Below are 144,179 nucleotides of genomic sequence, written 5' to 3' on the forward strand. Positions count from 1 at the left end.
AGGGTGTCATCAATTCCCTGGTGGACAAATTTAATACCAGAAGTGTTTTGTACATCATTTTAAATGTACTGAATTTCAATGTGTGTATGTGTGTCTATGGATATACTTCAAGCAATTATAAAGGGGATGACTACACATTCTCTAGTCATATTTTTTTGTCTTTATAAGGTTATAAAATAACTTCTTTTCATACATAGTATACCCATATAGATCAATATAATGAACCCCAAAATAACATCATGAGATTTTGCTGGCCAGGAAGACACAACTGAGTGAGTACCCTCACTCTCAAAATCTCTGCATAGGTTGCAAGAGACTTCAGAAAACTGAACAGGTGTCAGTCACATCTCCAACATTACTCTGCTGAGTGTATGAAAGATTAATAATAGAATACAAAAATGGAGATTTAACTGATATTTCAATCACAAGAAGTTACTCCTATTAATTTTGTGGTTAAATCATCTATTTTTGTTTAGCCAATGATTTAATATTTAATAGGACTTGTACACTGAAAACATGTTAAGGGGCTGGGGTTTGGGCTCATTGGTGGAGTGCTTGCCTTGTATGTGTGAGGTGCTGGGTTTGAGTCTCAGCACCACATATAAATATATCAATAAAATAAAAGTCCATGAAAGTCTAAACAAAATTTAAAAAAAAAACATGTTAAAAGAATTTTAAAAGCTTCTCTTACAGGTATTAAAGAATCAAAACAGCTACTTAAATTTAGAGACTTCTACATATTTTCAAACATGCTGTGACAGGTTATCAAACCACATCAGATAGCATTAATTGTACAATTTATAGTTGCATCATAAACAAAATTATTTCAGAAAACTAAGGAAAATAGTGCAATCATGATACCTTGGGTTGAGAAATACTAAACATAAAGACTCTTTTTTTAAAGTAAATAATCTTTATTGATCATTCCAGGAAAGCTGTTATAAAAATTTACAAATTTGAAGCTAACTGCTTGATAAAACACATCCACCCATGTACGAATATGTGCACATACAATAAAATTCCCAGATTAACCAAGAAAACAGAATTTCTCAGAAATGAGGAAGCCACACAGGACATAATTAGAATAAAATTCTGTTCACTGCCTTGCAATACCTCAATATCAAGAGAGCTTTTCTGAATGACATCTTAATGCAGAAGAAAGACACAGAACATAAACCTTATACTAATAGTCTGAGATGTAAAAGGGAAGGAAAAGAAACTGGTAAATGTATGGATACAATAACACACCAAAATTTTCTAAATAAATAGCAACAATTCCTGGTGAGTGGAGTTAAAATACAATAGCATTCAAAATAGGACATACATCAGGACACAGAAATTTAAAGAGCCACATATTTTATTTGGGTGAATAAGGTTAAACATTGATAAAAGTTTAACTTTAATAAGTCAACTTGTTAAGTGTATATATTTCTAGGGCAAAGATTGTAATTAAAAAAGTACATAAATCATAAACTACTGAAAGAGAAAAACAATGAGGAAAAAATTAGCTAAGCACAGTTTTTAAAAGAAAAAATTATGGAATATGAATAATAGAATAAGCTTGAAAAAGTATACAAATATCAACCAAGTGAAGCTTCGTGAATAACAGAACAAATACATTTTTAAAAGATCACAGCCAGGCTCAGTGACGCATACCTGTAATCACCGTTGTTCAGGAGGATGAAGCAGGAGGATCACAAGTTCAAAGCCAGCCTCAGCAACTTAGCAAGACACTGAGCAACTTAGCAAAAACTGTCTCAAAATAAAAAATAGAAAGGGCTGGGAATGTGGCTCAGTAGTTAAGCGACCTGTGTTTAATTACTGGTATAAATAAATAATCAATACTAGATGCAGAAGAGTCATATATAAATCATCTAAAATATAATCCTAAACATATTTATATCTAATATCATATGATGAAATATACAGAGCAAAGGCTAACAGAACCCCACACAAAATGTAGACAGGATCTCATTTAGTGGGACATTGAACACATCATCTACTAAAGATAAATCAAATAAAAGTGGCAGAAAAGATAAAACAAGTGGTCAACTTAACGTAAACTTGATCAGATTTATAAACATACACACATATATATCTATATCTGTGTATTGGTATAACTGTATATGAATGCAACCAAATTTAAAGAATCTGAAGTTTTAAACACATAAAACACTGCTCAATATATTTGAAATATTTTTTTTAAAAAATCTATCAATTTAAAGATAAAGTAGTCTCATTTACTGAAATCAAGGCAATTTTATGAAAAAAAATCAGTAATGAAATTTTTATAAAATATGTGTATTTATGAATTTTGTTTAACTCATAAGTCAAAAACTTAGAAGGAGGGTGCTAAGGACCAAATTATGCCCCTCTGAAGTTCATATTTTAAAGCTTTAACTACTAAAGTTGAAGTATTTAGAGGCAAGACTTTTAGGAGGTATTACGGTTTGGATATGAGGTGTTCCCCAAAAGCTCCTATGTTAATGCGTGAATGTTCAGAGGTGAAATGAGATTTTGAGAGCTGTTTGAATGGACCGACTGGGTGGTAACTGTAGACAGGCATGGTATGACTGTAGACAGGCATGGCATGACTGGAGGAGGTAGGTTGCTGAGGTATGCCCTGGAAGGGTGCATCTTCCAGTGACCCCTCCCCCCTTCTCAGCTTCCTGACACCATCTTGAGCTGAGCTGCTTTCCTCAGCTGGGAGCTTCCCCCATGATGTGCCCAGAGTGATGGAGTCAGCTGGTTATGAAATGAGATCTGAAACCATGAGCTCCAAAACAAGCCCATCAAGTTTTCTTGTCAGATGTATTGGTCACAATGAAGCAAAAGCTGGCTGAAATAGGTAAATAAGTTTGGAGAGGTCAACTCCAATGGGACCCTCTTGGTGTGATTAACATTCTTTAAGTAGAAGTATCAGAAGGCTTACACCCTCTCTCCAATAGGTAAGAGCACATCAAGAAAGTATCTCCAGCAGGTACGAACACAGGAAGAAGTGTCTACACCCAGGCCACTGTGTTTTGTTACGGTAACCTGAACAAACCAAGAAGGTAGAAAATGTTTAGAACTGAATGATAAAATTTTACATATCTAAACATTTAGGATGTAGTTAAGGCAATATTCAGAGAAATTTGATAAACGTTATCAGATAATTTGAAAGGTTCAATGAGTTAAGCATTCAAAGTGAAAATTGAGAAGATCATAGAAATATTCATAAAAGGTAAATATCAATAATATCAGAAATAAAAAGGCAACATTAGAAAAATGCTAAAATATTAAAGAAAATTTGACATTATAATTGATCAATAAATATGAAAACAAATACACATTCATAGAAACAACAACTTACCTAAATTTATTCAGGAATTATTCTTATTAAGAGCTGACCTTAACTTGTAATTCTCAATATTACAAAAACGTCCAACATAGTATAGATCAAATATCACATACAAGTAATTCTTGAATACAGAAACAGAACACATTTTATATTATTTTCAACATTTCATACAATATTGGTTTTATCCCAGGAATGCAAATTTCATGAGGCATTAGAAAATCATTTACATATTCATAGCATTTATACAGAAATGTCACTTGATCAAAATAGAAGCAGAAAAACCATCATTTAAGGATTTAACATTATGTATAATTAATACATAGAAGAAACAAATTGACAAATGGTATCAATTTCTAAACAAATCAAGGATCCAATACAAGGTAAAACATGGCAGTTGCCCACACCTACCTGTATGCAAGATTTGACTGGGAGGCTCAGCCATAGGAAGACCAGTTTAAAGTAAATATTAGAAAGAACAAAATCCAAAATGTCATGTAAGTCACAGATGATATGAGTGTCAAAGGAAAATAAATGTCAAAATTGAGAGAAAAATATTAGAAAGGGGAGAGTCCACCAAGTTTATAAGTATGAGACTTATTTTTTGTGAAAAAGTGAATTTCCTTACACCAGCCATAAAAAACAGTATTATGTATATTTTTAACAGCTTTGAAGTATAATAAGCAAAGAACAATGTACATTTAATATGGATAGCATGATGAGTTTGGACATGCCATCACCGTAGTCAAGGTGATGGATATATAGACATATCCATGATTTCCTAGTCTCTTCACATCTTTTCATTGTGATAAGAATACTTAACATGAGATCTACCTGCTTAGCAAGTTTAGAAGTGCACAAATTGCATTTTTCCATACACACTATGTTGCACAGATCTTAGGATTTATTCATCCAACATAAACTATATACCCATTAACTTCCTGTTCACCCCACCCCAGCTATTAATACAACCACACTGTCATCCTCTGCTTCTGTGAGCTTAATACAGACACCTCATAAGTAGAATCTAAATAAGCACATCAAAAGAATAAAAACTTAGAAATAAAAGTTTAAAATATGAAGACAGATGTGGAAAAATATATAATTACTGAGAATAGAAGGCTATGCAAAAGATTATAATCAATGATAAACTGTTTATGGGTTGTAATAACCAATTTATAACGATGTCTGTCCTATCCAAATTGCCCTATAAATTCAAATAAATTCTAATCAAATGCTAACTTCATTCTGGTGGAATTTGAAATAACTGACTTTAACACTCATTAGAAAGTTCAAAAGCAAAACCTTTTAAACAAAGATAAAAACCTATCTTTAAAACATGAATTGTCCTTTTATAATTTATGCTATAGTCCTATGTGACATATTTAATAAATGACATACTAATAAATTCTTTTATGAATGAAAAGCTGGGGATGCAAATTCTTTTTTTAACAAATAGAGGTTCAATATAAAAAAAATTTTAAAATCTGTTTTCATGATTCTCATTTGCCCTAGTTCTTATCCATCTACAATCATTTTTTTACTCCACAGTGAAATACCCGATTTTCTGAGCAATAAAACATTCTAGGGTGAGATTCTGTCTTTTGGTACTAGTGACAACTTGGCCATGATAGTTTCTAATGTTCTTTCTGCCAGGGAACTCCGCCAACCTCTCTAAGCAGTGACCCTGGAGCAAGTGCCATTAGAAGAGAGAAGGAGAAGAGAAAACACTTGCTAAAATTCATCAACAGTGCCCCTTGAATCACTAGCTTCTCCTGGGTTCAACTAAAGGAGAACCATCAGAAGAGGGTAGGAAGATAGACATCAGCCCATTTGTTATACCACCCTACTACAGCTGTTTCCCCCTTGAGAGGCACTGGGTGCTCTGGTCCTCTTCTGAGGCTGGAGCTGCAGTCTTAGCTCTGGCCCCAGAGGGATTCCTGATTCCCTGCTGGCCTAATGGCAGGACTGCTTCCTGCTACCCTAGTTTTGTGTTGGTTTTGCTGTCCCCAACTTTTTAATTAGTAACTGCATCACACTTTCTTTAATTATCCCACTTGAGTGAACCGTCTGTTTCCTGTGAGAAACAGTGCTTAATTGCAGTAACTTTTCTTTTTATGAACCTTCCTCTATCATAGGACTCAAGATCCAACTGGCGTCAGAATGTCTAGGAGCTGTCCTGTTTGGAATTATATCCCATAATTGAAATAAAGCCGCAATTTCACACTTGAAATAATAGCAAAGCTTTTAAGGAAATATTTTAGTATAGAAGCTAAAGCATGAAAATTGATAAGTGATATAACTTAGTAGGGAAAATTTTTTACATAGTTTAGGTTTTGACATGATGAACTCATTTATATGAACTTTTCTACCCTAAGTACCTAATGGTGTTAATTAAATATTATATTAAAATGAAATAACTGATCTTGAAAGGAAATGAGGGTAATTCCACATTACAAAGTGGAAATTCAGAATACAGAGACAAAACTGATGTGACCACATTCCACACAGGGTTTAGAGCAGGGTGGGAAGATGGGGGTTTACCCCCATTTAAGGACAGAAGTGGGTCACACAGTTCAAAGATCTAGGACCAATGTCCATCCAAGGCCAGGAAACTGAAGAGCATCTCTGCTCATGAGGTAAGGAAAAGAACCCTAGACGACTGGCCCAGCAAGGCAGTGTGGAAACTGTCTATTCATCCAGAAATATAAAGCTTGGGGAAAAAGACTTTTTCTTTAAGAGCAATAGTTGAATGTAAATTTCTCATCAACAATGGCTTCCCAAAAGGCAAGATAAAAAATATCTCTAACACACTGAGGAAAACTAAATGTCAGTTTAAATTTCTATACCTGGTTAAATTACTGTTCAAGAAGAAGATCATAAAAAAAAGAGATGTTTACAAAAGAACAGCTTATCAGCCACTGAAACCTCTTGGAAGTAATAAAGGATGTTCTTGTTTGAGAAGGAAATTGATCCTAGAAGAAGTGGAAGGCTGGTGGGCAGTTTAGTTTTAGTGGTAGAGCGTTTGCCTAGCATGCCTGAGGCCCTCAGTTCAATCCCTAGTGCTGCAAAAGAAAAAAAAAATTAAAGGAAGCAGAGGATGTGGGTTGCAGACAGCATGAAGCACTAGGATATCGAAATACACCTATTGATAAAGTTATAATATAATCCTTAAGCATAAAATATGAGGAATAATTTCAGGTTTAAAATAAAGTGGAATTAAGATAAAATAAAACCAGCACAGAAGATAAGGAAGACAACTGGAATTAAAGCATTCTGAAATCCTGGAACTGCTAAAATGAAGAGGAAGGCAGTTGGCAACAGTATGCATGTGAGAGTTTTAGGATAAAGAACAAACAAACAAAAAATTAACTTCCAAACTACTAGAATAATAGAATAGGCAGAGGAAGTGTATGGAAAACCTGTTGATCTACTGGAAAATAAGAAAGGATTTTAAAGAAGAGAAGGAATGTGAGAAGGACATCTGATCAACATACAACAAAAATTAGAAATCAAAATCACTAAGAAAAACTCAAATAGTGCCATAGATTTAAAATTGTAAGGTTTAAAATTTTGTATGTCAAAGAAAAAGTAATGGAAAAGTATTAAGATTTTAAAGTTGAATGATAACAAAAGCACTACAAATAACACAGGGTATGAAAAGGGAATTTCAAAGTCTTACATATAGGACACAAAAGGTAAGAAAGACTGGAGAAACAGAGTGTTAACCTTAGTAAGGTTTGAAGAATAAAGAAGGGAGAAAGGAATAACATAAGAGCAGAAATTATTCAAATTTTAAAAACTTACTGACCCAAATCATATTATTGTTCAACAACATTAACAAATCTGCAGGAACTTAAAGCAAAAACACATATAAACAACAACAGGATTAGAAAAGGAGACATACTACACCAATATATTTGAAATTTCTATCCATGCACACTATATAGATACATCTAGTATACTTAGGATTCATGAAATCTTAAGGTTCAATGGACATATTGGGGGAGGAAGGTATATATACTCTGTAAGCCAAAATGTCAAAATTAATGAAGTCTTCTGAAGAATTTCCCATGGCAGATGCCAAAAACCTACCAGACAACCAGAAGAGAGCCCTAAGAACAAGTCCTTTTGAACTGAGATCAGAGTGACTTGTCAGGGCTTCTCTCCCATCCCTGACCACCTGCTTCTTTTCAGGTGACTGATGAAATGAAGGTGTCCTGCTCAAGAACACTGCCAAGATGAGAAGTCTCAAGCTACCATTCCTGATTAACTTCCATCAAGCTCATCAATATCAGATGGTTTGGTCAGGACTTTGTAATCTGCTGTTTTTCTCTGCTTTCCATAGATTAAGATTACAAAACAGAATGATGCTAAACAATTTATATTATCACCTAATTGTTAGAGAAATACTTGTTACTCCCAATGGACAGCTGAGGACAGATAAGAGCCACAGAAAGCTTCCGTGACCAACATCATCTAAGCGAGTAGTGGCATCAGACCGAAATGAAGCCCAACTTCAACCCCATGTTCTGTGTACTATGCAGTGGTCCAAATCTAGGGGAGGCAAAGGCAGAAAAGCCAGAAATCTGCTTATCCCTGCTCTCAGGAATGCCACCACAAACCCTTACCTCAGAATGTGCCACTGCCCTGCAACCATATGTGGCATAGAAAACCATTCAATTAACATGAGTTCTTCATTTCACTTCCCTTTTGAAGTCAACTGTGACATATAAAAACTAATTTTTTGTCCTCCAACAATGTTTAAATATTTAGTCCTATCACAATTTCCCAACAAATCTGACTAAATTTCTCTAAATTCCCTACTAAACATGAAACTAAACTCTTGCTGCCTTCCCCACCTCCCCCCATAATCTGTTTGCTCATTGTAAAGCAGATCCCTGACCACTGCCCCAGAGCCCATAGTCCTTGCATCTCAGAACAGGAGCACAGACAACACACACCACAGATGTGTTACTAGGGGTTGTGTCCCCACACTAAGAAACACTAAAACAAAGGGTTGAGCCTGGAGGTAGATAGGTTTGAGGTCTATATTTCTCAGTTCCCACGTCTTAAACAGTAAGGGCAAAGAGGAATTATTCCAGACATAAAGTAGGTAAGTTAAGTTTCACTTCCCTGACTGTAAATTATTTTGCAATGTTGAGGGAAAGAGTCATAAGTTTCCAAAAGAAGTGTGTCTTGTCTATCCACATGTGTATATAAACCAGAATAAGAAAAATACAATATACAGATTAACTGTAGTAAATATATATGTATGTGTGTTTGTGTGTGTGTGTGTGTCGCAGCCAAAAGCTGTTATAAAAAGTTTCCCAACTCCTTTGCTTCCATCTTATCACCTTAAAAATGCCATATGGCACTGAGATAACATGGAGAAAGCACTTAGGGCAAAACTTATCTGTCACAACCAATGTTGCCATTGTCCCCAAACCTTTACTTCCCTCCACAGGGAAAGTATTCACAGTGAAGAGAGTCCATATAATCAAACAGTTTATCAAGTCTTATAAAGTAAGACATTAAAAAGCAAGTCCTCCTTCAGTAACAATACAATGAAACTATTAACATTAGCATGTATTATTACTGCAGTTTCAGCATTTGCAGACAGATACTAACCTGAGTTTTGATAAAAATATACCTGAAGCCAATACCCAAACCTGAAGGAAAAATCTCCAAATATTTACAGAAAACTTGGAATGGAACCAAAGGAAAAATCAGTAGGGTTTATACATCAGAGCATTTGCTACATCTTCCCACCCCAAATCAGAAAATTGGAGTTGAGAATTTCTAAAGCATTGTAAAAACAATCTTTGGTTACACCTAGAAAAAAAAATTTAAAAGGAAATTAGCTTGGATACTAAAGAAAGGTAAAAAGCATTTACAAGTTTCCAACAAGGGCGGGGGGTAGGAAATCAATGGATAATGCACCTCCTTGGAGACAGAGCAGAGGGAGGATAAAAGACAACATCAAATCATTCCAACACTCAAAAATGTGCAGAATCACTTTATCATATGCTACAGGTGGTGACCCAGGAGTATAAGGTGCTATTCCTAGAACTTGAGATAAACCAGAATAAGAAAAATACCTACTTCAATATTTTCACTTATATGAAATCAGAAAAAAATATTTCTAACACTATTACTTATGCAAATTCTTTGACTTTTCACATAAAAAGGCAAGATTCAATTTTTATGACTCTTCTTTTCTTCCATGTTTAGGATAAGATCCTAAGGGACCCATGAGCTTGACTTCACAGTCTCAGTGAGAAATTTACTGGTTTTAAAGTGGTAATGATGCAAATAACTACAGAGGACATAAAGGAGAAATGCAACAAAACTGAATAAATCTCGCAAACCCACTCTAGTAAGTAGAGAGGCTACCAGACATTTGCTATTAAGAAGAATCATTTTAACATTATGATACAAGTCTTATCAAAGATCAAAACCCATGCCTTTGGGAAGCAGACTGATGTTTCCATCTCACTTCCATTTTACATGGCATCAGAGAAACAGAAGAGCTGGATGAGTCATCCAATCACAGGGCAAGCAGAAGGCAGTTCGGCAAACTTTCCAAATGTCTCATTTTCAACTCAACAGTAATGTACTTATAAAACTAAGGGGTATAATTGAAAGTTTAGGTGAGAATCAAGAAGAAACAAAGTCATGAACATTAAAAGTAGAATCACACAGAGGGATGCAGAACAGTAAGAGTCATGCCCAGCAGAGGAGCTAGGAATACTTCCATGTAGAAGGTTCCATAGAAAATGGCCTTGAGGACTAGAAATACATTTTCACAGTAGGGCAAGGGGAGCGGTCAGTAAGGAACTCATACCCCAGATAAAGAGAGAATAAGTGCAGGGTACAGACATGGAGGTAGAAAAACAGAAATGGAGGTTTAAAAAAAAACTAGACTGACTCAAGCAGGGGAGTCTCTCAGAGAAGTATTGCGTTGAAAGGTTGAAGCTAAATGATGGCAGGCTTTCATGACAAACTGGGATGGATGCCCCAAATGAAATCCATTAGGAACTATAAGAACGTCAAGAATATTTAAGAACATTAATCTGACAGCTATGTTTAAAGCAGATTGAGCTGGGAAAAAGGGAAATATCAACAGACAGGTCTTGTAGTTAACCAGGAATACAGGTGGAGACCACAGTCCTGAAAACATCTTTAAATATTCATAAAAAGGTTTTCTTAAATGCACTAAATAATGGGAAAGAGAAAAGAATGAATTCATACCTGTTGCTAGAATCCTCAAAGATTATACCATGGAAGCTCTAAGGAATATCAGTTGGTAGCTCCAAATGCTATCCCCCCCACACACGCACTCGCCACCCTCAGAGCCAGGGTTGGCACGGGTCGGTACATCAAAGTAGACTCATTTTCAGGCAACCAGAAAAAAGGGCTCAAAACAAGAATTTTTCTTAAAATTCACAACTATACCTTCAAAAAAAAATCAATTAAGTCAGGAAGTATTAGGCACTAACAGTCAGTCAAGAAGTGTGTCTAATGCGACAAGACCCCATGCAGAAGAACACTAGTCAAAATGCACACTGTAAATTGTAAATTCTTGGGTGATCCCGTGATAATCAGAGAAGATCCCATTCAATTCAGCAAAGATGCATTATATGGATATCCATAATACTAGAATAGAAGGAAGAAAAAATTCACATTAAAATCTCAGTTTTGGGTTTGTTCAAGTCCAGCTTTTTTTTCTTTTTTTTTTTTTTAAGGATTATTTTGAAATTTGTTTTTTAGTTATAGGTAGACACAATATCTTTTATTTTATGTGGTGCTGAATACCAAACCCAGTGCTTCCTCAAGTCCAGCTTTTTAACTGATAGTTATAAATAAACTTTCTGCTCAGAGTATAGTATGTTCTGACTTATATGTCAAAGTTCTTATTTGCTAGGTTTACGCAATATGGGACTGTACTGACTTACAGTCATACTACCTGGTATAGTCCATTAACAAAAGAACCCCCCCAAAAGTGCCTGTATTTTAATAGTTAAAAAGACTAATACAGTACTTTGGATTATGCACGCCCAAGAGAATTTGACATTCTTTAAAAACGCAAACCTGTTGATTGTATAAAAAAAAAACCTATGTCACTTGCAAAAAACAACTTAGGACAAAATACACTGAAAAGTGAAAGGAAAGTAAAAAATGTATCACCTGAAACAATAGAGTATGGTAATATCTCTATCAAAGAAATTCAAATCCAAAGCAAAGGCATCTGAAGTCATAAAGAGGGTTATCTTACATTAATAAAAATACAATCTATAAAAATGGTGATGTGTCCTGACTATCTTTATGTCAGATACCATAGCACTGAAGGCCAAGAAGTAAATGCTTTTTAAAAGCTGATGGAAACTGTATTACCTGACATAACACCTAAGTGATCAAAATGTAAAGAGATAGGGGATTAGTAAACTGAACCTAGTAAAGATGATTTCAGATACTACAGTTTAATGTCCAACTTTCAGTCCTACAGAAGTATTAAGTATTTAAGGCCTATAAACAATTTGAAAATATTTGTTAGTAATATAGCAATACTAGCTGAAGAGAAAAGGCAACAAAATATAGTAAAAAGGCTACAATCTGATTCTAGTATATAAATCATATGACATTGTAGTATGAAGTGTCACTGAAAACAGATTATTTAATGAATGGATAATTACTTGATCATGTGGGGGGAAAATGGATAATTAAGTCTATTTAAAAGTATCTGATTAATGAGATGAACATAAATTAGGCATAAAAATACTAGTAATAAAAACTGGTGAATATTTCCATTATTTTAGAGAAAGTTTCTTTCTACATAAGAAAACTAAGAATCTTCAAAAACAAGATTTGTATATCTGGCTATGTAAGATATGAAAGCTTCATTTTTCAATTAAAAACATAAAATTCAGAGGTAAAACCGACAAAATTCTGAAAAACAATATATTCAGTATGTAAAGAATTATCATGAATCAGTGACTTGCCAACTATCCCAGTATAAGATATATATTTTACATAAAATATATAAAAAGGCAATTCTCAAAAATAGAAAAACCAAAACCATTAGAATTTAGAGAGCAATTGTAATTATTAGATTTGAATTTAATAATACAGGTGGAAATTTATACATCCAATTCTAAATAACCAAAGTGTAAGTATGTTCAGGTTTCTAAGTATTATTTCCTAAATATGAATCCATGGACATGAAGTCCAAATATGCTCTTTATGTATAAATGTCACTTTCCAATCATATGAAAAATTAAATATGAGATTTGTTTGTAAAATAAGAATTGTTTCTAAAAAGAAAAAACTGCCAACAGGGAAAAATAGGAAATAGAATTTGGTGTAATTAAACTACAATACATTAATAAGGTGGAATATTAAATAAGCATCGAGAAATGGAGAAAGTATCTAATGCCAAGAAATACATTCCAAGATGACATAGATATACACTTGTTGTATATGTATCTATATTCACATGAAAAGTATCTGGTCAACATAAAATAAGGTGATAGTTATTATTTCTGGTTTGACATTTTAAGTATTTTAATTTATCTGAGTTCTCATACCAAAAAAAAAAAAAAAGAGAGGAAAAAAATTTCAAGAAAACCTTACATGACAATGTATTATATTATATTTACTAGATTATATTACACTTACTACATTATAGTTCTGGAGCTCAAAAGACCAAAATGGGTCTTCCTGGGCTGAAGTCAAGGTGTCGGGAGGGCTGCAGTCCCTCTGGAGGCACAATGTGAGAAGCATTTTCTTGTATTGCAAGGCAAACTTCCTGGAATCCTTGGCTTGTTCCCCTCATTCCCCGCCCACCAAAGCCTGTAGTGAGGGTCCATTCCTTCTCACATCACTGACATGAAGTCTACCTCCTTCTTCCTCATTTATAGACACTTCTCATTATATTGAACACATCTGGATTATCCAAGAAAATATTGCATCTTAAGGTCAGATTGTCAACCTTATTCCCTTCTGCTGTCTTACTTTCCCTTTGTCATGTAAGGCAACAGTCACAGTGTCTAGGATTTAGAAGACTTCCATATTTGAAGTCCATTATTCTACTTCTCACAAATGATCATGAATATTTGCTATCAATGAACATTGTTTTCAGTAATATTTACTGAACTCTTGCCAAATGATGGAAACTATCCACATACTGAGGGTAAAAGTTAACAAAGTGGAAATGATTCTTCAAGCAGCCTTTATAGATGTGTTAGTATTAATATTGCCCTTGTTTTCACTGAAGTCTTTTGCTGGGTGTGCATACTACAGAGAAAACATTGGTACGTGGTTACTAATGACAAATGATCGGAACCTCATAATTTAGTCACACATTCTCAAAGTGTTTACTGAATATCACTCATGGACTCAGAACCATGCTAGGTGCTAGAGATAAAATAAGCCAGAGAGAAATAGTCTCTGTTCACATGCATAACTTAAAGTATGAGTAGTTAAAATGAGAGAAAAGAAGATTTGCTACAAATTCTTGCAGAAGTAGTTAATATATATATAATACTGATCAAAATGTATTATTGTGAAAGTCTACTTTGTGCCATCTGGCAATATTTTAAAGAACATTATTTTGAATATGTGCATTGGCTTTTAATAAAGGCTTTTATTCATACACATATATAAATGTAAATATCTACTCCTTTATAGAAGAATACATAATATATGCACACATTGCTAGTAGAAGCTAGATCAAACCCCTTAAGCATATCACTTAAACTTCACTGTCTTAGGAATTCATTTTGAAAACCACTATATCCATGAGATGGGGTAAGTGCATTCTTATCTTGAAAGTAGAGTTTTTCATATAATATGGATAATACTTTTTACATTTTTCTCATTTAATTTCTATAAATGTGTAGTCTTCCTTAGAGTTGGCTCAAGATTTCCTTTCTTCTGGGATTGGGAATGAGAGTTCTAAATTGTGATAATATTCTAGTACTTATAAACAGCATTTAAAAACAAAAAAAATCATAATCTGTGTTCCTTCAGCTTCTCAATCAGAAAATTATTAACAAAGTAAAAGTAAAAATCAGGGTCACAAAGTTCTTCCCATGTGCAGAGAGAACATTCCCATTTATTATTGATCGGTGATAGGTTTGAATTGAGATGGAGAGTAACCAATTCATCTCTGTTTACCTGAGGCCTTTTATTCAGTATTAATTGTACAGATTAGTGGGGTTCATGTGCTATTTTGACTCATGCATATACGTGCACTGATCCAATCAGGGTGATTACCATTTTCCTCTCCTTATCATTTCTTTAGTTTTGGAGATTTCAAAATCCTATTCTAGATATTCATAAAACATACATTATGTTATTGTCAACTACTGCTACTCTACTGTGCCTGGGACTTTCTAGGTTGTAATATTCTGTTTCTAGCGAAATCCCAGAGTTACTGAACAAACCAAAAAGTTGGTCATTTTAATTCAATCCCTGCACATTATATGATTCAGAGAAAGATCAGGGAGAAAAGTCTGTTGAGTGGTCACAGTTCCCATTAACGAAAGGAGAGTAATGTGGAAGAAGAGTTGCCCCTTTCTAACCTCCCCCAAGACACACCCCAAGAAACCTGCTCGGACCACTAGAAACACTGGGGATCACTTTTTTCAGGCACCTTTTCTTCTACATCATGGATTCTCAGTTGAAAAAGTAAATGGGCCCTCTGCAGCAGCTGAGTATGGATAACAGAGGGGAGGGTTAGTTGGCTGCAGGACACCTCAGCATTCAGGATCTGCAGCCAGCAGGGCACAGTATGAAAGAGACCAGATCAGTAGTTACATCCTCCACAGGATTCATCTACAAATGTCTGCATAGGAAAGAATCCAAGTGCACAGAGTCATGCCCCAGAGAATAGAAAAGAATGTTACCTACTCTCCCTGGTCCTCCATTCTTGTGCTTTACCATGAGATTACATAGGTTTTATGCCTCCTCTGAAACTGACACTCCCAGAATTAAACACTGATAGAATGAACACTTTTGTTCAGGGAAAATTCAGTATTACCCGAATATACTCATTGTCGAATTACAGTAGACTTTAAGTTGTTTATATACAAGACATTTTTTCCTGCACATCTGACTTGTAGCCTGAGCTTCATGTGTGATCCTGCTGAACTTAAACAACTACACAAAGCTCAAGAGTTGGAACTGTAGGGCTCCCCATCAAAAACAGCCACCCAAAGTGAGTAGATGTGATTTGGTTTTATTTCCTAGCAGTGCAAAGTTCTCTGATGTTTTTAGTCAGTCATCAAACATTTAAGTGCCTTAAAGATACTTACCTAGCCCCATCTTTGGTTGTTGCTTTACACAGAAAACGCAAGCAGCTCTTGTCCTTAATTAGTTGTTTTAATAAAATAGGGTTCATCTCCAATTTCCTACTTTGCTTGGATTCATTTAAACCAGGCCTTTAACCACTGACTGAAACTCAAGGGGGAAAAAAAATCTTGCTGATTCACATGGGTACTCAGAGGCTTCAGCATTCTGGCTGCTCAAGAGACCTTTAATAGCTCAGACCCCTTTGAAACAGCAGTGAATCCCTTTAAATCTAGAGGATTATGTTTTTCAAAGATTGGAATGGGGAAAATCCTCTTTTTCAAAAAATCCCCCTAAGACACCATAAATCCAATAGTCAGTATTTTTGCTTGATTTACTATAGTGGAGATGGTTTGTGTTACACTTAAACAAGATGTATGTTTACTTGTGTTTGTAAGATATATTCTCCTAGACACCCAGGTGTCAAGTACATTTTCTTCTGATCAACATTGTAAATTAATTTTTAAAAACCTTTTGAAAGTGCTCCGATTGCAGAGCCAGAACTGTTCCCCTAACACAACCATACCTCTGCATCCTTTCATCCATTTCTGCACAGCTTGAGTAAGATGACAATTGCAGGCAGCCAGATCACTTTAGTCACCAGGAAGAAAAATGGATACTTTAATAACAGAAAGAAAAAAGGAAAGGAATTGGTATCCAGCTATTCCATCCAGAGAAATCAAACTCGTACTCACACTCCCCCAAAAGTCAATAAATGCTGACACAATCAGGAGGTTGAGAAAAATCAAGTAGTAATGAGGAAGGAGGGACATCTGGGTAGCATATCCACAGAAAGCTCAGGATTCCAAGTTCTGACATTGATAATGGATTCTCACCACTAAAGGAAATTTTGGCTGGACAACACCCAACATATTATGATACTAAGGTCAGGATGAGATACCTCACTTCATGTTTCTGTGACCGAGACAACTCTGCAGGTTCTAGTTGTACCACCATTATACACCAGTTGATCCAGATGCCTGGTGATGGAGGCGGATGTTAGGCTGCGGGACTACTTAAGGTGTGAACCTGGGAGATTGAAATACAGTAAATGTCTCTCCTGGTAGAACAATATTTCAAAAGCTGTGACTAAACTGTCCATAAGATTATGAAAAAAAAGTGTCGTGTCTATATTTTGCTCACTTTATTGAGCTGAACATTTATATTATAGCCAACAGGAAATTTAAATGGAACTTGAAGTTGGTGAGTCATTTCAACACTGAGCAAACTGAAGAAATATTCTTTAAGATTCAGGCTGAAAGTATCTGACAAAGTGCATTATACATAGACTGCATTTGAGAAAAATGGCTACCTCACTTTTAATAAAGGCAGTTTTTAAGAAAATCAGATTCTTATGAATAAAACAATATATTTAAGGAAATACTGGGCAGGTCCCTTCTGTAAAAACAAAGATCTGACCTGAAAGAAAGTAACATACATTTTCTCTCTGTGTAAATTTCTAACAGCAAATATTAGGCTTTTTTGCTGCAAGGTATACAATTACTCAAGCATGTAGTTAAAAGAAGTCCTTGAATCTTATCTGCTTCAAAACAGGTAATATGCAAATCTTTAAGAAAAACTGTTTTCTTTCCTAACCCTAATAGGTTCCAAAAAGATTAAGCAGCAGTCATTTTAGCCTGTTCAATATATTTAATTTTTTAATTTAGGGATTTTGAAACACCAGATAGCAAGTATATAGATTGTTAAGAACAAGGCTATTCATATTCTGAAACAGTGAAAATTTTTACACACACCAAATTCCCAACTTTTTACTTCATGTATATAAAGGTTCAGATTTTAAAGTAAATTTTTTAAGGATCTTTAACCTTGTGTCCTTTATTCATTCATTTGCTTATTTATGTGTCCTTATAAATTATCACGGAGAAATTTTTCAGAACTTCTATTTACAGCTTGTATTAATACAGGGAAGTTACTATTCTGTTATTAAAACTCCGATTTACACTCTCACAGGTCTGACTGGATGCATCACAGCTAAGGTGGGAACTGAGTGTGATCAGTAGCTATGGAATAGAGGAGTCAAGGGCAAAGCAGTATTCCAGGTTAAAGCAGAAATAAAATAAACTGAAATATGTTGTAGGTAGACAGCTAAAAGGAGGTCCTCAAACAAGGGCTCCAGAACCGACATCGGCTATAAGAACCGGGTTGGCAGGGGTGAGGTTTTAGCCTTGAGCCAGAGCAGAAACAAGCAAGAATTTCTGTGCATCAGTGCATGCAGCAAAGATCCTGCAAAAGAAGATCTGTCCCTGCTCTTCATCAGGGGAGGAGCTTTTAGGGACCTGAGCCTTTCAGGTCAGGCTGAAGCTGGCCATTTGGAGGCAAGTTGCCAGGGCTCCAAATTGGTTCATCTGCTTTCTTAGAAGGTTTGCTTCTGTACCCAATTCCCATTCCTGTTCTCTCCCTTGCAAAGCTTTGAAGTTATCTTTTTTCCTGAATTCTTGGAACCTGATCATCACAGGTCCCTCAAAGACCTCTCATGTTTTGTTTCCCCTCAATCCTCATTTTCTGTTCTCTTCTCTCTAGACACCTTCTCCAAGGTATTTAGATGTATACTTTTCTTTGCATGTATTTTTCAAAGACTATCCTGTGTAATTCTTAATCTACATAAATGGGATCTGCTTTCTATTTCCTTCTATTTACCTGTTCACTCAGAACTGTTTGAATAGTTATGTGGCTGGAACTCAAACTCGTTGAAGAAAACTTCGGCGTGATTTTCTATTAAGTGCACCCACCACACTTTAGCCACTACTCCCCTCTGCCTGTAACTGATTGCCTCCAGGTCCCACCACAACACTGAAACGTTGATCAGCCTCAGACAGGTGGACCAAGACACTGTTAAAGCAAGTCTGTGGGATTTATGTCCAGAGGTAGAAGTATGGGTTAAGACATAATGTAACAAGGTACAACTGCCTAATCAACTGCTACCAGCACCATGTGAGAGTTTCAATGTCCCTGCATCCCTGAAAAGTTAAAATTGTGTATCTCTAATTTTCAACAATGAAAATGGTCTGCAAACTATGTCCTGTTGCCTGACTGCCCATTTTTGTAACAAAATTTTATTAAAATGCATCCATGCCCATTTGATTATTGTCTAGGTTGCTTTCATGCTACAATGACCAAGTTGAATAATTGTGACAGGGATAGTATTGCCTGCCTATCCAAAAATATTTACTATGTGGCTCTTTAAGAAAAAGTTTGATGACCTCTAAGTGATAGTTCATTGCTGTTAATATTCATTTCTCTGATTGACTGAATGTAGTACCTGTTCACATTCTTGTTGTCCTTTGCTTTTTCCTCTTTTGCAATGTGCCTATTTATACACGTTTGGATTTCTTTTTGTTGGTGTACAAGGACAGCCATATTCTAGATTAATATTGCAAAGTTCTCCTTTCTTTCACCTGCCTTTTCATTGTACACATGACCTTCATAAAAGAGCAAACCTTAATTTTTGCATCAAATTAATCAAAGGGCACGTGGTTACAGTTGGTGATGGTGTTTATGAAGTTCCTCACTACATGGTATTTATAAGGGTTTTCTTTTGTTGTTTTTTTTTTTCTTTTTTGTTTTGCATTAACCAAAGTAATACTTCTCCCTTGGACTATTAATACACTAGATTTTATCAATTTCCTAAATTTCTCAATTCCTAAATCTTTTTATTATCCTTACTAATTAAAATGGGTCATATTAGTCTTCTATCATCTATGTGTATTCTCTCTTGGTTATAAGCTTCTAACATACATCCCATTTTGTAGGAATCCAGTAATATCTGGTCAAGTTATCAAATGAAAGACTCTCATGGTCACTGCGAGACTGCATACTCTATTAGACCAACTCTGTAAATCAATATCATCTGTATGGTGAAGATCAACACCTAATTATGTGAGAAAGAATATCAAAACATTGACAGTACTGTAAAGTACTGTTTTCATAGATGCCTAAATTTAAAAATTAAATTCATAAAAAACTAACATAGATACTGAGAAATAAAATTTCCTTTGATATATAATTAGCATTTTGAAATCCAAAACATACTTCCTCATTAGTTTTACCATGTACGTTCAACCAACATGAAAAATGATGATCAAAGTTCTTTTGTCCTAAAGAATTCCACCTACTGTTCTCAGAGACCATCTTCCTCAGTTCTGTTGTTTTCCTCCAAGTCCAACTGGGTGTACCTAGGGCAGAAGGCCCTGACTTCATCTCCAGTCCATTTCTCTGGGTGATTTGAAGGGAACAGCCATGAAAAAGGAAATAACCACTGTCCCAAGGGAAGGTTTTGCTGGCCACATATTATAAAAGCAAGACATTCCCCCAACTCAGTGTTCCTCAGTCACAATGCAAATCTACTGGGAGCTTAGCATCTACCTGGGCTGTGTTTTGTCACTTCTGTAGGACTTAGAGGAAGGGGGACCCACACAAACGTCTGAAGATTTGTGCTACTTGCTATGTCATAAGCAATACAGTCCTTTGTCTCTAACCTAATAGTACTCTATGTTTCTGCCAACATCCATGAAATAGTAACAGGCTAACTGACTAATTTGTAAGTAAGGAAAACTCAAATCAGACCCAATATCTGTAGCAATTAAATTTTCATTCTATTTTTAAATTTTGGTCAAGTAAAATGTATATTAAAAAAAAACTAAAAATCTAGAATAAGTATGATGGAAAAAATCATTATGTTTCCTCTTTCATTCTTCAGTTTTTAAAAAAAAATTAAAGCTATATTTGAAGATTTTTAAAGGACCTTTCAATTTTAAACAATACCCCTATTTTTTTTCTTCCCTCTTCAACAACTGGGGAGGGGGAAAAAAGCAAAATAAAACCTAAATCAAAACCCTGAAGGATTTCTTTCTGTGGATTTATTTGAATCACAGGGGTATATAAGATAGTTCCAAAGCTCAAAATTCTACACTAAAGGAATCATTCAAGCTAGGAACATGATTCTTGGGGCAACAATACAAACTTAAAAGGTGGGAATGTCAGAGAAAAAAAATCAATAAAAGGTTGTTCATAAAAAGAAATGTTTTAAAATGAGGCAGGAAAACAGGAGAAATGACACTTGTTGAAGGCAAATACATAGCTGATGCTATGCAAATTTAATAGGTAGAACAAAGCTACATGTTAGATAAGTCTTGCAGGAAAAAAAAAATGTGTCAATAATACATATTCCTGGTGATGAACAATGAACAAGTATGTACCTAAATATGTTTCATATTTTCAGGTGCTGAGAGGTAAGAAATCAGGTTTAAGGAGAGAATGGTTTTCTAATAACCTGTAGGTATTTGTTTTATTGTACAAGTACTTTAAGGTAATTTATGTAAAAGTATCAATTTAAAATTTTTTTTAAAAAATGCTCCATGTATGATTTATTATTTGTCCTTGTTAAACCAAATTTCAATAGAGTACATTAACTGAGAAAAACAATTTAAAATCCAAAGTGGTACCCAACATCAAATCCCTCTGTATTTCTCTAATAAAATGTTCCCCCAGTAGAACACATGAAGGTTCTCTTTTATGTAAATGATTTGTTAATAACTGAGAATTTAAAAGATTTTAATACACACACACAAATTAAGTTTTTTCACAGAATTTTAGAAGTGAAAAAGCTTAGAGACCATTTTGTTGGACTTTTGTTCAAGGAAGAAGTAACCACACCCTAGGGAGGGTAAGCCATCCTAGCTCACCAAGCTGGGAAGTGGCCGAACAGGCATTGTACTTAAGCCTTCATCCTTCAAGAGGCTTCATACTAGCACAACCACACTAGAGGCAAAGGAGGCAACTCACATTCCCAGCCCACCCCAGTCAACACTGCCTACAGCAACAGGAGCCCCAAGTTCTAGTCTCTATTTTGCCACAAACTAGTTATGTTAGCCTGCCTTTTTTAACTACCCAAATGTCAGTTTCTTCACACACACACACAATTTCTCATGTCTTCCCCATACACACATCAAATCTAAAGCCAAGAACTGGTAACACAACAGACCATAGGATTAAGAGTGAAGGCTCTGGAATCACTGAGCTCCCGCCTAGATTCAAACCCTAATCCTGACAAATTCCTTCTCTTGTCATGCTTCTATCCCCTCCCTTAAAAGAGGACAATAATAGTGCCTCATGGGGCTCTTCTAAGAATTCATTAATACACATGAAATGCTTAGCAGAGCCTGGAATATCTAAAAATAATGTCAACCACTATTATAATTCAACTAAAAACATCTAAGTCATCTCAGTCTTGCACAGGCTATAGTATTCTGGCTGCCACCATCCACTGACATCTCCCTTTACCCCAGTTATAGCTTTCTAATTCTTTCCTGACATGGTAGAGGAACTCAATACATCTTTCCACAGACTCCTCAAAGCAAACATTCTGCTTGTCACAATCTGCTAATGAGTTACGACATAGTTCCAAATTCACTCAAAGGGATTTCAGAAATTAATACTTATTTAAATGTCTATACTTTGTGTTCACTGTTCCAAGGTCAGCTAATTAATAATCATTTTCAGGCTAGATGTGTTTGGGGTGCAGTAAAAGCCATTTAAATTGTAAATATTAGCACTAAACACAGCTAAGGAATTGAATAAACTTCTTGACTCACAGTAGTATCCAATATAATAAAAGTAAATTTTTAAAGTTAATTATCATGAAAATGTCAATTACTGAAACAAGCTTTGGAAAGATGAAGTCGAATGTGCAAAAGCCAGAGACCACACAAGGAGTGAAGCAATGGTATGTCTTGGAAAACACACCATGATTTTTGAAGATGATTATATATATATATCCATCCTTCCCTTACCAGGTACTCATGAAATCAACAAACTTCAGACTTAGCAACTGAAGGGCTCTATCTATTCACTGACCTCCGGACCTAGTACTCTTCAACAAAAACAGGATAATTCATCTAAATGAAAAGTCTTTTACACTATAAAATTTTTTGTGGAGAAGAAATTCAACATTGCTTTTTCCTGGGGACTCCGTCACTGCTGGGTGAACTCCTGTGTTTCTAGCTAATGGGCAAAGCAGCAGCCAGCACTCCAAGTTCACACCTACCACAGCAGTTACATATTCCTCTCCAGGCTCTCAGAACTGTTCCAAGGTTGAGATCCAGGTCTTTTCACCATGGTTATTTTGCAGGAAAACATTAGCAACATTTGTTATCAATAGCAATTCCAAACCCTATGTGTCTGAAAAACTCTTTAATAATGCATTGCTTCCTAATGATTTTACCAACAAGACAGGCATTGATGAATTTCAATTCAGGTCTGGAACAGCACGGTCCACAAGTCGGTATTGAACACTGCACTGGAGAATGGCTGCATTCATTAAGAGTCCAGGGAAGTCTCTCATTAGGTGAAGAATAATGGCTTTGGCAGCAATTTTTAAGGAAGGTTGAAAATATCTCTTCCAAAAGCAAACTTTTCCACCAAAATGGTATCCAGTTTGCTCTACTATTGATTCCACTTACAATTAACTATCCAGGGCACTGGTTCATGATCACAGAATTCACCAATTTTTATTTTAAAAGTAAATATTAACTGTAGAGTATGATCACCACTTATGGAAACATATTCCAGCACTACAAATTGACAACTGTGAAATTCATCAGTACCAAAGCATATTATAAAACAGATCAATACTTTCACTACTAAACATTATAAAAAGCAATGGTACAAGTAATATCATGCATATCAGTTTCTATCTGAAGGTCCTATTAAAAACAAGGCTGAATATTTCTCAAGGATCCTGATATTTATCAGAGCAACTTACTAATTTTCTACTATTGCTTTCTTGATGAAGAGAGCTTTACATGATCACTCAAGTGGAAAAGTCCATGATAGGACTATTTAATCACTAAACCTGATTTCTTTTGAACAGTTCATGGTAATGAATAAGAAAATTATACCAGTTTTAAGTCATTCTTCGGATCTGTGAAAGAATCCTGGTGAGTCCAGCTGCTTCTTGTTAAGTGCAAATATGGTTTTCAGAATAAAAAAAAAAGGTGTCCCAAGTTAAATATAGTATATCCATATATCTGTACTTCTGAACAAAAATAATTGCACTACACAAAACCTATTATTGGCTACTATTTACTTGTGTGCCACTGAAGAAGGACCATTGGGGTAAACACACATTTGTTCACATTTTTTTTTTTTTAAAGCCAGGAACCTGGGAGCTTAGCAAGCATCTCTTTCTTTCCCTCCAACTCTCTCCCTGTCCCAGGGGATGGCAAAAGATGGAAGAGCACAACAGAGTACAACAGGAATACAAATGTGTGTTCTTTTCAGCCCAAAGGAAGGGTTGGCAACTGAATAGATTGTAAATAATTTCTCCCGTTCCATATTCCATGGAGTTCAATTTGAACTTGCTCAGAGTGAACCTGAGCAGCTGCCTTCTCTGAAACAATAATATATTTTGGAATCTAGGCCACAATATCTTCAGGCACAGATTAAATGTGAAAGTGAGGTTATATATCATTAAAATTTGTTTGTAATCTTCCTTACTCCTCACTTCGCCTCATTGCAGATAAAGGAATGCAAAGTGTGTCTTCTGGCACCTGTGAAAGACCTTGAGGAAACCACACCATATTCAGGTTTTTTTGTACACCAATAAAATGTTAAACACAGCAAGAGGGAAAGGGAAAAAAGAGAAGGAATGAGAATGGGTGTATAAGAAAAAAGAAACACAAGTCTCGCTTTAGGAGCCCAAATGAGAAGGGCTAAAGCTTTAATCTGTTTTCATAATTAACACAGCTGTGCTATAATTTGATTTTTATTCTAATGATGTCATCATTTAGCTATTCTTTGAATATTCAAGTGAGCAAAATATAAAATTATTGATTACTTATAAATCATTTCTATCTGGGGTTTATCTCTTAACTCATTTTTAAAAATAGAAGTATGCATTAATCAAAACCTAAGAATGGAAGACAGTAAAGGAAGATAGAGGGGGGAAAAATGAAATCATTGTATAATCTAAGCCAGTAGTATTCAACGTATTTATATTCCCTGTAGTATTTAAAATTTTTTCTGATGTAAGGGCTCTCCACCAGATTAAATCAGAAACCCTATGAATGGGCCAGCAATAGTATTATCTTTCAAGTTCTTTGGGTGACTAATCCATGTAACCAGGGCTAAGAACCACTGTTGTCAACCGACTGTATCATACTGTGTTTTTTCCTTAGGCCCTGAGCATGAAAGAGAAGAAAAAACATCCACAAAAATGTTTCACACACATCTACAAGTATATTTTGGAAAACAGTTGCCAGAGACAAAAAGGTTCAATATCAGAGTAATTAGGGCATTGAACCTTGATCTCATAGATATTGGTCTGATTGCAGCAATCTTAATAGTTTGCTTCCTAAGCATCTGAGAAATATTGACTTCAGAAGTTTTACCACAAATTCAAAAGTAGTTATTTGAAAGGATTTATAGGAAGCAACTCCAAAAACTAAACTGCATCTGGCACATGTGTCACCGATAAATATTTTTAGAAAAGCTGGAAAAGCAGATAATGAGACTAGGATTTTAAGTACTAGGATTTCAGCTCTACATAAAAGCACCCTTCAAACAAAGCTTCTCCTGCTGTTATCTTTTAGGTGTCATTGGAGACACAGCTAATCATCTCCTGACTTCTGCCCTTTCAACATCCCAAAAAAAAATCACTTTGAGATGATTCCTCCAAAGAAAGACGGGGACTCATAAAAGTGATTGCAGCTCCTGAGGACAGTGTCTTGCTCATCTTTGTATCCTCAGCAACTCTCACATTCCCTGATATAAGCAGCAGGAAGTAAGCAGCGCTGAAGTCAGGCTGCCTGCCCAGTCAGAGATGGGTCACTTGCTACTGGACCTGATGTTCTTTTCTGTTAGCTCATCTAGAAAATGAGGATAATAGTTCCTTTGCTACAGAATTGTTGCAAAAAAGTGAAATGAGTTTGTAATACACATGCGGTGCCTAGAACATTTCCCAGGATATGCTAAGTGCTCAGAGAATACTAACTCATTGTTATTACTACCTGTCATGCAGGAATGGAATGAATGAACCAACAAGCAAATGGATGCAAGATTAAGTGTCTTAGTCAAGGCTTTTCAGTCTTGTAATGGGTCTCCTATCGAAAAATTTATTGCAATAGGAAAGGTCATGTTCACTGACCTCCAATGGGACGTAAGGACAGCTCACAAATGGTGGGATAATCCTTGACGGTTGAGGCACAGCAAGAACTAGGGACATTGAACAGGAAAAGTATCAGATAAATTGCCTGTATTTCTGTTCTGCATGAGCCAGACCTGCAGGTGCCTGGAGTAAAGCCCAGACCTTCCCACAGAACCACTCAAGAAGCATAATTTTTCAGTGCCTAAGAAATATAGGACCCAAAGGCCTTAAGAAATCAGAAAAATAACAGAATCATAATAATTGTATTCCAAACTTCACTCCTTTCATACCCCTTAAGTACCTAAACTAGGCTGCATAACTTGTGATAGAATTCTATGTAAGATACAACAAATATACAAAAACAGTTCTCTCCTAGCCTCTATTAATTGTCCAACATTTTATTACAAAAACAAGTTTTGCTTAACTGCATTTAAATATGTACATGGCAAGGAAGACAGTGAGAAAAAAAATTAATCACCTTCATATTATCATTGACAAAGTGTTAAGAATTCAATGACAAATTTTACACAAGTTATGATACTTGCTACCAAATATCATCCTTACTAGGACCCATCATAGGAATTACTTCAGTATAACCTAAATGTAGCAGAGGGGGACTCCATGTGAAGAAATATCCATAACACTGAAGTCCAAGAATAACCCACCAGTATATAGAAAACTTATTCTGTTATGTACTTACATACCTCAAAGTACTTCAAAGAGAATAAAATTTTAAATCCTTAGACACAGTTGTGAAACTTACTCCTCTCCTACTTTTCTTGCATTCTAAGACCATTCTCTGGCTTCAAACTTCTACCTCCTACTCTGGCCCTCAATAATTCCATTTCCCCTCCCTGTATCATTAATGTAAATGGTCCAGTCTCCTCTCATTCCATTTCCCCTATAGCCGTATCATTTTTTCAGTATGGCAGATGACCAGTCAGAAGGAATTCTTTGGAATTTGGAAATCTGGGAAGAAGCAATTTTTAAAGAAGATTAAAATAATTAGTTGCCATTATTATAACACCAGGTCCCCCAAAATATTGATAAAATTATATCCCAAATGTATTAAATTGCTAAATAAGTTTAGAAGAAGAACATCAACCAAGTTTAACAGTGATTACCAGTAGATGGATTTTTTTTTCCTTTTTGGCTTGTCAATATTTGGGAATTCTATACTAAGCTGTATCCTTCATTACTTTTGAAATAGCACATCAGTTTTAAGCCTCAGATGATTGGGACATTTAAATAAAGTGCATTCTCTCATTTGTCTTTCTGGGACATTTCTGTGTTTTATCATATTTTTACTTAATCCACAGCCTCCCCCTCATCAAAACAATTTATGTTTTAACTTCTTAATTTTAAGTAATCCTTCACTTTTCTCTCAACATTTTGGATACGAAGAGTATAGGGAAGTGTGAATCCCTTATTTCTTCTCTCCTCCTCCTTCAGAGTTTATTTTGGGCGTTTTTCATCATCTTCAAGAATAGATGGTCTATTTGTGCTTGTTAGCCAAGTTCTGATTGCTTAGCAATTCCCTTAGGCTGAGTAAAGATTAGCCCTTTTTTTTTCTCTCCATACAAACTTCAGAAATGCATCTTGCCTATCTGCCACCTTTATAGCATTATATGTGGAAGATAAGAACGGAGTAACAACAAGACAGAGGTAGATCTAAAAACAGAAGCAGCTGATCACTGAGACAGCTTCTTTTCCTTCTGATGTTGTTCTGAAAGACAAATGTCCCAGGAGACTATCATAAAATTCTCCACATGCTTTTGGCCTTACAAAAGCCCAAGAGAGGCTTGAAGTTTATAAACAGATTCGGGAGAATATTAAACACAAGATGAAGAACACAGAACAGAGCAGTCTTTGAATCTCTAAACAATCTGCATTTCATTTTCCAATTAATGTTTGGTTCCATGTGGGCCTAAGTTTTTATCCTATCCAAAGTTTTTCCTTCATTACTGCAAAGCTACACTTACATGCAATTGTCAAAACTGCTGGTTTATGCTCCACATGCTACGTGCCTGATGTTGGTTCCATTATAGAACATGCACATGGACACGGAGGGAAAATTAACTGCTCATTTGACATAGGGTGTGTGTGTGTGTGTGTGTGTGTGTGTGTGTGTGTGTGTGTATATATATATATGTGTGTGTGTGTGTGTGTGTGTGTGTGTGTGTGTGTGTATGGGGTGTGTGTGTGTATGCATACATATATTTACAAATGCCATTTTCTTTCTCAGAGCTATCTGAATATTCATTTAAGATATTTTGCCCTAATGGAAATAGCTCCAGTAAATGCCTCACATCACTACTTTATGAGAAAACACTAAGTATTAGGTTGTCCTGTCTGAGTAGGAGGTGAAACTCAGACATTGTAGTATATGAAGATAGGTAATACTTCTTCCCATGAGAAACTAGGTATTTCTGTTCTGTTTTTACATACAGTACTTTACATAGAGTAGGAAGTAACATACTACACAAAACCAAGATTAGAGACAAGATTTTAACCATGTCCATCATAAACTTTCAGATATATCTAAAATATTGGGCAAGGGTTAGGAGCTCAGAAAGAAACCAGATCAGAGGCAGTACCTTGAGAGACAAATAAGGTGTCTGAAGTCACAAACCAGCATGGCCAAAGGGATACAGTGACAGCTGCACCTAGAACCAGTTCTGACCTGACTATGCTCACTGCAGGTATACAAGAAGGTAAATACAAGTTCTCAACAGAGAGTGATCCTATCAAATGCAAACAGTCCTGTGAAGAGACCTCATTACACAGGAAGTCAAAATCCATGTCACTTCAAAGAAACTGCTGAGTATTGCTGGCCCCGAAAGAGCTGAGAGCAGAAGTGATTGAGTTAAAACAGCAGGAATTTGTTGTTGTTGTTTTGCTGGTAATATAAAGGGAGGACAGGTTATTAAGAACTTTGAGAAACAGGTAAGTCTAGAGAATATGCAGGATGATGGACAGGTTAATTCATCAGGTTCCTGTAAGACCTCTCCCATCTAAGGAACTGACAGAAGCATCATTTTTAACTGCATAGATCCCACTCAAATTCCAAAGAGTGACAATGTATATATGTGGGTGTGTATAAAATTCTTGAACTGCAGTTGAACACTCAACTAACATTCAAGAATGATAGGGGGGAATAAATCAGACAATAATTGCTCAAACATTCTTTACCAATTACTGTCTGTAGTGTTACATTCACACATAAAATTTATGTCAAAGATGAGTATATATACACACAGTATGTATCTCTAAAGAGTAAGAACACTGGTGAATTGCTAAACTATCTCAAACAAACATTGTCTTTAATTGATACCTCTTAGAAGCCAAATATAGGTCTTATAGAACGGGCTGAATATGACCAAATAGATTTAGGGTTTTCTCTTTTAGTTTCAGGGTAAAAGTGTTCATATAAATTCTGCACATGTAAATATTATATGATTCATCTTATGAGGTATCCAGACTTGCTCAACTCAGGAAAAAAAGACTAGTCGCTTCTAGGATCTGGAGGAAAGAGAAATGCAATGTTTGTTAATGAGTAAAGTTTTAGTTTTACGAGATAACTTCTGGAGATTGTACAACATGTATATACTTCACACTACCAAAGTGCACCCTTGAAAATGGTAAAGATGGTAAATTCTGTGAAGCTTTTTTCCATAATTTAAAAAAAAAAGCTTTAATATTAAAGATCCATGCAGTTGGTCCTTTGTATCTATGTGTTCTGCATCCAGATGTTCAAGCAAGAGGAGATCAAAATTCAGAAAAAAAAATTGTCTATACACGTACAGACATTTTTCTTACATTATTTCCTGAACAATATGGTTGGACAACTACTTCAATACCATTTACATTGTACTAGGCATTCCAAGTAATCTGTAGCTGATTTGTAGCATACATGAGGATATACAAAAATTACATGCCAATTTTAAGACTTTATATATAAAGGACTTAAGCATCTATGGGTTTTAGTATAACAAGAGATACTGAAACTAATCCCACACAAATCCCAAAGAGTGACAATATGTTCATGGGGGTATGTGTAAAATTCTGAAACCACAGCTGAACACTCAGCTATTATTCAAGAAAAAAAAAATGGGTGAGGGAAAAATCAGACAATAATGATTGCTCAAATATTCTTTACCAATTTTTGGTTAGTTTGATACCTCAAATTATGTCAAAGATGAATATATACACACACTATATATTTTTGAAGAGTAAGAACACTGATGAACTATCTCAATATCTTTGAAGCTCAGCCCCCTGTTTTACCCAATCACATTTCTCTTCCAAGAAGCAGCCACTATCCTTATTTTTATGTTCATTATTGCTCTACTTTTCCTTATTTTCCTCAGAGTATAAACTCACATGAATTCTATCCAGAACATATTGTTTAGCTGTTTTCAGGATTTTCTTTAATTTTACATAAATGAAATTCTGTACATAATTTTGTGTAACCTTTTTCACTTTGTATTTTCTAATAATATGTAGCTATAATCCATCTGTTTTCACACTATGTATTTATTATTCCACTATATGCATGTAGCACAATTTTTCCATTGTAAATGTAGATGAAAATTTTACTTGTTTCTAGTTTTTTGGCTCCTAAGGATAATGTTGCTATGATCACTAATGTGTTTCCTGATGCACATGTGTGAGTCTCACCAATCTATAGAGCTGGGTGTCTCAGGGTATATACTTGTTTTACTTTTGCAGGAAATGTAAAACTTCAAAGCAGTTTTACAATTTACATTTCAGCCAAAAGTGTATAATTTTCATTTTTAAAAAAACAACATATCTGTTTTTATTGTCATATTTTTAATGCAATGTAGGAGGTCTACATTAAATGCATACAAGTATTTCATTTTTAAAAAAACTCTTTGACATTGAATTTTCATTTACAAATTGCCATCTTCACTACATGTACAAATTTTCCCTGTTCCAGGCATATACTACTGATTTTACAGGTTGTAATTGCCATATTCTCCTGTGACATGCTTTAAAACACAAATTTGTTTGGTTCAAAAACATTTATGATCAGGACTTGAAAATGAGTTTTGCAAATACAGCTCATAATTATGAAAATTAAAAAAAAAAATACTATGGCACCTTGCTACTTTTACACAGTTTAAGTGGCACTCGCTTAGGTCCCATACTTGGGTCCCATCAACCTACACAACTAAAACAGCTTAACCTACAACACACTACACATTTGTGCTGTTGTCATAACTCCAGCTGTTAGTACCTATGGGTACTTCCATTTCTTTATTCATGAAATGGAAGACTACCCAAATAATCTCAAAGTCCCATTCCATCTGGAAAATTCTATTATTCTGTGACATCATGTCACTAGATGACAGTAGGTTCCATTAGTCCCTCAAAGGTATTTCATTTTGTGTGTGTGTGGTTTTCTTTCCTACTTGTTACTGGTGTTGTTCCCTGCAATAATTGAGTATATGCCCTACTCTTAGTGTTATCTCCTGAGCCAGACATTTGCATCATCTTCCTAAACTTAAAACAACTGAATTTTCAACCCCTGTTCTACAGGAAACTTTCTTATCCACTAAGAAACACTAGTATGTGTCACAATAACAATACTTCTTTCAGAGTGTGCCTTATAATTGACAAACTACTTACATGTATATTACCTGTGACAGTTATGTTGATGATTCTTTGACTTTAAAATATTTAAGGCCTCTCTCCATTGCACAAATATGAGAACAAGTCAAGATGCCTTCTTCAATAACCCACAAGCATAATCTCATACATGCAATAACCACAGTTCCTCATTTCATGGAGAAGGTCCAAAACTCAAATCACCAGCTTCCTCCTGGTGATTGGCGCAGTAAGACAGGCTATAGGGAAATGAAGAGGGATCAGATGCTCTTCAGCAAGTGCCAAGTTCTGCCCAGAACCACTCTGGAAGCCTCCTCCAGACAATGCAGAGGAGCCAAACTGAACATATGCTCACAGAGGGGGAGTCAGGAAACAACTAGGACATCAACAACCACATCTTGGCATGAGCTACTAACCCTTAAACAACATTTCCAACTTCTCTCCATAGGGAAGAGGAAAGAAAGCTCCACATAGCAGCAAAGCGTACCTTCTCCAAATCCAACACCTGAGAGGAGTCCACACATGCTATTTCCAGTTTGGCACTGTCTCAAAACATTGGCTGTTTCGTGTTAATGTGTTTATTTGCTTTTAAAAGATTGTCTTGTTCACCCAGGGGCAGTCAAAAGAACATGCAGCATTGTTAGCCAGATCAGCTGTAACCATTATCATAACCTTTACTATCTGCTGACATTCTGTTTTTGTTCCCAGTCCAGATGTCATGTATAATGGAGCATATTCTCTCATTACGTGCATTAGTGTCCAGGAATGCCAACATAATTTAATGAACTACTTGATATTTGAGGAAAGGACTACGTTTTTGTAAATTATTCAAAGTTTCCATCAGCCATCTATCTACAAACCAGGGCATTTACTGCCTACTTAATCTCTTCTGATCTTGCCCTAGATACAATGCTCAATTACACTAAAAATAATATGGCTTTCTATCTATCAATCAGAACAGCTTAGGGATACCATAAGATAGTAGTATGAGACTGTTTCACTTCTTCTGAGAATGAACACAATCATACTGGTAGGAATTCTAATTCACAAACTCCTCAGATGCAGGAGGCTCATGCAGAAATAGACTCAAACCACGAAATGAAATCTGGTAAGCACAACCCACCAATTTTTGGACCCTTTTAAGGAACTCCTGTTTGTTCTTCTCTGGGCATCTTGAGGCCATGTCACAAAAAGAAATACTCATTTTCCTCTTTTTCTACAACTTACCCCAATCGAGTTTTGGTTTTATTGCTTCTTGGAAACCATTATTTCAAAATGAACTAATAATCTTCCTTTAGCCAATGGAATGGTCCATGATGTGCCCTCCTCTTATTAAATATCCTCGCAGCATTTGACATGGCTGGCTTGTTCTATTATCCCCACATTCATCGATGTCACTGCACTTTCTTCTTCATATCCTAGCCCATTGGTTTATTCCCTTGTCTCCTTGACCAAATTCTCTGCCACATGTTTCCAATTACCTACTCTCCTCTTGATCCTGTCACTTGTCATTCTGGTCTCCTTAGGCAATCTGAGTACATCTCTTGGTTTAAACAGCATCCATATTTTGATGATCCCCAGAGATCCAAATATTCAGCACCAATCTTTCTCCTAAGCTGGAGATTGAAATATTTCACTATTTCACATCTCCACTTGTATATTCTATGTCTTAAATTTCATGTATCCCAAACAATTAATTTTCTACCCTGCAATCACTCTTTGCCTGGTCTTCCCCAGATGGGTAAATGGCATTGTCCACCCCGTTGCCTTGGTTAAAACCTTGAAATCATCCCTTGATTCCTCTATATTTCTCATACCTCAGACCTATCCAATAAGACATTATGAACATTCACCAAAAATACACCCCCAGAAATATGACCACTTCACATGAGCTCCACTGCTAGAATTTTAATTCAAGATGTCATCAACTCTCACTTCTGGTAAGTTCTGTTTCCAATCTCACCTTCTGAGACTCCATTCTCCATGTAATATAAAGCAAAAATTGGGCTACCATTTTCCTGTGAGAAACAATTTAATATAGCTTTTCATGGAAGTAAAATCAAATCCAAGTGCACCACTTTGTTCATAACATTCTACATGGTCTGAAGCCAAGTCACTAACTTCAGCCCCTACCACTTCCCACCTTACCCACTATACTGTCCGCTGCTTTCTTATTTTCAGATGTAGCAAGGTTATTCCGCATCTGGCTTCTGCATTAGCCATTTCTTCCCATTATGTTCTTCCCTAGATCTCACACAACCTGCTCTGTCAACATTCTCAACTCTGCTCAAATAGCTCCCCCCACTGAAGCCCTCTAGCACTAGCCTAGCTAAAATTAATCCTTACTTTCTATCCCAACTTTCAACTGTGGTTTCTTCTTGGTAGTTTTCAAACCCTTGATGTAAGCTGTTCGTTCTTTTGATGACTTATTTATTGCCTGTTCTCATAAACCGAAACTGTCAGTAGAAGTCTTCAACTTTTTTCTTCACTCTATTAGCAGTTCACAGAACAGTGCCCAACCCATTGTCTGTGCTCAACAAATGAAGAAATGAATAAGAATCTCAAAATGCTTCTAAGAGCCCATGTTCAATTTTACAAGTAGAATGTTACCAAATTGTAGTATTTTGTGGAATCCTAGAAGGAATTGTTAAAACTCTGAAAAATTCTAGAAGCCTGTTTTGGGAAAATGTAGTTGGGATAAGTTCCCCATACTGACCCACTATCAACAGTCCAATTTTCAATAATTTTTCAGTAATTAGCCTTTACCCATTCTGGGAAAGGTCAAAAGAATTTAACAACAGAAATTATATATGATTATTATGTCCTTTACCATATTATTTCCCCTCTCTGCTATCCCCAGGATCAACTTTCCATTCCACAGTGTGGTTTATGGACAGTCCACCTAATTAAACACTCAACTTCAATATTCTGATTAAAAACATTGGTTTGAAGCCATCTAGTACAATGAATGAAGCTGTACTAAATGGGGCTTGTTAAGTCCTTGAAGGATGCAAAGAACACAACTCTGAAACACACAGCCTAGTAGACAAGCCCAGAATCTGGAGTTGGACCACCCCTTGGCTCCATCATCTCAAATTGGGCAACTCACTCAACTGTTCCAAGGCGTTTTTCTTCTTGAAATTAGTGGTAATAACCACATAATTAATAGAGTTGTCAGGATTGATGACACATCCTTTCTCAATTCTAAGTTGGGGGGCATTGGGCAAAGGCTGACGTTGTTAGCTAGATGCAGGTGATTGGCGCTCATCAGTAAGTCCTATCTTCTGTATGTATCCCAGACTGCAGGGTCTGAAAAGTGCTACATTTCCCAGATACTTTCATGGCCAGGGTGCGGATGCAAGTTAAATTTCACCAATGTGTTATACTCCCATGCAGGCTAGAATGGCTAAGTTAATCAGGATCATATTCCTGTTGCTGCTGGAATCAAGGTCACAGAGACATTCCAAACTCAACTTGTACAAAAAGAGGGGTTGTCACTGCTACCAGTCTGGCTTTAACTTCCTGACTACAGCTAAGGCAGAATGTTCAGAGCCAGTGTTCCAATCCCAAACTTCAATCCTCCAAACTCTTCCCAATTTTGTGAGCACCTAATCTTCTATATTAAACATTTCTGTATGAAATACCTACTGTGATTCTCATATCCTGTATTGAAACCTGACTGGTACACATGTAATAGCAAACAGTATATCAAGCATTTTTCTCAATCTTTACATATACTGATACATTTAATTTTCTAAGAATCCAGTGAGGCAGGTCCAATTATTATCCTGATTTTTTTAGGTAAGGGAACTGAAGAACAGTAAAATTAAGTTAACTTGTCCCCAAATAATAGAGCCAGGATTCAAATTCACTCTGGTTTTAGTGGCATACTCTTAATCATTCCTCACAAATACAACAAGCAAAGTATCATCAACTTAGCCTAATCTTCCAGTGCACAATGACTAACTATAGGGAAAAAACAACACAAAAAATCCAAGGTACCTCTGAAAAGAATTCATTTTAGATATGAGGAAACTGAGGTTCTGAGAAGTTGTATGATGTAATCAAACTCATAAAATCCAGCAACAGAATATAAGTTGACCCACAAATGCTGAATCTACAAGTTAATCTTTTCCAATTTTTAACATTTCCACTTATCAAAAAATTTAATTACTCAATTACTGCTGATATGTATGTAGGGAAATGCTAAGTCTTAGATGCAAAGAAGATCCTGAAAATTCTGTTAAGCTTATTTTGTCTTTTGTAAATAAAGGGAAAGAGAAATTATCTACAGAACAAAAGTGGGGGAAAACCTTATTAGTCTTTAAAAAGGTCATCTAACAGTGTTATTTCTGTTTTTCAACTGCATGAAATTTGACATAAAGCTATTGTAAGCAAAGTTTAACTTCTATTAATTAGAAAATTTCCACTTCAATTTTCTGCTTATCCTGTATGACAAAACTCATTTTAAAACTCAAACGGTTAAGGAAGTTCTGTATTTTTAAAGAGGAAGTTCATGATCTTTTCAACAAATGCAGTGCCCATTTTTCTTTCTTTCTTTTTTTTTTTTTTCCTCTCTCTCTGATAATTAGCAAGATCTGAAGAATTCGAACACCCATTGGTAAAAGTGCTACTGGGCATTCGTGTCCCCATATTTCTCTGATTCTAATGATAATTAGAATGCAGAAAACAGATTAACATTTTCATCATAATAACCTTAGAAAAAAAGAATGAAATCAAGCCCATAGATTTTCCCCATGGCATAATAAAAGATTATTATTTCTGCATTGTAAAAATCACCTTGGTTTGGATTTTGAAAACTCTTAAAAATACTAGGAATTGACTTTGGAGTTTTATTTGTGTTGTAGTTTTTATTTATTTGCACAAGTTTAATCTCCTGGATTGGAATTCCAAATCCCTGATAATTAAAAAGAGAATTTGCAATGAGATAACATTTTCTCTCTCTGCCAGACTGCCCAACTAGCAACCCGGCTGGGAAAGAGCAATCATGGAAAATGATGCACACAAGTCCCGGAATAGTAATAAAAATGCCAGCGTGTGTTTATTCCTCAGCAGTAAATAAAACCCCAATTATTCACACTGTCTAAAGAGCATCTCCCTAAGGATACGGATCCTCCCCACTAGCAGCTTCAGCGTAAGTTCATACCACAAGACACAGGTAGAAATGAGAGGGACAGCTTCCCAAAGTCTGGAAGAGACAGACTTCCTTCACTGGTTTACAAAATGCATATAACCAGGAAATCTGGAAAATTTTATATCTGATTTTAAGTAAATTAGTTAGTTATTTATAGAAGTGTTTGAGTTAAGAAAAATCAGTGATTTCCAAGATATTAATGGAAAAGTTCTGGTAGTAGTTCCAAACTTTTTCATTATTAAGTTTGTTCACTTCCTTATAAATCTCATTTTTTAAATATTTCATTATATGTTTTTTTCCCCCAAGATAGCAGAATAGAGGAGGTCACTCTGTCATTTTTCTGACTGTTCATGGCATAAAACAAAGAAAGCAGACAGCTTCTCAGCAATGTGGGTGAACAAAAAAAAGTGGGGGACTTCACTGGAATTTAAAATTGAACATTCAAAGCAAACCGGGACTCAGGAGGTCTCATATAATAAAGGAAGAAAACCCCAGTGGAACAGCCACTGCTGAGTCTGGGTCAAAATCACCAGCCGAGCCATCCCTCTGCTAGCAAAGTGGAGGGATGAGGGAATTAAAGGAACCTGCATTTTTAGGAGGCCTGAGGCCTGTCTGGGTATGAAGCATTTAGAGACCAAGGGCTTTGCCCGACTAAACTGAAAGGTGCAATGCACAATGTCCTTGTACAGGAAAGAAGCTGTCATCTCTTCAGGTGACATGTGGAGGACATTTTACAGCCACGGCATGGGAGCTGGCAGCTGAGGGAGCCAATTCCTGGCAAACCCATGTTTGACCCAAGATACAGGCCCAGTAATACACACTGTTTGACATGGGGTGTACTTAAGTGACCAGGAGAAAATCTAATGTGAACAGATATTTATACAGGAGACACATCTGGTTGTAGAAACCCACCCAGCTTTACCCCTCCCCCTCCAATCCAACTGCTTTTGCAGGACTGACTGAGAGACAAGTCTGGCCAGGAATTTGAAAGGGCCAGGGTGAGAGAGATGGAGTTTGGAGACTGAACCCAACACCAGGAAATATGGGGGCCTCAGGTGATGTAGGGTACTAAATCCTCTACCATAAAAGTGGAACCACGGGGAGATCCCTGAGGCACAATCTTCAAGTGTGGACCAGTAAGTACTGGGAGTGGAGGTGCACTAATTTAAAATCTCCAGGCCAACTGGCATTCAGTGAAGAGCCCGAGACCATAAGCCTAAACCCTGACTCCAGGAATTGCGCCTAGTGGATACCCCTCTCACTCCAGCTATCCAGAAGGTAGAGCATCATGCTAAAACTGCTGAGACCTGAGAATCTTTTGAAATCCAACAGAAAGAATTCTTTAACTTTTCATCAAGAATATTTTTCTTTTTTTTTCCTTTCCACTATTTCACTGCGACCTTAATGGTACATGGACATTTATACATATTCATATTTGTTGGGTTTTTTCCTCATTTCTACCAGTTTTGAAGCTAGTTATTTTTCATCAATCAGTTTTTTAGGACTAGGATTTTTGATGTGTGTGTGTGTGTGTGTGTGTGTGTGTGTATTTTAAATATTTTGCTTTAGTTGTAGGTGGACACAATACCTTTATTTTATTTTTATGTGGTACTAAGGATTGAACCCAGTGCCTCACACATGCTAGGCAAGAGCTCTACCACTGAGCCACAACCCCAGCCCCAGTATATATATATTTTTTAATTTTTACTTGATTTTTATTTTTTCTCACCTGTTTACCTGGATTCTCTTTCTCCTTTCTTCTGCTAACAGCCAATCTATTGTTCTTTTACTCTTCCTCCGTTTACTGCCATCTTCTCTTCCCTTCCCTCATAATCATCACATCCTATATCACTCTGTTCTCTCCCTGTCCACCACTTGAAATTATAAACCCTTTTTACAAACTTGCTGTTTTTATTGTAGATCATAACTGAATATAAAATTTCTGTTTACTGTAGTAATTAATACTGTAGACATCACAGTAGGATCTATTTGGTTTAATACTGTATATTATTTGCATAGATTATTGTTGTTATTTGTCTTACCCTAAACAGTAAGGTACTAGAAACCTTCAGAGACACTATATGTCAATAGGGTAGAAATTCTATTTTCTCTTATCCATACTCTTAGATGGGTAGACATATAAACAACATGAAAAAAATCAAGGAAACAAGTCACCAAAACAAGCCAAGAGCCTCCAATAACAGAATCCATCCACACCACAGTGGAAGAAAACATCAGAGAAGGAGTTTAAGGTGTACATACTTAAAATGATATGCAAAGAAAAGGATAGTATAAGCAGTGAAATCAGATAGAAAATACAGAAAGTGAAAGATTACTTCAGTGAAGAGAGAGATTCTGAAAACAAAACCAAACCAAGCAGAAATCCTCAAAATGAAGGACTCAATAAACCAAATTAAAAATTCAGTGGAAAGTATCACCAATGGACTAGATCACTTGGAAGACAGTTTCAGAAAATGGAGATAAATATATATAATCTTGAAAACAAAGTTGAATGCAGAGAGAAGATGTTAAAAGACCATGAACAGAACTTGCAAGAATTATGGGATAACCTGAAAAGGCCAAATTTAAGATTTACTGGGATAGATGAAGGCATGAAGACACAAACCAAAGAAATGAACACTTTTTTCAATAAAATAACATCATAAAATTTGCCAAACCTAAAGAATGAAGTGGAATATCAAATACAGGAGGCTTATGTGACCCCAAATATACAAAATTACAATGGACCCACACCAAGGCACATTATTATGAAAATGCCTAATATACAAAATAAGGGTAGAATTTTAAAGGCTGCCAGAGAAAAACAATAGATAACATTTAGAAGGTAACCAAATTCAATCTCAACTGATCTCTCAACCCAGACCCTCAAAGCTATGAGGTATTGAAATATATATACCAAGATGAGAGAAAATGAATGCCATCCAAGAATACTATACCAAGCAAATGAAGCTTCAGAATTAATGGTAAAATAAAAATCTTCCATAATAGAAATTTAAAGAATGCACAACTAAAAAGCCTACACTAAAAAACATACTGAGGTATTTCATGAAGAAATAAAAAAAATGAAAACCAGCAAAGGGAGGAACTACACTAAAACAACAGTGAATTAATGGAGAAATTAATTCATATTAAAAAACAAATAAATTTAAGTGATAGTAAATAAAAATCAACTCTCAAGAAGATTGAATGTAAATGGCCTAAACTCATCAAGAGACACAGACTGGCAGACTGGATTAAAAAACAGAACCTAACAATATGCTGTCTCAAGAGACTCACCTCATAGGTAAAGATATTCACAGATTGAAGGTAAAAGGTAAAAATCATTCACATGAATCTAATAAGGAGGTGTTTCTATCCCCATATCAGATAAAGTGTACTTTAAGCTGAAGTTAATCAGAAGGGACAAAGAAAGAAATTTCATATTGCTTAGAGTACTCATAAATCAATAATTATAAATATTTATGCCCCAAACAATGGAGCACCTATGTACATCAAACAAACTCTTCTAAGTTTGAGAAGCAAATAAATCACAACACAATAATACTGGGTGGCTTTAACACACCTCTCTCACCACTAGATAGATCCTCTAAACAAAAACTAAATAAAGAAGCTTTAGAAATTAAAAAAATACAATTAATAATTTAAACTTAACAGACATATATAGAATATCTAATTCAAAGACTGAACACACTTTCTTCTCATCAGCACATGGATCCTTCTCTAAAATAAGCCATATTTTATGCCATAAAGCAACTCTTAGCAAATACACACACAAAAAAAAAAAAATAGAGATACTACTCTGCATCCTATCAGATCATCATGGAATGAAATTAGAAATCAGTGATAAAAAAGTAGAATCTACTCTCATGCCTGTGACTAAATAATACACTATTGAATGGCAAATAGCAGAAGAAATCAGGGGTGAAAAAATACTTAGAGGTAAATGAGAATAGCAATACAACATATCAAAATCTCTGGGACACCATGAAGGCAGTGCTAAGAAGAGCTTATTTATTTAAAGAGTAGAAAGTCAACAAATATATAACCTACCATTTCATCTCAAAGCCCTAGAAAAATGAGAACAAATCAAGACCAAAATCAGTAGAAGACAGGAAATAATTAAAAGCAGAGCTAAAAAAATCAGTGAAATTGAAACAAAAGTAACAACTCAAAAAAACTGACAAAAAGTTGATTCTTTGAAAAAACAAAATTGATAAACCCTTAGCAAAGCTAACAAAGAGAGCAAACTCAAAGTACTAAAATTTGTGATGAAAAGTAAATATCACATTGGACACTAATGAAATATAGATGATAATCACAACCTATCTTGAAAATTTAACTCTAATAAAATATAAAATCTTGAAGACATTGACAAATTTCTAGAGACATATGACATACCCAAACTGAATCAGGAGGATAGAGAAAATTTAAACAGATCAATTTCAAGCAATGAAATTAAAGATGCCATGAAAGCCTATCAAGAAAGAAAAGCCTAGGACTAGATGGTTCTCAGCCGAATTCTACCAGACCTTCAGAGAACTTACACCAATCCTCCTCAAATTATTCCATGAAATAGAAAAGGAGGGAAACCCTCCAAATTCATTCTATGAAGCTAACTTCACCCTGATACAAAAACCAGACAAAGACATCAAGAAAAGTAAATGTCAGACCAATATCCCTGATGAACATAGATACAATAATTCTTAATAAAATGCTGGAAAATTACATGCAAAAACTTAAAAAAAAAAGTGCACCATGATCAAGTCAGTTTCATCCCAGGGATGCAAGTTTGGTTCAATGTACAGAAATCAATAAATGTAATTCATCACATCAATAGGCTTAAAGACAAGAATCACATGATTATCTCAACAGATGTAGAAAAAGCATTTGATAAATACCGCATCCATTCATGTTCAAAACACTAGAAAAACTAGGGATAGTAGGAACTTACCTCAACATCATAAAAGCTATATATGCTAAACCCAAGGCCACCATTAAAATGGAGAAAAATGAAAAGCATTCACTCTAAAAACTGGAACAAGACAGGGATGCCCTCTTTCACCACTTCTATTCAACATATTCCTGGAAACTCTAGCCAGAGCAATTAGAATAAATAAATTGAAGGGACACATACAGGAAGAGAAGAACTCAATCTATCCCTAATTACTGATCACATGATTGTATTTAGAAGACCCCAAAATTCCACCAGTAAACTTGTAGAACTAATAAATAAATTCAGCAAAGTAATAGGATATAAAATTAACACCCATATATCAACTGCATTCTATGCATTGGAGATAAATCAACTGAAAGAGAAATTAGGAAAACTAACCCACTCACAATAGCCTCAAAGAAAATAAAGTATTTGTGAATCAATTTAACAAAGGAAGTGAAATACCTCTACAATGAAAACTACAGAACACTGAAGAAAGAAACTGAAGAACACCTTAAAAGATGAAAAGGTCTCCCATGCTCTTAGATAGGTAGAATTAACATTGTCAAAATGGCCACACTACCAAAAGCTCTATACAGATTTAATGCAATTCCTATTAAAATCCCAATGACATTCTTCATAGAAATAGAAAAAAGCAATCATGAAATTCATTTGGAAAAATCAAAGACCCATAATAGCCAAAGCAATTCTTAGCAAGAAAAGTGAAGCAGAAAACATCACAATACCAGACCTTAAACTATACTAGAAACAAAAACGGCATGGCATTGCCAACAAAACAGATATGCAGACCAATGGAACAGAATAGAAGATACAGAGACAAACCTGCATAAATACTCATACTACAAAAGGCACCATAAACATACATTGGAGAAAAGAGCCTCTTCAACAAATAGTGTTGGGAAAACTGTAAATCCCTATGTAATAAAATGAAATTAGACTCCTATCTCCCATCCCCTCACAAAACTCAACTCAAAGTGGGTCAAGGACTGGGGCATTAGACCAGAGACCTTGCACCTACTGGGAAGAAAATGTAGGCCCAAATCTCTATCATGTCGACTTAGGAACTGAATTCCTCAACCAGACTCCTAAAGCACATGAAGTAAAATCAAGAATCAGAAAATGGGATGGAATTCAACTAAACAGCTTCTTCACAGCAAAGGAAACAATCAAAAATATGAAGAGATAGCCTACAGAATGGGACAAAATCTTAGCCACCCGCACCTCAGAGCATTCATCTTCGGGATATATAAAGAACTCAGAAAAAAATAACTAAAAAATAAATAAATAACCCAATAAATAAATGGGCAAAGGAACTGGACACTTCACAGAATACAAACAGTCAACAAATTAATGAATAACTGTTCAATATCACTAGCAATTAAATAAGTGTAAATTAAAACTACACTGAGATTTCATCTTACTCCAGTCAGAATGACAATCATCAAGAACAGAAGTAACAATAAATGTTGGCGAGGATGTGTGGAAAAAGGTCCATTCATACATTGCTGATAAGACCGAAAATTGGTGCAACTACTCTGAAGAGCAATATGGAGATTCCTCAGAAAACTTGGAATGGAGCCACCATTTAACCCAGCTATCCCATTCCTTGGCATATACCCAAAGGAATTAAAATTAGCATAATATAGTGACTCAATCACATCAGTGTTCATAGCAGGTCAATTCACAGTAACTATGTTATGAAACAACTTAGGTGACCTTCAACAGATTAATAAAGCACATGAAGTAAAATCAAAATGTGGTACATATAAACAATGGAGTATTAGTCATAAAGAATGAAATTACAGCATTTTCTGGTAAATGGATAGAACTGGATGCTATCATGCTAAGTGAAATAAGCCAATCCCAAAAACCAAAGGCTGAATGTTCTCATATGGGGATGTTGATTCACAATAGGCAGTGAGTAAGGAAGAATGGAGGCTCACTGGATTGGACAGGCAGGAAATGTGGGGAGGGATGCCGGGAGGGGAATAGGAAAGATGGTAGAAAGAATCAGACACAGCTTTCCTATGTTCATATATGAATATATGACCACTGTAACTCCACATCATGCACAGCCACAAGAATGGGACGTTATACTCTATGTATGTATGATATGTCAAAATACATTCTACTGTCATGTGTAACTAAAAATAAAAGAAATTTTTTAAAAAAAAAAAGAAAAAATAAGTATTTCATTGAGTCTGTTTATTATGAAAATATCCATTTATTTTTATGTTAGTAAATTAACAAAGTTTAGCCACCAGAGCTTCTGATTATCAAGAAAGTAGGAATAAAATGCCAGTCAAATGTTTTGTTTTGTTTTTTGAAAAAAAAAATCTTACTGAGAAGCACAGCTTGATCAAGAGGAAGTGCCCGATTTCCATTAGGCTGATTTATACTGAAAACACTTTGAAGAGCCCTGATATGGCTTGGAGCTTCCTAAATACCTGAAACTCCTAGAGTGCTGGAAAACCTAGAGGTTTGCATTTTTTAAAAGTAACAATTAAGGAAGAAATATTCAAATCATCCCCAGAATCTAAATCACAATAAAACAGCACTCCATCTGAACAGCGGCAAACTCCTCTTCTGTTGTACTATTTCCTCAAAAATTAGAGGTGCTTGATGGCAAAAGCCTTATTTCTGAGTTGTACAACATTTTTTAAAACTCCACACAGCTTGAACTTCTATTTGAGAAAAGTTTTTCACCTCATATTAGATAGATAATAGGAGATCATGCTACAACTCAGCAGTCTGAAGTTGCTTTCTGAGTGTAGCAAGTCTGCACTTGTGGCTCTCTCTCCTTTATGACAGTATTAGCCATTGGAAATGGAGTGACCTATGGGCAAGTTCATGCCAACTTTTCAGCAGGTATAATAGCTTCCTCCAAAATCATCTTCTCTACTGTAAGAGTCCCATGGACATTCCCAGTGCTTATATTTAGCAATGTCTGTTTACTGTTCACTCTCTGAAGATCAAGGGCTAACTGCTCTGATGCTGTAAACAAGTACCAATTTCTAAGAAATTAGTCATCAGCAATAGTTAGTGACTTTTTGGTGGTTACATCCAAAGGTAAAGGCCAATGAGCTGTATTTACATTCTACCAGGCTACTCTTTATTAGCAACCACTCTTGCCAATGAAAACTATAATTAACTATGTGGGCAAATAAACCAGCAGCCAACATGGTTAAATAATTGCAGGAAGTTAAAATGCTTGGTTTAGCTCTTCAAATGTTATAGTAAATGATCATTAAGTTTACAGTGCTAAGGAAAAATAAAAATCTTTGAGTCTTTTACCTTTTTCAACTGTTGGCCTCTTTCACTCCTTTCCTTTAGGGTACAGTTCTTTTCAGTCTCAGGCCCACCTTGGCTAGGTCCATTTCCTCTGGACTTTTAACCCCTGCCCCTAAAGCTTTCTTCCTTCCTCACCACAAGGATACTTAATCTGATGCAAAGTGCTCTCTCTTCAAATCAAATCTATTTTTTTTTATTTTTATTGTTGGTTGTTCAAAACATTACATAGTTCTTGATATATCATATTTCACACTTTGATTCAAGAGGGTTATGAACTCCCATTTTTACCCCGTATACAGATTGCAGAATCACATCGGTTACACATCCATTGATTTACATATTGCCATACTAGTGTCTGTTGTATTCTGCTGCCTTTCCTATCCTCTACTATCCCCCCTCCCCCCCTCCCCTCCCCTCTTCTCTCTCTACCTCCTCTACTGTAATTCATTTCCCCCCCTTGTATTTTTTTTCCCTTTCCCCTCACTTCCTCTTGTATGTAATTTTGTATACCCCTGAGGGTCTCCTTCCATTTCCATGCAATTTCCCTTCTCTCTCCCTTTCCCTCCCACCTCTCATCCCTGTTTAATGTTAATCTTCTTCTCATGTTCTTCCTCCCTACTCTGTTCTTAGTTACTCTCCTTATATCAAAGAAGACATGTGGCATTTGTTTTTAAGGGATTGGCTAGCTTCACTTAGCATAATCTGCTTTAATGCCATCCATTTCCCTGCAAATTCTATGATTTTGTCATTTTTTAATGCAGAGTAATACTCCAAATCTAACAGCCATCTCTGTTCCATATACTATTTTGTACCAGTCCCTTGATTTACATGTTTATCTTTTAGCCTATAGGACACCATGTATTTCTCCAGTTACTCTTAATTGCTGCTGCTAATTTTCCTCCATTCCACAAACACACTAAGGGAATCTTCTGGAACTCAATCCAGGACCCATGCTCTTTCTTTTCCCACTCCATCTCAGGGTCATAGGTTAACTAGTCTTTGACTTGTAGTCACATGGTTCCCTTCAACTCCTTTGGACTTTAAAATTGATGTTGCTCATATACATCTTGCCCCTACCTTGTAAATTCCTGAAGGGATCATTTTTCCCAACCTGACAAATAAGAACTTAAACTTTTACTCAACTGACATAAAAATCAGACAAACTCAGATAACCTGGAGGCATTCTCTAAAAGCAATCTCCTTCATTAGCTAGTCTGAGCACATACCTACATAAAATGACTAATACCTCAGGTTCTCTCTCCTAGTTTTTAAATTCAGTTATCAAGGAAAATGAGATCAGTGGATTACATTTACAAGGTAAAAAATTCACAACACTACTAGACAGCATGAATAAGTGAAGACTATGCTACTGTGATTCAGAAAGCAAAGCTCTCCGTCTAGAACTTGATTTTTCCCTCCAGTCTTTCTAGAAGTCAAAGTTACAAGACTAGGATTTTAAACTTGTGGTGTAATGTTTAAATAATAACTGATAGATGTCATGGAATGTTAAAAAACATTAATTATACTCAGAATTCTAGGTTTACATGACACCAAGGCAGTCATATTTCACCTTCTCTCCTCCCTGACGGACATTTGTGAATATTTCAGATAAGATCACCACTCTTGACCTTGAGGAGCTTCTATTCTAGCAAACTTTTTTTGTGGGGTGGGGGAGGATAGGTACCAGGGATTGAACTCAGGGGCACTCCACCATTAAGCCACATCCCCAGCCCTATTTTGTATTTTATTTACAGACAGGGTCTCACTGAGTTGCTTAGCACCTCCTTTTGACAAGGCTGGCTTTCAAACTCCAATCCTCCTGTCTCAAACTCCAATCCTCCTGTCTCAGCCTCCTGAGCCTCTGGGATTACAGGCATGTGCCACCATGCCCAGCTAGAGGTGAGTTTTTGTCTCCTTTCCTATTCAAATACTCCAAAAGATATTGATAAAGACAAACATAACTGAAGTTGAGAGCATTTTATCTGATATGGTGTAATTGCTTATGCCCATGCAATGCTTACTATGAACTCCAGATGAAACTTGGATGCCCTGGCCCTTATTGAGAGTCAAATACTATTTGTTGAAAACTACCAAGTTTTGACTGAGCTTCCAGAACAACTCTGAAGCTGAACTCAGTAATATTTAGCCCTCTGATCACTCAAATAGATGTAATAAATTTTCAGCTAGTTTAAAAGGTGAACTGGGGGTTGAGGGAATATGTATATCATTTGCACACAAGGAAACTATTAGGCATATGTAAGATGTATTAAAGAGGTACAGTGTGCCTTTCAGTTCTAAAACTAAAGTGATTCCTTATGTTGTTGCATATTGGGGTCTTTTTAAGGTGTGAAGAATTCTTGCTTAATCTTATTTTACATTCATATAGCATGATAACTATAATGTTACAACACCTCCCACATACTGAATATATTACTAAGTACAGAACTGCACTGTTTTAATGCATTCTACTTAATCCCTGTAATCAGCTTCTGATATATTCTCTTAATTATATTTGTTAATGAATACATTATTTACTTAAATCCTTACTGAGCACTTTTCCATCCAAGGCCTATGTAATATCAATGATCTAGACCATGGACATGATTCAACAATGCCTCTCACTCTAGTGTTGTACAGTTTATAAAAGGCAATATAAGTTATACTGCTTGTCTTACACAGCTGAGGTAGGTTAGGTGTTATTTGTTTTACTAATGAAAAGAATGATACATAGCAAAGACATAATGACCTTGGGTGAAATCTGAACTCTATCTTTTCTGCCAATCAAGTGTTCTTATTCCATTTTTATAAGCTTCTAAGAAATACTATCATCCTCCCACTTTCCAGAGGAAGATAAAATTTGAAGAATATCATGCAGATGTCAAATGATAAAGGTAGAATTGCAACATTACCCCATCTGCCTCCAAAATCTGCTCTTATTGTCTCTAGTGAGGAGTTATAGAACAAACCCTTGCTTGAAATCTTCCTGTTCAATATTTAATGTTTCAAGGTTGAAAGAATTGAATGAGTCAATAACTAACAACAACCTACATTAATTCAATGATAAACCAAGAATTCTGCAAATATAAATTAGTGTCTACCAATAGTAGGTAAATCTTTGAGTTAAAAAAGCAAAATGCTCAACATATCTCAAGAGTTATAAATCTAACAGTTCTTTTGTAAGAACTATCCATTCTATCTTAAGGGTTTCTAATAAAATTTAACATGTTAAATGTTCAAGTTTATATAAGCAGTCCTGTTCTGATACAATTTCTCTAAATACACGTACCAAGATTTGACATTTTCTTGCGATTGTATAAAAAAGAAATGCATTTGCTGCCAAACTTTAAGATATCCTAGATTTTCTTAAATTCTTATGGGCAGTTTATTCTGTTTTTAATCCTTGTTCATGGAAAGTCAGGATTTTGAAGTTTGCTAGTTCTGCAGTGTTAAGCTTGAGTTCTGTGAGAATCTAAAAAAAAAAAAAAAAAAAGGAAAAACTTCAAACTTCCTCAAAGTTAATTATTGCTTTATTATATGTCTGCCTTAAATTTGAACTTTTGGTCTTCATATTCACTCCCCATTTTTTTTTTTGAGTTTTCACCATTTCAGACAAACTTGATCAAACAAAAACATGATATACCAAATCTATGTTATGTCTTCTAAAAACACCAGTAAGATGTGTGCCAAAGTAAGTTTTCACTGTTTTTAAGTAGTTCTGAAACAGTTTTAATCTTTTTAAGATAATGCACTAATACTCATTTTTACAGAAGGGATATAACTGGTATTACGATTTAGATGTGGAATGGATACCCCCCAAAATTCATGTGAGAAAATGCAACATGGTTCACAGGAAAAATGATTAGATTATGAGAGTTGGAACGTAATTAGTGGATTAACCCACTGACATGAATTAACTAGGACATGACTGTAGGCAGGTAGAGTGTGGCTAGAAGTTGGTCACGTGGGTTGGTGTGGGGGATGGAGTTTTTCTTTTGTCCCTGGTGAGCAGGACTCTCCACTCTGCTTCCTGTCGTAGACTGAACCCCTTTCTTCTACCATCCCTCCCACTATGAAGTTCTGCCTCACCTTGGGCTTAGAGGTATGGAGTCATGCAGCCATTAACTAAACTCTGACACCACTTGCCAAAATAAACTTTTTCTTCTCTATGTTGTACTTATCAGGACTTTGGTCACAAGAATGAATAAGCTGACTAATGCCTGGCATTACTTCAAGTGCTATTGACTTTGCCATTACAGGTTTATTCCAATGTTCTCAGTTAATGTCCTGACTACTTTTAGTTTTCCAGTGTTAAAATGGGCCAACGATATAATTGATCATGCACAACTTGTGTTCCAGAACACCCATTTTCAGACCTCTAAGAAGATGCATATAGGCATGTCATCTATTAGCAGAGAGATCTCTGGTGGCTTTGTTTGGGTGGTGCTAGGGATCAAACCCATAGCCTTTCATGCCAGGCAGACACTATACCACTAAGCCATACCTGTCATCCCTGTTTTTCTTATTATGCCAACCTATAACAATATTTTGTTTTGTAAATAACAATTCCATTTCAGGGTCAGAAAATTCAAGATTCCACTGAAGGATTTCTTTAGGTAGAGGAGAAAATATATGTAGCAAAATTTAAAAACCTAAAGGACTAGTTAGCCTACTTATCTTAGTCAACATCTCATTGAAGTAATATCTCTCCAAACTTACATTCTTGTAATTATTATGTCCTGTGAGTTTCACCATCATCTTACAATTTTAAGTCATATAGCAAGCAATCTCCTTATGCTTATAACACTAATTTTTGTTAGTGTTATTCTGAGGGAAGAAAATGACTAACTTTATCAACTTTGTTTCCCATTCACAAAAATTTTCTCTCAATTCTTTAATAAATTCCTACTCATCCTTAAAGAATTAGGGCTATATCCTGTGAACTATTCAGAGTGCTCTGCCATACAGTAAATCTCTATCCCTCTTGGGCTACCATTATTATTTTTTTTTTGAGTGCCCCTCTATTATAGTTCTTACTACATAGCATTAGGATTATTTGCAATTCTGTGTGTGTGTTGCAGTTCCACTAGGAGTTACAGGTGGGAGCTAACGGTAATTTCCTCAGGACATAGCAGGTGCTAAATAAAAATCTATAAAGTAGATGAAAATATGGTGGGCAATAGAGATATACAAGTTAGAAGAGAACTTCTGCCACCAAGAAATTTAACATCTGTAACAAACAAATCTCAGTTAACATTCTCAGGAGATCAATGACTCACTTATTTCTACAGAAGCCTTCATTTAATTCCGGTCAACTCATTGTTTTCATACAACTACAAAGTTTTTGCCAAAGTTAGATCTAATTCTAAGTCCTTGGGGAGGAGCATGAGAACTCTGACCTCATGATTCACTGGTTCATGTTAGGATCCAGTGGACATTCTTCTTCTGGCCTTTTCTTTGTTCTCTGTCCAGAAGATTCCTTTAGGCCTACTGATTGTGCTTGCTCCTTCCCATGCCAACCTCAGTCACGCATGTTCTTTCTTCTGCATCCAAATATGCAGGGCAAGATGGAAATTCGTCCTTTTTTCCCCTAAGCTCTCCCTGGGATCAGGATTCCAAATTCCCACTGGGGACTTTGAGAGTCCCGGAAACCTCTCCATGCTTCCTCATACCCTCTTACTAAGGGCTAAGTAGAGGGTTAGCATTAAGACCCTCTACAAAAATAAAGACCCATCAAAACCTAAGGTCTCCCCCAACCTCCTCATCTATTCTCCATACTGCAAACTGGGAAGAAGTTACTTAGACTCATGTCCAGGAAGACTAACTTTTTATCTTTATTTTTATATTTTTGTTATGCTACGTGTTCTTCCCTAGAGTCTACATTTGCCGTTCTAGAGCTTTGCTGTTCTTTCTAAAGCACAAGTCCTCCCTGCATCAATGAAGAGTTTATAGTCAAATTATCCTAATACAGACACTGTCATGGACAACTAGCAGCAACCAAGGAGAAGGTAATATCCTGCTCCAACTCTAGTATCCAAGAAAGGTTATGTACAGGTAGTTGTATCACTCATATAGCAGTCCACACTGGCTGACATGAGGACAAGACCAGATGGCTCCAAACGTCTTTAGTCAATGCTACGACTAAAACACAGCACTTTTTGTGTGTTCAGTCCCAGTCAATACTTTCCCACGGACTGGATGTTTTCATCTCCTCACCATTTGTCTTAAGTTGAAACTCTAACCCTCAATGTGATGGCATTAGAAGGTGGGTCCTTTGGGAAGTAGAGTCACTTGCCATATAATAATGTTTCAATAACAAACCACTTATACCATAGTGGTCCCATATGATTACAATGGGGCAAAAAAATTTCTGCTGCGTAGTGATATCATATTAGTGCAACACATTATTCTTATTTATGATGCTGGTGTAGACCTACTGTGCTGCCAGTTGTACTAGAGTACAGCACATCATGTGTAACTAATTAGAACAAATTTTAAAAATTAATAAATGAGTATAGCACAAACACATGTACATATGGAACGCTTGGTAATCACTGTACATTTACTATACTTTAACATTTTAGATTATACTCCTACTTATAAAAATGTTTTCTATAAAACCCTGTTGGCATCACCCTCATACATCTCATGTATACCAAATCTTTTTTTTGTGTGTGTGTGGGGGGGTGTGCAGGGTGGTTACCAGGAATTGAACTCAGGGGCACTCAACCACTGAGCCACATCCCCAGCCATATTTTGTATTTTATTTAGACATAGGGTCTCACTAAGTTGTTTAGCACCTCACTTTTGCTGAGGCTGGCTTTGAACTTCCAATTCTCCTGTCTCAGCCTCCGTAGCCACTGGAATTACAGGCCTAAATCTCTTGATAACATTAAGACAAAGTCAAAGACTGACTTCTAGGTTTGTATATATATATATTCTATGATGTTCACATGATGATAAAAATCACCTAACTATGCATTTCTCAGTACGTAATTCCCACAATTAAGTGACACAAGATTGCAATTAGGACATTAAGTTGGAACTCTCATGAAAGAGATTAGTGTCCTTATAAATGGGACCCCAGAGAGCTCTCTAGCCCTTTCCATCACATGAGGACAGTTAGAAAGTGCTCTATGATAAACTGAATATATGCATCTCAACATTCATCTATGAATCAAGCTTCCATCAGACATGTTATCTGTAGCACCTGACCTTAGACTCCCCAGAATCTAGAACTATGAGAATTATACATTTGTTCTTGAGCCACCCAATCTATGATTTTCTGTTATAGTAACCCACACAGACCAAAAAAGACCTCTGCCTACTATAAATAGTTTTCTGCTTCCCTTGGGGATCTGTCTGTATTGACTACCTCAAGTAGTCAAAGTTTCAAAGCTACCAAGTCCCTCTTTTAAAATGGACCTCTAAATTGGGCTTGGCTGGACTATCAAATATAGATTTATATATATATATATATATATATATATATATATATATATATATATATATACATACACACACATATATATGTATATATATATATATTTGAATTACATACATTGAAAATATATATATATATATTCAATGTATCACCAAGTCCCATATCTAACACACACACCCCTTAATATCTTATTTCTTAGAATTTCCTGCTCTCACTCTTATTGCCTGGTATACAAGTTATTTTTCCAATCCAACTAGTAATTTTTAAAAAGTTAATATAAATCCAATCTCTAGTATATGATCATACAACCTTTATTAAAAGTTATACTATTAATTTGTGAGAAGATATAAAATGTGATCTCCTTTCAGGATTGAGCATGAATTTGAACTGTTCCAACCATATTTCAAAATAATGCTTGCTCTTCTGATAAATGGCATGTCTAGACTGGCAATAACAACAATTACATAGAAAACTATACAATGTTAATGAAATAAACAAACTAATTTTTAATGTCTTCATGAAGTATCAGGGTTACTTTTAGGGAAATAGATTTAAAATATGTTATGGATTTTTCAAAACAATACAAGTGGCCTAAGGTATATCCATTTTGTAAGGAATAATTCAATATTTAAACCAAGGCATAGCACATTTCCAAGTTATAGTTTACCGGAAGTAAGCTAGTATCCATTTTAATAAAATCCCCATTGAGATGAAATTCATTTTTATAGAATGCTAAATTGTTAAAAGACCTATGAAAATGAATTTTTGTGAAACAGAATGCTAAATTGATAAAAGACCTGTTTCATAAAAAATTTGCTTTCCAATTTACTGAATAATTGACATGTTACTAACTAAGCTTGTTTTCATTAGGCAATTGCTATAAAATATTATGAAATCTTTTCTAGAGGACTACCAAATTACATTTAAGAATAAACTTTTATTATGAAAAGATTTTTCTGATATTTGGAAATATCCATTTAAAATAAAAATATGAAAGACTGTCATCATAAATATTTTAACATTATTTCTGACTATCTTCATTGTGGCATCCACAAGGCCTTCCCTTAATCACATCCCAGCACTTAAAACAAGTTTTTAAAACAAACTCTATACTTCACCCTGCCCCAGGTTACTAGATATTAAAGTAAGGTTGTTTTCCTATAGTTCTTCCCTTCTAGTAACACATGCAACACTTACTGTTTATTGTTAATCTGAGATACCTGCCTCACTGAGTCAGGAACTTTTAAAACATTTTGTGCCGTTGTCTCAGACATGGAAAACTTTAAATATAATGTATAATATATAGTAAGAACATAATTATTATATAACATATAAGTTATTATATAATAACTAACTAAAACATAATGTTACTAAAAATTAATAAAACAAAAGATCTAGGTGATGGTTTAGAACCTATTTTAATGCACCTATGTCAATTTCATTGAAATATTCACCAAAGTGAAAACTTGAAACTTAATGGTTTAACCTACTATCAACTTATTAACTTGATAATAGAAACTCAGTATTTGTTACATGGAATAAAAGCATTTTGAAAATATAAACAAGTTAGTCAATAGCCTTTAAAATGCCTAAAACATAACTGAACTTTTAATTCTGACACCAGTAAAGAACAGAATTTATAGTTTTAATAAGCACCCTTAGTGGTTCTTATTCAAATAAAAATTTGAGGCCCACTAGCTCAGGAATAGACCCTTTACATTTCTCTAGAGACTAAGTAAGCTCTACTCTCCAGAAGAAAACTTCTTCTTTAACCCGCTTTAAACTAAATGTATTCCAAGGGAGTTAAAAATTAGGGAAATTTATTTAGGCAAATTAATTTAGGGAAAATTAAATAACACACAAGAGAAAACTATACACAGAAGTGAAGCCAAAGTACATTTTTATAAAAATAAATGACCTCTGATATGCTCAAAAATTTAAAATTCTCCTATATGATAGCATAATAAGGATGCCTATAAGTCTCAGTTACCCATGACAGCTGCAATTGATGCCCATTTTCCTCCATCCTGGGAGTTCAGCATTTATTTCAGGATTTTTTAAGTAAACTTTTTGAAAAGTTGCATTAAACTAAGCCTAAATATGTTTGAGACAATACCAAAGGGGCACATACACAGTGGAAAAGTCACTTCTGAGAGCATGGACAAAGTACAATGAACAGTGTTCTCACTTTAACATGCAACTTTATAAAACCTGAAAGATAAACAGAGATCATCTCTTTTCTTGGCCATTTTTAGAAGCATTGTAACTAGTCTCTCCATTTCCAAGATTGCATGTCGGACACTTGATAATGAAACAAAACATGATTGCCAGAGATAGCAACATGACCTCATCTAGTTATCACTGGTGAGAGCAGAAATCATTTAACATAGTTGCCCAACAACCACCTGCACTGTCCAAGTGAGATGCAGCTTGTGCCACAGTCAGTGTGTGTTATACAGGAGGGGAGGATGCCAATTGGTGGAGATACTACAGGCCAGAAATGCCTTAAAAATGTTCAAGAAATATAAGTTAAGTAGCCCTACTATAACACACAGAAAAAGTAGTCTCAAAACTCCTGTTAAGGTAGCTTTCTCACTTATTGGATAAGGTAAACACTTTTGGTTCAATAGCATCTTTCTTTTTTTAGAAAAAAACATTTTAGAGTCAATAAATTAAAACACTCCAGTACATGGCTAATGAAAAATTAGTATTAAATATCCACTTCACAAGAACATTAATGATAAGGTAAAAATTTCACAAAATATTGGCAGTTAATATCTCCCACAAGGGTCATAGTAGTATCACCAATCATAGGATAAGACTTAAGTCAGTAAAAGAAACAGCATCAACTTCAAGAGCTAGTAAGTATTTTAGTAAGGCTGTGCCCCCAAAGACGATGATTCAATGCCTTTAGTAACAGAGGGATTTACACAGCATTCAGTGCAGCCTGATTTTTCATTTAGATCAAATGCTACCCTATAAGTTAATTGGCTCTTTTTATTTACAAGTATTCTTGTGCAAAATAAAAACGTGCTCCATTAGTGGCACACCTTTGCCAACCATTCAATCATGTCAGTTAATAACAGTATCATCACAGGTCTCTGCAGATGGAATCAAGTTTAAATGAAGTCAGATTAGATTAGGATGGGCCCTAGTCTAATAACTGGTATCCTTCTAAAAGGAGGGAAATTTGGACACATACAAGGAGATGCAGAGACAGGCACAAAGGATAATGTGACAAGACAGTCAGAGATTGGAATTAGGCTGCCATGAGTTGGGAATGCCAGAGATGGCCAGCAATCACCAAAAACTAGGAGACAGTTACTAATCAGATCTTTCCTCAGAAATTCCAAAAGGAATTCACCTTGCCAAGACCCAATTTAGAACTTTTAAATTTCCAAAATGATTATCAACTTCTGTTGCTCTAACCTAGCCAGCCATTGGTGCTCTATTTTTTGTGGCCTATGAAACTGCCACATCTGTCTGGCTTCCACCATCTCTGGCTACTATCATACTACAGTGGCAAAGTTGATAACCTGAAAATGGACACCACATGGCACAGAAAACCTAAACTATTTACTATTTTATTATGTGGCTCTGCAGAAAAAGTTTGCTCACTCCTCAGGTAGAATATCTGAATCACAACCTGTTTTTAGTGAAGCTGATTTTTTTTAAGCATCTCCTTAAATTCCTTTTTTAAGATAATAACTGTGCATTTGCAATGGGCAGTTCTGACACACCACACCATGTGTTCTGATCAAGTCGGGGTCATTAACGCTTCCCTCTCCTTACTTCCTGCTTGGAGCTCCTCTTCTGTTATTCATAAGATACGCAAGGTTTGGAGACTAGTCATCTGGTGTCCTAAAGAACACAGAACCTGGCACCCCGTCCCATGTTTTAGTTCTGATCATCTGCCACCTCCTCTTTCCTTCCCCAGCCTCTAGGAATACCTATCCTACATTCAGATACACTCTTTTCACCTTGTACCTATGAGAACACAGCAGATCTTCTTCTTCTATGTCTGACATTTCACTAACAATGTTCTCAGCACTGTCCAATTTCCTGCAAATGATGGAATGTCATTTTTTTATGGCTGGATAATATTCCACTGTGCATACATACCATTTTCTTTGTCATCCTTTCATTGGTGGGCATCTGGGTTAATCCCACATCTTGGCTATTGTGATTTGTGTGAAGCTGATTTTTAATACAAAAATATCTTTCAGCACTTGCAAACCTTTGCTGACTATCATCAAGCCAATTAGTAATTACTGCATCAGTGGAGAACTGCTTTGTATATCAAGTATCTGACAATGGTATTCAATTTTTATATGAATCAGTGATCTAAATTTTGGTTTTCTTTAAAATTAGCTGGAAATCATTCAAAGCATCAACGTTAAGAAACTTCAGCTTTTGAAGTTTTCATTAACTGCAATTATTTCTTTTAAATGTTATGGAGAATTTAAATTGGCCCAGTGAAATAAAGGACTGGAAAATTATATGAAATCTCAAAGAGTGTACATAACTAAGAAAATTTATAAGTTTTACCTTGGAGGAGTCTTTTGATGGACTTCTGTTTTGACTAACATTTTTGCTGCTGCAACTAAAATCACAACAAGAACAATTTTAGAGGAAGAAAATTTTATTTGAGGGCTCCTGGTTCCAGAGGTCTCAATTCATAGACAGCAGGCTCCATTCCTCAGAACTCAAGGTGAGGCTGAACAACAAGGCAGAAAAATGTGCCAGAGGGAAGCAGACACTTCACTTGCCAGCTACAAAATTTATACCCTAAAGCCACACACCCTCAGGGATCCACCTCCTCCAGCCACATCCTACCTGCCTTCAGTTACCACTCAGTTAATCCCATGGTGGGGGGGATTAATTTACTGATTGGATTAAGGCTCTTATGATCCTATCATTTCTCCTATGAAACTTTTTGCATCGTCTCACATGAGATTTTGGGGGATGTCTCGCATCAAAACCAAAACAACATCTTACTTTTAAATTTTGTATTTATGCAACTGTGGAAAGAAATTAGATTTACAACTTTACAACATTTAATATGGAAAAAATAGGGACTTTTTAAATGAGTTTCATCTTATGAAATATTTGCAAAACAGTAAATATTTTGGCTAAAATAGTTATGTTAATATGAAATATTTTTCAAAATATCTACATTAGTTGAACTGATACTGATATAAACACCTATAGAGAAAATTTGTATAAGAGTAAGATCTACAGATAAAAGTTAACTAAAGTTGTAAATGTTCTATGACTTATTAACCATAAAGTGTAACTTCATATGGTATTACAATTTTAAGAAAACTTTTTAAAGTCAATTGAGAAAAAAAAAGCCATTTATCTAAAAAACTGATAAACTGTATACCAAGAATCAGTTGCTCATGAAACTTAGATTATCAATATGAAGTTTTATTTATGTACCCACGTATGTATTCTGGTTTGAATAATTCTTGGTTTTGACAATGGTTTTGAGTTGAACTACACTAGAGTTTCATATAACAGTCTTTTCCCCTCGATTTTCAATTATTTTAGAGCCCCATTTAACTCTCAAAGTGTCTGTTTCATCAATAAATGTTATGTATGGGTGATGGTATGTGTATTTCTTTATCTACAAAATAAGTCAAAACTAGATGATTTCTCAGCTTCCTTGCAGGTCTCACATTTTATTGAAGCTCAACAACCTCCTCATTTGATAAATGAGGAAACTGAGGCCCCAAAGGGCAAAAGAATTTTCCTAGTCAAACTACAAGAGGAGAGTACTAGGGCCCAAGTGCCTGGACTTTCAGACAAGGACACTCTGAGCTATGCCAAGCTGTATTATACGAAATGTCTAAGCATCTGTCCATCTCAAATTCACTTATAATTAAAACCCAGCTTGACTCCATTAACTCAGAATTGTCATAGGAAGTCATTTTTTTGTTTCCACTAAAGGGTTTTTAAAAAATTATAAACATTGTTTGCTTCCACAAACACCAAAACTTATCATGCATTCCTTCTTGAGTTGGACCCCCCATATTTTAAGGGAAATTTTAAATAATGTGCTCAGCTAAATCATCTGACAAAGGTCAACACATCTGTCTGAATGCACATGATTAGAAATACATTTATCTCAACAAGCACAGCTTTAGAAATCCTACAGATGAACGAATTTAAATCATTTCTAACCTAAGAAATTACTATCAAGCTTATGTCTCTTTCTCTATTTCAGAAAATGAATACTGAGTGGGTTTAATAAAATATTATTAAACAATTGTGTTGAAGGTTTGGGGGCAGGAGTATTTCAAAAGAAGCACATACTTCATCTTTCTCCAATAATTATTGTAAGTCTACTATTGTGACCCAAAATTTTAGTCCAGCTCTGAATGAAATTTTAAAAACATAGTAATCCACAGAAATAAATAAGGGGGGAAATAAATTTTAAAGGCAATAAATAAATGTAAAGGAAAAATATTTATTTCTATTTTAAAGCTCTAGTTTTTGTACTTCTGTTACACTTATATTCTGGTTATCTTGTTGTAAAGCAAATTTTAAAACAAAGTGGTTTTAAACAAATTTTTATTTAAATCTCTGTTCTGTGGATTAACAATTCAGGCAGCATTCAGCTCAGCAATTCTTTATTCCATGTGGAATTGATACCAACTACTCGATAGGATCCAGCTGGGAGATGGGATGATCAGGAGGGTTTAAGTGGCCTGACCCAAATGTGTATCTGGCTTTGATGTGAAGAGTGACAAGACTTGACCATCTACTCATGTCCTCTCTAATACTTAAGATCTCAGGAAACTTCAATATAAGAACTTAGGCTGGGGATGTGGCTCAAGCGGTAGCACGCTCGCCTGACAGGTTCGATCCTCAGCACCACACACAAACAGAGATGTTGTGTCCGCCGAAAACTAAAAAAAATAAATAAATATTGAAAATTCTCTCTCTCTCTCTCTCTCCCTCTCTCTCTCTCTCTCTCTCTCTCTCTCTCTCTCCCTCTCTCTCTCTCTCTCTCTCTCTCTCTCTCTCTCTGTCTCTCTCTCTGTCTCTCTTTAAAAAATATATATATAAGAACTTGTTTGTCTTTAGGGCTCCCAAAGATGGTGTTCCAAGAGATCCAGGTAACTTAAGATTTCATCTGACCTCTTCTCAAAAGCCTTAGTCCATCACTTATGCCATAGTCTCGTCAAACTGGTCACTAAAGCCAGCCCAGACTAAGAATTTACCTTTACTTTCTCATACCTTCCTGTTGTTAAAGTATATAAGCTACCTCAAATCCTTAAGTGATAATGATAAAGATATGTTGTAGAAATCAGAAATTGAGAAAACATGTTCTGGCCCTTGCCTTCCTTTTTGACTTGTCTTGTGTAGGTCATCAATTAATACCACCCATAGATGATGGAATAGTGTACAGATGTGAACATTCTGGCCTTTTTCTTGATTTCAGAAAAGAAAATGTTCAACACTATACTTCAAGTATCATGCTTGTACTTATGAGATTCAAGATTCTCGTAAGTACTCTTATTAGGTATAGAAAGTTTGCTTTTATTCCTAGTTTCTTGAACTTTTGCTGTGAGAAAAGATACTTAACTACTTTAAATATTATTACTGCACCTACTAGGATTCCATGGGGTTTTTTTACCATTTTTTCTTTGAACATGATGTATAACATTGATTCCATTTCTAACATCACATAACATTAAATTTCTGAAATAAATTCAACATGGTCCTAATCTATTTATGTCATATTAAAATCTCTATTTGAGTTCTAATATTTCATTTAGGATTTTTGCATCTATGTTTATGATGAATTGGCCTGCAGTATTCCTGTTTTTTCAATACAATTGTCAGTATTTGCTAAGAGTTTATTCAGGCCTGAAAGTCGGGGTGGGAAGAATTGGGCTTACATCTCTTTTTTTTAATCCGTTTCTTTCCCTTTTCTTCTCAAACAATCCTGAACATTCAGTATTAAAGTCATTAAGTAAAAGGAAACAAGGAAAATATCCCTGGTGGCTAGAAGGAGGCTATCATCTGTCTGCCAGAGTTTCAGCAGGTTGAGAAAGGCATATAGAGAACAGATCCAGCAAAAGGTATCAGAGTGAGTCAAGTGAGGCTGTAGGCTGGGTGGTCGCCCAGCAGGGGTGTCCAAGCTCTCATGTGGTCATGAAATGATGCTTGTGGAGAGGCATGACAAAGTGAGAGCCAGCAAGCTGAGAAGGACATCCATACCATATATGGGGGACAGGAGAGGGAACGAGAATAGCTTAACATGGAGAGTGAAAGCACTTTGGTTTAGGAGAGGATCCACACATGGGAGTGGCCAATCACAGATTGCAGACTATAAACAAGCTGTGAGCAGGGAGGTAGAACTCAGGCAGACAAGAATCACCCATGACCAGTGGCCTGATGCTTGCTGGCAACCAAGCAGTGTGGGGAAACATACAGGTGAAGGGGTTGCGTGCCATGTTGGGTAGTATATGTATATAGGAGCCACGTGCACAGTGTGCTCAAGTTCCAATGGAATAAAGAATGCATCCAAGTGTAGGATAGTATGGTGGCAAAAATTGGAGACTTGTTACGTACAGGGATTTGATCAAAAACAGTGAAGATAACAGTCTCAAGGTTTTCATTATATGAGAATGAAATTACAATATGGAAAGGAAGAGAAAATGAGTTAGGTTGAAATGGATATATCTTTATCAGTGTGAATTTTTTTAAGAGATGAGGAAATAGAAATGTGTATATATATCCATAAAAAACTAATGTGTACAAAAATTGGTTCATACTTTTCTAAACAAAATATTTAATGTATTAAATTTTAGTATTTTGTCATCCAAATACTTAAGACTACAAATTTGTAAGTACTGCTTTAGCAGTACCCATGTCTTCTGTATACTATATTTTGCTCCTCAGTTCTATGTATAATCTAGTTTCTAGTAAGATTTCCTGGAGGGGCTGGGGTTATGTTTCAGTGGTAGAGCACTTGCTTAGCACATGCAAGATCCTGGGTTCGATCCTCAGTACCACATAGATATAAGTACTGTGTCCATCTAGAACTAAAAAATAATTTAAAAAAATAGATTTCCTGGACTCTGAACTATTTAGGATATTTTTAATAATTTTCATAATTTTTTTTATAATTTCTATGCATGTGGGAGCCTTAATTAGCGATGCCAATGGCTAAGCTTTTATTAGTAAGTACCAAAAATAAAGTGGCTCTGAAAAGGATGCAGTATATTTCTCTCAGAGGTAGGTGGGCAGGCTATACTGAGAGCCTTCTCCAAGCTATCAACTGTCTATTTTGCTACCCCTTTAGCCCCCAGGGTGCTGCCCCTCCCTTGCCAAAGGAGCTGATGCTCCATAGGATATCTATATCCTGGGCAGGGGCAAAGAGGAGAAATAAATCAAGAGCTATTTCTTCTTTAAAACATTTCACCAAGAAGGTGCACCAAGTCTTGTACTCCAAAAGGTCTTCTCCGGACCTAGTGGCAAGGCAGACAGAACCACCATGTTTCTACTCAAACCTCAGGTTCTAGAAGGAAGAAAGGGTGATAGCTACTAGAGGATAATAAGCATCTCTGCCATGTAAGTTTTTAGTTATCTTTATGTTAGACATTTTAACTCAATTACACTGTGGTTAGAAAATGTGGTACGCATAATCTGAGTCTTTTGAAATATATTCATGGTAAATGGCCTCCTAAATGGTCAATTTATGTAAATGTTTCCTGTGTACTTGAGAAGTGTGTATCTTCTATCAACTGTTTTGTACAGAGTTCTATATATATCTACTAGATCAATACCACTAATTGTGTTCAAATCTTTTATATTCTGACGTGTCTGCTTAAACAATTACAGAGACAATTTGTATTATTCTCCACTATGATAGTGAAATTATTTTCTTTGGGCTCTTGTCCATTTTTGCTTTTCTTGTTGTGAAGTTACTAGGTGTATATTCAAGTTTAGAGTTATAGCTTCCCATGGATTTTAATATGAAGTGTGATCCTCCAACAATTTAGGAAGGCTGAATTTTGTGATACTTGAATAGCCTACATCAGTTTTCTCTTTATTACTTTATCTTTCTGTACAAAGTTTTCTATATGCTGATGTTTTAATTGTGCCTTCTGTAATCAAAAGAGCTTTTTTGTGAGTTTAATCCAGACTGCTAATTAAAACTTTAAATGAATTACTCTATTTACATCTAAGGGAATCACTAATACTTGCACTCATTTCTGAACATCTTATATTGTGCTCATTATTTGCTTTTTTTCCCATTTCTTTCTGTCTTTTGGTTTGAGTTCTACTCTTCATTGTTTCGGTCATTTCTATTCTTTTAGAGGCTCCCTAATTCAGTGACCATACATGCATTGTAAGAATATACAGTCCATATTTTATCCCTTCTCCTACATTATTAAACCACCTTTAAAAGCTTTAACACTGGATTCTTTCCCAAATGCTACTTCTACCCATATTTTAGTCTTAAATTTTCAAATCACAAATTAGACATTTTTATGGTGTTTGTTTATATTTAGCCTTTGTTTGTTAATTTTCTACCCATTCTCTTTTTGCACTTTTAATTCTAATTTATATCCCAGCATTGTATTTTACTTGTTTCTGGAACCATTCCATGTCTTCCTCAAGCACATTTTAGATGATTAAAATTTGGCATGAAATTTTTAATTTTATTTGCCCAAAAACAAAGCCTTTATTTTTCCCTTGTGCTTAAGGAGCAGTTACACTTACTGGGTATACATTCTCCCCGCTCAGGCCTTCAAAAATGCTTTGCTTGTGCTGTTATTAAAGAGTCTACATCCTCTCTCTAACTTCCCTTTGGAAGTTTCTTTCCTTTGGCTGCTCAGCTTTTTTCCAATCATTCATCTTTCAGGAATTTTAGAAAATTCTCAATCCTTAACACTTAGATTTTCTATTCCTCTACTCTCTTCAGTCTCTCCCAAGTAGAAAAATCCTAGAAGAAAACAAAAAATGCTTCAGGACATTGTAATGGGCAGGGATTTTTTTTTAATTGGGATGCCAAAAGCACACAAAACATAAGCAAAAATAGACAAATGGGATTACATCCCACTAAAAAGCTTCAGCAGAGCCAAGGCAATAATCAGTACGCAGAACTTGAAGGATGGGAGAAAATATTTGCCAACTGTTATGGTTTAGATGGGAGGTGTCCCCCAAAAGCTCATGTGTGAGACAATGCAAGAAGGTTTAAAGGGGAAATGATTGGGTTATGAGAGCATTAACCCTATCAGTGAATTAATCCCCTGATGGAAATTAACTAAGTGGTAACTGAAGGCAAGTAGGTTGTGGGTGGAGGAGATACGACATTGAGAGCATTCCTTTGGGGCATACATTGTATCTGGCCAGTAGAGTCTCTCTCTGCTTCTGAATCATCATGTGAGCTACTTTCCTCTGCCATACCCTTCTGCCATGATGTTCAGCCTTATGTTAAGCCCTGAGGAACAGAGTCAGGTGTCTGTGGACTGAGAACTCTGAAACCGTGAACCACTAAATAAACTTTTCCTCCTCTACAATCATTCTGGTCAGGTCTTTTAGTCACAGCAGTGGAAAAGCTGACCACCTATCCAATCTATCACAGGATTAATATTCAAAACACATAAGTAACTCAAAAAGTTATAACAAATAATCCAATTAACAAGTGGAGAAATGATCTGAATACATGTCTCCATAGAACTTCATCACTTCTTTCCATTTTTAAACCATTTTTGTTCATTTTCTTTGCTGTATCTAAATTTCTACTCAAACTACCCAGTTAAATTTTTGTTTCAATTAATTTTTTATCTTTAAGCCTATGGAGTTACTTTATCACAATTCTCCATTTTTTTTTACAGTCTCATTATTTGATCATAATTTAGGCTTACCTTTTCTCATTTCTTTATGCACAGTTAACATTCAGAATATGTATGAATTCTGTGTGTAATATATATAATCTCAATACACATGATATGTACATATGTGTTCTCATATCTATAAACTGTAGTGCTCCACCACACAGATGTTCGTGGGGTGCTATTTAAACTAATTCAGGAATTTATTTGCCATCATAGAATCCATCAGACCCATCAAACTTCTGCTGGAACCAGTGCATGACCTCCTCTTTGCCGAGTCTGTTTGGCTCCAATGCAGCTGGTCCTGAACCACTTCTCTGTGATGCTGAAACCTGGCCCGCCCAGCACCACTTACAGATCCAGACTATAGATACTAATTCTTGGATAGTATTTGATGCCCAGATGAAGTATTCCTAGATCCCAAAACAAAAGTTGCCAGTAGCTAAAAATTTATTTTTTTCATTCATACCCACATACATTAAGACCCTTCTCCAGAATTTCTTCAGCCTTGGCCAAACAAACAATGCAGTGGACAAGAGTCCTTTCATTTCTCCTGACACCAGAGATCTGACAGTACTCTCTAGCTTTGGAAAACACAAGTCTGACCTGCGGAGCTCTTCCAACACTTTGGCTGACTGGATCAGCCTGTCTCCACTCTCCCCCACACAGATGTTGAGGAAGAGCTTGTAGACACAAAGTTCTCCTAAGGGGTTCTCCTTTTCACCTCAATCCCATGATGTCAAACAGGGAACTACTTGAGGTCTAGTTTTAAAATACATCCCTCCAGAAGTATTTTGTTGTAGCTTTGCTTAAGCATTTGGAACAATAACCAGCTTGTTGCAAGATAATTCTACAATAGTCTCACATTTCTACACATTCTGGGACTTACAAGTAGTATATTGCTCCAACAAGATTCAGAGACTGCTACACATAGCCATTTGCTCACATTTCAAAATATTCTCTCCCCCTCCCCCTGCCTCCCCCCTAGGATAGGATGAGCCTATATGCCAGCCATCCTATAAGCTTTGATTCTCATATTCTGTGGGATCCTTTTGTACAGCACAACCATACTTCAAAGGAACACTGAGCTACCACTACCTTGTAACTGAAGAAATTGTGGTTTGGGGAACCAGTGCCGAAGGCTATTACAATACAATCTGTTCTCTGATCAAAAGTCCTCCTGTCATCTATTAGATTTATGTCTAAAAATTTGTAGCAAGTTAACATTACTAGAAGTCTGCCATCTAGGGGAAAAAAGTCCAGAACCTGATGGTTTTACTGCTACATTCTATGAAACATTTTTTAAACGAATTCCAATTCTTACAAACTATTCCAAAAAATTGAAATGAAGTATCTGTCAAACTTTATACAAGGCCAGCATTACCCTTCTATCAAAACCATACATTACATACAATAAAAAAGAAAACTGCAGACATATAATATCCCTGATGAATATAGATTTTTCTCAATACTAGTAAATGGAATTCAACAGCATATGAAAAAGATTGTACACCATGATTAAGAGAGACTCATCTCAGGGTTGCAAAACTGATTCAATATATGCAAAATCAATTATAATACAACACACCAAAAGAATGAAAAACTGTATCATCATTTCAATAGGTACAAAAAAAAAATCACTAAAATACAACATTTCTTCATGATAAAAACTCAAAAATATAGTAGGTACAGAATGAATACATCAAATTACTAAAGGTTATGGTATATGAAAAACCCACTAGTTGTGGGGAAAAACTGAAGGTATTTCTTCTAAGACAGAAACAAGCCAACAATGTCCACTTCCACCATTTAGTATATTTAAGCAAGAAAAAGAAAGAGCATCCAAATAGGAAAGAAAAAGTTATAGAATCCATATTGCACATGACTTTTTATACATAGAAAAATATAAATACTCCACCAAGAAGCTGTTCAAACAGATATATTCAATGAAGTTGAAAGCTATAAAAAAAAGATATATAAAAAGCAGCATTTTTATTCACTAATGAACTTGCAGAAAGATGATAATAAAGCAATCTAGTTCACAATAGCTACAAAAAATACATATTTAGGAATAAAGTTAACCAAAGAAGTAAAAGATCTCTACGAGAAAATTCTCAAGCACTGATAAAAGAAGTTACAGTGGACAGAAGAATTGGACAAGAATTACTATTGTTAAAACAACAGTACTCCCCAAAGCAATCTATAGATCAAGGTAATTCCTTTTAAAATCAAGAATTCCTTCACAAAAGTAGAAAAAACAATTCTAAAATTATATGGAACCAACAACAACCCAGAAAAGTCAAAGTCATCCTGAACAAAATAACTAAAAAGCTAGAGGCATCACAATATTTGACTTCAAAACTTATTACAAAGTTACAGTGACCAAAAAACTCATGGTAGTACCATGAAAACAGACAGACTGATGGAACAGAATAGTGAACCCAGAAATTAATCCTCTTCACCCAGCCAATTAATTTTTGACAAAGCCACCAGGAACCCACAATGAAGAAAGGACAGACTAATAAATTGTGCTGTCCAATTTGGATATACATATGTAAAAGAATGAAATGAGTATGCTTCCTTTTACCGTACATAAGCAACTCAAAATGGAATGAAAGCCCTACATGTTAAAGCTGCAACTATAAAATTACAAGAAAATGGAAAACCTTCAAGACACTGGTATAGGCAAAGATTTTCCGAAATAGGACCCCGAAGGTACAGGCAACTAAAGTAAAAATATACAAATGAGATTATGTTGAACTAAAAAGCCTCTGTCCAATCAAAGAAATAATCAAAAAAATTAAGAGACAATCTATAAAAATGGAAAATACTTGTGAATTACTCATCTCATAAGGAATTAATATCCAGACTATGTTAGGAAGTCAAAAACTGAACACAGAAAAAATAAACCTCCAATTAAAAAATGCACTGGAGAACTAAATATACTTCTCAAAAAGACAGACCAAGGTACTGTGGTTATGGCTCAGTGATAGAGTGCTTGCCTAGCATGTGAGAGTCACTGGGTTTGATTCTCAGCACCACATTTAAATAAAGATCCACTGAAAACTAAACAATATTTAAACAACCAAACATATATATTATATATGGCATACCAACGTTCAATAAATATATGAAAATCTCAATCTTACTAATTACCAGGAAAACAAAACCACAATGAGTTATCTATCATCTCCCTTTTGATTAATAATTTGAATGGACTAATGGGTGGTAATTGTAGGCAGGTAGGATATGGCTGGAGTAGGTAGGTCACTGGGGACTTTCCCCTAGAGATTGTCATCTGTGGCTCCTTGCTCTCAGCTCTTCCTTCTCCCTGTTTGTCATGAACTGAGCAGCTTCCCTCTGCCATACCTTTCTGCCATGATGTTCTGCTTCACCTTAGACCCAGAGCTACAGAGCAGGCCAAACATGGACTGAACCTCCAAAGACCAGGAGCCAAAATAGACTTTTCTTCCTCCTTTAAGTTGTCCCTATCAGGTCTTGTGGTCACAACAACATAAACCTAACATAATATACAAAATTGATGAAATCATTCTATCAAAAAGATACTTGTGCTCTCTTGTTTATTGCAGCACTTATTCATAGCACCTAAACTGTGGAATCAACCAAGATGCCCATTAGTGGGTGAAGGCTATAGAAAAACAACGGAATATGATTCAGCCATTAAAAAAAAAAAAGTGAAATCCTGTCATTTGCAGCAACATGCACAGAACTGGAGGTAATTATGTTGTGAAATAAGCCAGAAAGAGAAAATACAAATGCCACATGTGCTCACTCTTTTGTGGGAAGTAGCAAGTCAATCTTTTACAACAGAATGGAATAGTGGTCTCTAGAGATGGGGAAGCATTGGAAAGAGCTGAAAAAAAAATCAATGGCATATTTTAAAATGACTGGAAAAGATCAGTGTGAGAGCCACAACACATAAAAATGATTAACATTTGAATGTTTATCCTGATTTGATTATTACATGCAGTATCATGTATCAAATTACCATAATGTGCCCCATAAAGATTTTTAAAAAATTTTACAGATTTTTAAAAATTTTCTCACAGTATCTCTTGAATTTTAGAAATAGTGCTCAGCATTTATACTTTCCAGTGTTCTTTAATTTAAAAACATACATGCACACTCACTGTTCTACTTTAGTTCTGACTTCTGAGTTTCCCTCAAGTTCATTATGATGTTTCTTCAATGTCTCAATAAAAACTCAGATTGAGTTTTTAATTATCCTAAAAAGTAGGAATCCTGCAAGCAGAAAAAGATAGAAGAGCCTACTCCCTTGGGCCTATGGTACAGACAGAAGCAGGCAGATGTCAGTCCTCTGCCAAAGAATGTAGAAGAATCCTTCATGCACTTTGGTCTCAAATGTCTGATGCTGGAAAGATTTGTCTCATCTGTCATCATCCTTAGTCTCTTAAGAATCAGGAAAATAAATAACTTTAAAAAGAATAGCTTTATTAAGTTACTACTGCAAGAAATTGCAAACCATAATTCCTGATATTCTTTTCTCCTTTTATGGCTGGACATAAATAGCAGGCAGTCATTATCTATGCATGTATATATGTTTAAGTGATTCTCTCTATCCAGTGCCTAATTGGTCGATCTGGAGTTTTGGGTGGGGGGGGGGGTTTGGTTTTGTTGTTGTTTTTAATATAGCCTCCTTGATGAATTTTTTTTTTAAAGGCGGGGGGGAACCATGGGACTCCAGAGTTCAACAAATGGCTCTGCAACTCCAAACGTGTGGCTCACCCATCAGAAAACTCCACAAATGAACTCTCTGAGAATCCAAACTTTTACCTGAACCCAGCAGCGGTCTGGTTCAGGAAAGGTACAAAGGTTGCTATTCAAAGAGGAGTTCTAAGCCACATGAGGGTCACCCAAACCAGGCACCCTCAACTTTGCTCCTTCTCATTCAAATCTAAGATCAAAGGATTTCACAGAAACCCTCCCCAATCATTCATTCTAAGGTGCAACTCCCTACCTCTCAACTATCTTATTTTAGGACATACAATATAGAATTATCCTATTTTAGATTCCTCAGAGAATCTTAAATTATCCTCTTTTAAATTATCTTGTTTGCCTCCCTCTGTACATCATTGTTTCCTACTTGGATATATGTACCAAGGTGAACTCATCTGCCTCAGTTCCTAAATAAAAGGACATAGCAAAGACTTTAAAAATATTTACTGTTGGGCATAGTGGCACACACCTGTAATCCCAGCAGCTTCAGAGTCTGAGGCAGGAGGATTGCAAGTTCAAAGCCAGCCTCAGCAACTTAGCAGGCTCTTAGCCACTAGCAAGACCCTGTCTCAAAAAGGGTTGAAATGTAGCTAAGTGGTTAAGCACCACTGAGTTTGATCCTTGGGAAAAAAAAAATTTTTTTTTAACTAAGATTGAGTTTTTTTCTCTCATGATTTCTACCACTTGTCCCTAAAAAACCTCAATATTCATAAAATAGTTAAATAAAGCCTTATATCAATGTTAATATTTTCTTCAGATATGTCAGTAATTATGTCATATCTCCATTTCCAACACCCTTTTAGATTTGACCACAAATACTTAGCAAGAATCATTGCTCACGGGGCTTCTCTCTTCCTCACTTCTGCTATCTTGAAATCAGTTGATTGTCATTTGATTAAATTACAACCCAAAGTACTTTCTTAGATAAGGATTCATAGTACATAAATATTCATGGTATATGAATCCTTATATACCCAAAAATGGTATGTATTTTCTTCATGGATGAATGATAACTTAGCTGCACATAAGATTCTTGAGCTATAGGTCTTACTTTTCCTGTAGACAGGACCACAATAGAAAGGTCAAAGAAACAAGTGTACAGATATTTTCTCACTGTCTTCTAGCTTTTCACATTATAGATAAAGCAAAACCTAATGTTAGATTATGTTTACTTCACATGTCATGTTTCTGTAAAGATTATTCTTTTATCTTCAGCTTTAGAATTTAGGAATTTCACTTAGAATGGCCACACTGACTCTTGGTGAGTATAAAATGACAGATGAGATGGAAGTAGACATACTGATATGCAATGCTCTAGCTACAGGGTCCTCCATCTACAACCATCAGAACAGGCCTCATCACTCCAGGATGGAGACCTGGGGGACCTCACACATGAAAGGAGCAGACTTTGCATAAGCTGTCCTATTTTAACACCCTCACCCAGTTTTGAGAGTGGGAATCAGCAATGTCTTCAAGAAGTTGGCAAATTTCAAGTCCTGGTATCAAAGTACCTAATAATGCACAATGCAAGCAACAATTTAACTATAATTAAACTCATTGTTCTGAATTAGCTGCACCAGCTTCAGGCAAAAAACATTTGTCCAGTGAGCAGAAGCAGTTCAAAGATGGATAAATAAAATTTAAACTATACTGAGGACAGGATATAAAACATAGTGACCAAATAACACTAAAATTATTGAAAGCCTTTTTGTGACTACTGCCTTCCGTTTTGATCACCTCAACTCATAAAGGACTAACAAAATACTTTCAAGCAGAGAGTATGATACATTTAAGTACAGTAGTCTTCCGCGTTACAGAATACTAGAAATAGTGTTACTTAGTTGAGAGAAGCCTTCTAAAAGACAAAGTTGACTCAAAGTAAATAATTGGTAGTTTAAGAAAACCAATTTTCTAGTTAATTAAAAGGATTCTAAATGGAATTAAATCATAAAACAGTTCCTTTAAAAATCAAGTTTTTATATAAATTATCTATCATGTACTATAGAAGATTAAAAGCCAATAATTATGGAGTGCTTTTTGAGGGTTATATATAGTTGCTAAGCAACAATTTTTCAAAAAGGTTTATCAATGTATAAGCTAATAATGTAATCACTTTTCTGATGCTCATGGTAAAAACAGACAAAAACCTCAAATATGTGTTTCTACCCCAAATTTCATTGGCATACCTATTTTAACAATAGTATTTCCTCTAATTCAAATTACCCAATTCAAATTACCCAACTTTCCAGATAATATTCTCAATTCTCACACACACACAAGAAAATGTACTCATTTACATTGTCCCAGCTTGTCATTAAACTCATTCTGTAATCTAACAACACCAAACATTTATTTGGCATTTGCCACTTATATTAAAAATAAGAACATTCTGACTCCACTCAAGTATTAATAGGTTTCATCCTCTATTTCTCAACCATTTTAATAGCTTGTCGTGACATTCTTAGAGAAAACGCACTTTAAGAAAATGTATTATCTGTGACTCAACCACAATGACTCTCTATTAAAGCCATTACCAAACCAATACTACCATGGGGAAAAAAAAAGAGAATGTTTAAATGCAGTTCTTATCAGTACTATAGTTGAGCTTTAAAGGATGCTAAATATGAAAAGATAAATATTTCCTTATTAATACAGATGAGTCAACCTGGAATGAAAAAAATCACCTAGCTGATTTATTGGTTGCCCCTCCTACTCCTTCACTTTCTTGTATCATTTCCAGCATTTTTCCCTGTTGGAATTCGAGAAGCCCCAAGTGAACCATATGCTAAGAACCTATACACAATCAAAGAAGAAGAAACTTCTGGGGTAGGCACAGAGACAGTAAAATCCATGTCTCTACTCCAGATTTTGCATTTTCTTTAAGAACAATCCACCAGATAATTGGGATGCAAGCATATAAACAGGGTGAGTTTCAAGAACCACATACTCAAGTGCAAAGACATGGCTGCCAAATTCTTCCCTCCCAGGAAATATTTTATAAATAGCAGATAATGAATTCTTTAGAAAAAAAAGTCTCTAACAAGCCCATGATAGCCGTGATTAGTGTTTAACTTCTCTCTCTTCTCAGATAAGAGGTTAACTCAGAAATCCTGGCTTGAGAAATCCCAAGCTCCAGAGAAGCAGTAAGAAAAATTTCAAGTAATGAGGCTTGTATACCTTGCCTAAAGGGGGAGGAGTAATTCTGAAAAATAATTATGAAAGACTCCCCAGACTTCCATTTTCACCATTATGACAGACCCCACACCCTGAAGACTCCCTCCTGTTTGGAACAACTAAAATGCTGGATACAATATTTGAAACACGTTTTGTAAAAAGGTTTGCCAAGTTGGCAGAGAAACCATCTGTAGATGCCAAAAATTAAAAGTAAATGTGAGGTTCATGAATGCCACAGGGACTCTCTACTACAAAGAGTTCTGCCAAGTGCTGAACCGTCTAATTCCCCTTCTGGTGGCCTCTCAGAGCACCAGAGGACATTCAAGCCTGAGGCTCACTGTGGTGGTCAGTTTCATAGATGAGTTTCAAGTTTCTAGGAAAAGCTAGAATTCCAAAGGTCACTCATCCTCTCTTTAAAAAGTTACCAAAAACTATGAAAAGGAATGTATTCCTCTTGCCAGTGTAACCACATACTTAGTTTTTGCTTATAATACAAATTCATTCTCTTACAAGTCTAAAGACCAGAAATCTAAAGTTAAAATCTTGGCAAGGCTGAATTCAACCCAGAAGCTCTAGGGGATAATCTGTGGCCTTGCTTGCTATGAACTGACATGTATTCCTCCCCCCCACCCCATAATGGTGACCGTATTTAGAGATAACATCTTTAGTATACAAGTAGGTTAAGCAAGGTCATAATGATGGGTCCTTCCTTATCTTCACAAGAAGAGGAAGAGACAAAGGCAAGACCCATATGCAAGAAGCCCCATCTGAAGACTTAGCCAGGAACATGGCCGTGTGCAAGCCAAGAAAAGGACCTCTACCTGAAATTGACCATGCTGACACCTTAATCTTGAGAATTCTAGTCTTCAACACTATGAGGATATGAATTTATGGCAGCCCAAGTTGTCTAAGAAGTTGCTTTACTCAACTTCTGAAGAACTACTGTATACCTTAGCTATTCCTCACATAACTTCAAACTTCTGCATCCCTCTTATAAGTACCCTTGCGATTATCCTGGGCCTACCCAGATAACCTGGGATAAGATCAAGATCCTTAAAAAGATCATATACAATATCCCTTTGCCATGTAAGGTAACACTAATATGTTTTAGGGATTAGAATATGGGGCTTGAGGATATTATTTAGCTTACCACAATGTATCAAAGAAGAAATTGGCTGGTTGTGACAGAACTATGTAAGATGGTAGAAATTAAAAGCATTAATCAATCAGTCATACAAAAAAAAAAAATCTTACTTCTCTAAGGTTACTAAAAAAAAAATTAAGGTTAAAAAAAAATATTACTTCTCTGAATTACCAAGACTGCCATCTTGCATTAACAAAACTCAATTAGTATAGTGCAAGTACTGACCAACCCAAATGGATCTACCAACACTACACCATTCACAACCATGTGGAATTATACCATCAGCCCTGCTTCCAGCCACATGCTCTTAAGTCATACCTAAAACAGACACATAAATGTTGACAATAAAAAAAAAATAAAGTGGAAGAAAATACACCAAATAAGTCAGTTGGTAAGAGATGAGATAAAATAGATTTTAAGACAAAAAAATCATTACCATAGCTATAGTGTCACTATGTAATCAAAGTTATAAGATTGAGATTTTAACGTTTGCATTTCATTTCTTGCTCTTCGCTGCATCAAAGCCGTTCATCTTAGACAGATCCTACTGCTGTTGGTAGTCTGGCCAAAGACATGTGGGGCTTAGGGGAAAAAAAACACCTATTGATTTGTTGATATACCTGTGGGTATTGCCACTTCTAAACTAAACAGATAAACAAGAATAATAAGAGGAGTTCAGGGAAATTTTAAAAATCAAGCTGCCATCATGTTCACGTTGCACTCATTTTTAAATTACTTGTTTCCTACTTCACTGTCAGTTCAACTTTTCCCATAGCTGCAGCATTTCATTTGCCCCTCACTAAGTTTCTGCCTTTCTGCAGTACCATGCCAAGCTCTATGAGTTATTACTTTGATCACAATGTGTTCCTAGTGGTAGGATTTGAGGCAGATAGTCTAAAAGTTATTGGTCCTATTGAATCAGGTATCTTTGCTCCACAATTCATATGCCTGCCAAATGAAAAACAACAACACATTGTATTCTGCCCTAAATAATTAGCTAAAGATAAATTGAAATCTAAGAACTGGAAAGCAAAGAACAATTTACCCTGCTTACAGTTTCAATAAAGAGGAAAAATGTTTGTGTAGATGCCAGAAATTATACTGTACGTTTTATTGTAATGCAAGCAGCCAAGCCTGGGTAGTTAACATAATAAAGGAAAAAGAATAAATCCCTGTCCTGTTATTATCTTTCAGATCCTAGAGATCTGCAAAAATTGTATGGGGGAAGAACATCAGTCAAATGACTTCTCTGAGGAAATACTAATGGTCAAGAAGTTTGGGGAAGCTCTCGAACCATCTTGTTCCTGTTTTTTTCTACATCAATCACATATAACAGTCCAAACTTAAACTCATTTCATTTTTCAAGTGTAACAAAGTACAATGGTTTCTTTTAACTTTTTGAATTATCATCCTGAATGAAACAACTTTTTTAAAACTTCTTTTGTAAACAACCCTTGTTTCACTTTTTGAGGATGAGTGTTAGAAAAAAACAAGCAATGTACCAATTAATCTTTAACAGCAGAGCAAATCAGTGGAATGGAGGTAGAAAGGCAATGAGCAGCAGCAGAGGGGGCACAAAAACTTGATTGTGGTGATGGTTTCACAGGTGTTCCTATGTCCAAACCTCCAATGGCACACTTGGTATGTGTGCAGTTTATTGCATGTCAATTATGCCACCATAAAGTTGTTTTTTAAAAAAAAATAATAATAGAATTAGAAATGTACTTTTTATTCACTAACAAAATGATATCAAACAATGATCATTAAAGGAAGACTTCAGTATCTTCAGTATCTGAAACTACTCAACTTCAGCATCACCAAAAGTGGGACAATCAGACCCTGTGGCCTCTTTAGGAAACACCTGGTATCATCTGACTATTCTTTAAAAAAAAAAAAAAAGAATCTAAATATAATCAAGCCTCTACACTAGAGCTCTTTCATTTGTGAAATAGAAAAACAAGTTAAATGCCAGAAGGACAGAGACAAATCCAGAATGTGGCACATTCTACACAATGTGACCCAGTTTCTGCACAGATCAAAGACATGAAAAGAAGAGGCCACAAGAGTCTGCTCTAGATTCAACACAAATGGTAAGGGATTTTAAGTGCAACCAGTGGAATTTATGTGAAGCTAGCAAGTCGTGTTAAAGCCCGGATTGCCCAGTCTTCAGGAGAGCTGAAACCATTGCTCATTTTGTAAAGTGTGCTATATATAATGTTGTGGTAATAAATTGCCCTCATTGAGATGCATTTAGAAAATCTGGGATTTCCTTTAACATACTTCCAAAGTGTTGGGTTTTTGTTTTGTTCTGTTTTGTTTTAAAGGAAAACCAAAACAAAATGAAGAGTAAATGTGACAGTATTAATGATCTTGATAGATCTACTAAGGCTGCCTTAATGGATTTGAATTCTTTTTTTTTTTTTTTTGAGAGAGAGAGAGAGAGAGAATGAATTTTAATATTTATTTTTTAGTTTTTGGCGGACACAACATCTTTTTTATTTGTATGTGGTGCTGAGGATCGAACCCAGGATGCACGCATGCCAGGTGAGCACGCTACCGCTTGAGCCACATCCTCAGCCCGGATTTGAATTCTTAATATTACTTTTGTGCGGGCGTTTGAAATGGCCAGTTGTATTGAAATTGACTTCTTCATGAAACTGAGAATTCAGCATTAGGTAACTATCTGAAAGCCTACAGAAATACAGAAATATATAGCCCATTAATTTACTGTGTTGAAATTTTGACCAACTTACTATATAAGAATACTTATATTGTCATTACTATATCCAATTGGTATGCCTATCTCAACAAATTTTACAATGTGAGCATAGAATGTGGATTTTTAGAAGCTTGAGTAATTCTTGCACATAATAAGCAAAAAGTATACTATCTCAAAAAAACTGGAATCTCAAAACTGGAGACTATCACTCTAAGCGAAATAAGACAAGTGGGGAGGGAGAGAAAAATAGAAGTTCACTGGATTAGACAAAAGGGAATGAAGGGAAGGGATGGGGGATAGTAATAGAAAGACAGCAGAATGAACTGGACATAGTTTCCTACATTCATATGTGAATACATGACCAGTGTAACTCCACATCATGTACAACCACAAAAAATGGGAAGTTACATTTCATGTATGTTTGATATGTCAAACATACAACTAAAAAGAAAAGTTTTTTTTAAATTTCCTTAATAAATTGGCAATGATCCCCCCCAAAAAAAATGAACTTCTTGATTGTCAATAGTAACATCTGCTCCCAGTTTCCAAATTCCTACTGGATGCTACACACTGTTCTAGGCCCATTACAAGTATTATTTCCAATTCATTCTACAATCTTAAACATTACCATTATCACCATGTTATAGCAGTGAAAAGTGAGGCTCAGAAAAAAAAAGAAAACTTGCTCAAGGGCACAGTTTTCAGGTTTCTCTGATACAAAGACCAGAATGTTCCAGAGTAAGCATTCTAAAAACTTTCATGTGCACATGTTGATTATACAGATTATAATTCTTTCCAAATAAAGATGACCAATATGCAGACATCATTGTAAGAACATCAATTCATTTCAATATGTTTTAACATTTATCCAAAATATTCATGTGCAGCAGCAAAAAGGTCTGGAAAGGACAGTGCAGTATTTGTGAGGGATCTTTTTAACCAGGTTTGCCAGGATTCAAACTCCAACCCACTACTTGCGACCTAAGACCTTCAGCAAGTCAATTAATCTCAGTCTCAATTTGACAGTACTGTGATGTAAACCAACGTTATTGCAAGGATGAAATAAAATGAGAGAAGCTTGTAATACCTGGGACATAGCTGGCATTCTAAATGTTAGCATCCTTCCTGTCCATCTTTTACGATTTGTGCATGAAAGAACAATCCCAATGCTGACCTTCATCACTATTAGCCAAAGCAAACATGTATTGTACAATATATTACTTTTTTTGGCCCAAGGCATGGTGGCCCTAAATGTCTCCATATAAAATTCTATGCTTTAACCTAAGCATGATATACAAGTCAGGGTTAGACTGTTATTTTCAAGAGTTGCTGGCTATGGACAGAAACATACCTTCCACAAATGTCACTTTGGCAGCTGTGTTAGGAAAGACTGTGACATCTGCCCTGTTTGGAATTGCCTTGTGCCCTACCCCACCAGCAAAGACTTTGGCCAAGTCAAACTGCCACACATAGGTTATATCCAATGAGAGACAACATAATCTAAAAAAATAAAATCTGATGCTACTTGGAGGAACACTTTTTAAAAAATTAACTACTTTTAAACATGCTACAATATTGTTAGGGTCAAAGTCTGGTATCCTAAGACTTCTAAATGTTTTTTAGTTGATATTCAGATCATATCCTGTCCATTGGAAAAACACTCTTGATTGTTAGCATCAGAAAGAAAATTAAGATATATCTTCATAGAAAAAAATATCTGTGAGCTGTATTTAGTAGTAACCTACTATGATGCTCAATTTGGTCAAAGAGTTAAAAGTAAATCACTTTAAAATAAATCTAGGACAGCTACTTCTCTCATCTCTAAAGTAGTGCTCATGTTCAAAAGATACTAAATTTTCTACTTTTAATTAGTTGCCATTTTGAAGTCAACCTCTAAACAGCATAAAAGGGATCAGCTCACAGGAAACCAAGAGTGACAAAAATCAAGACTTCTGAAACACAAATGCCACCTTTCTCACTTTTAAAATTCCCAGTCCTTGCTGTCATTTTTGGAATGGTAGGCAGACATTTTTGGAATGGTAGGCAGACAGATGAAAGACAATTACAAATTCCCCCTCCTTCTTCATGAAGTTTCTCCATTTTCACAGCTCCAGTAAGCTGACCAGAGGTTTAGTATAGGAATATTAAGACCTGCTATATGTACTGAGTAGATCTTAGGAGTTCTTTAAAGAATGCTCGAGAGACTTGGATATATTATATAGCTCCAACAGCTGCCAATACTTATATTTGAAGTCATTACTCACTGGGGATTTAAACAAATCAAGAAGTGGGGAAACTTCCTGAATTTCAGACAATGCAGGATAAAAAGTGTATATGGCATATAGACTGATACCCTAGAGGAGTTGAAGCTCCTAGGGACTTTCATAGACCTAGAAAATAAAAATGGATCACAGGTAGAACCCAAGTTCTGCATAGTAGCAAGCAATATTGAGACAAGAATACAGAACCAGAATCATTAAATATATTCCGGGCAAATTTTTTGCAAACCATGTTTGATGAAGAAAGGGAACTTTAAAGAACTGTCATGATTTATTCATTCCCTGAAATAGTGGTTGTCAACTTCTATGTATGTAAAATTCATAATGGATTCGTAATACAAATTTTGAAACTTGGAAGCCAACCTAAGAGGTCCTGCTTTAGTAGGCCTTGTAAAGGACCCTGGGAACCTGAATTTTTAATAGGCACTGCAAGTAATTATAATGAACATGATCTGAGAATTCTATTGTCAAAACAGGAGAAAAAAGAACAAAAAACACAAAACAACTCTCTGAAATTGAAGTAAAGACAAAATCCTAAATTTCAAATATAAGTGGAAGAGCTACCAAAAACAATAGTGATCAAATAATAGGTTTGAAGAAGTGGGATGAAGACATCAAGAGCAGAATTCAGAGATAGATGTCACAGTCCACAGCTCGAAACTGGAGGATTGACACTGAGGTGCAAAATCTCAAGTCTCTTTTTGCAAAAGAGTATCAGGCTGTACAAGTAAGCACAAGAGCTTAGCTAGATAAGATGTGGCTCTGAGAAGCTAAGATGGTAGGTCCCTTACTTTCTAAGTAGTAGTGGATACTAGGGGAAAAGACAAACTTTCAATAGTAGTGAAAAATTCACCAACTGCCTAATTGACTTGAAAAACATTTTAACAAACTCACACAAAAATATGTAAGAAATGTCTAGAATACAGTTTTGACTCCTGTCCAACCTGATCATCCTCCAAAAGCTAGCATGGGATATAGTCACCTCTTTCCAAGATGAGAAAGAAAGCAACAGAGAGCTATTTAAAAATATCATAAGACAAGACAGAGAAAAAAAACTTTCACCCAAAACCTTTGGCTGTAAAGGTGAACAAAAATTGTCATCTAAACTTATACCATGAATTTTTAAACTGAGGAAAACAATCACCTCTATTAAATAATATCGCACCACAGATCAAAGAACTCATGGTAAAGTTGGAGGAAACCTTAGGAAGAGATAAAACATGACCAACGGAGCAAAGAGTGGGAATGGGTGATAGGGGTATTAGTAATACACCTAGGAAGAAATGAAAACTAAGGATTGCAGGGAGATTTGACACAGCTCAAAGTACAGAAAGGGATACACAGGGCAGGAAATACAAAGTAAAATTAAACAAATGTTAAGTTTTAAGTATAAAATTAGACAGTGATAGTTGCTGAGAAAAGGCATATGCATAACTTGCTATCCAAAAGGTGAAAATAAAATAGGGCAGAACACTGATTTAGAGAAAAGGAAAAAAAATCTTGAAATTGAAAAAGGAAAAAAACTTGAATCTATACATAAAAGGGACATCATGTCCTATGTCCTAAGGAAAATCAACTCAGAATAGTGAAGAACAAGAATAGTCCAGCAAGGTTTGTATACTTCAAAGATAATAAAAGAATTACTTGAATAGTCATGCAAAAAGTGGTCAAGTTAGCAATGAGGATAATTAAAATCAGTCTTCTTCACAGATATAATCAACTTTAGAAGACAAAGAAAATTCATAAAAATTCCTGATGCATCAAAGCATGAGTCTAGAACTGTGTTAATTTGACATTTTTTCCACCAATTTTACATAAATGATTTATTTTATAGGTCATTTGAATAGGTGTTTGTGTTCTGAGTGATAATCTTCAAAATAGCACAAGCTTGGGCTGGGGATATAGATCAGTTGGTAGAGTGCTTGCCTCGCATGCACAAGACCCTGGTTTCAATCCCCAATACCACAAGAAATAAAAATAAATAGCATAACCTTCTCAAAACTTGGATCAGATTCCAGTAAAACAAACCCCCCTCAATCTCCCATTCCAACATCTGTTGCACATGCCAGCTACCGCTACCAAATAACCAACTGTCCTCTGACTTCCAACTATCTTGTAGAGCCCTGCTGTTAAAGGAACCTGGGAAACAGTCTACAGGGGCTCCCACAGAAAGGAGCAAAAGTGGTACAGCATTGCCCGAGAAGAGTACAGAATTAGGTCAGCTCCCCACAAAACAGCACAGGCCCCTAAGAAACTTTCTTCCTCTTACTGCTTCCTGATCATTAACCAAAGTAGCATTATCAAGTCAAGATAAATTAGAATAGTTACATCTCAAAATTATATGCCCTTTGATATCTAACTTAAATCCATGTGTAAGATTCATTTTATAACACTAAAAATATCAGTGAAGCCTTAGTTATTCTAAAACTGAGAGCATGTCACCATTATGGTGAACAAGTGGAATACAAAAGGGTGCTATCAAAGATCAACTATACTCCCTGACTACTCCTGAAAACTCACCATGGCAGCTCCTGTCTCCCTAAAACAGCAAAACCACAGGCAAAAACCAAAACTATTCCTATTACTCCTAACAAAAAGTTACATTTGATCCAGAGGATGTTCTCGGCTCAGAATTAACATTACCCAGTCTCGGAGTCAAAACTGAAAACTTCATTTAAAGGCGAGCTTCTTTCTAAACCTGCTTAGTTCTGTCTACTTTGAGTCAGAAAACACTGGCAAAGGGAGCCTCAACATTGCGTCTCTTTTACAAGGATTAGGCTTCTTCCTCTCCTCAGAACCAGTTATGTTCTCCAGGGTTATCGTTGGATCAGAAGAAGGGAGAGTTGAGGGCTACTGCAGAACCCTGTTCCTCTACTCCCCAGCACTTCTGGTACCAAGTGTGGCTTTTTCCATGCAATTCTCTCATTCTCTGCAGAAACCAAACGTGAATCCTAATATTTAATTCAATTTAACACCATCCAGATTAAGGGCTCAGTCCCACAAGAGTGTTCTTTCATTTTAAATGCCAATTTCAAGCAGTAGGCCACAGGTTACACCACTTTTATCTGACTTGCTTATAAATCAGGGCTTCCCACAACCCCCTCCCTCAAGTTTGGTAGTTTGCAGTAATGACTCATAAAACTCAAGGGAATATTTTACTATTACTGTTATGAAGATATTACCTAAAAAATACATACCAAGAACCAGATAATGAGGAACAGAAAGCAAGGCCCAGCAGGATCTCAAAACTGGAAGCTTCTTGCTCCCCACAAAGTTTAGGATGTGTCACCAACCAGGCACATGGATGCATCTATCAGAAAGTTTGCTTAAACTCTTCATTTAGAGTTTTTATAAAGTTTCCACAGGTGGGGTGATTTAAATCATGCTGCATTTTAATAACTATGCCCTATCCTGAAGCTTTCCAGTCATTTCACTAACTTACAAAAAGATACTATTTCCATACTGGAAATTCCAAAGGTCTTAAAAGCTCTTTCAACAACACCCAGGACTAAGACCAAATACTATAACAAAAGATAGGTGCTCCTATCACCCCTATCACTAAAAAAATTACAATAGTTTTAGGAACCATTTCAGGAACCAGTGGGCAGAGACCAAATATGTATTCCTTATTTTTAATCACAGTGACACAGCTACCTCTGGGCTGACATGGTGTTTAAAGCTGACATTCTCTCATGGAGCGCAGCATAACATATTTGGAGACTTTCTCTCATCTCTAGAATCTCACCTGCTTTTCCATTATGTAAGTATTGCCCCTCCAGTGTTTATGATGTCACCTTGCCCTCTTAGACAACATCCCTTTAAAAATGACCCTAGGCCAATAACTTTGTCATGACAGAATGGTGCTATGTAGGTCTATTTACTATTTAAGCACCTTTATATTCTAAAACAGAATGTCAGATTTTGTTGAGACAGGTTTTCTGAAGGTTTACTTTTTAAGATTCCCAAACGCTCTAAGGCTTTTAGTTCACTGGGAATGAGACAAGATACTAATGAAGGTTGTCCACTGGTCACCAGGGGCATAAAGCAGTAAGGTCTTTGGGGCAGAAGCTGAGGGATAGAGGAGGCCTCCTTATCAATGTAGAACTTCAAGGGAGGCCTTCAGGACCCTCAACAAAATTTATACATATGCCCCACAAACAGACACCAGCTTCCAAAAGGCCTTCAGGAGACAGCAAGTTATCCAGAAATGCAGTGTCAGGATCCAGTATATAAGATACTTCTGTCCTCCAATTTTCCCTCTCCTTATCCAACCCATATACACATACACACAAGAGAAATCAGAAGTGAATGAAGCAAATTATGTTCCTAACCAGGCAATACCCACCTCCCAACTCCCTCATAAGGCTGGAAGAACAAAGCAGTTTCTTCCTCATGCTAGCCCCCCAAGTACATGAAAACAGGGATGTAGTGATATTAATCAAACACATAACATTACATGCCAGGCACTGCACTGGGTATTAACTAATTTTATCCTCATGACAACCCAAAGAGATATTTACTAGTGTCCTATGTAAAGGACAAGAATCTAAAGAATTCAAGCCACTTGCCCTAGTTTATCCATCTAGTGACAAAAAAAAAAAAAAAAAAAAAAATTCTAGCTCTGGCTCAGGAGTCCTGGTTCTTAAACACTACCCTATGTTAAAAGAAAAGTCAAAGTCAAGTTCTAAACAGGCAGGATTGGACTTTCATTAACTAAAAAAATGGATGGGAAGCAAGCAGACTTACCCAAGGTGTCCTGAAGAGACAGGAGAACTGATAAACAATTAGGGGTTATAAATGAAAAGGAATAAAATAATTTCATACTGAACAGACACTCAGCCTTAGACAGCAAATGGGCAAAATGGGAATTACCAGCATCTACTTTATTCTTGCTGCCCCAAAATTTGTAGTCCAATTGGTTTAGTCAGATTTTACATTGCTATGATGAAAAGACTTGTAACAACACAAATTGAGGAAAAGTTTATCTGGGGCTCATGGTTTCAGAGGTCTCAGTCCATAGATGGCAGATTTCATCACTCTGGGCCAGAAGTGAGGCGAGTATTATGATGGAAATGTGTGGTACTGGAAAGCAGCTCAGGATGTGGCAACAAAGAAATAGAGAGCTCTACTTACCAGGGACAAAATAAACCCCAAAGGCACACACCCGGTGACCTACTTCCTCCAGCTATACCCTACCTGCCCATACTTATGCCCCAGTTAATTCTCATCAGTGGATTGATGCACTGATTAGGTTTAGGCTCTCATAACCAAATCATTTCACCTCTGAACATTCTTGCATTGTCTCACACGTAAGCTTTTGGAGGATTCCACATATCTAAACCATCACAACAATTTTGGAATCATCAACCACAGTTGATGAACCATAAACTTGCTGAACCATAGCCAGCCTCCATGGAGGCAACTGCTGCCTCTTCTGCCACCTATTCACCAGTCCCCTTTCTTCCAGGACATTTATTCCTATCCTAACTCCACTGCTTTAAATCCTACTTTGACTCCAACCTACTGTGTAGACTCCAACCTATTACCTTTCTGCTTTCTCTGAATCCCCATTCCCTCCATTCTTTGTCTAATTTCAAGGCATTGCTTCCCTCCCACCCCATCCTGGTGACCAAGGTTGCGCCACACTATCACCTATAATCCTCAACTCTATCATTTCTATATCTCTAAATTTCCTTTTTGTTTTCTACCCTAGAAATTTTGAATCCATCAGTCTACCAGTTTAAAAGCAGTGTAGAACCTCAAGTTAAAGACAAATTTGGAGGTCAGAAGAGATGGCTCACTCTAAATTCCTGTTCTGAAATCAGCAGGGTGTGTGAGCACTACATAAGAGCTCCCATAAGATCTCCAAGACCCAATGTCAGGCAGACATAACAATTCCCTAGGCTAGACTGTAGCAAAATTTCCCTGAACATTTGATGTGCTTTAGAACATCTCTCTAATACATAAAAGCCCCTCAAAATTCTCAGGTTATATTAGCACAGGAAATATTCTTTCTAATGGACCTCCCCCAACCCACTGGCATGTACATGACCACATATTTACACACAAGCACACATTATTTACTATTTTTTAGTAAAATAGGTACAATTTCTAAGAAAATATGTACAAGTTCTGGCTTGTTTAAAGCAGCTTGAATCAGAGAAAAGATCATCTTCTCAGAAAGAGATCCCCTTGAGCTACTACTGAAATTGGCTTCTGTTTCAAAACCATTCTTCTGAGATGCTCAGTACCCATACTCCCCCCTCAAATATCCTTTGTTATGGCTCAAGCCTGAAATCAGCATGTGGTTCCTAATTCAGGATATGCTTGGGGTGTTTGAATTTACATAAACACTCCAGGAAATCTTTCCTGTTAGGACAGGTACTGACCTCATGGCATATTTTCATTAATGCAACACTAAAAATGCTTTCCTGTGGTGCAGATGCAGCCCTGTCCATTAGAAAGCAGGTCATTTGGCTGCCCTACTGAGCTCCCCTACAATCAGTCAGGGAGAAAGCAGAAATGACTCAGCATATAGCATGGACTAAAATGGGGCAGGAATCTGTTTTCCAAGGCAAATGCCAGTACCCTGATAGCTATGCACTTAGACTTTCCACAGTACCTACAGATAAGCACATCCCAGCCTCATTACAGAGCTATCCAAGCACTTGAAATAGGCTTTGTGTTGGGTAAATCGGGTATTTCACTTTCCAAATGATAAGTTAAATATGCTTCATCATAAATAAAACAGACATTAAAATAAACAAATTGGCAATATCACCTTAATTGTACTACACACTCAATATTGAACACTGCATCCCACAACTCTCTAACAATAATTAGCATTGCCAACTTAGAGAGTGAGAGTTTACAATTTTGCTATGTAAGTATCATTTCTTAGGCTTAAATGGGGGAGGAGAATAAACCTACCATTCCTGTGAGCATGTGTCAGTGACAAACATCCTTTGTCTTTATGTACGCACAGCTGGTCCTAAGCTATTAAAACTTTAGGTTCTTGAGTACACTGGCTGTCTCCATTTAATTTTTATGGCATGCGGTGGATTATTCCCTCTATCTTATAGTATCCAAGACAACTCATCTGGTAATATTTTTGCCAGTAGGACATAACTCAGTTATCATTGAAGTCTGAAAATTTAAATGTCCACATAAAAGGAGTCATTATGCCAGTAGATCTTAAATATTGACACATATGGTTCCACATCTTAAATCTCTAAATACTGTCAATTTATTGAAAGTAATGTATGCCCGTCAAAAGGAAGGGATTTCCTCTTGGGGGGGACAAGTATCTGTTTAGTTCCTTTTTTCTTTTTTTTTCTTTTTTTTTGGCTATTTACTTGTATTAGTTCCTTATATATTTTGTGTATTAACCTCTTACTGGTTTGTAGATATTGCCTCCGAATTCCATAGACTTTCTTTTCATTTTGTTGAATATTTTTGCTCTGCTACAACTTTGTAGATAGATGTAGTCCCACTTGCTTATTTCTACCTTGGTTGCCTATCTTTTAGTGTCATACACAGAAAGTCTTTTGCAAGAGCAAGATCATGGAGTTTTCCCCCATTTTCTTCCAGATGTTTTACAGTTTCAGGTATTACATAAAGTGTGTAATCCACGTTAAGGTGATTTTTATGTATGGTGGAAAAATCCAATTTCATCCTTTTGCACATGGATACCCAGATTTAAACACCATTTGTTTAAGAAAACATCCTCTCACCATTGTATATTCCTGGTGCCTTTGTTGAGGTCAGTTGACCATATATATACATGGGTTTTATTTCTGGGCCCTGTTCTCAGCCCCACTGTCTATGTCTGTTTTTATTTCATATTGTCTGGTTATCATAGCTTTGTAATACAATTTGAGATCAGGAGGGTCCACCTTTGTTGTTCTTGCTTAGATTGCTTTGACTATTTGAGGTCTTCTGTGGTTTCAGATGAATTTTAGGATTTTTCTCTTTCTGTGAAAAATGCCACTGGCATTTGATAGGGATCACACTGAGTCTATAGTTCACTTTGGCTAGTATGGAAATATAAATGGCCAAAGGTATTTGAATATTTTTATTAGGGATATACAAATCAAGACCACAATGAAGTACCAACTCCTTGATATAATGGCTATTAAAAGGTTAGAAGACAGCAAGTATTAAAAACCCACAGAAAAGAGAATACGAAAGCAGTCAGTAAGAATGTAAATTGGTATAGCCATTACAGAAAATACTATGGAGGTTACTCAGTTATAAATACAACTGATGTAATCCAGTAATCCTACCTCTTGATACATATCCAAAGGAAATAAAAATCACCATCTCAAAGAGATATATGTACTTCTGTGTTCATTGTAACATTGTTCATGAAACAACCTAAAGAGCCTAATAAGAAATTATTGTGTACATATACACAACATTCAGCCTTGAAAAGAAGCAGGCCATTTTTAACAATGAACCTGGAGAACATCAAAAGTAAAATAAGCCAGACACAGCAAGACAAATTAATACTGCCTCACCTCATTTACATGTGGAATACCTCCATATTTTCACTTGAAAAGATAGAGGGTGACTGCCTGGGGTGATTGATAGGTTAATTAGTTTCATAGTAAGAGCTAAAAGATTTTATACTATTTTACTAGTTTCATAGTAAGAGCTAAAAGATTTTATACTATTTTACAGGTAAATATACAATATAGATGAAGAAAGATTAACTGATTGTCTTCACTGATGGTTACTACATTTCTACTAATGTTGTAAGAAAAACAATAACTTACCATTAAAACTTGATGGTTTGGATAAAATAAATATAGCCATGTTTAAATGAAGGAAAAATTATATGAATTCTGAGGCTCACTTCAAGATTACAATTATATATTTTTATCTATTTGGTTTATTCTCAACTAATTTATAATTTAACTATCTAAATAGGTAATAGACTCTCAGACCACACTAAGCATCATCATCCACAGCAAAAGAGAACAAGTCCCTGGACAGAGTCTCCACCAGGCCTCCCACAAGATGACTGAAACAGAGTTGCTCCCAGCAGCTTTTAGAAATGGTCTGTGAGAACAGGTATGCAAACTCCCACTGCCACCACCCTGTCACAATGCTTCCTCTTACACACAGAGGCTTTCATGTGAGCTTGCACACTTGAAGAAAATTCCCTAAGCTAAAATGGGTGCTTAAGTCCTCAGTGGGTGTCAATGGCTTGCTTAGAGTTGCTCTTCTGGTCATTTTCATCCTTTTGTTTTCCCTTTTCATCCCTTTTACCCACTCATCACCTAGAGCAGATTACGGTTTTGTTTTGTTGTTTTTTCGTTCCCTCTTTCTTTTTTGGTACCAGGGATTGAACTCAAAGGCACTCAACTACTGAGCCACATCCCCGGCCCTATTTTGTATTTTATTTGGAGACAGGGTCTCACTGAGTTGATTAGTTCCTCACCTTTGCTAAGTCTGGCTTTGAACCTTCGATCCTCCCATCTCAGCCTCCCAAGCCACTGGAATTACAGGTGTTCGCCACCACTCCCAGCAGAATAAAGGTATTTATACTTAGAGACAATGAAATATCTGACCCTAAAAACCTCTCCTCTCTGTTCCCTTACCAGGATGATTTCTACCCACCAGGATAACTTGACTCACATTTTGAAGTCAGTTTTTCAAAATGAAAAAATTCAAATCTCAATCAATAGTACAAATATCAAACATTTAAACAAAGGCCCAGTAACAGAACCAACATTTTGTCTCCCTGACTCAGTTTGCCTCTTAACCCTTCTTTTTGAGCCACTCTTCTGCAGCTACCTTGGATTCCATGAACCATAACAATGATCTATAAAATATCTTTATGACAAAGAACTGAAACTACCCCCAAAGAACAGTACAAAACAGATCACCCCATGATGAAATGGCCCTGGCTAAGCAGGAGCAACCAACCCATGATGGAACCAAAGCAGCCCCCCTGAGCAGGAACAATCATCTCAGGATAGGGACCAAATTACCTCTCAATGATGACCTTCCCAAAACCAATCCTAAGATAATGATGAACCCGACTACAGCCTGACCAGCTGTACTCTCTAGCTATACAAATCCCCCAGCCAAGAATGCTCCCAGCCCTAGCCTTTTTCTGTAAATTCTTCGTTTCTATGAGCCCCTTCAAGATAAATCATTGGCCACAGTACTCTTATGTCTGTTCTCAGCATGGCCACACTGATTAAAAGCTCTTTTCCTGCCCTTTACTACTGCTGAGCTCTTTGATTGGCTTATCAGAATAACCTGGCACCATAGGACCCTCAGAGCCAGGGCCTTTGTCCTGGGACTCTGGTAATATTGTCAGCAAATCCATGTTAAACATTCAAAGGACAAAGATTTCAAAGTCATTCTATTTTCCTTTGTATAATTAAAAATGTTACATTTAAAATACTTATGTTTAACATTAAAATTTTCTAAAAACTTTTCCTTCAAACAAAATTGTATAGGATTGCTTAAATATCATTTCAAAGAATGAGCATGCCTGTGTTAGTAGCAGTTATACCATACACATGTACTATACCATGCAGGAATACTAGGAAATATACACAAAGAGCTCAAATTTTTTTTCTACAGCACCTTGTATATAATGAAGTGTCTGAGAAAGAAATTATTTAAAAGGTGCAACAGGAAATTATAAGTTTATTAAAATAGGCCTCATAAGCCTTTCATCATGTTAAAAAATTTTTTCTACTCAGCACAGATGACTTTGACAATTTTATCATGAACAAACCAAAGTCCAATATAAACAGTCAATTGAAACTAAAAACTGTATCGGGTATAAACCACTAACAAACCTCTAAAACTAGGAATTTCCAATTCTAAACAATCAAAATTGTTTTAATTGTGATTTTACAATCACCTTATGAATTTTCCCTTCCTGCCCCTCCTGAAGGAGGATTAGCTGCTTTTGGACTGGTGTTGCCCTGATTTACTAACAGCTGAATGCTTAAACTCTTGAAAACTTAAGTGTGCTTAAGTTTGTCTTCTTTTCTGAATCAGTAGATAACCCAAGTAGGACTCAATTGTATGTATGATGTTTTAAACAAAAATGCCAATTCTGAGTAGAAAATGAAAAACATATCCACAATTATACCATATATAAGCTTAGAAAGCTAAACACGATGCTCGAAATGTTAATTAAAATTTGAAACTAAACCCAGATGTGATACATAGAATTTAAAATAATGATTATCTTCTAAAACAAAAAATATATATATATTTGGAGAACAAGAGAATTTAATTTCTACCTTCAACTTTTAAAGAGCTCTAAAATGAATAAACAGTACTGAAAATCCTATTCCTAAAGAACAGGATATTTAAAATAGAGTTTATAAGTGACATGCATAGACACTTGTATCACTTGAGGACAGGGTACATTCTGAGAGTTGTATCATTAGGTGACTTCCTCTTTGTGTAATCATAGTGTGCTTATAAACTAAGGCAATTGTGATACAATCTTATGATTCCTCTGTTCTATATGCTGTTATTCACCAAAATTTTGGTGAACATGATAAGCATGACTGTGCTTACCAAGCTGAGGGGTAGATGGATCAAGGTCCATGCATTATGGAGATGACTTCTCTTTCCTCTCCTGTGTGCTGGTTATACTTTCAAGTGGGCTTTCCCAAAAGGACAAGGAAGACATTAATGAGAACTCCAAGCCCCATAGATGACCAGTTCAGTAGCCCCAGCAGAAAGTGACACCTTGCCCCATGAGGATCCAGGGTTCTGGTTTAGCCAGCCAGGAATCAGAGATGACCCTGTTCGATTTAAACCACATGAACCAAGGGCAAGCAAGATATCACGGTCTAGACATGGATGTGGCCCCAAAAGCTAATGTGTGAGACAATGCAAGGGGAAAAAAAAAATGTGGAATGTTTTCTCTGATATAAGGAGGCTGACTCAGTGAGGTAGGGAGGGGGAGCATAGGAGGAATGCATGAATTCTAGATAGGGAAGAGGGGTGGGAGGGAAAGGAAGGGGGCAGGAGATTAGCAAGGATGGTGGAATGTAATGGACATCATTATCCAAGTACACATATGAAGACAAGAATTGGATATCAACAAACTTTATATACAGAGATTTGCAAAATCGTGGTTTATATGTGTAATAAGAATTGTAATGCAAAAAAAAAATAAAGCATCTCACTAGTAAAAAACAGTAAGTTCTTAAGGAAAAAAAAGAATCTTCAGAGGTGAAGTTATTAATTTATGAGAGCCTAAACCTAATCAGTGGATTAATCCACTGATATGGATTAACAGAATGATAACTACAGGGTTGTTTTTTTTGTGGGGGGGGAGAGAATGTGACAGGAGGAATCATATCACTGGGGCCATACTTTTGAGGTTCATTTCTTTTTCCCCTGATGAGCAGAGCTCTCTTCCTGGATGTCAGTTCCTGCTTCACTTCCCTTCTACCATGGTGTGCTGCCTTATCTGGTCCTGGAGCTATGGAGTCGGCCAACCATGAACTGCACCTCGAAAAATGAGCCAAAATAAACTTTCCCTCCTCTACATTGTTCTTGTCAGTCTTTTGGTCACAGCAATGAAAAAGTGGACTCAAATACAAGGTATGATCTTTCACAGAGAAGCCAGGTCCTGCTACCATCAAACAAGCAAAATAGATCTGATTCCCCCTACAATTCCTGGATATCAAACAATAAGAAGTGCCAGATGACAGAAACCAATCTCCTACATCTGTCAAGACAAAACAAAACCTTCATTCAGTCACAGAATATAGACAAGTCTGTTGTTTGGGATCTTTTGGTTTGTTTTTTTGCTAACAGCCTTGAGATATAATTTATGTGCCACACAATTCATCCACTTAAAATAAACAATTCAACGCGTTTTAGTATATTTATAGAGTAGTACAGACACCACAATCAATGTTAGATCATTTAAACTATCTCAAGAAGAAATTCTGTTCCCATTAGAAATCATTCCCCAACCCTCCCCTTTCCACAGTCTCTGGAAACCACAAATCTGTTTTTATTGTTGCTGATATACAAAAAAATTATATACACATCATGTGTACAACTTGATGAATCTTAAAGACACCGTGACTGTAATCAAGGTAATACACATATTCATCACTTCTAAAAAAAGTCTTCATGCTTTTTTATTTGTTTTGGGGAAGGAGGATTGTTAGTAATAAAGCCAGATTTAAAGATAGGTAGTTAGTGTAGCTAGGTAAATCGGGTCTGATATGGAGTCTAATAAAGAAAATGGAGTCCAATCTGAACCCAGGAAATCAGCATTACACCTTGGAGATTGAAATGTTAATGTCCCCAAGGCCCTGGCCCATTCTAAAGAATTGTAATGAAGCAGCTCCCAGCAAATAGGGAGGTGCTAATCAAATCACCCTAAGTCCTTCCTACCCAGATCACTCCTCTCCAGCCTCATCTGTTTTCCACCATTTGGCATTCCCACCTGCATCCCCTATCACATGCTATATAGAGGAAAAAAAGCAACAAAAAGAACAGAAATGTAGAAGGACAAAAGAAGACCTTAGATACAAAAGGGATAAGACCTCCCCTTCCCATGGATTACACCTTTCAGATCCCCTTCTTCCTCTGGGGGGATATCTTCTCTGCGATCCTTTAATAAAGCCTTTTACTTTCCACTCTACACTTGCCTCAGAGTGCTTCTCTGGTGTTATACTTCAGCTTTCAGGGAAGCAAGGACTCATTAGGGTAACCGGTGGTATTAGTAACAACACTTAATATGAGCTCTATCGTCCTAAGAAAAATCTTAGGTGCACAATACAGTATTGTTAACCTCAGGCACAGATCTCTAGAATTTACTCATATGTCAAACCTCAAGCTTTATCACCATTGAACAGTGCCTCATTTCTCTTGCTCCAGCCCATTCTACTCTGTGCATTCATAAGTTTGATTATTTTGGATACCACTGATAAGTAGGAAATGCAAATCTCACCTTCTCATATACCACCTAAAGGCATAGATTTAGAGAGGTGCCTCTATCCACAGCTGTAAACTGAATGGCCTGTCTACAAGAATAAAGTCTGACAAGAAATGAACTATAAAACTGAATTGGCTATCAATTACAAATTACATTGGCCAAGACATTTTTTTTTCCTAGTGCCTTTAACTGTAAGTTACATTATTTAACCTCTATTGTGACTTATCTTTGTACCTGTTTTAGGACAAGAACTATGTTTGACCCACTATTTTTATTGATGTAACGCTGTTTAGTACACTATCTTAGAATTACTCGTTATTTAATAAATATTTATTAATCTGTCTTGTTCTTCAATATTCCAAGAGAGAATTATGTTTTTCCTTTTTTGGTTCTCATCATTAAACATACAAATAAGAGAAACCATCTGGGGAAAGGAGCAGGTTTTGTCCATGTATTCATAGTCTCATTTTTGAGAATTACTTAGGTTTTACTCAGAAAACTAGAATGATTTCGTCAACTCACCCATTTGTTGCTTAGAAGTTTGGTGGTTGCTTACAATACAAATACAAAAATTGAATTTTGAAGATAAATCATGCTTATTTGCTTTTGTTGATAAGTGACTTTACAGCATTCAGATCAAAAAGCAAATTGTAGTTATTTGCTGTAAGTAGCTTCCATTAAGATAGCACAACTATAAAACATTTTGTCTTTCTATTTTAGTCAAACTCCTTTAAAATATATACCTAACACTGAAAGACATGGTTTTATTATTTAGCAAACTCTTTGTACTCTTTTGCAGATGCTTCATTATGCTTTTCTAAAACTAACTGCTACCATTTCCTCTTTTGAATTTATCATGTGAGAGCTAACATTCTGCTTTTAAGAGATCAAGTTTAGATCAATGAGTATGTCTAATTTTGTAGAAATTGAGGCTACATTGAATGATCAAGTATATCACTAATACAATTTTCCCCAAAATCAGAAAACCTTTATAGCAAGGAAATCAAAATGCCTGTGAGTCTATAATAAAGGTTGGACTTCTCATGCCAATCTACCAATAAGACACCATTGCTGCTTAGAGTATTGATAGCAATATTAACATAAGCCTCAGTGGCCACACCCATTTAGAGCCCAAGAAAGGGAAGCATCTGTCCCCAGAGCTCCCCCTGTACCATTTTGAAACCTCATCGTAAGTTAGTTCTCAATTCAAGGCATTGGATATGGGGAAGAAAATGAGATGGTACCAGTTTAAGGGAGGAACTAAGAAGGAGTTTATTTTATTTATTTTTATGCTGAGGATCAAATGAAGGGCCTCATATGTGGTAGGTGAGTGCTCTACCACTAAGCCACAACCCAGCCCAAGAAGGGAGTTTAAATGCATCAAATACTCCATATCTTCTACTTAGGGCAACTCTGCCCCTTTATTTATATCTATAAAAAGAAATCACAAGTCAGGCACAATGAAACACACTGTAATCCCAGTGACTCAGGAGGCCCAGGCAGGAGGATCCCAAGTTCAGAGCCAGCCTCAGCAAAGGCAAGGCACTAATCAACTCAGTGAGACCCTGTCTCTAAATAAAACACAAAAAAAGGACTGGGGATATGGCTCAGTGGTTGAGTACCCCTAAATTCAATCCCCAGTTACCACACACCCCCACAAAAAAAGAAATCATGAATAGCCAAAGCACAATTGGGGGCAGTAGTCAATGAAACAAAGTATCTCTATGATACCACATGAAAAATGGCAGTACCATCATATTTAGTGTACATTTTAAGTTTCTTTCCAATAGAATACTATATGGAGTTTTAAGAATTTATATAGACAGGTAAGCATAAATATTTCAAAATACTTTGATTTGCCCTAGGAACATTTTTACATTTAGCTTCTCCATTTTCTTCCCTTTACCAGATTGTTTCACTTATTATAGTCCAGTGCATTTTTCTGCACCAATAAGTTAAGAGTTGACAAATGCAATTTGGTCATTAAAAATCTTATGTTCCCTTGATTATATTAGTCTCCAACCCATAATTCTACTTAGTGTTTAAATAAGTTTGATTAAAATTCTAAGGGTTATAACCTTTAAAACATATTCTTACTTTCTAAACATCAGCGAGTACAAGTGACTTAAACACCTAGTCCACTTTTAAAATATCAGCAAATGCTTCCAATGAACAGCCAAATATCATGAAAAACGATGATCAATTCTACTCTCCAACACTGTTCTGTGTAAAAATGAATACAATCTTCTCCTGATTTATTTCTTAATATCAAGGAATACAGCATTTTATAGTAGAGCATTCTGATAGGCAAGAGAAAAAGGAACCAAGTTATTTGAAGCACATTCTATTCCATATGGCTTTTCCCAGGAGTCCTAAATTTGAAGAAGCCTGTTCACTTAGGTGGTTTCTAACACCTTTGAGAAGTTGATGCATAAAGAAGTGTCCTAAGAAGGCTTTCAAAGTTTTAACATCAAGTACTTTGCCTTTACCTCTATTTGCTGCAGCCAGAATATAAATGAAATCTGAAATTTATTCACTGTTGTCCAAGACCTCTAGTAATATGCATTGTATGTTAATAGATGCAGCACAGACCATGTGGCCTATAAAACCTAAAATATTATGTGGTCCTTTACAGAAAGTTTGCCAATTTCTGTGCCAAATTAAAGTAGAAGACTTTTTAAGACCCTCTCTCTCTGCTTCATTGTTCTGTTAAATGTTGATGTATCATGTTAATGGGTAGTCAAAAGTTTCAGCATTTAAATTGTATAACTGAAATTCTTCTAAGAACCAACAATTTCCTACAACCTCTCAAATTCACACATCTCTCTCCACACCCCCTCAAGGCACACGCATGCACTCGCGGGCGTGCGCGCACACACACGCACACACACACACACAGTTTGCACATAGTTTGCACACAGCTCTTCTCTTCTGAAGGTAAGCCTACCTTTTAGGGACCCTATGTAGATTTCACAAGACTATCTAGTATACAACCACAAGGAGCTATCTCAGGTATTTCCAATTACTTATGGAAATTAGACAATCAGCATTTTAAAGTCTGTTTTTCATCCAGCAGCTGGCAAATACAGCTTTCAGTTTCAGTCACTAATTTCACTTGAAGAGAACAAAGTAGACCAATTCATATTTTTCTCCATGGGAGAAGATTTCTGGGCCAGCAAACCCTTAGAAAACAAGTGACCAACACTAAAATAGAGAAAGAACGCACGAAGGACTGAGATAGCACACTGAGAAGGAAAATGTGGAAGAGTTGTTTATCATCTTTCCATATTGCTGTAGCTGAGAAGTTGAGAAACTCCTACAGCTGCGTATGAGTCCATCTTTCTACTGATCTTTCTTCCTTATTTTCTCTTTGTATTTCAGAAGAAGAGAGTGGAACCAACTACAAGACAGGAAAGAAAGCAATGGAGAAAGGAAAGCTTTGGATTTGATCCTTTTCTGCTTCCACCCTGACCCCTCCCTATCTCAATGCTGATGTGGCATTTTGCTGTGGCATAAATGATTAATTCAGCATCAAGTAACATCACACAGAGCTACAAAATCTAGTAGAGATTTCAGCCATGTGCTTTATGTAGTCTCACTAAAGACTAACCCAGGAACAATGAGGTGGAAACAAACAAACAAAAAAAATCATCGTACTGTTTTTAGACTGGAATGTTAATATGCAAATTTGAACTATAGGTCAAGGTTATCAGTAGTTGGATTATAGTTTAGAGCAGGAAGAAAACAGATGAAAAGAGGTATAGGACATAAAGAATGTTTTAGATGAACTACTCAAAGTGCAGCAAGATTTTCAGGAGAAAGGACCTCTGCCTATAGCAACAAGGCAGTCTTTGGGGACCTTAGATGAGTTTCTTTTCACATAGTGAGGGGGAAGCTGGGGATGCACACCCATGAGAATATAAGAAAGGACAAAGATAAATAAAACAATTAAGCTCAAGGATAGAGACCCAAGACTCCTTCTCCTCCACCTCTCATTCTTTCTTATCCCTCTAAAAATACAGCAGCCCGAATAAAAAGCAAAAATTAAAACAAAATCAAAGAGGAAGTGAGGCAGGATGGAAGGAAGATGGAGAAAATGGAGGGAGAAGAGGAGAAGAAAGAACATGACCAACACTGAGGAAAACACTCAAGTGAAACACAGGGTACTGGCTGGAAGGCAGGTGTTGGGAAAGTTAGAGACAATGCTGGTGAGGCATGAAGAAGAAACAGGACAAGGACAGAATCAAGGCACAAGTGGAGGGATCATACTGAACAAGAGAACTGCACTGAGAAGAAACTATGAAGAATTCATCCCCAGAAGGAAACCGGGTTGGGAGACACAGGCAAAGCTGAAAGATTAATGCCAGGGCAGAGAGGTGCAAAATGCTAGTTAGTGTCAAAGACACAGGAAATGTGCAACTGCCTGTACATTATTTAAAAATTTAAAAAGGAAAGCAATATGTTAACTTCTAAGAATCTAGTCTCTGGTGGGAGGGGAGGATTAGGGTCAGCTGAAAATGGAGGTACAAGTTGTGGAAACTTTGGGGGCGGGTAAGGAAGAAAGACTTTCAACATAACTGGCTGATCAAGGACTGATGCAGAAGCAAGCAAATGTTGAAATGTGTATTTTTGTTTAGCATGCTGTAAGGTACAAAGTCTATTTAATAATCATTTCACCTGCAGCAAAAGAAAAATGAAAAATTTGCATTGTCTGTTACTGAGTGCACAACACAAAATAGTCTCATTAAATATTTATCGATAGAATGAACTCATCTCTTTTATTAATGCTGTAAAATAGATATCTTGGGTTAAAGGACATTTGAAATCCCATAGTTGTTAGCTGCAACTAAATCCAAGACTAAATATATACACACATATATATACATATATCATGCTATCTCTGACATAAGTCAGAACTATTTATTGAATCCCTACCTTGCGTAAGATTCTAAACACTTTATTGTCTCATTTGATCTTCACAACATACTTTTCAAGATAGTCATTTTTCTTTCCAATCAATAGAATAAGAAACTACAGATCAGAGAATTTCAGTGTTACCCAGTTGTCAATAAGGACCTATGAGAAATGGGATGTGACTACCAGATTAGCAACCCCACAAGGATAAGGGTTTGGGTCTATTTTGTTCTCTTGTTTGCTTAGAGAAATGCCTGACAAGGAAGAAACCAAACCAATATTAAATGAATGAGTAAATGCCTACTTATGATCAACTGAATACGGCTAGGAGGAGAAGTTATATAATCAAGTTAACTGGTCTCATCTTAAAATTTATGACAACTAACCTCGAAAGTAGACTCCTATCCTTGACATAGCAATCCAAGTTCTTTCAGTCCATTTTGTGAAAATCTATAATACTTAAAATCTTGAATAAGGATATCATCTCAAAATGAATGTAGAGGGAAAAAAATGTGAACATTTACAAACCTGAGAGAAAAGAAAAACCCATGATATAACTGATAAAGAAAAGTTAATGAGGCAGGGCAGAACCTAAGAAAATGTGGCACCCTAGAAACAGGAAGGAGTGTTTCTAGAAGAGGGAATTATTGATGCCTTTCCTAGTAAACAGACTTTAAGGCTTCAGTGTACATGCACATTTACTGGGGAGTGCTCTCAGGATTTGTGCCTACGAGGAACTGGGAAACAGGGTAGTGCAGAGGGAAAACAGATATAACAGTCACAGGGTCCTCAGCTAACCCAAAAGAGCTCAGAGGCCAGGAGAGCCCTGTGGAATTTCACACTAGACCCCTCTTTTTTCCGGTACTGGAGAGTAAATCCAGGGGCACTTAACCACTGAGTCACATCTCCAGTCCTTTTTTGAGTTTTATTTAGAGACAGGGTCTCTCTGAGTTACAGAAGGCCTCACTAAATTGCTGAGGATGACTTTGAACTTGCAATCCTCCTGCCTTAGCCTCCTGAGCCGCTGGGGTATGTAACCACACCTAGCTAGGCCCAATCCTTAAGAGGGTGGCATATGCCTGTCACCAGATGCAGCTGGTGTTGAGGCTACAACTAATACCTATCAGCACACTTCCTCTAATTAACTAGATTCACTTCCCCACAGTTGATCCAAATGTTCCTCCTGGTCACCAGATCAATATCTAAGGTCTTGGGTCACAACACAGTCTGGTCAGAAAAGTGCTGTGTGCTAGAAGAAAAAAGGAACTTCACACAAAGGAGCTGTGGGACTTAGCAACATGTGTACAGTTCCAGTCACATCCTGCCTAGGTTTCCTCCATCTTCATTTGTGCCTATTTTACCCAATGCCATACTGCACCCCTTCCTTCCATCATTCCCTTCAACCTCCCCTTGAAAGTTTGTGCCATCAGACAGAACTACATTATCAGCCCAGAGAACTACTATAGCTCCTTTTAGTTATAATATAGCCTTTTAGCAAAACCCCCTTCATCCCCAGGTTCAGCTTCTGGGTTCAATATCATTCTCTCCAATACTATTTTGGTCAAAATTCTTGGCAAGCTCAGTATACACAAAGATTATCCTAGCAACTCCCTGTCATTTCAGTTCCTTGACCATCTCTCTCCCAGTGAGCTTATTATTTACTCTTCCCTGTCCACTGACACGCGTGTTCATCCCCTAGAGCTTACCAATACCAGTAACAGACTGTATTCCCTCCCTGTCGGAGTTGAGTCAAAGAAACAAAACCACAAAATGACAAATCAGGGATTGGACCACGCATACTCAAGGGAGTTGGTTACTCACTCTTGTCAGGTTGTTGTCCTTGTGTCAGATGAGAAAGCATGAAGTCCCCAGGGCAGCTGGTTAGAAAGGGAACCTGGATATAAGCAGAGAAAAGCAAGGGACAAGTTAGAACCCCTGAGGACAGTCAGGAACCCCCATGAGCTTCTCACTGTCTCTGACTTGAAGGAAGCAGGAGTCCTGCAGGCAGCAAAAAACACACACACCTGAACACCAGGTTGGAGAAGCTGCAGGAGGATCCAGAGGTGGGACAGTAGCAGGCCCCGGCTGCTGCTGCCCAGCAGGGAAATACGCCAGCAGCTGAGATCACAAGAGCTACAAAACCACCACACCGGACCTTTGAGCCTAAAAACAAAATGGCCACTGCATCTGGTCTACTTTCCCTATAGAAACATGGGGAAGGAGGGCATTCTGGGAAAGGAAATCAGCAAAATTAGAAAACTATGGTCCTCTCCATGATTTCCATTTTAAGTCCTGCAGTCTTTGGCAACCAGTTCCCATCCTTTCCACTCACCTTCTCTAATACCTTGTTCACAGGGAACAACAATCCATTGATCCTTCAGGGTCTCTCATAGTCAACATATCCTCAGTTTCCATTCTATATAGTTTGATATTTTAATTGCTTCACTGACTATAATCAAACCATACTTTCCTTTCTCTCCCTTCATCATGCTCACCTGCTAAAACACCATCGCCTGTGGTTCATTCAAGCACAATTGCTTCTTACCTGTATATACCTGATAGCTATACATACATGCCCAGGTAACTGGCTTCCAAGTTCATAAACCACATTGAGTTCCTTCACCATAAGTGAACTCCTGGAATTCTCCAGGGATCTTACTCTATTTCCCTATCCTTTCAAGAAAACTCTGAAATGTGCCATCTCGTACTGCCCATTCCATATTTCTACTGAAACTCAAACACACACTCCCCTTTTAACTCTCAGCTCATGACCTTACACCTATTTATATCATTTATCTATTGTTACATGACAAAAATGCTAAAACATAGTGGCTTAAAACAAAATTCTGTGACCTGATAATTGGGCTTAATTTGTTCTCAGCTGGGTAGACTCATATGCTGGGCCTTAATTAAGATAGCCAGGCTGGGTGAGGCAGCTGGGATCTCTCTCTACATGGATTATCAGAGTGAGATTGGAAGTCACAGCCCTCTTGCGGACTAGGGTTAACCACACAACACCCCTTTCTGCTGCTTTCTATTGGATGGAGAAAACCACAGGGCCCAACTGAAAGGGCCGTGAAAACAGACTTAACTTCCTAATGAGAGGACAATTTGTGGCCACACTTAAAAACTATCCCACACTTTGGTTAGTTCCCAAAAAGGCCACTGTATCACAAATAGAATGCAAAGAAAATAGAACAGACAGTAAAGGAAAAACTACATCCATATTTTGTACTTTATTTTATCAATTTTCTCATAAATATAGATTATAAATATTCCATATTTGTGGGGTTTTATTTTAAATATTAATCGAATCACATACTGAATGTTTTCTATGGAAAAGGATCAGCATATTATAAACCACGGTGCAAATACAGTCTGTAAATAAAGTTTTTGTAAATAAAATTTTATTGTGTTATAGTTAAAGCTTCATCCCAGGGTTTCATAACTGACTTCCAGACCACTCACGTATAATCGAATCAAGCCTCTATTGAAGTGCACCAGTGGCGGCTGACCAGAACATAAAGCTGTTCCCCTGACCAGCCCTGAACAATTGCAAGGGTGCTCCTTATACACCTGAAAACCGCAAAAGGGATGTTCGGGGGTCTAGTCAATGCAAGCAAGCCAGGTTACAGAAGCAAGAGAATGCAGTCAAGCGGCGGGAAGCCTAACCAATCACATTTAGCCCAGTCACCCCAGTTATAGAAACAGAGCCCCGTTACCCTAGTTACAGAAATAATGCCCCATTAGGTAGTTTCGTGTTCTTAAAGGTTTCTATAGCAAAAGGAAAAGAACATCTTGCCCCAGTCATGACCCTTCTACTTGGCATGGTTATTTTATAGGATGAAGTCATAAAACAAAATGGAGTCACATTTGCTTCTATTATCACATTTGGAAGACAGTCATGCTCATTCATTTATGCATTGTCCATGTATCTGTGACTGTGTTCACACCACAACTTTGGAGTGAAGTAGCTGCAATGAGATGGCTTGCAAATCCTAAAATATGTACTATCTGAGCCTTTACCAAAAAAAAAAAAAAAAAAAAAAAAAGCCTGCCAAATCCTACTTAATGACATTATTATTCCATTCTGAAGCAGCAGTTTGTTCTACAGAATTTTAACAGAAATACTGTCCTTTACTTAAATCACATAGGTTTATGCAAAAGAATTGCCTCACAGACCCATACCTTAGAGAGTTAACCTTTTATATTCTAAGAAATTTCTTTGGTAAGTTTTTTCAGATTCTGCATTTCAACATAACAATAGAACTAAAAATCACCTGCAAAGAAAATAGTACAAATAACACTAAAACCGAGGGAATGCATAGACCTCTTTTACTTTATCTACAATATCAAACCATTAATCAAGGTGAAAGAGTCAAGCATAGATATGGTTCCCAAACATTGTGGTGCTTCAGAATCATCTGGGGAGATTATTAAAAAGATAACCTTAGAATACATTCCTCAGAGATTGTAATTTGGTAAGTTTGAGGGATGGCCAAAAAACTGAATTTTTAACAAATAATACATTAATTTTGGTGTTGGTAGCCTATTGATTTTGACATTGGTGAGTATATATTGTACCCATATGCAATCTCATATTGAGAAAAATTTTAACTAAATGTGGTTAGAAATCAGAAACAAATGGAGCTTAACCTCTGTTTTTACTCCTTTACTTTATGAAGGAAAATAAAAGTACAGTGTTCTCTACAGGTAAACAATTAGTAATGCATCATTTCCTTAGAATTTTCTAGGGTTTAATAATTTTTAAAAAAAAGGTTGATGATTAGGCATTGTGGATATATTCTACACATCTGTCTTTGTGGATATATTCTACACATCTGTCTTTGCTCCACCTCTCTATGCTCTTCCTGACAATATTGGTTATATCTTTATTTTACTAGCATTTTAAAATTATTAAAACTATCGGGTCTCATTTGGCATCCTGGAAAGCACTCTTCCATTTCTTCCCTCTGTTCTTAGAACCCTAGTCAATATAATTTGCTGAAATTTTTCTTAAACACCCTGATATGATCATTACACATTTTATGTACATATCAAATTATCTAGCTATATTCTAAAAAGAGAAACAAATATGTGTTAATCCAAAATTATAAAAAAGAAAAATAGCACTATATAGCAGAAAGAAAACTGAAATTAAAACACAGATGCGACTCATCCAACATGTGCATTCTTTCCTATGCCTTACAAATTGGACAATCTGTGATTTTCTGTTCTTTACATTATGTCGAGTGTTTAAAGGTCCTTTCAGTGTTTACATGTAACATATAATACTTACATAAGGATATACATATTTAGAAAGTGCCACAATTGCCACTAATACTGGTGCCTATCTTCAGTAGGCACCTATGTAGAAAATAGAAAAGTATACTTTAAATTGACACCAATAGGGGGAAATGGTATTTTTTTTCCTTTTAAATTCACAAATACATGTGAAGTTACATTTCATTCCAATTCCAATTTTATATGACTATATCGTTGGAATGTTGCTAGTGAAATTTGATGATAGCTTAGGCCGTCAGTTCACCTATGAATAACTGAAATGCCTTAGCAGAATGAATTCTCATTCTGTGTCTACTATTTTGCCACTATCATAAATAATGTTCAGGCAGAGTTATGTGGAGGAAAATGAAGAATTATCTGCAGTTCTTTTGATAGAACAGATCTGGAAGTCCCAGAATCGTTCTCCTTTTTTCGTTATTTTGCATTTATATAGTCCCTTAAGTGTGAGCTAAATCACATAAAAATTGAAGACTCTGAATTGATAACTGGAAGAACCCTAATAGAACTGAACTAAGAAGAGGCACAGAAGAAAAACAATGCTCCTATGACTGTGATTTTATAAGCAAAGTTCAGATCATTGTTAGGGTTTGGATATGAGGTGTCTCCTGAAAGTTCATGTTAGACAATGCAGGAATGTTCATGGGTGAAATGACAACATTGAGCACTATAACCTAATCAGTGGATTAATCCATTAGATGAATTAGTGATTTGAAAAGACTACTATATTGTGTGATAACTATAGCCAGGTAGTGTGGCTGGAGGGGGTAGGTCACTGGGATCATTCCTTTGGGATTTAAATTGTGTGTGTGTGTGTGTGTGTGTGTGTGTGTGTGTGTCCGTTTCCCTATCTCTCTCTCCCTCCCTCCCTCCCTCCTTCTCCCCCCCACTCCTAGCTGCCATGAACTGAGAACCTTTCCTCTGCCACATCCATCCATCATGAGGTTCTGCTTCACCTGTGGTCCAGAGTGATAGACTTAGCTGACCATAGATTGAGAAATCTCATAGACTCTGAAATCTTGGCCAAATTCAATGTTTTCTCCTCTCTGCTGTGCTTGTCAGGTATCTCAATCACAACAATGAAAAGTTGACTACTATGACCATCTTTTTTCTTTTTATTGGTTTCTTTTCTATTTATACATCCATATGCACAGATAAACAAGAAACCTGTGATTTCCAGCAAACACATCAAATAGCCTACCTACATGTCAAAAAGAAAGGAATAATAAGCCCTTGAAAGTGAGGATAAATAAGAGAAAGATGCTTTCCAAGCAGGGTGTCCCTGAAAAAAAAAAAAAAACAAATACAGTAACAACAACAACAACAGGAGTAGTGGAATCAAATTTATGTAGTTCTTACTAAGAAGGAGGCAGTATCCTAAGTATTTTTCACATGATATGTTATGTAATTTTCACAACAACCCCTATGAGGAAAGTTTTATATTACATTGTTAGAAAAATGCATAATTAGGATTCAAGAGCCAGTCTGTGGTTTGTCCCCAAGTCTAATTTCTCCACCCAGGTAAAGTACAGGTGTATATCCAAACTCCAAAAATCCCAAACTCCAAAATCCAAAATGCTCCAGATCTGAAACTTTTTGAGCACTGACCTGAGGCCACAAATGGAAAATTCCACAGCATGCAACTTTGTTTCATGCACAAAATTAATTTAAAATATTGTGCTAAATTAACTTAATGCTATATGTATAAAGTAAATGGGAAACACGAATAAATTTAATGTTAGACTTGGGTCTTACCTACAAGATCTCTTCATATGTATATGCATATATTTTTTAAAAAAAATCTGAAAGTCTGAAACACTTCTGGCCCCAAACATTTCAGATCAGGGGTTGAACCTGTAACACCTTTCTTCTAGAGCTGCTCCTCATCTCTCACCTCCTAACCCAATCTCATACCTCCAGAGGCCTGGTTTCCTCTCTCTGAGCTGTCTCTATTAAGAGCCCCACAGATTCCTTAGATATAGTAAGTGCTTAACAAATGGTTGGTCCTGTCCTTTTCCTTCCACTATCAGTAATTACTCTTCAGACATGGCTCAGCCCACTTACTTAAGTGGATGCTACATGTCTGATAAATAGACTTTCACTATAAAAAATGGGTGAAGACTGATATTAATGTGTTATCTTGGTGCATTTTTAACAATAGAACTCCTGAAAACAGTCCAAAGGATTCATTTAGGATTCTGTGACAGAGTAGTGATAGAGATATCTAGGGATAAGAAGCTCTCCACAGGGTAACCAACATCCCAGTTTGCCTGACTGGGGGACTTTCTAAGACACGGGGCTCTTAATGCTAAAACTGACTATCCCACATGGACTAGGATCACTGCTATGGTTTGAATGTTTGGCCTCTCCAATATTCATGCTGAAATGTAACTGTTAATGTAACAGTCTTGAGAGGTGGGGCCTTTAAAATGTGATTAAGTCATGAGAGATGCCCCCTCACAAATAGGTGGGTTTAATGCCTCTGGAAATGAGCTTTCAGAAGTAGGATACAGCATCTAAGGCACCATCTTCAAGGCAGAGACCAGACCCTGACCCAGCGGTAAAACTGCCCACACATGGATCTTGGACTCCTCTACCTCCAGAATTGTAAGAAACAAATACGTTCTTTATAAACTATCCAGTCTCAGGTATTCTGTTAGTGGCACAGAATGGACCAAGATATTCACCTTACTAATCCTCTGAAATAGTTTCAGCAATAATTCCCTCTGGGTTGACAGACTAGTACAGAAAGGCCATGCATTGTTTATCCATCCTGACTCACATTCACAAACATAGTCTGGAGGGAATCTTAAAAGGATGGATAATAAGATAAGTGTGTAAAACAAAGACAAAAGTAGATAAACCAAAAATGTTTTTTAATATCATTAATAAAATTCCATCTTGAAATACTCAGGAGGATCCTGGCTACAATCATGGGGCTTCAATACCATTACATTACAATGCAGTGAGGTTACTCTCTCCTTTACCCACACCTCCAGTGTTGATATCTATAGAAGTTGACTTATTCCAGTATTTAAAATTTCTATTTTATAGATAAACTTATTTCAAACTGAGTTTACTAGTATCACTTCTATACACATACTTGCTTCCTCGGAGCATAGTAGCTAATGAGGCCAATAGAGTTATTTACTTTGATAGAAATATATAGTCTTCTTTATTTCAAGATAAACTATCAAACATTGTTTGTAATTTTATATGTGAGAAGCCAGCCAAGAATCTCTCCATAAGATAGCTCCCCTTAAGACTTTATAATATCTGTGTCCTCTGTCTTCTAGAAATTCTATTTTCACACATTATATACCAATGAAAATGAGAAATTGGATTTTTTTTTTTTTACTAAAGCAATAGGCAATACCAGTGCAATTTTTGTTGAACTTTCTCAAACCACTTTCTCAGAAAATCACAGCACCTGATGGCATTTAGAACTGGAGGTTTTTATAGACTGACATTGCTCAAAATAACAAAACGCAAGCTATATACTAGGGAAATGTAAAACTCAATTTAAATAATAAAATATTTATGTATTTTAGTAGACATTTATAAAGACATTCTAATGTCTTTCTTATAAAAAGAATTGCATTTTCCACAAAACATGTTTCAAGTCTGTGAGACTGTATATCCTAAGTCTGATGCTGGCTGGAGAAATATTGAGATGGGAAGAAAAGAGAAAAAACATAATTTAGGATTTATTAGTGCATTATTTTTCACAGATAAACAGTATTGCACCGTTGTTTCTGGTCTTCCTGGATCTGGGTATAAGAAAGTGGGAGATGAGATGGGAGAGGAGAGTAAGGGAAGATAAGTGGAGGTGAGGAAGGAAAGGGAAGGTGGAAAAGGCTTTGGTCACTTTTGATTATCCACATTGCCATTCCCATAAAATGCTGTCAGCACTGACAGTATATAAGGGACCGAGACAGTGGATTAAAGTAAAATTATGTAGTTTGTTACAGCTAATACTTTCCTGTCTCATTTTGTGAAAAAAATATAGCTGTTGTAGCAAATTAAATTGTCTCCACTATACACGATATTATTTATTAGCTTTCCAGTATGTAGGGTTTTTAATTTAAAATAAACTTTTGAAAATTAGATGTAAATACTTAGCTCTAAGATTAGTGGAGAGGAAACCAAGAACAAATGACATCAAACAAACCCTTCTAGTTCTGCAAGTCACACCTTCCCTACTTTTGGTAAGTTAGCACACTGCACTATCCCATTCTGTGCTCAGAGCCTAAAATAACATGGAAGGAAGGAACTTCAGTGCCACATACAGAACCAATAATAGCTTACATTTTCATGATGCTGTCCATATGCAGGCACTTTTCAATTAGTGACTAGCTCCAGAAGGAAGACATTATTATCCCCACTTTACAGGTTAGGATATTGAAGCAACGAAAGCTCGAGTAACTTGCCCTGTGTGATCTAATAATAAATAGAAGAGCTGTACTTTCCACATAGACTTCCTAGTTCCTGATATGCTCTTAACCACTCTCAGCTCTCTAAGAAAATGGTAGTTCACGAATAGAAAATTCAATTAAGATAGTTAAAATGTGGTGGGTGAATGAGTGATCTAAACTACATGCAATGACATGGAAGATTCTCATAGACACACAGCTGAAAAGAGCTCATACTCATACACTGTATTCTATGTTATTCCATTTATAGTTAACAAAATATATGATTGTTATTTAAGATGATATAAACCAGTATTATTAGTATATTAATGTATACTATTTACACTATATAGTATATATATATGTATATATATATACTATGTAATATATACATATATTATTTTTGTGTTTATATTATATTAAATGACAAAAAAACAGGCAAAAAAATCTGTGCTGCTAGAAGGTAGAATATTCTCACTTGGGAGTGAGGGATAGATAAATGAAAGGAAATACATGGAGCACTTCTGGGTGCTGCTTGGTTTGTTTTGTGCCCTGAGTGGTGATTACATGGTAGTTTGTGGAAATGCATTAAGCTACATAATTATGACATGCACCCTTTTCTGTGTGTATATCATATTTCAATAAAAGGTTTATAAGGGGTGTGGGGACAACAGGAGCTTTTAGGCCTCTTCAAATAGAGCAGGGAATGACCCTCTTCTATTCTAATTCTTATTAACATTCTCTTTCTATCCCAAAGCAGCAGATTCTCAAGCATCATAAACCCTATAGTATCTCTCCTTTCTCTTTCTCTCCTGTCAAAAATAAAAAATAAAAAAAGGTAAGCCTCATTTCCTGCACTAAATAATAATCTGAATAGTCAGCCTCATTTATATTTGGTGGAAAGGGTTACTAAATATAAGAATGATAAAATTTCTGAACCCTCTTCTAATTAATAAAAGAAGTTGTCAGCGACTAAGTGGCCTTTTCTCAAACATCAAGTCGGCTCCATTTCCCTGCAAGGCAAACCCATCCCTTCCTGGCAATACAACTTCCAGCACCAGAAGAAAGTGGGAGGGGAGGTGGTCTTGAAGTCTGAGCTCTTTACAGAGTTTGGAAGAAAAAGAGAATTCCAGAATCTACAACTAAAAGCTTTAAGAAAAGGGTAAAAGCCACAGTACCTGACTTGATAGCTCTAAAATTCTCAGAACATTGGCTTCAAACAAGATATACACTTCTCCAAACTGCTATAAGAGCCTTTGGAGCCTGAGACATCTATTAATGGGAAAAAATTAGGGAGAAAACACACCAGGTTTTCAGGGGTTGTTTCTAATGGAAACCCGGATTTGACAATCCTACCACCTGCTTTATATCATTAAACTGAAGGAGTCTATGAATAGGAAGGGGGAGGGGAAGAGACACTGCTAATAAAATATTTAAGAACATCAGGAAGAGCCATATCAGGCTTTTAGTTTACCCAGAAAAAGCATCTTCCTAAAGTATCAGACAACCAAGATTTACTGTATTAATAAAATCACCTTCAGATTATAAAGGAGAAATGCATGCATAAAATGCAGACAGATAGTCTATTTTTAAAATCTGGAACAAAGGGACAAAATGTTCTAGGACAAAGGCCAAGCATCTTGCTCTCAGTAGTCACATTATTTACTTTGACCTCATCATTCACAGGTGATTGACACTGAGAACCAATATCTGAAAATTATCCCAGAGTCATATTCTAATGGGACAGGGATGGTCACATAATCTTACATAAGAATTTAGTATGTTTGAAACAAATAATACAATGACTAGATAGTTAATAATATCTGAATGCTAGCTCCTCCACAATTATTGTTGCTATCAGAGATGAATGATTGATTGTACGTGATGGAATTTATCATCTTTCAAATGTGCATTTTCCTCTTGAACACTGAAATAATGATGGTCCCAGAGAGCCATGCAGATTGCCCAATCTATCAGCATTTTTCTCTATGTTTGACTTTCATTCCTCTGCATTTGATTGCTTCTGAAACAATGGTAGCAGAATTGAAAATGCTCTTTATATTCCCCAGGTGATTTTCATTTGCAATAGATAAGCAAATACAATTTTCCCTATTACACCAACCAGAGAAAGACACTAGCATACATCAGAAAGCTCAATAAATACATGGGAGGGGATTCCATTGGGTGCACCAGCCCACTCAAAAGAAAGGGAAATAAAGGATTAAATGCAGCTAAGCAACAAAGTGTGTTTTCTTTTTTTTTTTTTTTTTAGCTATAAATAGACACAATACTTTTATCTTATTTTATTTATCTTTATGTGGTGCTGAGGATGGAACCCAGTGCCTCCTACGCACTTGCTCTACCACTGAGTCACAAGTCCCGCCCACAAAGTGTGTTTTCATCCATGCATGCCTACAAAGTGATTGGCCATTCCATCTAGGCACTAATTTGGGAACGTATTTTCTAAGTGGAAAATAATGGGGCTAGCCCCAATCTGGTGCTGTGATTTTGTACTAATGTAAAGTGATATGAATTATCTATTCTTTTGGTGCCTCTGATTTGTTCTCTACAATAGGACCTCCCTCTTTATCCTCGCCTTTGCCTCACCCACATACCAAACCAGTCAGCTTTTGAACAATAGGAAATTGTTTTCTTTTTAGCATTTACTATTTATCATTGACTGCGGAGGGGTCTGCAGGAAGAAAATTCCTAAGAGTTTTGCAGGAAAATGTGAGCTGTCAGCCTGACTGTTTTGCATAAATTCCCTCCTCAATCTCATCTATTTTGATTTTGTTTCAGGTTATTTTAAGTGGAAAAAATAGCATGAACAGAAAATATTTTAAAAGCCCAACCTTAGGCTTCTTTCACTCCATACTTTGTTACTTTCTTTTTCTAGCAAGACAAACTTAATTATGTAAAGTAGTGACAGCTCACTCAAATTTTTTCACTGATCCACAGCACAGATAAGCAATTTTGAGGAAGCTAAATATTCAGTGAAGATGCTACTAATCATTACCCCCAGGAACAGCCCAAAAGAAAGATTATTCTTTGCATTGTGGATGTGCCTGTCATTTGAAGAAGCTTGCAAATACTCAAAAAGGCAAGGATTTGGGGGGAAACAACAAAGGTGAAAATGTAAAATTTACACTTTTTCAAAAACTGTACCATGATAATAAAGATGTTATAATATTCTTCTCAGAAATTAAGGAAGAGGCCCATCTTTTTATAATTTCAGAAGAAAATACATAGGAAATAAATTCTTACCTGGAGTAAAATCTCTACACATTCTTTTATTGAAAAAAATACACATACAATGCAGCATTTTTTTGGAAATAATTAAGAACATTTCTGATTAGGGACAGAAATTTTTACTCCTATTTTCGATCCTTTTGGCAGACTCAGGCTGGGAACCTGTGTGTACATCACCTTCCTTCATCACATTATACTTGGACCATAAATTGTTATTAGAAAAACTTCCTACCCTTGAAATTCAATCTGTTCTGTTTGGATAATTTTGTAGCTTTAAGAAAATGCAGCCACACCTAAACTTAAAAGAATAAGACATAAACGCTTGATAAAGGTATAATTAGGAGTGTAAGAATATAAACAATACATGGATGAATAAGGAAAATTTTGAAAAAAAATGTAATTTAATGATACTACTGTGAATTTTATCATTTTAGATGCCTTTGGGATATACAGAAATTATCAATCATATATTGAGTGTGTGTGTATGCGTGTGTGTGTGTGTGTGTGTGTGTGTACTAGGATCAGACCCAGGGCCTCACACATGCTAGGCAAGCACTCTACTACTCTCTACACCCCCAGCCAGCTATGTAAACTTTTGAGACTCAGAGGAGATATTCTGGGTTGAGAGTTAACCACACTTTCAGGCTTAGGTTTTCAGATAAAGGTGGCTCTAGTGCCTGCTTCCAGCCTTCACTTTCACTCCTGCTCTCCCACCCCAGGCATCCTCCTGTCTCAGCTCTGAACTGAACCAGTCTCATTTTCTGTTCACCAATTCTCACAGACAAAACTACTAATTTTACAAAATTTGGGGGGAAGAGAGAAGTTTTACATTCAGAAGCACAAAGAAATGAAATAGCATTAGCTATTGTTATAAACAGCACTTTGGCAATCAGCAGCCCTCCCTCACTTGCTTTCTTCCCTTCTCTCCTGAGTGTTTTCTCCTTCTAAATCCCCGTTCATCTCTTCTACAGAGTGGTTTTACCTTCTTTTTTCTCCTTTAAGGCTCCCTTCCCACCCTCAAGTAAATTGTCAAGATATTTTTCTTAAAAAAGACAATTCTTGCCTCAAGAGGAATCTAGGTGTCTATCTGCTTTTAAGACAAGTGTTTCACCCCACACATATCTCATCTGATCTCAACAATCTCTTGTTTTTGGTGGAACTGATATTTTATCATTCCCATTTCACAGACAGAAAAACAGGTACAAAGAGATGAAGTCACTTGCAGCGCCCCACAGCTTAGTAGAGTCAAGACCACATTCAAGTCACCTTTGCTCCCTAGTCCTCACCTCCCCACAAGCTAAAATTCTCCTGTCCATCAATTGTTCTTTTCTTCTCTCCCTCAAGGTTGGAATTCCTCAGGAAATACAGGACATGGGTGATTAGCTCTGTGGTTTTTCAAAGTGCTGTCCCTGGATCAGCTGCATCAGCATTTCCTGGGAACTGATGAGAAATACAGACAGAATTAGACCTGGAACAGGAACCCAATAGTCTGGAGCTTCAGTCTTTCCAAGTGATTCTGATGCAGTCTAGACTTCGAGAACATCAGGCTACACAACAAACCAGTTTCCTTTTGTTTGTATGTAAGAACTACATTACATTTCCCTGCTACCTTGGATGTAGTCAATGGACCAGAAACCAAACCAATGTACACTATTTCCAGGTCTGGCTCACACAAAGCTTCCATGCATGACACTTCATCATGAACCCCTTCCAATGCATGCTACAGACAAACATGGTGGCCCTGAAAAGTACACAGAGAAGATAGCAGGACCCGTGATACAAGGAGGCTAGGTTTCTGAAGTGCTGCTTGAAGGAAAGCCACGAGTCAATCAAGAATACCCAATTTGTGTAACCCACTTGAGGCCTGACATTTACCCATTATAACTGCTAGCATTACCCTAACTCATGTATGAAACTGTTATTTTGAGTGAGCATTATTTCTAGGATTCTAAGAAAGAAATTAAGATATGTAGGAGGTAAAGCTACCCACTCGAGCCCTATTTGCCTGTTTCCTGAAGAAAGAGATCAGAGAAAAAATTCCGAGGTTCTATAACAAGAGCAAAGCTGACATATGGGTTCTGACTTGCTATTGAATGGGGGGAGAGGGAAACAGAAGCCAAGTGCTAGTAAAAGAAAAGGGCAGAGGTCACAATAACAAGAACCTGATACCACTTCTTATACCAGTTGGAATCATGTGAATTCCATGAGTGTCTGTCCACCCAGGATAGAAATGAACTCAAGGAATAAAATTCTTTAAAGTAAAAGAAATTAACATTCCTGACTGTTATGGATACTAACAATTGCCAGGTTAAATCCATTCATCTTGCAGACATTTAATTAACTGCCCAGGATCCTTAGTAACAGAACCAAGTCAAAATTCAGTTATCACAACCTCAGGTTTAGGATTCTCTTCCATCATCTAACATTTTTAACTATTTTCTTTTTTTATTTATTTTAAGGCACTTTCTTCTAAACATTATTTCTTCCTCTTATGTCTCACACTCAGAACTTACTATAGAGGTTAAGTATACTGAACTTGGCCCTACTGTCAATGTTTTAAAATTTCTGACAGCTTTATTGACTAGATTTCTACAATAATAGGGGATTCATTTGTCCATGTGAAGCTACAGGTAGAGAAAATAATCCCCAAACTCTCTTTTTTCATGAGAGAATGTGCAGAGCCCAGACAGAACTGAGAAATGGAAAGGCTCTGGGGCCTAATGGAATGCTTACTGAGATCTATTGATTCTGATGCAGCACATTGATTGGCCATCTAACTCTGCTCTCTGTAATGTCTAGCCAAAAGAAAAAGTGTGGCAGCAGATAAAAGGCCTTAGCACTGTCATCAGCTGTGATCACAAGTTTCCAAAAGGGACAGTGACAGTTGGTAAAGCATCTCTTGAACGTTAGTTCCCAGGAACATACTGTCAGGTATTCATCTGAGCCAGGCTCAAGATGGAATCTCAGATATTTCTGCTTTAGAGTCACATGCAGTTCTAGTATCTGGGTTTGTCTGTTTCCATATCCATTTACATTGATATTACATATTGTCACTGAAAAGAAGTTATAGAAATAGAGACCTGGAAAGTCCTTTACTATCCTAACAATTTATTCCATCACTCATCTAGGCTTCCAACTCTGTGAGGGACTAGACAGATAAAATTAAACAGATGACACATTGGGACAGCAGCAAGTTATAAGATGCAAGGCTCAGGGATGGGATTGTGGCTCAGTGGCAGAGCACTTGCCTTGCACATGTGAGGCACTGGGTTCAATCCTCAGAACCACATATACATAAATAAATAAAGGCATGGTGTCCATCTACAACTAAAAAGAAAATTTAAAAAAAAAAAGATGCTAGGCTCACTGATTGGAAAGCTTGGGTTCAAATTTTTGCTTTAGAACTGAACAACTGAGTCTTTGGGAAAATTATATAATTTATTTCTGCTTCAGTTATAGGATGGAAGTAATTAATAGTCCTAGCTCACAGAATTAAATGAGACTGTATTTTTAAAGTGCCTAGGACACTGCCTGGCTCCAAATAAGGGATACACAAAGGTTTGTTTAAATTAAAAAAAAAAATTTAAAGAGTTGCTTACACGTGGGTTAACCTTGGGGCACATCGACTGTGTTACTATTTAAATGCTTCCTCACAGACAGTATCACAAGGTAAAGTGACTCAGACTGTCACCAGCCAAATAGGCCTTTTGGTTTGTGAAAACCAAAAAAAGGTATCTGAATATATTTAGAAAAGTCTTTAAACCCTACTAATTTCCTCAAGTAAAACTGTGAAAATTAAAAAATGATTGATTTTTTTACATTTAAGAGCAAAACTACAACAGTCCATCTCCTTTATTAGCAGAGATATTTAACCTCAGTTAGCTTACCTCTGCCACCCAGTAGCCTCCCCCAACCCACCAATTATTGTGTATTCAGGAAGAGCAAACCAATTAACCTGAACAAACAAGGAAGAAAATTTAACCTCATGAGGTGAAAAACTATACAATGCTCTCCAAAATGATCATTCCCTATGTGAATTCTAATCTCCATTGATTCTCATGCTCCCTTTCCCGTAGAGTGGCAAAAAAAAAAAAAAAAAAAAAAAAAGTCGACTGTACTTTTTTTATAAAGCTATGTTCCTGAAGGATGTGAGAAATAAACAGACCTAACAAGGATTACATTAATAATCAGACTGATGTACCTCCAAAAGGTAATAAATGAAAAAAATATGAATGAAAATTACTTTAAACAAATTAAAATACAAAATACTTGTCCAACTTGAAGGGGAGAGAAATAACTACATCTACATAATTGGAGGGGGGCAGGGAAAAATGAAAACACAAAGGTTCTTGTTCAAATTTATTTCAAGATGGCAACAGCAGGTATTAAATCAAGCAGGGAACCCTTCTAAACACTGGGAACCATGTACCTGCACCTGTGCCTGATGAACCATGGCCATAAGGACATGACCTGATAGGTAAAATGAGAAAAGATAAACACATGAATTCAGATGAAAGTCTGGAAACATTTAAGAGAAAGAAAGGGAAATTTTTGAAGACCTGAGAAAACAGGTTAGATTAAGGGAAGGGCATGGAATAGAAAGAAGAGTAGGAAATAAAGGTGAAAAGAAAAGAAAGACAAAGTGAAAAGACACATCTAAGTCAACTGCACCTGAAAAAGGTACAATAGAAAGATGGACCAAAAGAAGCTAGCCCATGCAACAGGTTGGTCCTGTGTGCCTTTATATTAAAGAAATGATGATTCTAATTACCCTAGGACCCTAATTAGAAGTGGGGAGGAGAAACTGCAAGAGAACAATGGCTCTGTTATATAAAAGTGTACTCAAAGTCCTCTGAATAGGAAAATATCTAAATGTGGGTCAATCTTTTTTTTTCCCAGAATAAAGAGGGCTTCTGACAATTGAAACCACACTATCATAACTAGCTTTTTCAGGTGATAGGAGAGCTGGGCACTTGAACATGAACAGACAAAATGATTCATTATGATACATTGCTTTATGTTACAGAAAAACCAGCCGTTCACTAGCTATTATATAAATGATAGCCAAAATGGATTGCCAGCTACTACACACAGCCAGGAAAAATAAAGAACAAATTCATGATGCAGATTTGGTTTATATTTCTGTTGTGCACAATAATCAAAATAATCAACTGCTGGTTGAAGTGTTTGCTTTGATGTTTTTAGAAAAACCCATGTTTGGGGCTGGGGATGTGTCTCAAGCAGTAGCGCGCTCGCCTGGCATACATGGGGCGCTAGGTTCGATTCTCAGCACCACAAAAAAATAAAAAAGAATAAAGATGTTGTGTCCACCAAGAACTAAAAAATAAATATTAAAAAAAACTCTCTCTCTCTTGAAAAAAATAACCATGTACACATGTATCAAATGAACTGAGGTATTCAAATCCATTCCCTTGAAAAATTACATTTGTGACCCAATAAAGTTACAATTGTTCAAAACTTGTTTAGAGTCATCTTTCTTTATGATAACTTTTAATCTGCAAGAGTTTTGGATTATTTGTTTTTAATAAAATGTAGAGAATGAGCCAAATCAAAAATTACAAAATTAAGAAGTTGGGTTCCTTTGTGATTTAAATAAAGAAGTTTTGAAACAAAGACAAACAGAAAATATACAAAATACTTTAAAGTGATGACAGGATTATGATATAAGTAGAGAAGACTATCTTGCTCAGTATACCCATACATACATAAGCTATGTAATCAGAGAAACAGATCCATAAGCAACCCTGAAGACTATATAGTTCAGCTATAGCTTCATATAATTGTATAAAGAAACTGAGGTCTCAGTAGATTGAGACTTGCTTGAGGATACATATCTGACTTAGGGAGAGGCATTGTTATAATTTAGCTCACATTCTTTCTTCTCCATCTTTCTACACCACTAGAACCATTTGCCAAAACCATATGACCTTCTAGAAAGTCATTGAGAACCACAGGTATGTATCATCTACAAACATGCTGAATCGTCACCATTCCTGAAAGGCAAGTCAGTCAGACCTGGTTGTCATGGCAATAACTCTTCCTACTCCCAGGCTGGTGATTGCATATGTAAAATGCAGCAGACCCAGACAGGAATAAACCTTATTAAAACAACATTCTAAAAATGGAATGGCTTACCTGGCTTCCCCATTTTGAGTTCCAGAATCTTGACTGCAATTGTCATCTAAGTTAAATTACATCCAGATAGCTACATTTAATAGAATGAGGAGATATTCTTTGTCTTGGAACTTCAGGAAGAAAAAAAAAGTAGTTAAGAACAACTGATCAACATTATTGGAACTGAAATTTAAAATATGATCACTATATATGCATTAGCATAATTATACACACCAAAAAAAGACTCTAAGTGAACAGTGAGGTTCTAATATTAAATTCCCTAGCTAAGAATTAATGAGGCTGTGGTTATGGCTCAGTGGGAGGGCACACATCTTGCATGTGTGAGCACTGGGTTCGATCCTCAGCACCACATAGAAATAAATAAGTAAAATAAAGGTATTTTGTCCATCTATAATTTAAAAAAACAAAGAATTAATGAGGCCCTAACCCCTTGCTATTCTTTCTTTTACTGTCCATGTTTTTTCCCCGCTCCATGCTGTTTGCTTCCCATGCTACTGTATCTTTTTATGGTCAATTGTTTGTATAAGAGCACTAACACAGGCTCTACATACACAATCACTTAGAATCCAGATTCAAAAATAAAGAGTTCTCTTTCACTGTTTCTCAAGGACAAGTTTTGCCCCCTACGTTGCAATATGAAAGAATGTCTAAAATCAGCTACTAGAATTGTTTTCTACTCTTATCTGAAATTTTCACTAAGGTTTTACCCAAATCTTCTTTGTAAAGAGAGAAGTTTCCAAGTCTAGTCTAACCTAAAAGCTGATGCCCTTAAAACAGAAGCAGGACTCCTATGACACTCCTTAAGTGCCATAACCTAAGAGTTGATCGTTTAAGTATGATACACACAAGTTCAAGCATTTCAAATGTGTATGCAATTCTGTGGCACAGCACAGTTTTTCCATGTGATTTCTTGAAGTATGCCTGTATCTAATAGCTGAGGAAGGCACATTTGTGTTCTCCAACACCATGTCCATCAACTTTTGGAAGAGGTCAGTCACTACCTAAAACGGAAATTATTCAGGAATTCAGCATTGATAGCATTGATATGCTCCATATTGTAACTAACCCTTTCCTCTCCCTCCCTCACCCACTCATTGTGCCTTTTGGAACTTCAGATCTATGACCAACAAACCCACTCATACTCTCACCTTTTCCTTGAATGTTCCTTTGCTCCTACAGTTATCTAAAAATGTTCTCGGCAGCTGTCTCAGGGACAGAAAATGAGTCTAGTGTTCTTTTTGATCCACACTGCTTCTTTTCAATCATTTGTTTCTCCAAAAGCTTTCAAAACCCACAGTCTTAGGAAGCTATGCCATCTTATTATGCTGCCCACCCTCCCTTTACTCTCCTCTGAAGACCTAATTTATACAGACCTCCCATTTATTCCTACATTTCCTCCACTTCTATACCATTCCTCATTCCTCAGTAATTCAGCAACCATAGAGATGACTTATCAAGAAACTTGGTCTTCCAGTTCTCTGATTTCTTCCCTCCACCACCCCCTCCCCCTCCCCCTCTCCTCCCCCTCCCCCCCTCCCTTTCTCCAGTGCTGAAAATCAAACCCAGGGTCTTGTGAATGCATGGTAGACAACCACTCTACCACTGAGCTACACCTTTAGACCTTTTAGTTTCATTTTTATACACTTCTCTGCCATCCTAGTCACCCATTTCTGTGGTTACCACCAAGATGATGTTATTGTCAGCAAATGCATTTTGTTAGTTCATTGTTTTTTGTTATGACTGAACATCAAAGACTGAGTAATTTGTAAAGAATAAAGGTTTATTCTGCTCATTTAGAGGTTGGGAGGTCAAAGGGCTGCATCTGGCAAGGGTATTTTTGTTTATGGTAATTCTGCAGAGAATGGCAAGAGACAGATCAAACTGGCTTTTATAACAGACCTACGCTAGAGATTACCCATTAATCTATGAGTGACTGAATCCATTAATCACTTCTTAAAGGTCCCACCTGGTTCCACCTCCTAATACCTTAAAAGGGGGATTAAATTTCAGCATGAGATTAGACGGCGACATTCAAATGAGAGCACGCATCACCACCAAAACCTTCATTTGAAATAGCCCACGACAGTTTTTCTCCCAGATCACTCTAGAAGGTCTACTTCTTTAATTCTGTTTCACTCTGATCTCCATCTATGACCTCCCTACTTTTTCACCCGCTTTCTGTCTTTGGTTTCCTCCTCAAACGCAAGCTAGAGTCTGTAGTCTGCGACTATAATCAAACTCTCAGAAACATACTCAATGTCCTTTTCCTATCTTGCTCCATTATAGTTAAATGAAAGAAAAAAAAAGATCCCTTTTCTTTTTCTTCTCTTTCTTTTCTTTGCCTGCCAGTCAGCAGCTGTATATTGCTAACAAACATCACACCTTGGTTCAAGGAGTTCACCCTAATTTCATAACAAACCTAAAATGCAGCCTGACTTCCGGCTTCCAGTCTGGGTGAGTTCCGCTTCCGGCCCAGCGGCCCACACGCGCGCACGCGCACGCACCTGCTCCTGGATGGCTGCAACCCGGGCCCAGTGAGGGAAACTGGGCTTTGCAGAGCTGGTGCCTGAGTGGTGGCTGCACAGCCAGCAGTTCCCCAGCAAGTTTTTAGGAATCAGCTATCCAGGAAAAATGAGTTTTACTCCTATGAGCCATCTTCTGAGAACCCTTTCCCAGAATCAGAACCTATGTGTCTCCAACTTAAGTCGGGCGCTCATCTCTGCAGGGTTTGTGGCTGTTTAGGCCTCAAAACGTGTTCCAGATGCCACCAAGCACACTACTGCAGTAAGGAGCATCAGATGCTAGACTGGAGGTTGGGGCAAAAGCAGCCTTGTACCCAGCATCATTTGAACCATATAGTTCCAGACCACAACTTCCTTTTTCCTGAATTCGAAATTGTCATAGAAACAGAGGAGGAGATTGTGCCTGAAGTTGTGGAAAAGGAAGAAGACTTTGAGATCGCAGGAAGCACGGATGAAGCTCTTGAGGGAGAACTGGATTCCATGGCAAAGCATGAATCCAGGGAAGATAATATTTTCCAGAAGTTCAAAGCTCAGATAGCCCTTGAACCAGAGCAGGTCATGCCACAGCTGCTGAACCACCTCAAGGCAGACAGACAGACTGGGCAGGAGTGTTGACTGGGGCATCCTGGCTGTCTTCACCTGAGCTGGAAACTGTAGCTTGGGCACTGGCTACACAGAGGAATTTGTGTGGAAGCAGGATGTAACAGATACACCTTTCAGACATCTTCAAGCCGTAAAAAAGGTTACTAACATCTTATGTCCTTGCAATTCCATCTCTGACTTTATCCTAAGAAAGTATCAGAGATGGAGGAACAAAGATGTGGCTTGGGGCCTTGTTTAGTGTCTTAAATATACTAAAACAATGTCCAATAATTGAATTACATGAATTTTGGTACATCTAAGTGAAAGGTTATTAATGATACACACTTAACACGGATACCAAATGAGCGGGAGATCTAAATTAACACCAAGAGACCATTATATCATGGTATGTGTTTTTGTAAAAATATTTATATATGTATATGTGCATAAATATAAATCTGAATATAAATATAAAGCTGCACACCAACTATAAACTGTTTTACCTATGAATGGTAGGACTAAGTGAAATACCCTTTTTACTGTGTACTATTCTTGTATAATAAAATGGATTTTGTGCCTGTTTAAGTAAAAAAAAAAAAATCAGAAATGCTTGGTCACCTTCCCTAGCAACCCTACCACTGTTTCCAAGAAAGTTTATTTTCCCACCTTCCGGATGACCTTCCTCTATCCTCAACCCTTCTCTCTATCCTCCCAGATGAGGATCTTGCCTCAAAGTCATTGAAAAAAAAAAAAAAACTACTAAATTAGAATTCTGTCATAGTTCTACCATCAACTCTCCAAATGTTTCCTGTTTGCAATTTTAAAAGTGTCTTTACACCTATCAAAAGCAATTGTTTCCACACGTGCCTTGGCTGCAACCCTGTCACCTTCCCAAAGATTTTACAGCTTCAATAATCTCCTCATGCCTGGCTGTTTATCCACTATCTCTACTAGATCATTTCCATCAGTCTGCAAATATTTTTACTACAACCCATCTTTTAAAACAAAATCTCCTAAATGTACACCCCAACAAATTGGGAAAAACTTTTTTTTTCTCCTTCTTTTCCTCAGCAAAGTTCTTTGAATGAGCTGTCTGTATCTACTAGCTCTACTTTCTTACTTTCAAGTCACTCTTCATGCTTTTGTCTATTAAAATCTTGTTGGAAAATCCATGCTCTTTTTTGATCTTATATATATTTGTTCAATAGTATCCTTTGATGGTCACATTTAGTTTCACACTTTAAAAATCATCTATTACAATAGCTTCCAAATTTATAGCTAAATCCAAGTCAGAGCTCATCATTACCTACTTGAATCCTCCTCTTGAATGTGTAAGAAGAATCTCATGAAACAACATGGCTCTCCCACCAAGTATTTCCCAACTCAGGAAACAGATTTACCTTCTTCTCATTCAAGTTAAAAATCAATGAATCTTTCCTCTCCCCATACTTTCTAATCCTTCTCTAAGTCTTCCCAGGTTCTAGCTCCAAAATACATTCATTTCACTGTCCTGTATCAATACTACTGCCACATGCCAAGGCACCACCGTCTCTCCCATGGCAACTTCAGAGTCAACAAATGGATTTCCTGTTTATATCACTCCCACAGTATTGTCCATGTTCCATAACCAGATGTTTTTAAACATAAGTTAGATTTTGTTGTCCTCTGCTGAAACCCTTCAATATCACCCCCTGGCTATCAGAAAAAATCTACCTTCCTAACTGTGGGTTTGTCCCCCTCTTCCATCTCTGTCTGCACAGTTCTCCCTCATCACACCAATCCAAGAACATGGTCTTCTACCTCTAGCCTTTGCTGGTCTTTCTTCATGAAATGATTCATCTCCTCATCACCCTCCATTCTATATGGCTGACTTAGTTTCATTTCATTCATCCATTCATTCATTCATTCATTCCTCTCAGTGTCATTCTTAATGTTTGTCATAAATGTCACCTCCTTAGAGGATTCTTCACTAACTTCCCTGTGGAATGGTTTCCCATAGCTATTGTCTAGCTCCTTAGTCTTTTTTTCTTTTTCTAAATCTTTATTTTAGTCTATAATTACCTGCACTTATATATTTGCTTACTTTTTCATTGTCTTGCATTTATTCTTATAGTTTGATCTCACTGATATCAGGGACTCCAACTGCTTTGATCACTGATGAATCTTCCGTAATGTAAAATGCATTAGCACATTGTAGGAATTCACTGAAGATCTGCTAAACATATGGAGGAATTTGTACCCATGTTTCACTTGGAATATACACACTGGGAAAACTTGAGGAATAATTGGAAGTATGGCTTAAATTTTCTATATAATTTTCAAAAGTATGAATTACATTTGAGTTTAAATTTGAGGGCTTAAAGATATCAGTAATGTTGCTTTATTGTTTTGTAATTAATTTTAGTAGAAAATAAAAATGTCAATATTTATAGTGTACAACATTTTAAAATATACTTATATTGTGCAATGGCTAAATCAACCTAATTAATATATGCTTATCTCAAATATTAATCTTGTTTTATCATGGGAACATTTAAAATCTGCTCTTCCCAATTTTCAAGTACACAAAACATTGTTATTAACCATATTGTAGTGTTGTTGGTGGCGCCTCTAATTAGCCTATTATGTGCTTGGGATATTTGGATGTTTTTACTACACAGATTTAGATAAGCATCTGATGATCCAAGCAGGTTATAATGTATAAACATAAAAACATTAACAACTAACATTTGCTGAGAGCTTACCATGTGCCAAGCCCTGCTCTAGTCTTATTCTGTACACTAAACTATAGACATGATTATCATGACTATTTTGTGGATGAGGAAATCCCATATGCCTTCTGATTTGAAGCAGTCACAAGTCAGGGGAAATTTTGTAATTCTCTTCATTAAGACTCAGGAGTAATCACTGTCAGGAATGACCAAAAACCAGTACCAGTATCTATTTCAAAAATCTCACAAATTGAAAGTCTTTCCAGAATCTTGATTTGAAAAGACTTCTGTTGTTGACATAATGAAACATGCAATGTATTTAAACCAATAAAACCAAAAGCTTAAATCAAATATTTTAATATTTATTTATATGCATTTTCTACCTCTCCGTATAATAAAAGGAAACTTTCTTTGATCAGCAGCTTTTCTGCCATTTCCCTTGAGTCTGATGTCACACCAGCCTATTTTCAGAGACAGTACTACAAGAATGTACAGCAGCAGCTGATGTGGTATTGAGTTCTTTATGACAGTGCCTTTAAATACTTACTGTAATAAATAATGCTCCTGACTCCCTCCGAGTGTGCGGTTGCAAGGAGCTGTAACTGCCAGCAGAGTTGAAATTAAACTACCTCGTCATTACTTCTGGACATGAGTATGGAAAAGCAGGCCTCCACATTCAATGTAACAAAGAAGGATGTGGATTTTCATGAAAATTAAGTCAAATTAAAGGCTGCGCGATGTATGAGTAATTTATATTTTCTGTTTAGTTTTATGAAATATGTTTCCATAACTTAGTAGGTTATTATATTTTGAAAGGAAAAAAGCTTAAATGGGCTTAACTGTTATTATTCTAATAATAATAAGTAACTTTAAGGAGTAACAAATTTATATAACAATGTGATGTTAATAAGTGACTATTTATGAGAGGAAAGGAAGAAAAAAATGCATTTTGTTTGATTGATTGATTTTGGAGAGAAAGTGCACTGTCAAAAAGCATCTGGATCCAACAAAGGAGTAGGATATGCTAAACCCACACATCACCCTAGGGCACACCCCTTCCTACCCTGGACTCCCATCAGACATTCACTGTATTGGTACTTTGTATACACCATGATAGTCCATCATTGTAACCCACATCTCATCTCAAACACCAGTTCTGTGCAAGTTTCTAGCAGCTTTCCCAAATGTAATCTGACAGTGACCCACCTTAGCCTGCCCTTCTCACCCCTTGCTACTAGTCCAGAGCTTTTCAGAACCTGACTGTCATTCAGGCATACACCACCTTGCAGGCAGCACAGTTATTGCCTATAGTACTATTAGTGAACCCTACAGAACAGAAAGATGATGGATAAACACTTCTATCTCTTGGTCCCTGGTCAAACAGTTCTGAAAAAGCATTTGATAGGCTCCGCAGAAGATACCAACAACCACATGATGAAGTACCCATCAACACACACAGATAACTCATCCTTATTTTGCTTTTCCCTTCTTTCCCACCTCATTCCTTAGCATTACCCCCTAATCCCTGCAATTGGTTTCCATATATACTGGCATGCAACACTTGTCCTAGACTCCAGTTTCAAAGGAAAACAGGCAGACACTCTTTATTATTTAAAAAATTTTTAGATTGTAGAAAAATATTTTTCAACTGATAGTAATTTTAAGCATAATGTACTTATAACTATCAGTATACTATGAAGCAAAACTTCACATTTATATCTTATAATGTATTTTAAAGTTTCACATTTTCAGTGGATAATGCAAGAATGCCCTCTCAGAAAGCAAATGCCCTCTCCAGTAGATACAGAGCAAGTCTCTCATGGGTGACAACTTACAGTGGATTTCTAGTATTTATGGGTCAACTTTCACCTATCATTATTAATTTCCTTGCCCGAGGGGTTTTCTCTGAAGATTCTGAAAGCCTGTTCTACCTGAGAAAATTGTAGACCACAAGTTCTGGAAATTATTCCCTGTGGAGCATCCCTCAACTAATGACTGACGGGAGTAAAGAATTAACATTCCACTAGCTAGATAGATGATAGAAGACACAGTGGGTAGAAAGAGAGGTGATTAGATAGATAGATAGATAGATAATACATAGGTACATAGATATATAGATATAGATAGTCCTCCTTTCCAAATTAGAATATGTCTGAAGTGTGTATTCTATGTCGTGACCCCGTTTCCTTCTGAGATGAAGTGCCAAAGGCCATTAGTATTAACTGGCTTGATAATGTACTATATATTGGCTTTCTTTCCTTCCCTGTCTCACTTTCCCATTTCCCTACTGTTGTTTCTTACATTTCTCAAATAAATTATTTTTCACAAGGAAGCAGTCTTAAAGTCTGTTTCTGTGGGCACCCAAATGGAAACATTCTTGTTGTTGTAAAAATCTGTAAAGCACTGCCCTAGGTCATATACAATGAGAACACTATTTTCTACTAAACTGGTTCAACCACTAGTATTGGATCTGTTTAAATAAGATCCAAAAATGAAAAAATAGTCAAAACTTAATTTACAAGAAGATCTATTAGGAGAAATATTAAAACACAAGTACCTCAGTCCTCAAAATCCTCAGTCCTTGCATGGCTTATAGCTAAATTTGGGGTACATCTTTTTTATTGGTTGAGGGTATTTGAGTTTTTTGTTTGTTTGTTCTCTTTTTTTTTTTACAATTTAGTGATAAATTTTATTCACACTCCTAATAAAAGGCTTGTTTCAAAATATTTTTACCAAAATAACGTGAACTTTATTACTAGTGTAGTGTTTCTTCACTACAGTACAAATGAAGAATAGCCAAATTGATTTCAACTGCTTTCTCAATCTTTTCATGATAGCCTCTTCAAATGTCAAACTGCTGTCTGAGGTATATATTTTTAACATTCCAATATCACAGTGTGTTGCTTAAGATCCTTACCCTCACCCTGCTCCACAAACATACCATTTTTATGAAAGATAAAATTGAATCAAGGAATTTGCCTGAGGCCGAGAGATGGAAGAAATACCTGGCTTAGGTTTATGCCTATCAAAGTGAAAAGAAATATATAGTTTCTTCTTCTAAAATTGTCACATTAAACTTGGTTTTAATGAGTTCCTCCTCGTTGCCAGTGTGTAAACAACATTATTCTATGAAAGTTTTCCCATCTTCATTCTAGCTACATCCACAGATTTCCTTAGATTCTGAGATTAAAGAATCCCTGTTTTCAGGAAGCCAGAACAGGAGGGGAAAGTTGCCCAAAGTGTGGGTTTTCCAAAATATCTTATCCAAATCCAGTGATTTCAGATGGGCTTATTATTGAACAGGATGGAAAAGTGAAAGAAAATGACACCATTACTCATTAGGGAGAAGGGACTATCTGCTACTTTGGGTAAATCTCTAAGAAAAGTATTTCCTGGGTTCTTTCTGTGTACGAAGAAATCAATTCATTCATTAATATTTAGTCAATAACCTTCGAAAGCTAATAATTTATAAATACAGAAAAAAATGTCAGTTTTCATTGTAATATTATAAATATAGACACTTAGCTCCTTACGGGGATGCTACAAAGCTCAGCTAGGAGCTTCTCAATGGGCCTGGGGATTCTGGGGTGTAAGACATATTTCTTCCCTACCATGTCTCAAGGAAACATCCACTCTTCTGCGTCCAACCTCTCAAAAACTTGTAGCAATCTAAGGGAAAAAAAAAAAATGTTTCATCCTCTGCCAACATAATCAACAGTTAGAACTCATATAATATGGTAGAAGTGGAACATTTGATGAGAGGAAGTACTGTCATGCTTTGTTTAACAATGGAGATACATTCTGAGAAATGCATCATTAGATGATTTCATTACTGTATGAACATCACACAGTGAACTCAGGCAAAGACAGCTAGGACCTCACTAGGCATATGATATTATGAGGCCACCATGTAGATGCAGTCTGTCATTAATTGAAACATCGGTATATAGTACGTGAATAATATAACTTCATTGCCCAAATGGGATATGCTTATCTTAAAGTGTGAGATGAGTCACCTATCCTAACAACTTTTGTTTTTATAGACTTAGCTACACAAGGATTTCAGCAATGTCAGCAAGGACAGACTGTTCTCTTCCATTTGGCTATTCTTTTACTTCTTCTTCACTGAAAAACTTCAACTTCCTTCCTCCTTCTATTCTCCATCTCAACTAAGGCATGGTCTTTCCCTTTCATTCCCTGAACTTATGAGGGCAGAGAGGCTGTCATCACTTTTAACTAAGACTCCTTGGTTGGCACCATGGACTAGTTTAGTACCATTGGATCCCATCCTTGACTATACCAAACATGGCAGCAGCCACCAGAGATAAAGAAATAAAGAAATCTCCTATTTCAGTTAAGATGTGTTTTGCCAGTCTTAAGATGGAGGCACATGAAAGGTACCATGAGAGAAATTAGTCCAGCAAAAAGGAGAGAGCTGACCATGAAATTCTTCTGGAAGAGGAGAGACTTGTGCTGATTCTCTAAAAAGGAGCTGAAGTTAGCTGCACACAGAAGGAGCAAAGGAAATGCTAATGTGTTACATTCCTTCCTATCTGTACAGTTTCCTCAAGAACTTTAGAAAAAAAGTGACTCAGAAGTGGAGCTCAAATCAAGTAATGAAGGCAAGGATTGATACAATCCCTCAGCCAGAGAGCCCACAAGAACATCATGAAAGGCCGAGGTGACAGTGGGGATCTACACCAGCTTAATATCCCTGTTCAAATAAGTTTCTCTCCTCAGCTCCTCGTGGGCTTAAAAAAAAAAGAAAGAAAGAAAGAAAAAGTCCTGAGAGGCTTATAAAGTATCTTGAGAATGTAAAGTTCCAGCTATTGACATAATTTACTAATTCTACAAAGAACATCAAGAGAGACTTTACACTTTCAGAATTTCAACTCACTAAAAACTGAAAAGTAGCGAGTCATACATAAGCATGTCTGACTCATAATTTAGGGAAGAATTTGATCTAGAGATGTGTACACAAGTTTGAGAAGACGTTGAAGTAGTTGGTAATTTTTTGAAGTGTAAATAACACTCTCTATAAATGTCTTGTGGTCATCCACTTTTGCAAATTAGTTAGGAAAGCAGTCTCCTTTTGCTGTAGTCAAGACTGCGGGAAGTATAAAAATCAAGAACCTTGCCTCTTGAGTACAAAGAAAATATACAAGAACCAAGCACGCTATAGAGCAGTATTGAGCTTTCACCTCTTTGTGAGCAATGATTGCATTTTAACCAACATGTTATATCTTGTCTATTTATATCCTTAACTTTCTTGGCCCGGAGAATGAAAAAGGATTCTAACATATAAACTTGTCAGATGCCTCTCTTTGCAGTGGAAAAGAATGTATGATCTACTTTACACTTAGTCACAATAGGTAGGGGAAGGAAGGAAGGAAGGAACCAAAATGACCTGGTCCATGATAGGAGAATGTTTATCCTCAATTGCCTTAACAAATGCTAATGAGTACAGAGAAATCTCCATTCTGTGAAAGAGAGAGAAAATCTATAGTAGTGAAATGTCACCTATGTTGAATGGGTTGGTGGAAAGCAGCCATAGAACAAAGTAACATTTTTAAGATGCTGCCAAGATAAAATTAGAACTCAATAGCCTTGACCTGGAACATTTAAAAACTATCAATGATAATAAAGTTAATTAGATTGTTAATAGCAAAAGATGAATTCTTATTTATATTTAATGCCAAATACATTGGCATCTAGGAAATAATATATCAGCCTCATAGAATTATCAAGACAGTTCCAAGTCCACACTCTGATTCAATATTGACGAAAATAAGAAATTTCCTTAAAGTGTCTGTGGTTTTATCAGCTCTCAGCAATTTACTTTAGAAACTTGCTGCCTTCTTTTAATTATATTCCTGTGTAGTTTCATGTTTTATAATACACACTTAGTTTCATGTTTCATAACTCAAATTTGGTTTTAATGGAAGGTGATAAAAGGCTGTGGTTATGGAAAGCTCTGGACAACTCCCAAGCCCTTCACAACTCCCAAGCTGTGTCATTCACAGATAAAAGATTTACTCAAAGCACAAAATGGGGCCAGGGAGTGCAAAATAGGCCAAAGAATTCTAATGTAAAGAACAGAAGTTCACAGATATGGTTCAGGTTTCACATTACAACTAACCTTTAAGAAAACTCCACTTACTGAATGTGTGTGTGTTTATCAAAGGAAGAAACCCACAATTATTTGAAGATGCTATTATAATATTCCTCCTTTTTACAACCACACATTTTGAAGAAGAGTTGGAAAACTGAAGGAAATGTCACTTTCATCACTATAGTTTTGCTTAAAATAGTTATTTTTCATAATAATATTTATATGAATGTATAATTATTTTTAAATGAATTAATACATATTCTTGAATTTCCAGTTGAAATTTTTATTGTGAAAAATATCAGATCCAAGTCACATAAAAGCTCCGTGGGCTTGTTTATAATTTTTGATAGTGAAAGGGGATAGGATTCTGCCAGTTGCTAATGTCTATTTCAATTATGTGTTCAGAGCTGGGTAAATAATGACAAGATGGGTTTGAGGAACTGCTGAACCTACAGTGAGATGAACTGAGCTAAAATTCCACTGACCAACTTACCTTCATAAGCCTCTGCTCTGACTGGAGGCCATGGTCGAGTTTGGAGTCTCCTGGAATCAGCATCAGCTCAGAGCCAATGTTTAATAGTCCTCAAAAAGTCTGATTATTTATTTTCCTCCAAAGCATAATAAATACCCTGGTAAAAAGTCCTAATACCCTTTCAGGAAGGCTGAAATAAAGATTCGCAGTATAAATTTTCAGCAGGGTACAAGAGTCGAGGGGATCCAGCCTTTCTTTATTCTAGAGATTCTGGGTTCATAAACTGGCTCAATTCTGGGAACTGATTGAGTAGTCAAGAGTCTCCATCTCTATGATTCAAGTTAGATTTTTGCTCACTTCACCTGAAAGTATTTCTCTTATACTGATCAAATAAGAATACGGTAGGATTCCCAAGTATTTCACTCCTATATGAACACTATGATCAACTAGCCAACCCCATGGGTCTAAGGGAATCCAACTATTCTGATTACTACTTTGAGTCTGCCATCCATTCACATAACCATGACACCTTGCTTTTGGCAACTGAGTGCCATCAATTGGCCCTTAGTATCCCCAGATTCAATTATCCCACTACATTTAGATAAGTGCCTGGGTTTCCACTGTGAGGTCTGACTGACATAGAAGAGTAACCATGGAACACTTCAAGGATGCTAGGGCTCTCCTCATAAGTTATTTGTCAAAGTTAAAGGTATGTTTTCTGGATCTTCTCTTTGTGGGTGTGCAGGTGTTACATGCTAACATCCCAGTCACCCTAGTTTTTGAATTCCTTCCTCTATGTTAAAGTAGGCCATCATTTCCAATTCACTCACAGAAAGTCATCTTTTGACCCATGTTTCAGCCAACCAATGAAACAGGTAGAGTCCTTCACAACTCCCAAGCTGGAAGAGTATATGCAGAATCTCTGAATAATAATCCCAGACTGATAAATTAGGCCTTATCAAACTCTATGTTTCTTCCACCAATACTCCACACCTTTACAATCCATTCCCACATATATTCCCATTTTTTTGTATAAATGAAAAACTCTTCTCTCATATGTGGACACTAGAAAGGGAAAAAAAGGAGTTAGAAGATCTCAAGAAAATAGAAGAGTGAATGATAGAATAAAGGAAAGGAGTTGAAAGGGGAGGTACTGGGGAATAAAATCTACCAAATTAAACTATAGAAAAATCTACCAAATTATGTCTGTGTATGCATATACCACCATATATATATATGTAAGTCACTAATTGAAGTAATAGAAGGGAGATCAGTATAATAGAGCAAGTAGATTGGGAGGGGAGGGAAATGGAAAGCAAAGGGGAATGAGATTTATCAAACTATGTTAGATACATGCAGAAATATGATAAAATGAATTATGCATGATTATAAATTTTAGAAGACTCAAGTAATTCTTTCAGAATGTAGTGCACTCCCTCATGCCTTATACTTTGTAACTCACCTTTAGGGTCCTGCTGTGTTGTGAGTACAGTTGTAGGTCTAGAAGCAAAAAGGGGTACTGGGTGGAATCTGAGAAGTGTCAGCATTGTCTTGCAGACAATTGCCCCATGGAGGGTGTATACCACATGTTCAGCAAGAAAAGTTTATCCCTTTAGACTGAAATAGAAAAACCATACTACTATGGGTTAGTTGGCCACTGCCACCATGGGTGGGGAGGTCACTACCAATAGGGTCGGAATTCTACTGCCACTCAGAGTGAGGAAGCCATTTCTACATGGGTTAGGAAAGTCACTTTTGCTGAAGGTAGGAAAACCAATTCACTGTCAATGAAGTCTCTTCTTTGGAGGTGAGATCTCTTCCACAGGTAAAGAAGATTCATCAGAATTTAGGAGTTCAATGTCCCCAGCTTCATCAGGATTTGTTCACACACACACACACACACACACACACACACACCCATCCAAATTTAGAGAATCCCATTCTTTTCCAATTAGTGCCCTCACATTAAAAGTAGACATTTGCAAAGCTCAGAGTTAAACTTCTGTTGTAAATGAGTCAATTGCAAAATGAGTTTCTGCATATAATATTTAGCAACTTCAGGACTGTGCCCACAGAAGGCAAAGCTTTCCTTGGGATACATTTTTAGGTCATTTATGTGTCACTGAGCTGGAAACTAGAATCCTTGAGCTGATCTTTTTTTTTCATCATTTTGTTCAGCAACCTTAAGAGCAGTCAACCAATGTCATTATATTTTTTAGTTTTCCAAAAATGTTTAAACATATATACACAGAGCCACCTAGCTCCTTGCTTCTCTTGAAGTCATTGATTAGCAATATCCAATACAATTGATTCGTGTATCTACTTACAAACAGTTCCTGCCATGGGCTATCAGCGCTTTCTTCACTACTGAAACCATCTAATAAGATTAGAGAGCCAATTTCAAATACACCAGGACCAATTCTGAAAACTCATCCTTAAAATCTGTGCCCCTAGAACCAAAATCCATGTTAGAGTTCTCCAAAGAAATAGATCCAATAATAAATTTCTTACATAAGAAGTAAAAGAAATTTATTATTGGAACTGGTTCAAACTATGTGCCATCTGCAAGCTGAAGAAACACAAAAGTCAGTGGTGTAATTCCCAGTCCAAGTTTGAGGGCCTGAGAATATGAGTGCTGATGTTAGTCAGTCTACTGCTGATTCAAATGCTAATCTCCATCAAAAATAACCCCACACACACACCCAGAAGTGATTTTTAACGAAAATCCCCTAGCTTAGTCAAATTTATATAAAACTGACCATCACAAAGGGGTTCTGAGACTCTCATATAATAAAGAACACAAGTTTAGAGTTTAACATAGGTTTGAGTCTCACCTCTGTGTATTTGTTCTATTATGACTGTGGGTAATGGCTGAAATTCTCTAAACCTCAATTTCCTCATATGAAAAATGAAGCTAATATTAGCAACTTCATTGGGTTGTTATAAGTCTTAAATAAAATAACATATTATAGTCCCTGGCATGTAACAAGTGCTTAGTAAATGAAAACCCTGTTGCGCCTCTAAGGCACAATGTGAGAACATAATAGACATGTAATGACTAGTACCCTATTGTAAAGTCTTTTTCTTTTAAGAAAAGGAAGTTTCAAGAAAAGAGATTTATCAATGGTGTCAAAATCTGGAGAGATGATAGATTGAGTAAGTCCTTGGTGAACTTTGGAGGGGTTAGTTTGAGAAATACAGTAGTGTCGCATGTCAGATTGCACTCAGATGAGTGGTAATGAGGAAGCAAAAGCAGGGAGAATGCCTCTTTTGCAGCAGCACATGCATCTCTGAGTCTTGTGGAACATACTTAGCAATATCCTTGACTATGGACTTACACTGAACTGTCATGCAAGGGTCCCTGCAGACAGAGATCATTGAGGGACCTAGGTCGGCATAGGGAGCGTTCCTTTCTTATTGGGATTATTATATTCTGTCTTCAATTGCCTTTATAGGTGAGGCACTATTTTGCTACACTTTCCTTAAGGAAATTTAAACAACCAGAAGCATCTATTAAAATGACTTCCTCAGAGTAGGTATAAAGTATAGGGTCAAAATTGCATAAGTAATTTCTACAATGTAAACATATGCCGTGACCTAGACAAGGGAATGGGACATTGCTGCCAGATGCGATGTTAGAAAATTTCATCAACTGCCCTTGAAACCACCTCTAATTTGATCTGGCCTCCATGTGAGTTCTCCTTGTGGACCCATAATATCCTTATAGCAAGGGTACTATTTCTCTGGGTATATCTATGCAACAAATTTACCTTCTATTATTAAAGTGCTACTATTCTTTGCTTTTCTGACCTACTAATGGCCTTAGTAACATGCTGCATTTATCATTTTTGATTAGGTTTGAACTCTGATGACCTTTATATGATGTACAATTAAGCTTTATTAGTTTTGATAATACTAATTCTGAATTTTCCCTTATTAGGTATATAATTGAGCTTAATTTTCTGCTCTTTAGGAGAAAAGGTTTAATAATTAATTCAAATTCTGACCCAGATCACAATGGCATTTGTTACAAATGAGTTAAAAGAATAGAAACTTCTCAAATTGTCAATCTCTTTTTACCTTTCAAATAAGCAATAATGGATCATTAGAACCAGTTAAGAAATTTTTTTAAATGCAGATTTCTACATTCCACTCCAAAACTATTGAATTAGACTCAAGAATTTTAAGTCTATAAATGTAAAATCTTCCTAGTAAATCCTATGATTAACCAAGATAGGGAATCAAAGAATTAAAACGTTTTTAAGGACCACTTTGTTAGTCAATTTAGCTAATGATATGCTGGTAGCAAATTGCTCCAAAATCTCAGTAATTTAAAAGAAAAAAGTCTGTTTCTTATCCTTCGTACACATTGATCACAGTTCAACCGAAGCTCTGCTCCATGTCTATCCTCCTTCACTCCAGATCTTGCCAGACTCATGGTAATAAAAAGCAAAGGGGGTTCAGTTTTGCTGAAGATCCTCTGAGAAACCCTGGGGGACAAACCTCAGGACCCTCCCAGCAGAAGATAGGGAGAATGGCCTTTTGCTCCCCCCCACCCCCCCGCCATCTCTATTTATTGAGGTTGCCTCACACAGAGTTAGCTCCCCAAACTTTCTGATTTATGATTCACAGCTGAGAAAGTCTAGTAACACTGGAGAGAGCCTGTAGGCTCCTGCTCAAGGAAGGGAACATGTCAGTGAAGTGGGAACTTTCCACAGGTGCAAGAAAACTCATGTATCCAACAAGACATGGGAGGAGCATCAGCCACATCTGCTACACCTAGTTCCAGGATGATCTCCATTTGTTATAAGATAGTGATTATCAGTCACTACTTTAAATCAATCTGACCTGTTCCACAGTCACTCCAAATTGATTACACTCTTTCTATATTCACTATTAGCACTTAGAATGCTTTAAGCACCAGGTGTGGTGGCATACTGCTATAAATCCCAGCGGCTCAAGAAGCTGAGGCAGAAGGATCGAAAGGTCAAAGCCAGCTTTGCTGAGTGAGGCCCTAGCAACTTAGCAAGACCCTGTCTTAAATTTTAAAAATAATGATAATAATAATAATAAACAAAAGGGCTGAATTGGGGATGTGGCTCATTGGTTAAGCACCCCTGGGTTCAATTCCCAGTACCAAAAAAGAAAGAAAGAAAGAAAAAAGAATGCTTTAAACCTCACTCAAGTATCAACTCAAATTAAATATGAGTGAATACCTGAAACATGTTGGAAAAGATCCAAGGTCAAGTTTAATGGACAGTGACCAATTTAAAAGGTGACCAGTGGATAAGGGGCATAGCTAGATTTGCCATCTACCTATCTGTTATCCATTAAACTAATAAAATAGTGGACAAAATAAACTTGTACTAAATAAATGTTGCTGATTGACTCAAAGCATTGTAATATTTACCTAAACTTCTCAGGAAGAGAAAAACTCTAGGTATTAATTATCTATGAATTTACAGATTTAAGCAACATGGAGGATGGATATAAAATAAGCATATAACTAATGGGTACAGGAAAATCCTTATATCAAGAAGAGATGCCCCCATATCTTAAAGGATAAGTTCAGACTACATCATCTTTCCATAGAAAATTAATACAAATAGGTTCCCAGGTCAATGATTCTATGTTAGGAAACATAGAAATCCAAGAAAAACAAAAAAGAAAAAACAAGTTTGAGTTTTGTCCTCTTCTTTCTCGTTTTCAAACTGCTTGTTAGGAATTTGCTGCTGCTTCTATGACCCGTAAGCAAATCTTTAGGAGAGTAAACACCCATCTTCAGCCTCTCTTCCTCCACCGGCCAATAAACAGGCCTTCTAGGAGAGAAAGCACAGATGGAATGGTTTCACGTTTTTATTCAATAGAAGGTGACTTTTGCAGCTTCCCCCACTTAGATTTATTTTTTTTCCAGTTTGAACTTAAGCTTCGTTAACCAAACTTTAACTCAACCTAGTGTATGGACTATGAGTCTTGCTTTAACTGATTCGGGAAAGTTAACTCCATGTGCCCTGGTCTGACCCTTCCTAGGCCTGCTTTCTATTTATGGCTCCACCTGATATCAGCCTTTCATCTTCCTGTCCAAGGTTTAGCTGTACAAGGCCTTGTGCACGCCTGACATTCTGTGACCCTTAGTCAGCTTATCACAAAAATTAGACCAAATAGCCAACCCCTCAGGGGAAAACAAATGGAAGTGTCTGCCCTTTTCACAGAGAAAGGCATCTTTTTACTCCCTGGTCAAAATTTAGCAGCAGAGTACCACCAGGAACATTTTCTTTTTTTTCACAGGAAATGAAAACCTTAAAAATTTGTAGTCCCTGAGTGCTTTCCAAGATGATAAGGTTTACGATCCAGCCACCATTTAGCCAAAAGCAACTTTTTAAAAAGCTTAGGATATTTGATAGAATGTGATTAGAAATTTATTTCAGTTCTCAGCAGCAACATTAGATTATGTCAACTTCCCTGGGCTTAGTGACGGAGGATCTCACCTGAAAGGAAAGTACTGCTGATTAGATAGTATCCACGAGCCCATGCTCTGAAGTCAGAACTCTACTGTGCAACCTTGACCAAGCTGTTCTACCTCTAACACATCAGTGACGTCATTGGTCAAATCAACACCACAGAGTGGTTGGGAAAAGTATCATGTAAATAAGAATATATAGCTAGGTATATTGCCTATGTTTGAATCATGAAAAAAAGAAAAGGGCGTGAGGGGTTGTCAGTGGCAAGAGCCTATAATCCCAGAAAAGCCAGCCTCAGCAATTTAACCAGGAGCTAAGCAATTTAGCAAGACCCTGTCTCAAAATAAGACATAAGCGCCCCTGGGTTCAATCCCTGGTACAAAGAGAGAGAGAGACAGACAGAGAGACAGAGAGAGAGAGAAGTATTCTTATTTATAATGATCAAAGAACTAAAAAAGTATTTTAGAAATTGAATGATTTAAGGTGCTTCTTGGTTTAGTCATTGTAGTGATTTTAAAATATGGCCACCAAGTTCTTTAGTACACCTCCTATTTCGAGATATAATCTATATGCTCCCCCTTGATGATGGGTAGACTTGTAAATGCTTTAAACTATACAGTAGGATAGGAGTGATGCTTGTCACTTCCAAGGCTAGGTCATAAAAAGCCATGCAAGGGGGAGGGAAAAGGGGAAGGATCATGAACTGAAATCGAATTTCATGCATGTATGAGTTTTGTTGAGATGAACCCAAATACTATATATAACTATAAAGCACACAAAAAAAGCCATGCCGCTTCTGCCCGGTTCCCACAAATCAGACCCTAACATGGCTCCCTCTGGAGATGCTCCCCCTCAGAATCCAGCTCCATGCTCTTAAAACCCAAGCCTCAGGGAGAGACCAGATCCCTGTTCAATAGCGTCTGCTGAGCCCAGCCTTCTAGGCTTCCCATCTAGAAAGTGAGTGAAGAAGTCCCTTCACAATTCCAGCCACCATGATTTTAGCTAAAGCTCCAGACTTTGCAGAGCAGAGAGAAGCCATTCTATTGTGCCTTATCTAAACTTTTGCTCTTATAATCTGTAAGTATAGGATGATATCTTTGCTATTAAGTTCAAGGTGATTTGTGACAAAGCAATTGCTCTGTTCTGGAACAGAACCTAGCAGAAAATGAAAAACATCCAAAAGGAAGTAAGAGATGAGGCTCATTCATATAGAATACTTAATTAGAATGACATATACTCCATGTTTGTATAAATATGTCAAAATAGACTGTACTATCATGTATAAGTAAAAAAAATGTTTCAAGGGGAACAAAAAAAAAAAAAAAGAAAAGATAATACCACAACTTCAAAATTCAATTATTAACATAAAATAGTCCCCACCTGAATTTTGGAAGAATTTTCTCTGAAGCTACATAGATCATTACATAGGCTTCGTTGGAGACTACCTATCAAAGCCTAGTTTTTAAAAATTGTCAGAATTTTCTTTTAAAGGAGTAAATATGAATATGTAAATTTCAATGAGATGTGGTATGGGACTAACATTCACTTAATTAAACAAGGACTTAATAATGTCTAAGCCACTGAACACACTATGAAATTAGGTTTCAAATTTTACAGTACTAAGAATCACCTCCCATGTCTGCTAAACATCTGATTTCAAAGCCGTTCCACTGAGATTCTGATACAGTAGATGTGCATTTTTGACAAGTATATCAGGAGATTCAGATAAAGATGAGATAGAGAAAAAAAAAAAAGCTTAAAAATACTCCTGAAGGAAAGATAGAGAACACAGAGGAAGTCGGTACCATTGCTTCTGCCCTAGAGCAACCTAATTTGAATTAATAGAGAAGACATTTCTGCAAAAAAATATAAAGGCAGCATTTAAGCTTTGAGTTGTGCTTCAGGTTCTAATCCACTAGAGCCAATATTTTTCTTCTTTAATTTGAATTGTCAGCTAGGAGAAAAACTACACCCAAGTGTCTACGGTTTTCTGACTGGCAGGAGAACTTAAGCAATTTACTTAGTGGTGGATCTCATTAACACAGTTCATTGACAATTTATATAAGCAATATATTCTATAGATTAAGTAAAGAATTTAATGTCTTAAAGTTTAATGTTACTTTCAAGGAAGATTAAAGAGAAATGCTGTGTTTCACACTGGATGACTAACCCAGGAAGAGTTTAGGAGTAGATATGCCAAGAAGTTTTTCTGTAAAATTATAAGGAATAAAGCATGGCATGAAATGTTAATAAAACTTTTTCCCTGTCTACTCTCTTCCTTTCTTATGCTTATATGATCACAAAGATACAAATATTTTCCAAGCTCCTTCTTTAAAAATTATAAAACAAAAATTTAGGTTAAACATGGGAGATTGAACACACATATCTGTTCTGTTTCTCTCTCTTCTATGTACCACTAGTGTGGTATAAAAGAAATTTAAAATATATAATTTCTGGGGTTAGGGTTGTGGTTCAGTGGTACAGCACTTGCCTGGCATGTGTGAGGCCCCGGGTTTGATCCCCAGCACTGTAAATAAATAAATAAATAAATGTCTATTAACAACTAAAAAAATTTTTTTAAATACAAAATTTCTTAAAATGTATAGGAGATGAAGAGACATTAAATTAAAATTTTCAACAAAATTTTAGAGGCTGAAAAATTTATGGAGAATTATTAACAGAACAGAAAGGGCTAAAATCAGATTAGATGGTGAGACGGCACAAAAAAAGACAGTGATTCCTGCCCCAGAGTCTCAGACTCGGGTGCCTAGAGGCATCTGATGTTGTAGTATCAAATAGGTACATCTGATGGTGCAGGTTCAAGGTAGCATTGGAAACAGGAATTTGAGTAAATTTGGACAGAGACAATTAAGACCCAGATCCCTCCATGTACAAGCTAAGAAGTCAAGCTACTCCTCTTTCCTGAGCCCCAAAGAAAACAGGTTTTCCTTATAAAGATGATTGCACCCCTGAGTGTGAGGTGATATACTGTGTGAAAACAGAATAAGTGGAAGCCTTTGTGTAAAATGATCAAAAGTCTCAATTCCAAACCCACCACCACTACATTCTTCTCCCCAATGCTCCCCCTTGAATAGAAAGCCAGAAATCAGGCCCAACCTCCAAATCCTGAAATGGAAGGGTATTTCCTGAGGACCCTACTTAATCCAAGGGAGTAGACCTGCAGATACTGAGATTATTGGGTGTATTAGCAAAAAAGCTACTTTGTCACCTCATTACCCTACAGTGAAGCCCGCAGTTTCTCCACACATATACAAAAAGCTCTGACCAAACTTTTTAATGGCTCCATTTTTTTCTATAGGTAGATATTCAAAGACTAGCAATCTTTTAAGTAGAAGCACCTATTATTTAAGAAAGAGACCTAAAAAATAAGCAGATACATGAAAGAAATTTAGGGGGAAAAAAGAAATGCAGGAAGCAGAAGAAAACTTAAAACAATGATAATTAATACCTACAGAAACATAAATAAGGTCATTGCAGTATGAAACAAGAATAAGATGCTAGAAAAAGACTATTTAAAAATGAAAAGCTTTTTAAAATAAAGTTGTGATATAACTAAGAGTGAATTAGAAGTGGTAAAGATAGCATTGAGGGCATACCATGTATGTACACTATCCCTCCCCCCAAAATTAAAGTTTGGATGAGAGGGGAAAAAATGAGAAAATTAGAGGATTGACCCAGAGATCCACATCTAATTGTGTTCTAAAAAGAAGGAACTGATAAAGTGAAGTATAATCGTTATCATGAAATAATAAAAGAAACATAAAGGACATATTCCATAGTGTCAGACAAGGGCCAGGTATGGTGGTGCATGCTTGTAGTCCCAGCCACTGGGAAGAATGAGGCAGAAAGATTGCAAGTTCAAGGACAACCTAGTTTAGTAAGATCCTATCACAAAATAAAACTTTTAAATGTTGGGGGATTTAACTCAGTGTTAAATTGCCCTGGATTAAATCTCCAGCATGGAAGAGAGAGAGAGAGAGAGAGAGAGAGAACCCACAAAGTACCCAAATTAATACATGAATAGACTCACAGTTTCTTAGTTAAAATAAATGATATCATGATTTTTCTAAAAATTAAAAAGACCCTAAAATATGGCTCAACTGCAATTTAAGTTTGAAAACTTAAGGAGGCCTCTTCCCTGTGATGATTCGGATGTTTATGATCATTCACCTGGTGGCTCTGCCATCCCTTAGCTCATCACTGTCACTCCCTCCAGCTTGAGCAAGGGGAAAGTCAAAGCACAGAAGCAGAACACTAGTTCATACAAACACTGGTACAAACAGCACACACCTGCTAACATTCCATTGATGAGAATTAGTCCATGGCCACATCCATCCCCCGAAAAGTTAAAAAGCCAACTTTCTCATCTATCTGCCTCTTTCCAACCTCAGATCCACACTATGGAAAAGAAGAAGGGATTTCAGTAGACAGCTAGCCATTACTGCCCCACATCAAGACATATCACCATAAAATTTCATATCACTTGTGATAAAGATTCTAAAAGCTTCCAGAAAGAGAAAAAAAAATCTCTTAGATGATGAGAAATCAAAATGCTAACAAATTTCTTAAGAGAAATACAGAGAGACAATGCAGAAATGCCTGAGGGAAAATGATAATTGACTTAGCATTCAATACCTAGGCAAAGGTATTTGTCAGGGTTCTCTACAGGAACAGAACCAAGAGGGTACATATATGTATGGTTATAAAAGGAGACTTATTAGGGAAGCTTACATGAGCAGAAACTGGGTAGTCCCAAAGTGGCCATCTGAACACTGGTGGAGAAACCAGTAGCTGCTCAGTCCAGAGGCTGGAGACTTAGAACAAGAGGGATCAATGATGCAGTCCCAGTCCCAGACTGAAAGCCTGGAATCTCCCTGGAGAATCACTGGTCAGAGTCCACACTGTGAGTAAAGGAGCTGGAGTCTGACATCCTCAGGTGATGTCAAGGGCTGGGGTTGTGCCTCAATGATACAGCCCACATCTAGCATGTGTGACGCCCTGGGTTTGATCCTCAGCACCACATAAAAATAAATGAATAAATAAATAAAGGTATTGTGTACAACTAAAAAATAAATAGTAAAAAAATAAAAGAGCAAATGACACACCTGCTCAAGAAGAATGGAGCTATACAGGCATGTCAACCTCCTCCTTCTACCTTTTATTCCATTCAGGCCCCCCATCTATTGGACAGTGCAGCCTCTATTCAGGATGGGTCTCCTGGCTCAGTTTACTGTTCCAGAGATGTCTGGAAGCACCCTCATCAATCCACCCGCAAGCCTCTTGATCTTAGGCATCTCCCAATCAATCAAGTTGACAGATTAACCATCACACCAAACTATCAATATATAAAAGTAGACAGACTTAAAAAAAAAAACTAAAACACAAAAGTGAAATAAACTGAATTATAAGAATGATGATGAAAAGATACTCCAGACTGACAGCTGTATAGCAACCTAGAAAGCAAGTTCTGATGGAGGCAAGACAATGGAGTTTCCCAGAAAGGAGGAGACTGTACACGCACATACACACAGGTACACATTCAAGTTGAATTAATGAATTCTTCAGTAAACTTGACTACATAAAGAAGTTTTAATATTCCATCTGCGAATTATACTAAGACAGTTATAGTAACACACAGACTATTCATTTATCCAAAATTGAAACAGAACCTACCGAAGACATAGCAGATGTAAATATATTATAGTAGGGGATGAAAATGTAAGAGTTTAAATCCTCATCTTGCAAGGAAAAAAAGAAGTCAACTGGTAATTTCTTAAATTGCAAAATCAAGAATAAAAGTTTAAAACATGCTTGGAAATGTGGAAAGGCTTTGCCTGTGTTCTTCACAAAGCAGAGACTGAGGCAAAGGCTGGTGTGTTGCCCATTTCTTAAGACAAATGAGGGAAAGGGGGGATGAGAAAAGTATAGGGTAAGCACTCATCAAAGGTGATTGCCAAGTTATTAATCAAGTCACCTACTTTGGGAATAGAACAAGACTGCTGGCTCATTCTCACAAGATCACCCTGTGAGAGGCTGCATAACTGACCATGACATGAGGCCATTTACTGAAAGCAGCATGTAGGGGCAAGACTCAACCACCAGCTTCTATATTTATTGGTCAAAGATGCCCTTCACAGTTTTGAGTTAAGCAAATATGATTGTCAATGGTTCAGGTGACAAAGCAGGGTCAATAGTGGATGTGAGGCAAGAGGTGCACATGGGACATGGGAGGTAGGATGGAAGTGAGAGGCTGTTCCATGGTGGCTCAGTGGTGTCAGAGACAATACAGAGCTGGTCCCTGGAAAAGCGACAGAACAGCCAACTCTCAAGAGACAGTGAGGTTGTCTGACTCCGAAGCAGCATATAGGGGCCTCGTCAAGGGGGTAAATATTAGAAAAAAACAACTACAAAAATTAAATGGAATTACTCATGGGGTACCTGGAATCAGTAGTAAAGATTAGGATGGTACGCTTAAAATGTAATTTGACTTCTTAATGTATGTGTATGCATTATTGAAGTAAAATAAAACAATGATTAAAAATATTTTACATAATAGAAATTTTTTCCAGACAGTTGTCATTATAACCAAGAATTGCTTTTGATTTTAGCAAAGTCTAAATCAAAGCATTTGACATTACTGTTATTTTTATGTTTAGTCCATTTCTATTTTCATCTTACTAACATACTGAATATAATCAATTACCAAAAAATCATAAAATTAGACAACAATTCTCAAACTTATGGTCTAAGGATCCCTTTACACTCTCAAAAAATGCTATAGATTTTGGTTATTATTACTTAACATATTAGAAAATAATATTGAGACTTTTAAAAACATTTATTTACTTTAAAATAATAACCAACCCATTGTATGGCATCATAAGTAACATACTGCTATTTTTAAAATAGTCACATCTTCTGGGGCTGTGCCTGTGGCTCAGCATAGCACACTTGCCTGGCATGTGTGAAGCCCTGGGCTCGATTCTCAGCACCGCATATAAATAAATAAAAAATAAATAGCCACATCTTCCGAAATAAATAAATGGTTTGGTGAGAAAAGTGGCACTGATGAAGGCTGCTTCAATTTCCCCTTACCTTCTGACCTACTTGAAGACAGCTTACTCCTTATATCTGCCTCTGTATTCAGTTTGTTGTGATAGGTTATTTGAGGATCAAAGTGACCTGACACAAATATATTGTTTTAAGAAAGGAAGTATTTTAATACTCTTTCAGGTAAGTGTGTTTCTTCTTCTTTGATACTACAACAAAATGTGACATTGGAAATCATAGTCATGAGCATTTTATATTGTTACATTAAAAGTCAGTAATCTCTCTTATACTTTGGACTTTCTTGTTGACCATGTGTGATTTGGTAACATAATGTGAATTAATCAAGAGTTCTCCAGAGGCAATAAATAAATAGGATATAGATAGAGAGAGAGAGGATTCATTAGGGGAATTCGCTCATGTAATTGTGGAAGCTGAGAAGTCTCACAACAGGCAATCTGCCAACTGGAGACCCTGAGATGCTGGTAACATGGCCAAGTTCAAGTCCAAAAAGGCCTCAGAAACTGGGAAGCTAACAGTGTAATCTTTGGTCTGTGGCCAAAAACCTGAAAACCCAGGGGAAGACTGGTTCTGTGACTTTGACTTCAAGAACTAATGTAGTCACTAAGCATCATAAATGATTACAACTAAGAGTCCTTATTTTTTTTTGCTTTTGTTTAACTGAAGTAAAATTTGAGCTGCATATCTGCAGCTATGTAGATTATACAAGGCAACAGGAGGCAGCAGTCACAATATTCAATCACAACTCAGAGGACCTAAGTCCCAGAGCTATCATTTACAAGCCATGAATCATCAGATTAGTCAACTGCCTTCCTTGGAGTGTCACCCCTTCCCCTCACATTGAAGATTGTTGGGTAAACTAGAGTTCCTTGAAGTAATCCTGAACACTTTGCATCAACCCCACCTGGCAACTTGTTAGAATTGGAAATTATAGAGTCCCAACCCACAAGTTATGACTCTGAATGAATCTCTGAGAATTGGACCCAGGAATCTCTTTTTTTATAGGGTCTCCCAGTGATTCTTGCTCATATTCAAGTTTGAGAAGCACTGATACAGACCATATGAGATAAACGATCTTCTGTGATTACTATATATATATATATATATATATATATATATATATATATATATATATATATATATATATAATGAGAAAATAAAGTCCTTCCAGGCAACAGAACTGCATAAAGCTAATTATTTGTGTTTTTCTTTAGTATTCCCCTGGACACACCCTATTAAATTATTAAACATACCTTATTTATATTGTATCAACCACAGGAGAACTGGTCTGTTAGTATCAAAAATAGATATGTTCTGTAGAAACCAATTTAAAAATGCAAAAGCCAAGAGAAAGCCAGGAGTAAGTGAGGGGAGATGGCAAAGGTTATGTGTGGACAAACAGTAGGAAATAATGCTGGATGTGGTTAAAGTACAGAATGAGATGTTCACACTCGAAGCAATAGGCAATAGAGAACCACTGGAGATTCTTGACTGGCAAAGCCACGTGATGAAAGGCATGTTTCAGGAAGATGGTCTGCCAGCATGGTACAGAATGAATTGAAAGGTGAAAAGACAGGAAGGTGAGCACTTCATCATGAACATAGATTTTTTTTTCTCCTCATAGAATAAAAAAGTCCTTTTACAAATTTGGACAAGATCCACAAAGTCCTAGGCATTTGTCAGATAGGAGTAAAACCAAGATAATGAAAGCTACGGCAATGAGTAGATGATATGTTCATTATTCATCCCACACAAAACCTTGATCTCCAGGACTTTCACCTTTGCTTTCAGTCCTAAGCCCTCCTGTTAATTTGCTCGCCAACTCTGTCTCAATGACCTATCTTCCAGTCTGCCCTCCTTTACTTAGCAGCCCAAGAACTCCTGCTATTAATGAAGAATATCTTTTCTTCATTTCCAGTCTTTTAACTTTCTATACCTACTAAAATTTCTAAAAGACAAGAAATCGTTTTCTAAG

At 36.4% G+C, this 144,179-nt stretch overlaps 2 pseudogenes; one reads left to right on the top strand and one right to left on the bottom strand.

Moving 5' to 3' along the window:
• Positions 1-64,404: 64,404 nt before the first annotated feature.
• On the bottom strand, positions 64,405-114,552 carry LOC143412124 (large ribosomal subunit protein uL5-like; annotated as a pseudogene).
• A 4,217-nt stretch (positions 114,553-118,769) lies between these two features.
• On the top strand, positions 118,770-119,618 carry LOC143412125 (programmed cell death protein 2 pseudogene; annotated as a pseudogene).
• Positions 119,619-144,179: the final 24,561 nt, after the last annotated feature.

This window comes from Callospermophilus lateralis, chromosome 13 (genome assembly GCF_048772815.1).
Source record: "Callospermophilus lateralis isolate mCalLat2 chromosome 13, mCalLat2.hap1, whole genome shotgun sequence".
Lineage (NCBI taxonomy): Eukaryota > Metazoa > Chordata > Mammalia > Rodentia > Sciuridae > Callospermophilus > Callospermophilus lateralis.